Raw genomic sequence first — 143,076 nt, 5'->3', positions numbered from 1 at the left:
CCCGTGTCCGTGTGGGTTTCCTCCGGGTGCTCCGGTTTCCTCCCACAGTCCAAAAACACACAGTCAGGTCAATTAAAGCCTACTAAAATTTGTCCTTAGTGTTATGTGTGTGGCCTGTAATGGACCCACTGCAACCCTGACCCGGATAGAGGGGTGGTTCACAGACAATAAATGAATGAATGAGTTTGACTCTGGTGGCATTGATGTCAAATAACTGAAGAATTTTAGGAGGGTCTGTAGTGTCCTTGTTTGGCCTTAGACATGTGCACACTCCAGAAATGTGTGAATGTGTGTGTGGCCTGTCCGGGGTGTTTCCTGTCTTTCGCCCCATAAATCGGACCCACAGCAACCCTGACCAGGATAGAGCGGTTGGTAAAACAAACATTGAATGAATAAATGAGTTTGACACCAGTGGCCTTGACATCAAATCACTAAACACTTTTAGGAGGGTTTGGAACGTCCTTGTTTGGTCTCACAAATGTGCACAAATTCCCACAGACACACTCCAGGGTGTGTGTGGCCTGTCTGGGGTGTTTCCTGCATTTCACCTAATGAAGTGGACCCACAGCAAGCCTGACCAGGACAGACATTGAATAAGTTTGACTTGAGTGGCCTTGACATCAAATCACTAAAGACTTTCAGGAGGGTTTGGAACGTCCTTGTTTGGCCTCACATGTGTACAAATTCCCACAGACACACTCCAGGAAGGTGGAAAATCAGGCAGCAGCTTGATATAAATGGCTTGTGGTTCTAATATTATCAGATGTTTAAAGCCTTGTAGCCGGCGGTGTTTCTCTTTTGGTTAATTTTGGTCATGAGAAACACAACGCTATAATTTTTTTAAATGATTTTCTTTACTCAGAGCAGGGACGGTCCGTGACAAGCGTCCATGAGACGAGCCGCTCGGTTTAATTGCTCTGTGTGTGCCTGGGTGTAATTCGGCGCTTTTTTCTTCTGCCATTTTTCAAGGTGACACGCCGGGGTCCTTCAGGGCTTTCTCTCCAATCCTTCTCGGGATTGAAATTATGATGGAGTAATTTTTCCGCCGAAAATTGCCTCTGTCACTTGTGGTCGGTATCGCGCTATATATTTCTCAAGTGGATTTCTGTCTCTCGTTGGGCTTCTCTCTCCATCTATCTGTCAGATTCCACGGCCGTTCCTTCCCGGCTCATTAGCTCTGGCGGCGCGCTGACCGGCACGTGTTGATCTGTCATGTAAATTCGATTCATTTCGGCTTTACGTTGATTTTACGTCGGTTTTAATGCTGCCGTTCGAGCCTGAATTTGGAGAATCGGTGAAGAAAAACGTCCTCCAATATTCACACAGAAGATCCGAAATCTTTCCGCCTCGTTTTTATCAAACACCTGGTAAAATAAAAAAAGGATCCCGTCATTTGAGATTTAACGGCGGATCCCTCAGAGGAAACGTGCCCTCGTTTTTATTTCAACAGAAACTTCTCTAATTATATTAAAGTCGACTTCTAGATGGTCGATTCAAGGGCGACGGAGGAACGCGAGTGTGGTTTAACCTTAAAAAAAAAACAGGGCTGGGTGTGATTTTCCTCCTGCTATTATTAGCACCGCGTTCACCCGACGAGCAGACGTGACACGTACGGTTATTAAACTCAGGTGCTTCAGTCACAGCCGCTGCTTCCAGGTGAATAAAACCATTTACATAAACGAATATCTGAGAAGAGACGAGAAAAGTAAAATTAAACAAAGACAACAAGAAGCATGAATAGAAGAGAAAATAAAAGACAAAAAGAAGAAAAAAGAGAGAAGAAAAGAAAGGACTAGGTGACAAGAAGAGAACAGAAGAGAAAAGAAAAGAACAGAAGATGACAAGAGAACAAAAAAGAACAGAAAAGACAAGATGACAAGATGAAAAGAAAAAAGAGGAGAAAAGAAGAGAAGAAAAGACGAGAAATGATGAGAAGAGAACAGAAGAGAAAAAAGACAAGAGAAAAGACAAGATGACAAGAATAGAAAAGAGAAAAGACAAGATGAGAAGAGAAGACAAGAGAAAATAAAAGACAAGAGAAGAGAAGACACAACAAGAGAAAAGACTAAATGATAAGCAGCACGAAGGGAAAAGAGAAAAGATGACAAGAAGAGGACAGAAAAGAAGAGAAGAGACAAGATGTCAAGAAGAATCGACACAACAAAACTAAATGACAAGCAAGAAGAACAAAGACAAGATGACTAGAAGAGAAAAGAAGAGAGAAGAGAAGATGATGAGAAGAGAAGAGAGAAGAAGAGAAAAGAGAAAAGACAAGATGATGAGAAGAGAAGAGAAAAGATGACAAGAAGAGAAGAGAAAAGACAAGATGATGAGAAGAGAAGAGAAGAGACAAAACAATGAAAAGAAAACAGAAAAGAAGAGACAAGACAAGATGAAGCACAATACAGCTTCCTCTGTGTGTTCTTCTGGGGGTATAACGGATGTATGAAGGGTTCTGTGTGGAATCATAAATTCCACTAAAAAAGCACTTAAATAAAGAACCTTCTCGTATCTCAAACGTTCCTTAAGTAGCCAGCAAACCTTCCATCATTTCTTCATCCCTCCCTCTGGGGGAACACCTCTGTTCTGTGTGTTCTGTAAAGAACCCTACATTTTAAGAAAAGTCGATTCTAGGAGCAAATAACCAGTTGTGGCAGTGAGGAACCTTCATGGAGAACCCCTAAACCCCTAAAAAGTATTTTGAGGTGCAATGGAGCATTAAGAGAAGCACAAATTGGACCAGTTTGGACTTTGTGATGGGGCCACAGACTGAAGTTTCCTGACCCAGACATTTCAGGTCCACTCAAGTCTCTTTGGTGTTAGGTAATCTTAACTATGAAATGTGATGGAGGGAGCGTCGTGGTTTGAAACTGTGTGGATTTTAAAGGGTTAAAGAAAATTCCAAACCAAACCGTTCTTGGTTTTGGAGCGAAGAGCCGAACTGAGAGGCGATGGAACAGTATCAGGGAAGCTGTAGGCACTGCAGACCTCGCCCTGCTTCAGGCGGGTAAAGCTCCATATGGTCCTGTAATTATGTCAGATCCTGCACATGTAATGGTGCACCAGTTTACAATGGTGTAAAAAAGTAACTGTCCCTCTTTCCGATCACCTCTACGAATATTTGAGATGTTGAATGCCATCAGATCGACATATTGATAGTGATGAAGAGCTGACAACTCCTCCAGGAGGTCACTAAACATGCTCCATTGACTATATTTCCAAAGAGGAGTGAAAGGCCGGCCTAGTTACCAAAAAGGGAGCAGCTCCATGTTAATAGGCGTGGTATGACATGGGATGTTCATGTTAAATAAGCTCATGGTCAGGCGTCCACATACATTTGGCTATGCGGTGTTGTCGTAGCCATCCAAAACATGACTCTTTGACTTCCCAGGTGAGCTGACACGGATTTCTCGAAGCAAACATGAGGCCTTTTGTGAAAAGGAGCACAAAAAGCTCTTTTAGTCACAGCGAGACCTCCTCCGTCCGGCGTATGTCCATTTGTCTGCTCCGGCTTATTGTCCTGCCTGCTTCGGTCATTACATCACAATTATGAGGGAAAATAGGAATCGGACAGGAAAAAAAGAGAAATTTAGGTCAGTGGAGATGCGCTCGCGGCGGTCTGCCTACTACAGGACGAGTGCTCACACACACACACACACACACACACACACACACACACACACACACTAACGGGGGTGCACAACACATGCATCCCCTCCTGCAGCACACACACTAATGAGACACATCGGTGATGAGGCTGATTACAAATCAATGATGTACAATCCACTGTATAATATGTTTATCTGTTTGAGAGCTTTAAAACCAAATGGCCATCTGGATAGTATACTCTTCCTCATGCCTGAGTTTAACCCACAGACACCCTTCGAAATCTTGTGGAAAGCCTTCCTAGAAAGGTGGAGGCTAGGAAAGCTGCAAGGTGCAGAGCAACTCCACACTGTTGCCCATGGATTCTAGAGTGGGATGGTAAACAAGCTCATGGTCAAGTGTCCACATACTTTTGGACACTTGTAATCTCCATAGACCCGTATTAGAAGTAGAACAGGTCCTACTAAAGACCTCAGGGACTCACTGGATTCCGCTTTTCCAACAATTTAGTTCATTTAATTCAGATTTTTTAATTTTTTAATTCAGTCGACTGTTAGTGCAAAGTAAAAACCTCTAAGAGCAACAACAGCTCAGCTGTGAAGCATCTGGCAACTCAACCTCGAGCTTAAAGTACAAACACAGTAGCAGTGCTAAAGACGAACTCAGTCAAGACCAAGACACGACCATAACTGTTAATATTCAAGACCAAGTCAAGATTGGGTCTTTTAATGGTCAGGACCAAGAGTAGGTTGGGGGTTTGAACAGTCAAGACCAAGATTTTTAATAGTTAAGATCAAGAAAAGGTCAAGACTTTTAATGGCCAAGACCAAGAGTAGGTTGGGGCCTTTAAAAGTCAAGACCAAGACTATGTCAAGACTTTTAATAGTTAAGACCAAGACAAGGTCAAGGCTTGTAACAGTCAAGATCCAGAAAATGCCAAGACATTGACCAGGACAGGTCAAGACTTGTAATGGTCAATATTAAGACCAGATCAAGGCTTTTAATAGTAAAGACCAAGAGGGGGTTGGGGCTTTTAAAAGTCAATGCCAAGACAAGGTCAAGGCTTGTAACAGTCAAGACCAAGAAAATGCCAAGACATTTAATAGTCAAGAACAAAAAATGTCCAGACTTTTAATATCCAAGACCAGGACAGGTCAAGACTTGTAATGGTCAAGACCAAGAGTAGATTGGGGCTTTTAAAAGTCAAGACCAAGACTATGTCAAGACTTTTGATAGTTAAGACCAAGACATGTCCAAGACCAGGACGAAATCAAGACTTTTAATGTCCAAGACCAGGACAGTTCAAGACTTTTAATAGTCAAGACCAAGACAGGTAAAGCCTTTTAATGGTCAATGCCAAGACAAGACCAAGACTTTTGATGGTCAATGCCAAGACAAGGTCAAGACTTTTAATGGTCAAAGCTAGGACATAATCAATACTTTTAATGGTCAATAGAAAGACATGGTCAAGGCTTTTCATGGGCAATGCCAAGACAAGATCAAGGATTTTAATATTTAAGACCAAGGCAATGCCAAGACATTTAATAGTCAAGAATAAACAATGCCAAGACTTTTAATGTTCTTACAGAACCCTAACATACAGTGAAGAACTCTACGATGGACAATAGAAGTTCTACTTTCTACTGGATTGGCAACTGTCTTGAAATGACCCAAAATGTCAAGATTGCGAGCCAGGTCTTCGTATTTATCATTGGTGACCTCACAATTACTAAAAAGTGGAGGTTAAGGGGGTTAACTCAACATGAATACAAGCCACGCTAAGGTGTCCACATACTTTTGGCAACACTGTGTGATAAGAACACCAAAAACGAATGATTTTGGAAACACTGACTGAAATATAAGTTGCTGAATGTACATGGAAGTCGTTTGGATCTTCCTGAGGTACTTGGGGGAATGGGCGGGAATGAGAGCGCGCGTGTCCAATCAGCGGTGCGCTCGCGCTCCGTCCGGCTCGTGGCAGCAGTAAAAGCTCGCGCTCGCAGGTGTCATGTGAAAAGCCGCACGCACGCGCTGCTCCGTCCTGCTTCGGAAAATGTTCCAAAACTTTCACAGTCCAGGAGCTTCTGTTTCTGCAGTTCTTATGCTCTTGCTGTGATAGCTGTTTTATTTATTTTCTATTATTACTGTTTATCCTCGTGTTTGCGTGTTTGTGTGTTTGTTTCTTCATGCCTGCCGCGACCGGGAGCGAGTCACCACCACCACCATCACCATGCGAGGTAAGAAACCTGACTGATGCATGATGGTTTAAATGATGGGGTGCGAATACTTTTACGATCCTTCTTGATGGTTTGGATGCACAGGCTACGTTTTGCATTTTGCATTATATAATTCACGCGAACGTGTTATTAATAACCACAGGAGCGCGTGCAGGAATAATTCCTATGAATTATGTGGGATTATCTGTGCACATTAAACCACGTGTATTTAAACCTCCAGGCAAAATCATCACTCAATTGTGATGCATTTTTTGCATTTTTATTCTATTTACTGGTGTAACTGGGTTTGCACTTTTTTGCATTGATACTTCAAGTGATAAACAGTTAAATAACTGCGGGTTGCAATGGTGTATTAAACTGTCCGTATTGCACATATTGCATGGTATTTTCTGAACTGATGCACTTTTTGTTGTCAATGCTGTCATTATAAGACAGTTGCATTGCATTTACATCTGTTCTTTCTCCATTGGTGTACCTGGGTTTGTTTGTTTTTTTTGCATTAATATTAAATAGTACGTGATAGCGCTGTGTGCATTTCACTTATTTACTGGTGTAACTGGGTTTGCAGTTTTTGCATTGGTACCTGTGATAAATTGCGTTATTTAACTGGAGGCTGCAAAGGTGTATTAAACTGCATGATATTTCTGATCTGATGCACTTTTTGTTGCAGTGCTGTAAATATGAAACGGTGTTCAGTGCTCTTGGTGTATTTGCATTTGTAACGCAATTTTGCATCTTTTCTTTCACCACTGGTGTACCAGGGTTTGCTCTTGTTTTGCATTAATATTAATTATTATGTGCCAGCGTTATGTGCATTTCACTTAGTTACTGGTGTGACTGGGTTCACACGTCTTCTTTTTCTTTCTTTTTAAAATTATTTAGTTGCATATGACATATTACTTACGCCTACTTGCACACGTTGTTTGTTTTATTAGTGCGACCGAGTTTGCACTTTTTTTGCTTTAATACTTCAAGCAGTTATGCAAATCCAAATCTGTACTTCCATCAATTGCATGGTTTAATGGTGTAACTGGGTTTGCACTTGTAAGACACGTTTGCATTGGCGCAAGTGTTAAATAATTGCACATTTTGTCATTGCATGAATTGCGGTTTAATTTGCACTTTTAATGCTTTTTTGCACATTGAGTCTTGAATTTGGCAGATTTTTATAGATCGTTAGATGAGCACTACTTTTAAACCGCTTGCATAAGCGCTGATGACTTATTATAATTATTAGTTAATTTCTTACTGGGTGGATATTTTAGTACTTATTTTATAATCTTATTTAAAACCAAAATGTATATGGACACTCATTTGCATATTAAACTCAGTGTTTACTAATGTGTCACTAAACAGCATCAGGACCTGTAAATGAAATGCTTGTTTAAAAAATACAAATACAACAGGTGATGTGGTTTGAGAAGTATAAAAGTGAATTTAACACTTAATACAAATAATAATAAAACAATAATAATGTGTAAAAATATTCATACTGTTGCAGCGTCCACTGCTAAAAGTAGCTACGTTAAATAACACAATTCTTTCTTGGTTTACATTTAAGAAGTAACATTTACGTGGAATAATAGAACTATAATTAGTGAAGTATATTATAAAACGTTTTTTAAATTATATTACATTAAAACTACATTGAAAGTAATAACTGTGTATTACATGCTTATGTCAGGTGATAAACGTTTCTAATTCGGTTCCATATCACACACAGGTGATTGTAAAAGTATCAGTTTGACATGATTTAAAGAAAATAACAAAGCTAGATTTATATTTTATTAATATTAAATTTCTTTCAGTCATAAAATTGAGTTATGAAATGTAAACACGAGTACTGTCAGGGTGAGCTAGCTAGCTAACTCATATTAGCCTGATTGAATGACAGTGTTTGTTTTGTTTCTAACATTTCTAACTTTGTAATAAAGGCTTTAAAAAACAACAATTTAGTAATTGCTCCTCTGTAAAAAATACATTTTAATTACTAAAATAACAATAAATGTACAAGCAGTTTGTTAATGGAAACATTTCTTATGCTTTTACTTTGTTTATACTTGATTTTTTTTCCTAATTAACAAACCTAGCATTTTTCTTTAATTAATTTTGTAAAAGTACAGAATATTATTTAATTGCTTAGTCATTTTTAGTTTTGTTTTTAAAATATATACTCATTTTTTTATTATATATTTAGCTTGTAGCTTAGCAGACGTCACATTGTACGATCTCACCTTCACCTTTAACTCTATATACTATATATGATCAAAATACGTTGACGCCCAACATATTACGCAGTTTAGGATTTTTTTGTACCCACAACCATCGCTAACAGGTTTTTAAATACAATATTTATACATATAATGATGCTTTCAACATTTTATGTGGCGACAGTTTGAAGAAACTGTCCTCCTGACCCTAACCGGACCGAACACCATCAGGATAAACCGAAATACTAATAGTCGGCCTGTTTTGTATGACTGAATGGGCACAAACTATCACAGACACTTCAAAACAATAATATTAAAGCCACAAAGACGTGGCGACTCTATATTAACGACCGTGATTTTAGAACGGGATGGCTAACAAGTCCACACAATTTTGGCCATATAATATAACATATGAAGAAGTGACTTTAAATATTAGGAGCAAAATAATCAGCTAGCTAGCAGGCTAAGCGTTTCAGTCATTAGCTCGACACAACAAACAGATTGCGAATATATTGTTTATTTAGTCGTCCCACTGTTCCGTCCCACTGGTTATTTGTTCTTGTAATGATAAATTAAGTTTTTGTCAGTATTTTAAAAACAAGGCGTTTTTAGTGTTTTAAAATTGTATTGTTTGATTACTTGTGAGCTAGCAAACCTAAGGAAGCATTATGCTGTGTTTAAGCTTTAAACCCGTTTGATTTTATTGCAAGGTGAGAATATTTTTACTTACTATTGTTGTCTGCAAATAATTTGATATTAAAAGTTTTTTCACTCGTGTAGGCTGCCGAAGTGGATCGTCCCACAGTGCGTCCTGGTGCCGTTTTTACCCTGGGAAACAAATCGCTACACGATCTAGGAGTAAAAAGAGTACGTTGGACAAGGCGACCTTTTCCCACAGATACAGTTTATAGTTGCCACTCACGTGCCCGTTGTGGGTGCTTAAGGCAGGTGGGCAGGGGTTCAAAAAGGGTTTGATGCTCTGTGTGTTGTGACACATTCACCTTAACACCAAAATCGAAATGATGGGGAATTTGAGCCACGGTAGAGCTTCTGTTGGTTCGTCATAGACGCCAGAGCCTTCATGGCTTCGGTCAGCCATGGTCCATGAACACCCTGTTGGCGGGACCACCGTCTGTGGGTACGATTGTTACAAAGGCTTTGCCATTTTACCAGGGGTGATTATAATGTTTTTGCTTATGGCTGTACGTCTGTAACACTGAAGACTGGCGGCTTCATCCTGATCAGGATCGTGGTGGGGCCGGCTCCAACGGGAAACACTGGGATTGAGGATAGGAATTCGCTGGAGAGCGCCAATCCATCACAGGGCTTCGGCCATCCCTACTCGTCAGACATAGCCACCCAAACGCTTCATAGCAGTTCCTAATCTTTAATCCCTGCTGTATTATATGTAATTCATTAACATGTTCCCATTCGTCCCCACATTTAGTTCCAGTTCCTTATTACTATTAACAATAAGTACCCTAAATATTTAGTATTTTTTCAGAAGAAGTAAAACGTGGACGCCAAACCTAACGTGCTGTTTATGGACGCCATAGCCTGACCTTGTTGGCCGTAATTATAGAGTTGAGGTGAAACGTCACCGCGGACGTCGATCCCGAGTATGGCGTTCGCCCGAGAGTGGGGTTCAGAGTGGAAACGCACCGGACCGACGGAGGCTCCAGGCGCTGGAGCGGCCGCCGCATTAGCACGACACCATATATGCGTGATTGTTTACCCATGATGCTCAGGGAGGATGAGTTTCACCTCCGGGAGCTTTCTCGGGGCAGCAGGAAGAATGCAGAAGAATGTGCAGTGTGTGTGAACTTCCCAGCATTCGCACAGTAATGGAGCGCTCTACAGTTTCCGTGGTCTTCTAAAGTTTCTGCGCTGCTACAGGAGAGGCTGAGAACCGGTGCTGAGTGAGGGAGAGAGGGCGAGCAAGAGAGAGAGAGAGAGAATACACTTCACCACTTTATGAACACCTTGTGCATTGTACGTACATTGACTGACTTCAGTAATCTTATGGTCAGGTGTCTTTATTCTTTTGGCCATATTCTTAGTTCCGGGGTTCGAATCTCAGCGGGTGCACATTAGGTTGCGCTGACGCCTGAAGCCCTGCGATGGCTGAAGTCCTGATTGGCTGACGCACGGTTACGCCAAAAGCTCAACACGGCGAACTTTTCAATCGTTTTGTGGACTGTTTTGTGGACTATAATTTTGGTAAAATCGACGGCATCTGTCGGAAGTGTCTTTGTGAAAGTGGCACTACTGGTGACCACGGTGCAATTGGCCACTTCGTTGTCCCAAGCTATGACATCATGGAGTGAGGGAGCGTAAAAGAGAGTAAGATTGAGCAGGACAGAGTGACCATTCATGCCAGTAAAGTACTTTTGTGCATGAGAGCGTTAGAGGGAGTGAGAATGAGAGATTGAGTGAGTGAGAGAGGTTAAATTAAGAGAGTTGAAAGAGTGAGAGTGAGTGTAAGAGTGAGTTAGCGAGAGTGAGAGAGGAAGGTTATGAGAGTGTGAGTGAGAAAGTGGGAGAGAGTGAGTGAACAAGAGAGAGTAGAGGAAAAGAGAGTGTTATGAAAGTGAGAGAACAAAATAGAAAGTGGGAGAGAGTGAGAGAGAGTGTGAGAACGAGAGTGAGAGAATGAAAGAGTGTAAATGAGAAAGCGAAAGTGAGAGAATGAAATAGAAAGTGGGAGAGAGTGAGAGTGTGAGAACAAGAGAGAAGAGAGTAAGAAAATGAAAGAGAGTGTAAATGAGAAAGTGAAAGAGAGAGAACGAAAGAGATTGAGAATGAGCGAGAGGCTATAAGTGTGTGAGAGAATGAGTGAGTGTTATAGTGAGAGTTTAAGAGAGTGAGAGAGGTTAGATTATTAGTGAAAGTGAGAGTGAAAGAGAAAGTGTGAGAAAGTGGATGAGAGTGAAAGAACGAGAGTGTGCGAGTGAGAAAAGAGAAAAGTGAGAAAGGAAGAGAGAGAGGAAGGTTTTGCATGTGAGAGAGAAAGAGTTATAAGGTTACAAGTGAGAGTGTGTCAGAGAATGAGCGAGAGTGAGAAAGTCGATGTGAGAGAGTGTGTGAGAATGCATAAGGTCCCTGGTGAAGTGATGTGTGTGTGTGTGTGTGTGTGTGTGTGTGTGTGTGTGTGTGAGTGTGTGTGTGTGAGTGTGTGTGTGTGTGAGTGTGAGTGTGTGTGTGTGTGTGTGGCGTTGGGGCTCTCGGGGCCACTTTGAGGGGAAAAACCTCGTTATCCTGAAACAAATTGTGACCCGAGGCGAGTTATTAACATCCTGTCCTGAGAGACACACACACACACACACACACACACACACACACACACACACACACCACACCACACACACTCACACACACTCACACACACTGACTAACACATCTTTATCTATTACATCTACATGAGTTTATATAAATATTCTAGTGTAACTGTTCACAGTCAATCAAGCTTCACTACCAGATTTGTTGCCTGTAGAACTAGAACCAGTTTCTCTCACTACAGGTTTGGTGTAGCTAACATGCTACAGGGTCAAAAGTATGTGGACACCTGATCCTCAAGTCATTGGACCTCCAGTTTCAAAACCACCAGCATAAACATGGACTGTTACAGCATCAGTGGCTATTACAGCAAACTCTCATCTGGAAAAGCATCCATCCATCCATCCATTCATCCATCCATTCATCCATCCATTCATCCATCCATCCATCCAATCATCCATCCATTCATCCATTCATCCATCCATTCATCCATCCATTCATTCATCCATCCATCCAATCATCCAATCATCCATCCATCCAATCATCCATCCATTCATCCATCCATTCATCCATCCATTCATTCATCCATCCATCCAATCATCCAATCATCCATCCATCCAATCATCCATCCATTCCCCCATTCATCCATCCATTCATTCATTCATCCATCCTTCCATCCATCCAATTATCCATCCATTCATCCATCCATCCAATCATCCATCCATCCATCCAATTATCCATCCATCCAATTATCCATCCATTCATCCATCCATCCATTTAACCATCCATCCATCATCCATCCACCCAGTCATCCATCCATTCATCCATCTATTTATCTAAATATTCATCTATTCATCCATCCATCATCCATCTATCATCATTCATTCATCCAATTATCCATCCATCCATCCATCTGTTTATCTATGCATCCATATATCACCTCACTTTCTCATTCATCCATCCATATATTGTCTAAGCAGTTCAAGGCTAAGGGTCTTGTTTAAGGGCCCAACAGCAGCAACCGGGCAGTGGTGGGGCTTGAACCAGCAACCTTCTGATAACTAGTCCAGTACCTTAACCACTTTATTTTTCTGTTCTGATCTACTCAGTTTCAGCACCAGTCAGTGTGTCATTAAATACATGGACACATCATTCTAACATCCTAACTGCATTTTAGCATCATAACAATGACCTCGACACGATGACCATCCTGAGATCAATGTGCACCGGGAGGTCATCAGGAATGTAGGTCACAACAACACGTCCAGAACGTTCACTGTGTCGGTAACGTTGAACTTGCAGAACGACTGACCACAGTGAGTTTTATTTAGAAGAGACTCGGACTTCTGGGTTCGAATGTTACGTTTAAACCCAGTCCAGTCGACAATCACATCTAAAAGCCTGAAGCTTGTGTGTTTGAGTCCCGGTTCGAGGTAGAAAGAGAATTAAAACATGGTGAGAACCACGTGTCAGTCCATTCTGCGTCCTCACTGTTATTATACAACCTGCACACAGCGCCATCTAGTGTCCAACCCTGTCAGTGCAAAAATAATCCTTCTCATCAATTCATGAATGATTATTATTATTATTAATATTTTTCTGGTGGATTTTGGGTCTTTTTTAGTAGTTGTGTTGCAGCTTTTATCCACAAATTAATCAAACATCCAGTCGCCAAAGAAACACAGTTATTCCCTGGTGATAAATAAATGTTTTTAGTTTATAAAGATATATTTTTTTCAGCACTATATTAAGATTATTCATTTAAAATTAGTAAATAATAGTTATAATAATAATAAATAATAAATTTTTTGTTTTTTATTTGTGCTTATCATTAAAAAAATGAGGCATTCCAGAACGGGATGCTACTCCTGCCTTGTGCACAGTTTTCCGTGTGGCTCCGGACCCACAGCGACCTTGACCATGACGACACGCTCGCTAGACGTGAAGATACCTGTGTTAGCACGTGCCCTGGTGTGTGTGTGCGTGTGTGTGCTCTAACGAGGTACTTTTCGCCGCTTTAATGATGCTAATTAAGTCGATTTTGAAAGTGAAAAGCTCTTGTAGGACCCAATAATGGCGAGGCACGTGCTTCCTTTCAGCTCTCTCACACACACACACACACACACACACACACACACACACACACACACACACACACACACCTCTGTGCTAGTACTGACATATCCAGATCAAATAAAAGGAGAGCTAACAATCCAGCTGGGCTCTTTTCAGCAGCCTTGCAAGACAACGCTGTGAATCCGTCTCACTGCCTGCGAGTTTAGAATCGTCTGTGTGACGAGCTCCTGCTCGGGTGTCCACATACTTCTGGCCGTGTGGGTTGGCTGGACGATGCTGTCGTCCATCCTAAGCTCCTCTGAATTAAGCCCTGAAGTGCTGGCGTGTCAGGCGTGGAATCGCCAGCGCTGCACTTCCTGTCTTACATAACCTGCTAATAGGCATTAACACAACTGGACAGGCTGGACAGGAGTGTGAGTGTGTGTGTGATTGTGTGTGTGTGTGATGGACTGGCGATCTGTCTGGGGTGCTTCCTGCCTTTCACCCAGTGAATAGGACCCACCACGACCCTGACCAGAATACAGCGGTGGTTAAACATACAGTGAATGAATGTGTGTATGTGTGTGTGTGTTAGTGTGTGTGTGTATGTGTGTGATGAACTGGTGACCTGTCTGGGGTGTTTCCTTGGGCTTTTCGCCCAGTGACTTGGACCCACTGCGACCCTGACCAGGAACAAGCGGTGGTAAAACAGACAGTGAATGTGTGTGTGTGTGTGTGTGCGTACACAATCAGGCCCGTCATAAAAAATAAGAAGACACCCGGGTTGCCAGGACGACCAGCGACTCTTGGGGTTTGTGGGTAGAAATATGTGAGCATCACAAATTCCCACAGACGCACTCCAAAATCCTGCGGCAACACCTTCCAGAAATGTAAAGTCTGATGTAGCCGCATACTGACAGCTGCGTTAACGTGTGTGGTTTGGAATGGGTGTCCACATACTTTTGGCTCACACACACAGGCGGCTTCTCAGGTCCGGCTAAGCCAGACGAGCCACCTGCTCCGAGTGTGTATTATCTCACACAGATTATCAGATGCATGCGTTGGATATGAACACACACACACACACACACACACACACACACACACAACACACACACACACGGGCGCTGTTGGATTTCGGACCCTGCACAGACGACGATGAGATCGGACGACGTGGGTAAGCAGCGTTTGTTATGTTGTTTGATCCAGCGCTCGTGATTCTGTTCTTGTTGATCAATTGAGACTTAAGGGCCTTGCTCAGGGGCCCAACAGTGGAAACCTGGCAGTAGTGGGGCTTGAACCTGTGAACTTTTGATTACTAGTACAGATGCCTTTATGTAAAGTGGCTTACAGCACTGTTACAGTATATTGTCTAAGCAATTGAAGGTTAAGGGCCTCGCTCAGGGGCCCAACAGTGGCAACCTGGCAGTAGTGGGGCTTGAACCAGCGACCTTTTGATTACTAGTACAGATGCTTTTATGTAAAGTGGCTTACAGCACTGTTACAGTATATTTTCTAAGCAATTGAAGGTTAAGGGCCTCACTCCGGGGCCCAACAGTGGCAACCTGGCAGTAGTGGGGCTTGAACCAGCGACCTTTTGATTACTAGTACAGATGCTTTTATGTAAAGTGACTTACAGCACTGTTACAGTATATTGTCTAAGCAATTGAAGGTTAAGGGCCTCGCTCAGGGGCCCAACAGTGGCAACCTGGCAGTAGTGGGGCTTGAACCAGCGACCTTTTGATTACTAGTACAGATGCCTTTATGTAAAGTGGCTTACAGCACTGTTACAGTATATTGTCTAAGCAATTGAAGGTTAAGGGCCTCGCTCAGGGGCCCAACAGTGGCAACCTGGCAGTAGTGGGGCTTGAACCAGCGACCTTTTGATTACTAGTACAGATGCCTTTATGTAAAGTGGCTTACAGCACTGTTACAGTATATTGTCTAAGCAATTGAAGGTTAAGGGCCTCGCTCAGGGGCCCAACAGTGGCAACCTGGCAGTAGTGGGGCTTGAACCAGCGACCTTTTGATTACTAGTACAGATGCTTTTATGTAAAGTGGCTTACAGCACTGTTACAGTATATTGTCTAAGCAATTGAAGGTTAAGGGCCTCGCTCAGGGGCCCAACAGTGGCAACCTGGCAGTAGTGGGGCTTGAACCAGCGACCTTTTGATTACTAGTACAGATGCTTTTATGTAAAGTGACCTACAGTACTGTGTCAGTATATTGTCTAAGCAATTGAGACTTAAGGGCCTCGCTTAGGGGCCCAACAGTGGCAACCTGGCAGTGGTGGGGCTTGAACCAGTGACCTTTTGATTACTAGTACAGATGCTTTTATATAAAGTGACTTACAGCACTGTTACAGTATATTGTCTAAGCAATTGAGACTTAAGGGCCTCGCTTAGGGGCCCAACAGTGGCAACCTGGCAGTAGTGGGGCTTGAACCAGCGACCTTTTGATTACTAGTACAGATGCTTTTATGTAAAGTGACTTACAGCACTGTTACAGTATATTTTCTAAGCAATTGAAGGTTAAGGGCCTCGCTCAGGGGCCCAACAGTGGCAACCTGGCAGTAGTGGGGCTTGAACCAGCGACCTTTTGATTACTAGTACAGATGCTTTTATGTAAAGTGACTTACAGCACTGTTACAGTATATTGTCTAAGCAATGGAGAATCAAGGGCCTCGCTCAGGGGCCCAGCAGTGGCAACCTGGCTTCATCTAGTGGGCAGCAGTAGCTCAGCTCAGCTAGTGATCAGAAGGTTGCCGGTTCAAGCCCCACCAACGCTGCTGTCGGACCACTGTGTCGTATGTGTGATGAGGTTGCCATGGTAACCCAGGTTATCTCTATGCTTTGAAGTTTGGCTTTTTCCACCTCCCTCAGTCTTGTTTCATGGGCAGGGCAGGTTTGGCATGTTCTCCCGGCGTCCACATGTGTTGCCTTTGCTTAGCTTTCAAAATCAAAAGGTGGACAGAAACATGCAGGAGGTGTGTCGGGTTGAACAGGCCATTCCGACTGGGGATGAACCCGGTGTCTGCGGGCACCGACGCTCCAGCTTTCCGTGATCAGGGCCGGGCGGGTCAAAATTATTAGAGATGTGGCGTCCGGGGTGCGAAGTGGCTCTCGGTTATGTCACCGGGTCGTTACAAAAGTCGTGGTTGCGTAACCTTCATCTCTCACCTTCTGCTCTCTCTCTCTCTCTTTTTGCCCCCCCCCTCCCTCGGTGCAGCCCAAATTGAAGTCATACCCTGCAAGATCTGCGGAGACAAGTCCTCGGGGATCCATTACGGGGTCATCACGTGCGAGGGCTGCAAGGTGAGAAAGCACCACGTTGGGATCTATTTTTCTTGGCTCCGCGATATGGGCTAAAGCGTGTGGACAGCCCGACAGGCGTAGGAACAGTTTGGGGAAGGACCTTTGCAGTTCCGGAATACGCACAAGGTCCATCACATCACGAATTGGAATGTCGACCGTGAGCCAGGCCTCCTACCTCACAAATTGTGTTATGTCCACATACTTTTGGCCATGTGCATTACATTTTATATTTTCGGTTGGTCCAGGTTTGTCAGCTTCTTCCCATTCCAACACATCCCTGAAGAAGCTGCAGGGTCAAAATTATATAGACAGGGCGCCCGGGTTCGAATCTCAGCCCTGCTATCAGCCGATTGGCTGTGGGTCTGTAGGGGGAGGGACAACGACTGGTCTAAATGTGGCCTCTTGCTGACAGATAAAGGTGTTTTTACTCTGACCCCGCCCCTGCCAGGTGAAAAGAAGTGGCGAAGGGAGTGTCTAACAGCCTCATCCGTCTTTGATCAAGGGTGCAGAAATGAGCTCCAACTGACCACTACTGAAAAGGGTCAAAAATATATAGACAGGGCGCTCGGGTTCGAATCTCAGCTCTGCTATCAGCCGGCCGGGCGCCCACACAGACACACGATTGGCCGTGAGTCTGTAGGTGGGAGGGACAATCGCTAAACAGGGACCACATTGCTGACTGCTGCTGACCAGTCGAAACGCCTGCATGGGGAGGGGCACTGTAAGCGCTTTGTTAGACCCCGCCCCTGCCAGGTGAAAAGAAGTGGCGAAGGGGGTGTCTAACAGCCTCGTCCATCCTTGATCAGGGGTGGAGAGATGAGCTCCAACTGACCACTACTGAAAAGGGTCAAAAATATATAGACAGGGCGCTCGGGTTCGAATCTCAGCTCTGCCATCAGCCGGCCGGGCGCCCACACAGACACACGATTGGCTGTAGGTCTGTAGGGGGAGGGACAATGACTGAACAGGGTTCCTAGTTGCTGGTCTAAATGCGACCTCTGCTGACCGATCGAGGTGCCTGCACTCTGACCCCGCTCCTGCCAGGTGAAAAGACGCGCTGGCTAAAGTGGGAGCAAAAAGGGTCAAAAATATATAGACAGCACATTTAGAGTGCTAAATGACCCCTTTACTTGGCCAAATGGGTGGTTCAACCAAATTCGGAGGGCTTTTTTATCAATAGGGCATTGAACACTCACCATACTGATCAGCCGGTCAGTTATTTCCAGCCGTCACAATGTCCTGTGTGTTCCACTGTAGGGTTTCTTCAGGAGGAGTCAGCAGAACAACGCCTCGTACTCCTGCCCGCGCCAGCGCAACTGCCTGATCGACAGGACCAACCGGAACCGCTGCCAGCACTGCCGCCTGCAGAAGTGTCTCACCCTGGGCATGTCCCGCGACGGTGAGGCACCGGAAAAGCACTGGTCAGAAGTATGTGGACACAGACACAGCCTTCCCAGATGAGCGGGTTGGGGGTTGTACGGGGAACCACATTGTCCAAGCTCATCCTCAGGTGTCCACATACTTTTGTACTGAAAGTGTTCGTTGATGAACTAAAGCCATCCATGGCCGGGAGCTGATTGGTGCAGGCGATTTTTCAATTAGTCATGTGACTTTGTGCCACTAGTTAAGCTCGAGCCTGTTCTGTCAGAGGGGGCAGTTACATACGGTCCGAATTTTGACACATTTAGTAGGCACAGTTTGCGAGATTAGCTACAGCTTTAGTCTTTTAATTCTCGTCTCCGTCCGCGTCCTCTCTCTTTAGCGGTGAAGTTCGGACGCATGTCGAAGAAGCAGCGCGACTCGCTCTACGCCGAGGTCCAGAAGTACCAGCAGCGGCTCCAGGAGCAGCGGCAGCAGCAGCAGACGAGCGACGTCTACTCCCCCAGCCTGGCCGCCACCGGTCACGACCTGAGCGGCGCCTACGCCGACGGGCACGCGGTCGACATGGCCAAGGTCCACGCCAGCGCCGCCTACTACAGCATGGACTCCACCCAGTCGAGCCCCGACCAGTCCGGGCTGGACATGTCGGGCATGAAGCCCATCAAGCAGGAACCGGTGTACGACCTGACGCCCGTGCCCGACCTCTTCCCCTACGGCTCGTACCAGGACGGTCAGCTGGTACCCGGCGTCTCCATGGCGGAGCTGGGTACGTTTCGATTCATGAATGCCAGCGCCGATAGCGGTTTTGGGCGGGATGTTCTCGCTGTGTCCGTGTGGGCTAATCGTCCGTCTGCTCGTGTTCTAGACCGAATCGCACAGAACATCATAAAATCTCACCTGGAGACGTGCCAGTACACGGCCGAGGAACTGCAGCAGCTCTCCTGGCAGACGCACTCCTACGAGGAGGTCAAGATGTACCAAAACAAGGTGAATAATACAAAAGTGCAGCAGTGTTGTTGGGAGTTTTAAACACTGTTTACTGACCCCTTTATTAGGAACACCCACCCAGTTAGCTTGGCTGTTTTTATGCGTTATATTAGTGGATACTTTTTGATGGCAGGACACCGAGCTTGAGCTGAATCCTAACAACACTGCTGCACCTACTACACTCAAAACAGTCCAACACACTGGCGCCAGTGCACAGCCGAGACTGATCCACCACCCAAACAATATCTGGTTGATTAAGGGTTCCTACGTGGGTTCTTTATTGTTGATGGATGGGCTAGTGCGGTGACCAAGTTTACAGAGCAAGAGTTGGGCTACAGTCAGTACTTGTGTGTGTGTGTGTGTGTGTGTTACCAGTCAAGGGAGGCGCTATGGCAACAGTGCGCCATCCAGATCACCCATGCCATCCAGTACGTCGTGGAGTTCGCCAAGCGCATCGGCGGCTTCATGGAGCTCTGCCAGAACGACCAGATCCTGCTCCTCAAATCAGGTCTGTCTCTCCACAGCATCTGTTTTGTATCACCAGCGCACTCACAATAGGTGGATAATAGTCATATGTGGACACCCACTCTTGCACGTACAGCTGGCTTGACTGTGGACAGTGTCACCTCAGTGTCAGCCCTGACCACTGTTTTGTGTTCGTTTTCTTAATGGGTGTGGTCAGTCTAGCCCTGTGTGTGTGGGTCAGTAACGTGTCCTCTTTCAGGTTGTCTGGAGGTGGTGCTGGTGAGGATGTGCAGGGCGTTTAACCCCCTCAACAACACGGTCCTGTTCGAGGGTAAATACGGCGGAGTCCAGATCTTCAAGTCGCTCGGTAACTAGATTCTCCTCCGCTTTTACTTGTTAGGTTTGAACTCAGTGGCGTCTACAAACTTTTGACTCTCTCCACTCTCTCTCTCTCGCAGGCTGTGATGATCTGGTCAGCGCCATGTTCGACTTCGCCAGGAGTCTGTGTTCACTACAGCTGACGGAGGAAGAGATCGCTCTGTTCTCGGCAGCTGTTCTCATCTCCACGGGTTCGTCTGAGACTCATCCTAGACTCATTTGAGACTACACTGTGTTCCAAATTATTATGCAAATAATATTTTCTCAGATTTTCCAAAATTACCTATATGAATTGCAGTCATTGTAATTTTCCAGTCATCAACTTTTAGAGTACAATTGAAAAGTTTTTGAACAAACTGCCAATGATAACAGTATATTTAAAAAAAAATAAAACACTCAAAATGCATGTTCCAAATTATTATGCACAGCAGAGTTTTCAACCTTTTAATTTTTATAAAGAACAAAAAAATGGTCATTTGTGAAATTATAAGCATTAGCAGGTTATTACAAACTGAAATCAAACAGTTTTCAAGTCAAAACTTTATTCTAGGTGATGTTACATTTGCACATAGGACCCCTTGTTCGAAAGGAGCTTCTGAACTCTCTCGTCCATTGAATTTGTCAGGTTTTGGATGGTATCTGCTTCAATTGTTTTGCATGAGGACAGAATACCCTCCCAGAGCTGTTGCTTAGATGTGAACTGCCTCCCGCCATCATAGACACTCCTTTTGATGATGCTCCAGAGGTTCTCAATGGGGTTGATGTCAGGGGAGCATGGGGGCCACACCATAAGTTTGTCCCCTTTTATGCCCATAGCAGCCAGAGATGCAGATGTGTTCTTTGCAGCATGAGACGGTGCATTATCATGCATGAAAATGATCTTGCTGCGGAATGCACGGTTCTTCTTCTTGAACCATGGCAGGAAGTGCTGTTTGAGAAACTCCACATACATTATGGAGGTCATCTTTACCCCTTCAGGGATCCTAAAGGGGCCGACAATCTCTCTCCCCATGATTCCAGCCCAAAACATTACTCCACCTCCTCCTTGTTGGCGCCGTAGCCTCGTTTGCATGGGGTGTCCATCAACCAGCCATCCTCCACTCCATCCATCTGGACCATCTAGCGTTGCACGGCACTCATCGGTGAACAAAACAGTTTTGAAGTCAGTCTTCATGTATTGTTTGGCCCACTGGAGCCGTTTCTGCTTGTGTGCAGTGGATAGAGGAGGTCGACAGGATGGCTTACGCACAGCTGCAAACCTCTGAAGGACCCTGCATCTTGTTGTTCGGGGGACGTTGGAGGCACCAGCAGTTTCAAAAACTTGTCTGCTGCTATGACAAGGCATTTTTGCAGCTGCTCTTTTAACCTGACGTAATTGCCTGTTGGAAAGAGTCCTCAATTTTCCCTTATCAGCACGCACACGTGTGTGCTCTGAATCAGCTACATACTTCTTGATTGTGCGATGATCACGATGAAGTGTCTTGGCAATGTTGATTGTAGTCATGCCTTGACCTAAACACTCCACAATTTGTTGCTTCTCAGCAGCCGACACATCCTTTTTCTTTCCCATTTTGGCTGAAAATGTAGGCTGCTTAATAATGTGGGACAGCCTTCTTAAGTAGTCTTGCCTTTAATTGGACACACCTGCCAAACTAATTAGCACAGGTGTCTGCAATTGCTTTCAGTGATATAAAGAGCCCTGACACACATCACCATCAATGAGTTTAACTGACAAACAAAAAAATTCTTACCTTATCACTCCTAAACACTTTTTGCATAATAATTTGGAACACAGTGTAATCTAAGACTCATCCAAGACTCATCTAAGACTCATTAGCCTCATCTTAGACAGATCTGAGAGACTAGACAGAGACTAATCTGAGAACCATGATACTTATCTAAGACTCACCCAAGACTGATCTGAGACTCATAAGACTCATCTGAGACTCATCTGAGACTCATCTGACACTGATCTGGGACTCAACCGAGACTAATCTGAGACTCATCTGAGAATCAAGAGACCGATCTGAGACTCGTCTAAGACTCATCCGAGACTGATCTGAGACTGATCTGGGACTAATCTGAGACTCATGAGACTGATATAAGACTCTTCTGAGACTGGTTTAGAACTCATCTGAGACTCATCTCGGTCTCACGAGATATATCTGAGACTCGTGCGACTGTTCTGAGACTCATGAAACTGAGCCGAGTCTCCAAAGACTCATCCGAGATGGATCTGAAACTGCTCTGAGACTTATGAGACTGATCAGAGGCTGATCTGAGACTCTTCTAAGACTCGTGAGACTTATCTGATACTCGTGTCCCTAATTTACATACGCTACATGGCCAAAAGTCTAGGGACACCGCTTCTAATTATCGAATTGTTGCTAACAGGTGCAATACACACTCCCAGCTTTGCAGCAACAGTTTAGGGAAGGCCCTTTCCATTAAGACATGAACAGAAGCTCGGCCGGCACAGAGCCCTGACCTCAATCCGACTCTCTATTTTCGGGATGAATGATTTGAGTGTCCAACAAGCTCACGGTCAGGCGTCCACATACTTTCGGCCGCATAGCCTAAATACAGAGTCAGTCCATGAAACCATGACTAATCAGCGGCGGGTGTCTCCTCAGATCGGCCGTGGCTGATGGAACCGCGGAAGGTCCAGAAGCTCCAGGAGAAAATCTACCTGGCCCTGCAGCACATCATGCAGAAGAACCACATGGACGAGGACGCGCTGACCAAGGTAGGACCGCACTACGACTAGCACGTGCTTCCTGCAAGATACGTCATGCCTATAGCTCCTCATGAGCTGCGGATCTGGAAGACTACGGCTAGCACGTGCTCCCTCCGAGATACGCCATGCCAATAGCTCTTTATGAGCTGCGTCGCAGCTCATAAAGAGCTATTGGCATGGCGTATCTCGGAGGAAGCACGTGCTAGCCGTAGTCTTCCAGACTCGCAGACGAACTGCACGTTCAGACACATCACATGACATCACGCTCTCCCCGCAGCTGATCGGCCGGATCCCCACGCTGGCGGCGCTGTGCACCCTGCACGCCGAGGAGCTCCAGGCCTTCCAGCAGCTGCACCCCGAGACGGTCAGCGTGCTCTTCCCGCCCCTCTACAAGGAACTCTTCAACCCCGACGCCGCCGGCATCGCGTCCAAGTGACCCGACTCCAAGCCGGAACACTAGGGCCGCCCGGAAAGCGGCGCCACGACGTTCCCGCTTCACCGATTCAGTCAAGAATGTACATACGCGACATGTACAGACTTTGAAGCGATTCGTATCGTTTATATGAGTTGTTTTTATACCGATAAAGTTCAGCCGCACTCCAGTATTAAACCCTCTCGTTTATATTCTAGATTCATTTATGAGCGGGGAGCCCGACAGGCCGCACTCGTCCGGACCCTGCAGATGTACATAAGCAGCTAAACAGCTAAACTTAAAGCAGCTAAACTTAAAAACGTGAGCGTATTTTCTACGTGAAGAATTTTCCAGAAGATGTACAGATCTATATTTTGCGTCGCTACGGTAACGCCAGTAAGAACCGCTATCGAACAATCAGTGGATCGCCACTAATTTTATTATATATTATATAATATTATACACCGATCAGCCATAACATTAAACCCACCTCCTTGTTTCTACTGCTCCACTTACCACTTTGTAGTTCTACAATTACTGACTGTAGTCCATCTGTTTCTCTACATACTTCTTTAGCCCCCTTTCATGCTGTTCTTCGATGGTCAGGACCCCCACAGGACCACCACAGACATGGTGGTGGTGTGTTAGTGTGTGTTGTGCTGGTATGAGTGGATCAGACACAGCAGCGTCCACTCACCGTCCACTCTATTAGACGCTCCTACCTAGTCGGTCCACCTTGTAGATGTAAAGTCGGAGACGATCGCTCATCTATTGCTGCTGTTTGAGTAGGTCATCTTCTAGATCTTCATCAGCGGGCGCAGGACGCTGCCCACGGGGCACTGTTGGCTGGATGTTTTTAGTTGGTGGACTATTCTCAGTCCAGCAGTGACAGCATTGCTGTGTCTGATCCACTCATACCAGCACAACACACACTAACACACCACCACCATGTCAGTGTGACTGCAGTGCTGAGAATGATCCACCACCTAAATAATACCTGCTCTGTGGTGGTCCTGTGGGGGTCCTGACCATTGAAGAACAGCATGAAAGGGGGCTAACAAAGCATGCAGAGAAAAAGATGGACTACAGTCAGTAATTGTAGAACTACAAAGTGCTTCTATATGGTAAGTGGAGCTGATAAAATGGACAGTGAGTGTAGAAACGAGGAGGTGGTTTTAATGTTATGACTGATTTTGTGTTTTGTTTTGATGCGTCGTTTGTGTTGCCTGTGTCGCGGTAAAAATCACAAAACGCGGGCCGCATACTTTTGGTCACAGAGCAATTTTTTTTAGCCTTTTGATCGCTTGTAGGCCAGGTATCCATAGAGGTTTTTGCTTTTTGGATTCTTACAACCGCGGATTAAACACGGGGGGCGGAACGGTGAGTGCGGTGGTCAATCCTGTCCAAGACAATCACTTCTGGGTGTGACTGGAACACACCCATCTCAGGGATTTATACCTTTGACAGAAGAGACGTCCTATTTTTGAGACTTCGGGGGTAAAATCTACCATCGGATGTGTGCGGCGCTTCTCAGTGCTTCTCACTTCTACGCATCTTTAAAATACTGAGAAATAGGCTGAAAAACGCTGCACGGGGGGTTTCTAAACGCTGCCCGAATCGAGACCTACCCAGACAAGGCTTAGGCGTGTACGCTCGTGTGTGTGTGTGTGTGTACGCTCGTGTGTGTGTGTGTATGTAGGAACAGGGTAAATATTAAACAGAGGGTCGTTTTATTAGCACCTGCTTACGAAGAAGTGTAAATATTAATGGAATTAAAATTAAAGCACTAGGATAAAGAGCGGTGGTGACGTAGAAGCCTGTAATTATTATTATTATTAATTATTATTGTTATTATTATGCATCATTTCCGGATCTCTATGTACTTTAGATTATTTATAGAGTGTATTATATGTTAAATAAGGCCTCATAAATCGACGCTTCCTCATCCGAGAGGCTGAATATGATTTTTTTGTATTATTATTATTTTGGGACGGGGCGGGTGGGGGGTACATCGGATCCGACTGTGAACCGGGGGGTCAGAAGGAGCCGTGAAGGGTTGATTTTTTTTTTTGCATTGTATAATGACGTTTATTTTCTTATTATTCTAATTATGATATGAATTCTAGTCTGCTGTTGGGTTCTCGCTGCATGCCGTTGCAGGACCGGTGGTTGATCATGTGACCGGGCGGGGCGGGGTGGTGTTTTTAGGGCCTGGGGGGGGGCGTACTGTGAATGTTACAGGTCCTAAATTCATTTTAATTCTCAAAAACACACACAAACACTGGATACACTATGGTGCCAAAAGTATGTGGACATTTTACCATCAGGTGCACTGTTGGGCCCTTGAGCGAGGCCCCCAACCCTCTCGACTCTAAGAGCGCCGTACAGTGACTGACCCTAAAGGCATTCCATCTGCCGTACATTATTACACCAAAACCATGGCCGTTTACACAGACGTGCTCCCTCTTCGCGGTTATAACAGTGGAAGGGCTCAAGTAAAACGACCAAGGCCTGGCTCTCAGCCCACAACCTATTTCATCCCAAAGGTCCAGGAAAAGGCCTTCCCTAAACTGTTGCAACAAAGTTAAAAAGCCCATCATTCGTTTTGTAGAATTGATTTATATTTAGATATAACAGTATAATAATATAGTAATACATCCAGCTGAGTAAGTAGTAGTAGGAGTGTCCACATACTTTTGGTCATTTATCACGCCCCCCCCAAACAGTTGGTGACGTCTTTCTGCTCACCGGTGAGACTTCCCGACGCCTCACAGCTGAATGAAATGATTTTTTAAACCTGCTGTCTGTATATTTTTGACCCAACAGATTTTCAGAAACGGCGCAATAAATTTTTGAAGGAACTCGGTGTGTGTGTGTGTGTGTGTCACTCGTTCAGTCCCAATGATTCACTTAAAGTTCAGATCAATACCTACATTCACTTAAACAGTTTCGGGAAGGACTTCAGTTAGACATTTGGCTTTTATCCAGAGTGGAAGACAGTTGTGAACGAATATGTTCAAATCCTCACAAAGGTGTGTGACAGAGTGTGAGTGTATATGTGTGAGAGAGAGTGTGATCGTGCAAGTGTGTGTGTGTGTGTGTGTATGTGTGTGAGAGAGAAGTGTGATCGTGCAAGTGTGTGTGTGTGAGAGAGAGAGAGAGAAGTGTGATCGTGCAAGTGTGTGTGTGTGTGTGTGTGAGAGAGAGAGAGAAGTGTGATCGTGCAAGTGTGTGTGTGTGTGAAAGAGAGAAATGTGTGATTGTGCAAGTATGTATGTGTGTGTGTGTGAGAGAGAGAGAAGTGTGATCGTGCAAGTGTGTGTGTGAGAGAGAGAGAAGTGTGATCGTGCAAGTGTGTGTGTGTGAAAGAGAAATGTGTGATTGTGCAAGTATGTGTGTGTGTGTGTGAGAGAGAGAAGTGTGATCGTGCAAGTGTGTGTGTGAAAGAGAGAAATGTGTGATTGTGCAAGTATGTGTGTGTGTGTGTGAGAGAGAGAAGTGTGATCGTGCAAGTGTGTGTGTGAAAGAGAGAAATGTGTGATTGTGCAAGTATGTGTGTGTGAGTGAGAGCGGAGTGTATATGTGTGTGTGTAAGTGATTGAGTGCATGTGAGGATATGTGTGTATGAGAGTGTGTGTGTGTGTAATAGTGTGAGTGATTAAGTGTGTGTCTGTGAGTGTGTGAGATAGAGTGTGATAGTGTGTGTGTGTGTGTGTGTATGATTTAAGTTCTGAGTGAAATGAGGTTGGAAGGTAAATTTTTGGTGTAAAAAGACATAAAATGATTTTATGTGAATTAAAAATTGCTTTTATTGCTTTTACTTTGGAAATGATTAGAATATTAAATATTAAACTGTATTATAATATAAAAAATATGGAGACAAAAACTGCTTAGATTTTTTTTTCTTACGTGATTTGCTTTTAAACAATAAAATAAAAACATTCAAATAATTTTAATAAAACTAAATAACTGCAGTAAAGCAAGAATAAAAATGAAAAGTAAGAGTGTGAGACACATGGTCACTAATCACACTCATTTTAATTACATTTATATACCATCTAAGTCACTGCTTAATCCTGGTCAGGGTCTCAGTGTGTCCGGATCCACTAGGAAACAGGATCCCCCCTCCCATCGGACAGAGGGCCGACTGCACCGCTGCGACTCGAACCCGGATCTCGAAGGTGGTGGGCAGAGCCGAGCGCCCCCATCTGAACCAGATTCCCTTTTTGCTTCAGTGCTTAATGTTTCCAGCTCACCTGATGACCACATGAGGGCGCTTTACACCAGGTTCTGTAGAAACAGGTCCGTAACAGAGCCCCTGGAATCTAAAGTGTCTCAATCAGGAAGGTGTCCACATATTTTTGGCAACAGAGGCTTTGCCGATACCAGTAGGGAAGGTCAGAAGGCGCTGATGTGCTCCTTGGAGGCGAAACCCGACTTGTGAACATCGCTGCTCTTCCTCAAGTCTGATGATCCACACACACACACACACACACACACACATGAATAAATAATAGCACCGACTTGTTTAGACCCAAAATGAAGATTTATAATGAATTATTAGTTTTGATCTGATGAGCTGCTGCTGAACAAGCGCGACACTTTTTTGTTTGTTTGTTGATTCGTTTTTCCGTTACGCTTCTTTTCTCTCCTGAACCCGACGCTCCCCGCCGTGCAACGAAACCTTCGGAGAGCGATAAATAACTCATCAAAGCCGACACACAAAGATCTATTGAATAGGTAATCAGGAGGAAGCCCCGCCCACGCTTGTTTTCTGCGCTTTTCCCGCTCTGCCTGAGCAGTTTAGCAAAGTTGTCTACCGGCTGGCCACTTTATCAGAAACACTGGCTGCTCACGCCAGAAAGGCGTCCAGCGAGCGGCAGTTCGACAGGCAGAACGGCCTTGTTGACAATAAAGGTGTATTCGAAACTGTAGTTTGCAGTCTTGATTTTTCAAAATGTTCTGAATCTTTTTATGATCTTATGCACTGTAGATGGTAAACGTATGCTGTTTAACTATTTGCTAATGCGTTTTTTCCCTCACACAAAGGTTTTAGCATGACATTTTAGCCATATTTTATTTTTTTGAGCGCCGCCTGTAGTTTTCAGCAGAATGTTCTTAATCTTTTCATGATTGTATGCACTGTAGAAGGTAAACTTAACTTAATTAACTATTTCCTAATGCGTTTTTATTGCACATAGTGGTTTTAGCCTTAAATTGACGCTGGATGACGTTTCTTATTTTTTTCAGAACATTCCTTCGTACAGGTGAGGTACGAATTTGCTTCCGACGAATACTTTCATCATCCAGCAGGGGTCACCAGAGCGCACAAGTGAATTTTTCTACACGTTCTTGCACTTTAAACACTAATTCTTAGCAAAAAATGACATTTTGGCAGCTTGATTGAACAATTATTAGTAATTAGTAAAAAAGGTGGTCAGATTGCACCAACAACCACGCCCAAAATAGTTCAGAGGGGTGAAAGAGAGCGAGAAACGGAGGAAGCTCACCGGAGAGGCCCAGTTTCTCACAGCACGAGTTGCAGGTGTGTTTGAGAACGAAGCTCTGGATGGCGTCCTCGCCCAGATTGGCCGGTCCGAACACCAGATCTCCAGACGAGCTAGAAAAACAACAACGGTACCCATCAAAATATACACTACAAAATTTCAACTGCACCAAAAGTTTATGGACACACCCATTTACATTTGCGGCATTTGGCTGACGCTTATATCCAAAGCGACTTACAGTTATGAATGAATACAGTTTGAGCAATTGAGGGCTAAGTAAGCCTTGCTCACATGCCCAATGGTGGCAACCTGACACTGGTGGGGTTTGAACTTGCAACCTTCTGATTACTCGTCCATTACCGTAACCACTAAGCTAGCACTGCAAACAGGTGAATAAAATGAGCTCCATAAATTAACCTGCCAGTGGGACCAGATCACCACCTGTAAATATCATGGACAAAATGTGGGTCGCTGCACTAAAGAACCCCCACCAACCTTTTCTCGTCGGCTCGGATCACGGACGGGTCCGTCAGCTCCGCCCCGACTCCTGAGAACAACACAATTCTGTTAGAACTTGAACCTGGTACTACAAGCAGCCGAATGTACAGAGACGGCAGTGAGCAGGACCTTGCAGGTCGAGGACGAGCAGCTCTCCTGCAGTGTACTCGTGAGTCCAGTGTGAGAAGGCCAGCACCGTCTCCTCCAGTCCACCGGAGGGCGTGATTTCCTCTCCCGTGTTATTGTTGTATTTCATGAATTCTCCGCTCATGTTCCTCTCGACGGTCAGCCACCGGCCTTCAGCCTGCCACCACAGCAGAGACACGTCCAGGAACCTGAAAGGAGGACGTGAACACACACACACTCACAGACTGCGTGAACCACATGGAATAAAAAAGCATTGTTTACATTTACGTTTGACTTTTGTTAAGTGTCTAGAAATGTGTTGTTTTGTGGCTTCCAGTTTCACTGGGGTATATATATGAGGTGACACTGAGATCTACAGTTCAGAACAATTAATAAACTAACTGGAACTGTCACTGGTGAGGAGGATGTTAAGAGAGGCAAATTACATCCCCACGGATCACTGTTAGCACCCTGGGGTCACCATGTTTACACTGACCTGAGAGAATAAGAAGGAACGCTGCTGGGTTTCACCTGGTTGAAGATCTGCATGAGTTTCTGAGCCGCTCTCTGCTGCTGGATCTCCTACAGGAGTAAATAAACACAGCTAAATAATCACAGCTAAATGTACAGTACTACATGAGCACAGCCAAAAAGACACAGCTAAATAAACACAGTTAAATAAACACAGTTAAAAGTGCAGCACTAAATGAACACAGCTAAATGAGCACAACTAAATGAGCACAACTAAATAAACACAGCTACATGTGCAGAACTAAATGAACACAGCTAAACAAACACAGCTAAATAAACATAGCTAAACACAGTGCTAAATAAGCACAGCTACATGTGCAGAACTGAATGAACACAGCTAAACAAACACAGCTAAATAAACACAGCTAACTGCGCAGCACTAAATGAACACAGCTAAATAAACCCAGCTAAATGAACACAGTTAAACAAACACAGCTAAACAAACACAGCTAAATGAACACAGCTAAACAAACACAGCTAAATTAACACAGCTAAATGTACAGCACTAAATGAACAAAGCTAAATAAACACAGCTAAATGAACACAGCTAAACAAACACAGCTAAATGAACACAGCTAAATGAACACAGCTAAACAAACACAGCTAAATGAACACAGCTAAACAAACACAGCTAAATGAACACATCTAAATGAACACAGCTAAATGTACAGCACTAAATGAACAAAGCTAAATAAACACAGCTAAACAGGGCTAACAAACACATAAATAAACACAGCTTAACAAACAGAGTTAAATAAACACAGTTAAACACAGATTTAGATTACCCTTAAGCAGAGGTGCAGGGCGGTGTTGTTGGGGAATTCGGAGGTCCAGTTCCGCACCACCTCGTCCCTGAAGGCCTTGACCACGTACACGCAGCCCGGTTTGAGCACGTCGCCCTCGGCCCAGGTGCACAGCACCCTCTGCGCGCGCCTCAGCCCTCCGCCCAGCATCCCCTCCTGCTCGGAGACGGGCTGAAGCACAGCCGCTCGGCCCCTCTGACTCCACCAGGAGGCGCTGGAGAGCGCAGAGTCCAGGTCAGACTCCTCCAGGGTGTAGATACACACCTCCTCTCCTCCTGCAGGAGTAAATTAAAGTTTCTACAGGGACACTAGGCCACGTTTTAACAAATAAATGAATGAACACAGCAAGATGATGCAAAATGAAACAAGGAAATGTGTTACAAAGGTTATTTCTAAGGCTCCAAGACTCCACCGAACCACAGAGAGAGCAGTTAGCTCAGATTGGTGCAAATTAGACTAGTCAAAAACGGGATTCGAGAGAGAGTGACAGGGAGCTAATCCCAGAAAAGAACCAGAAGGGTTCATGTTTCAACACCGCTTCATCGTGGTCAGGGTCACAGTGGGTCCAGTTTGCCTGGAACACCTCGAACTTGATTCCTCAGCATAAGCACTGCTGGGGATTTGAACCCACCACACGAGTGCCAAATCTAGCATTTTATAGTAAGAACATTATAGCAGCAGTCACGGTGGGAGTGTGATGATGTGCTGGGAATATTCTGGAGTAAAACGGAAGATCAACAGGGACGGCGTCACTCACCCAGCAGGGAGACGGGAGTGAACGGTATCGTATGTGCTAGTCTCATCAGGTTGTTCCTCTCCATGGCTGCAACGGAAACCCAAAGACTGTCAATCAGTGTAAAGTTCAAGAAGCTCAAGGAGCCTCTGAAACCAAAATCACCAACACAGAGTGGGAGAAGAGGAACTCGCCTGAGTAATGAGGGTCCAAGTCCTCGCTGGTCTGGAACACGGGACCCCGAGCTGAAAGGGTTCAGAGGGACTCTAGTTATTAAAGAACATACTGATTATTTTTACTCTTACACAAAATGAAATAAACTTAATTAATAAACATGGTGGCGATCTGGTCCCACTGTGGTTTACAAGATTTGTATGTGCCTGTTAAAATTCATTTATTTAATTATTATTATTATTATTACTATTAAACGTGATGGATATTTACCTTCACCAGCTACCCAACTCTGCACCCTGGAAAAAATAATAATACATAAACAAACAAAACAGGAGTTGATTTTCAAGTAGAAAACTTCACTACATGGCCAAAAGTATGCAGACACCCTTCCTAATCAATGAATCTATGTGTTACAGCCACACACAATGCTAACAGCTGTATGAAACAGTTCTATAAAATATATATAGCCGCCTAGGCGGAAAAGCGGGATATTCTGCTAGCACACCAGTGCCGAGATTCCGAACTCTTAGGTTCAAAACTCGGCGTTGCCATCGGTTGGCTGGGCGCCATCTAGCAGGCATAATTGGCAGTGCCTGCAGCAGACACGCCTCTGCTAGGGCGGGATGACCGGACTATGTGGGTGGAGTCAAACGCTGTCTAAGGACCCTGATTAGCAGTTAAGAGAGGCGCTTCTACCTTTGGGGCAAAGATTTAGGGAAGGTCTTTCCTTATCCCCGCCCCCTCAGCGTGCACAAAGCAAGGTCCATAACTTCAACCTGAATAACTTCTGGGTTCTGCCTCACAGTCAGGTGCGCACATACTTTTGGCCGTAAAGTGGGATGTGATCTTAATGACACTTACGAGGACCGCCTGCTGACTGAGCGTGCCCAGCTGCTCAAGGCCGATTGGCTGGGGCTTCTTGTGGCCTGGTGGAGAGCAGATCACAATGTTAGTGCCATTCTTACTTTTTAACAGATTTCACACAATGAAAAGGACCTGCAGGATGACCAGAAAGCAGCAGGAACAACAGTTGCAAAGAGAAACTGGGTCAGACAAACACAAGACGCTTTGTCAAAACTTTAGCTTGTCATGGTTGAAAAAGGAAGATTCCAAGAACACCAAACATGCAGTGAAGCATGGTGGTGGGTGCATTATGTACTGGTGAATATACCAGGACTTCCTTGAGAAGAATAAGAACCAAACAACAGCAATTATTAAAGAAGTAAAGGTGCTTGAATCTTGAAATCTGGTCAATTTGCTTGAAGAAATGAGTCCAGATTGAACCTCAGTGCTGCAAAATGCTAATCATTTCTTTAATAAAATAGAGCTTTGCAAGACATTTCTAATACTTTCCCACCTGACCCAACGTGAGCGACTTCTGTAGGAAATCCACATGATCGGAATCTAGAAAAGAAAACACCACAGATCAAGGTTCGAAGGTTTATCTTCGTTTAGCCTCGTAAATTCATCGTAGTTTACGAGGGAGTGAGGGACGTACTCAGCTGACTGAGACTGACGGACGATCGGACTTTGCGTCCCGACATTCCCTTCCATTTCCGCTTGCTCCTCCTGAAGGAGTCGCGGATGTGAACGCTCCGGTCCAGCCGTCTGACCTGAGAAGCGTTGTGACAACACGGTTAAAAATACAGGACGGCAAAAAAGTTCGGCTGAAACGTTTCGTAGACGTTTTCGTCTCACCATATCGGTCGTTTCTCCTTCCTTGATTTTGACGCACTTCCTGCCGAACGAGCGCTTCCTGGCTAGAGTTCTGGATACTGGAAGGACAAAAGAACATAATTAACATAATTAGATTTGATCGCAAATCTTTAAAAGACACCTCTATGTGAGAATCCGTTGCTGCCTGGTGAAAAGAAGCGGTCCTATAGACTAGTCTACCACCAAGATCTTGAGCTGATAGTACTAAAGCTTCTGTGTAAGAATCCACTGCTGCCTGGTGGTGCCTAGGGCAGCTGTAGCCTAGTGGTTAAGGTACTGGACTACTAATCAAAAGGTCGCTGCCAGGTTGTCACTGTTGGGCCCTTGAGCAAGGCCCTCAACCCTCTATTGCTCAGATAGTATACTGTCACAGTACTAGGATTAAAAGTGAGTATTCTGACTAAGTTTGGGGACTTATGTGGACGTTTACACAGCTATTTACAGCGCAAAGGGGATGAACTGGAACACTGACGGCTATAATGCCTTTAAACTATAATGCCTGTGGTTTTGTAATGCGATGCTCAACAAGCTCATGGTCAGGTGTCCACAAACTTTAGCACATATTCGTATTGATACACTCCCTATGCGCTATCATCCGATACACTTACCTTTCTGCTCCAGCCCTGCAGGGGGCGACGTGTCACCTCCAGAGGAGCTGCGCTTTGATCTGGGTGAGGCCATGGCCTCCACGCTGGCAGAGAGCGAGCGACAATGCTGCAGCTCTCTCTCTATGGCGAACGACCACTTCCGGGCAAAGCGCCCGCGTTTGGGCGTGGCTAGTCCGCTGTCGCCGCAGAAAGCAGGGTTCACCACGCCCTTGTCGTCGGAAAACACGTCGTCTTCCTCCTCCTCTTCCTCCTCCATGGATTCCTCCGGGCTGGGCAGGCGCTGCGGCTCGTGAGCCCAGACCGTGGTGACGGAGCTGCCGCAGGACGGGACAGGGGACCCGGGCAGATCCGGCCACAACTGGGGCAAGGACCCGTGTGAGAACCGGAGCCCCACGGACGAGTCTCCGCCCAGTCTCCGCCTCGGCACGCCGGGCTCCGTGTCCAAATTTCCCAGCACCCATTTGAGTCGGCTGTCGCAGACCTCGCCCGCGCTTCCCGGCGGCCACTCGGCGGAGGCGCGGGCCTTGCCGGTCGCCAGGCGCAGCAGGGACGGCGGAGTGCTCCGGTAGGCCTTCGGGGACGGAGGGGCGTGGCTGGGAGTAGCCGTCCCGCCTACCCGGAGGCTCCAGCTGTGCGACAGCTGCTGATAGCGGCTGCCGATGGGCCGGAGGAGCTCGGCCTCCTGCTGCCGGTTGTCGGAGGCCGAGAGCAGGTTGAGGGTGTCCACGGCGAGGGCAGAAAGGTCCTGCAGCTGGCCGAGCTGCGAGTCCAGTCTCTGCAGGCTCTCCTGGATGAACTGGACCTTCTCGGACACCTCGGACAACGTGCCCATCATCTCCTCCGCCCTGTGAGATCACACACAGTCACCAATCAGTTCGGACAACACACCAAGCTCTTGGTATTGTGTAACTGGAGGCCATTTTTATGTTAGGTTACTTTAAAACATGCCAGTAAGTGGATTGAGTAGTTGGAATGACCACTAGGTGGGGTGAGTAAGAGTATTAAGTAAATACACAAAGATTTGTGTAAGTAAATACACAAAGACAGTCCTGCGCCTTGCACCTGAAATGTACTATATAGGAAACTATATTGCCAATAGTATGTGGACATCCTTTACTTACAGCTGTTATCTATCTATCTTTAACATATTGTATATAAAATATTACTTGGGTTGGTAAACTGCCAAGGGACAACAGTTTGGGGAAGGCCCTTTTATGCTCATGTGCCTCTGAGGATTTCCAGTGGCCCACACAGAGCTCTGACCTCAACCCACCCAACACCCCCGCCCTAAAGGGAACAGGGTTAGGAAAAATCATGCCAGTATGAGGATTTGTGGTGGGTTGGTGGGGTGGGGTGCGGTACGTACTTGTCGGCAGCGTGCCGGATCCGATTAATCTGGCTGCTGTTTTGACTCTGGTGTTTGTCCCGGAAATAGCCGGCCACACATCGCTCCTCAAACTCGTGCAGCTCCTTCAGATCATCCGCAGCCAGGAACAGCTCTGGAACAGACAGATTTGATTCGGTACAAGCAGTCGACGCCTTATCAGAAGGGGCACAGATAGGGCACTAAGGGGAAGTTAACAATCCTTGACATTTAAAGCTGTGCTAAGAAAGACGAGGCTGGACAGCAGTTTTAAATCAGCCCTGTTCAGTAGAACAACATTTATGCACATATTTAGTTTGTTACCGACTCTCACATTATAGTGCAGCACTGCTAAACTAAAACTAGGCACATAACACTGACACAAACTGACTCACTGAGGCAGGAGTCGCGAGCCGGTCGGGACGCCCCTTTATGCTTGTGCCACGCCGTGCTCACGCACAAGGTCACGTGACTCAGAAGGATCAGCGGCGGAGGCAGCCAGGGCTTCTTGTGGTAGGTCATGATGAAGCGGTAGCGGTTGTACATCCACAGCTTGTTGGAGATGGTCTTCATGTGGATGTAGACGTTGCTGTCGGGAGAAAAACGGACGCATGAGGGATTTGAAGGACCTTCCCTAGTCGGTCTGGATTATCTGCTTAAATTTAGGAGCTAAATAAAACCATTTCTTAATAGAAATACATTTGACCAGTGTGACGTCATCAGTCCATGATGTGAGTGTGTTATTTTAAAGGTCATAAGATCAATATTTATGCTAATTTTATGCAAGTATTTGTTAATATTAGGGATCATTCTGTCTTCAGTGCCTTTGTTCATGTATTTAATTAGATTTTAATGTTTTATCATTGTGTTATCCTGGTCAGGGTCACAGAGGGACTCACTGGACGCAATGCAGGACTCCAATCCATTCCACCTCTCAGACATAGTTCTAAACATCATGGTTGTATGTAGATGCCCAATCGGCTGATAACATCACTGAGGATTCAAACTCTGAATCCCAGCAATTGTGGGTTGGAGCGTCACAAGCATCCAAAACACCCCAAAAAAGAGCCCTGATGATTGGCTTCCTTGAGTCCTAATAGTAGGGTCACGCCCTGCCTTAAGTGTAGGAACGGCAGCCGTGGTTTTTAATCATGGACCTGCTGGACAGAACCTGCGCGAAGGACCTGCTGGGTTTGCTACAGGAGTACGTACTTGTAGAAGGCGATGAGGAGGTTGACCATGATGATGTACTGCATGAAGAGGTAAACAGCCTGCAGAGGCGGGTTGAGGAAAGAACCAGGAGGGCAGTCTGGATCTTCTTCACAAGCTGTACAAAACACAGCACATAGATCGGGTCAGATGGGACCAGGAACCGAATTCATTTAGATTTTAATTCTGATCGTGGGGTCCGGGTGGCGCAGTGGTCTGTGCTTCCTGACTAGTGTTACGTACGATCGATCTCGCCAGCATACACCTCGCCGAACATCATGAAGTACGGCTGGAAGAGAACTTGCTTCAGCAGCTCCCAGGACGGCTCCTCGTTGGGCTTCAGGATGGACCACCTGGGGGTGCCGAAACTCACCAGGACGATTCCCATGATCACCACAATGTAGAACATGTTCTTCATCTGTAAAACACACACACACGTTGAAATGTGTATCTGGCCAAATGAATGTGGACACCTGACCAGGAGCTTGTTAGACGGTCCATTTCAAAACCAAAAACATTCATGTACAAGTGTGTCTGTGGGAATTTGTCCATTTATGACTGCATAAATAAATACATGAATAAATAAATGAATGGATGACTGACTGAATAATTTAATAAATGAACAAATGAATGAATGAATGGATTACTGTAGGAATAAAAGAGTGACTGACTTAATGACTGACTGAATGAATAAAAGAATGAATGGATGAATGACTGAATGAATGAATACATGAATAAATAGATAAATGAATAACTTACTGAATCACTGAATGAATGAATGAATGGATTTATGTAAGACTAAAAGAATGACTGAATAAATGACTAAATAAGTAAATAAAGGAATGAATGAATGAATGCATGAACAAATAGATGAATGGATGACTGAATAACTGAATGAATTAATGGAATACTGTAGGTATAAAAGAATGACTGACTGAATGAATGAATAAAATAATGAATGGATGGATGACTGAATGAATACATGAATAAATGACTGAATGAATGACTGATTAACTGAAGGAATGAATGGATGAATGAATGTCTGAAAAAAAAAAATCAGTGGATGAATGAAGGATTGCATGAATGATTTAATGGGTAAACAAGTAAATATATAAGCAAATAAATAAATACATAGATGAATGAATGAATAAAGGAACAGGTGACTGAATGAATGTCTGAAAGAACAAACGAATGGACGAATGACTAAAAGGATGAATTAATTAATTAAAAAAAGACTGAGTGGATGAATGGAGGAATGTATGAATGAATTAATGGGTGAATAAATAAATGATTAAGCAAATGAATAAATATACAGGTGAATAAATGAATGCAATATAAACTGCTGCCCACACAAAACACCTTGGAACAGGGAAATGAAAAGGTACCATGTTGGCGATCATGGTCAGGTAGGGTCCAGCTTGCTGGTTGATAGCCAGCAGGTCCAGCAGGCGTACGAACCAGAAGATGATGTCCAGGCAGTAGATGAGGCGCCCAGCAGTGTGGACCGTGCCCGTGTACCAGCGCAGCCCCATGCCCGTGAAGAAGAGCAGGATGGCCACAAAGTCGTTGATGTTCCAATACTCACTGAACCAGACCTTCAGCTTTTTACTGAAGCGTCTCGGCTCCGACACCAAGACCTGCAGGACAGAAGTGGACAAACCTTCATTTCGATTTTCATTCACAAGTTTATCCTGGTCAGGGTCACAGAGTGTCTGGTTACACCTAACTGTATAAATGTGTCACAAGTGCAAAAAAGAGAAAACAAAACATTGTCAACTGGTTAAATCTGTAGCTAATCTGTCGCAGATGTTCTTGTTCTGTTCCCACGGTTTTGCAACAATAAAACCGAATATTTTGGGACATTATGCATAAACTGTCGCGTCCAGACAATGATTAGCGACGCCGCTGAAAAGTGACTAAGAATAAACTAAACAAACAGAGATGAAACCGAGCCGAAGACCTTTGATTCCAGTCGAACGGACTGGAAAACAAATCTTTAAAGAAGAAGGTTTATTCTTTAACTGCTCAGGTCAGTGAAAGACACTGTAAACCAAAAGTATGTGGACGCCTGATCATTGTCCCCACACTGTCTTCATAGCCAAATGTGATCGTTCCCCTCTGGCCTTGGGGTTGAGGCTCTACTCGGCCAGCGAGGGGATCGTGCAGTGGAGCACAAACTGGGAATTAAGATGTAGGTACAACATGGTCCTCATCTTCAGACTCACCTCTCTGGTTTTCTCTACAGCTGTAGACAGTATGTACGTGATGACCAGCCACTCGGGAACGCTGGGCCGCGCCTCCATCCGCACCAGGACCGTGTAGGAGAAGAGCGCCAGGAACGTCAGGTACGACAACTGCACACACACACACATCAAATAAAACACACTGCATCTCAAGTACACACACGAAACAAAACACACACTGCATCTCAGGTATACACACAACTGCACACACACATGAAACAAAACACACTGCATCTCAGGGACACACCACACAAAACACACTGCATCTCAGGTACACACACACACACACACACAAACACACATATGAAAGCAAACACACTGCATCTCGGGCACACATACACACATGAAAGAAAACACACTGCATCTCAGGTACACACACAACAACACACATGAAACAAAACACACTGCATCTCAGAAACACACACAACCACACACACACATCACACAAAACACTCTGCATCTTAAGTACACACAACCACACACACACACATCACACAAAACACTCTGCATCTTAAGTACACACACAACCACACACACACATCACACAAAACACTCTGCATCTTAAGTACACACAACTGCACAAACACACATCACAGAATTTTAGGTACACACACACAACCACACACACACATCACACAAAACACACTGCATCTCAGGTACATACACAACCACACACATCAACAAAACATGGAATTTGTGTCTCAACACTTCTGCCAGTCTTGCGCTTTCCACTTTGTGGGAACAGTTTGGGGAAGGCCCTTTCATGTTTTAGCAAGCAGCATCTATAAAAAACATAGTTTGGCCACGTTGGAGTGGCCTGCACCTTAATTGCACCAATCACCTGTGGGATGAATCGGAATGTTGTGTCCTGACCTCACAGACACTCTCCATCATCTTTCTAGACAGTTTTTGTAAGCTGTTGTAGTGGCAAAAAACAGGCCAACTCAATCAACGGTCGGGTGTCCACATACTTTTGGCCCTACAGTGAAGAGAAAGTAAAGCGATACCGCTCTAACGGACTCACCGTGTGGAACCAGAATTTGACCACCGGTGCACTGTAGAAGTCGTAGAGCTTCCTGGTCCATGGTAACCACCAAGCAACCGGGTCCGACCGGCGCCCCACGCTGGTGGTTCCTCTCTCAGCATCAATCTGATCCTTCAAAAAGAACAAACTGTACGCATGAGAGCAGATAACATGAACTATGAGAACATCAGGGTAAATGGTAAATTAGATCTGGTTACTGTAGGTCAAATAGGATTCTTTTTTACTGACGGATGTGAAGAGCAACAGATGGACTACAGACAGTGATTGTATAACCTAAAATTACAATATATAACAGATGCTTCTCACTGCTTGAACCGCTCCCGAAGCTTCGAAAGCTCCTGGGCTCCCGGGGTCCCTCCCGAAGTGCAGGGCCTCCTGCGTCTGAGGGACGTGAGACATCTCGGCCTCGCTCTTGAACTCCAGCAGCTGGATGGCGACAGGCAGCAGGATGCTCACGATGATCTGTGTAGTGCAGGAGGGAATAAGATCGTCCACTCTGCAGCCTTATATCGCACCACCATATTGCATATATTGCGCCCCACCTTGAGCCAGGAGTTCTTCCTCATGTTCAGACGGCCCATCCACAGGTCAGTGAGGAGCATCTGGGTGCACGAGTGGGCCACGAAGGGCCTGAGGCCCGAGGCCACCGCCATCTGCAGGCAGGTGAAGTTGCTCCAGTCGCCCATCTCCGAAGTCAGAAGCTTCATGGCCATGCGCTCGTTTTCCTTGAAGGCCTTGTCAAGAAGATCCACCGCCAGCTGACCGAACTCTCTTGTACGGATAAAAAGACACAAGGACGTGACACTGGTTTAACTGTTTAAATTCTGATCCCATTTGGGGGGTTCTTGAAACCTATAAAGTAAAATACCAGCATACAATACAGGGCCAAAAGTTTGAGGACATTCATATGGAGTCGGCTCGTCTTCCTTCTCTATGAGAAATTGGATCTGTGGGAATTTGTGCCCTTCAGTCAGAAGAGCGACAATCCCAAAACCAATCACTGTGAGTCTGCCACACCCACCTCTTCAAACCAGGTCTATGATTTTGGAACAGCATGTAAAAAGCAACAAGCTCATGACCGGGCGTCCGAATACTTTTGGCCACTATAAGAAATAAGTGAGAGCAGACTCACAGCGAGTACTTCTTGAGCTCGTCGGCGACGCTGTCCGCCACGTTGCTCTGCTTGGCTTCGCTGGCCATGCCGCGGTAGAGCCTGCATGCCACCACGGCCCTGGCCATGGCCTGCTCGCCGTGCTGCCACAGGAAGAGCGCCATCTGCTGGCGGCGCTTCAGCACCGCCCACACGAACAGGTCGTTGAAGCTGTAAACGAACAAGGACGAGCCGCTCAGCTCCGCCGCTGCTGCTGCTGGTGGCTCGGCGCTGCGCTGCGAGGACGACGACTTCTCCTGGGTCAGAAAGAACACAGACGTGAATTCGGAATAAGATTGATTTTCCAATCATCTTCCGAAAAACACAAACAAGCCTGTGAAATAAGTGAGGAGTCCTGACCCTGCGTCTGTAGGGCTCGGCAGTCCTGAAGAAGTGAGACTGAGGTTGATTTGACTCCGCCGCGTCCGGGTTCGACCTCCTGGACCTGGTCGAGGACGCCGGATCCTCCCGACTGCCTTCCTAGCCAACACGGAAAGAGCTCAGTGATACGGACCACGTCTAAAGCAGCTGCCCGTTTCCTGATTCCGTCTGTTTGCGTATCTGTCACACTTAAAAACCTTTAATCTGATCTAAAAACGTTAATAAGTCCAAGACAGACTGGACGGACCTTCAGTGCGGTATTGATACGGTTGTAGACGGTTCGGAAATTCTTGCGCATGTACGTGCTTCGATAGGCCCCTCCGATCAGGTATTCAATCACCATGCCGATATCGATCAGAGAGATCTTGTAGCCTTCGGGAAGACGAGACTGGACACAACACAGAGACGAAAAACAATCGGACCAAGACCTGAATCTCTGTCTTTAAAATTACACACAAAAGCTTATTAAGAGTTTATAAGCCTGCGTTCACATGGACATTCTTGGCGGGGGTCAAAAATTTAACTGTGTGTGTTTGGTGTGTTTGTGGGTGGAGTTTATCCTATTCTTTAATGCAGATTTACTGCACAGCTTAAGCATCTTCCTAATATTATTAAGGTATTGCTACTAGTGTGTTCCAGGTGGTTACTAGGGTGTTGGTAGTTGTTTTCAACTTTTTAGCAGCAGAAAACAATAGCAAAGTAGCTGTGTTAGTGTTGCTATTGTGTTGCTTAATGGTTGCTATCGTGTTCCAGGTGGACGTATTTTTACACTGGTATCACAGGTAGTTGTCAGTTTGTTGCAAATCAGTTTTAATGCTAAACTTGAAAGGTTGCTAGGTGGTTGCAGTGGTATCATAGGTGATTGCCAGGGATGGCTATAGAGTTCCTGACGTTTCCATGAGTGGTGATGGTTTATTTAGTATCACAGATTGTGTGTGTAGTGTTCCAGGCCGATATGGTATCCCAGGCGGTTCCTAGGATGTAGCCCAAATGGTTGCTTTGCTACCAAGGTGGTTAAAAGCGGGTTGCTAGCTTTATACCAGCCCATGTGTATCTTAAAAGACTGCAGGACGACCAAGCGGACAAAAATGATGAGGAAGACGATGATGATGAATATAAATTTGCAATACATTAATAAAATAGTGCATTGCATTTACACTATTTCTGAGCTCGTACCTGTTTGGTGTCCTCAATGATGTGACACAAGAAATGATCCGAGGATCCCTGCTGCTGTGGGAACAGAATATTCTGACATGAACTACAAACCTCAATTCCAAAAATGTTAGGACAGGATGAAAAAGCAAATAAAAAAAGTTCTGAATCCAGTTTTCGATTTAGGCATATCTACTCTACAGTATATGTACTACTCAATATACTCTAAATCTAAAAATTGAGGCCTGCAACACGTCCCAAAAATTAGAACCGAAGCTATTTAGTACAAGCAAAATTGATACATGAACTGAAATTAAAAAACGGACTTCTGTTTAGCCTAAAGTAGCAGAGCTATAGCATCGTAGAACGTATTGAAGGTGTGTTACTGTGTTGTAGAGCTCTTCCAGGCGAGACACCGTCAGGAAGCGCTTCATGATCACGCCGTTCTCGATGAGCAGCTTCACGAAGCTGACGCGGTCCATCAGGAGAGCGTTCAGCATGGCGTCCTCCAGGGCTCCTACCTATAGCAGAGCGCAGAACCACATGAGCACGATCCCTAAATCTCTGTCTTCAATATTATTACTGAAAGCAACGTGACCAAAAGTATGCGGCAACACCTGCTGAACAGGGGCCATGAACTTCAGGATGAACTGGAACTCTGACTGAGAGCCAGGCCTTCACGTTTAACGTTTTGACTCAATGGGCACAATCTGAAATGGGATGTCCCCCATACCTTCCAGTGCTGGCCGTACACCAGCACGTGATCCTGAGCGATGTCGGCTCGGTCCCACGCCAACGTCACGCTCAACTGCTCCGACGGCGAGCCTGATCACACAGGGTCAACAGAAAGACTTAAACTTCCCCGACACTAAGAGAATCTATTTCCATATGGACTGATATTTACCTTTTAAGGATGCTTTTAATATGGCTACATCGGCGTCCACATGGTCCTCCGAGTCAGAGTCGAAAATGCTGATCTACAAACACCCCCGAAAATATACAGAAACACAGCAATAAGGTCCACACAAGTCCTAAACGTGCACATATGATCAACAGTAAAAGAAACAACATAAATAGACACGTAAATATGTACAGTAAATATTTTCACTGCATACTCCTTTAGTTTTTCTTTAGACCTGCATATATCACTCACTGTCTGTTTCTTCACACCATATGCCTCACATACACGAGCCACAGAAACGCTCCCACTTTCTTAATAAGTTCTAACTTTTCAGCAATACCTAGACGCTTCCTCTTTCTCTTACCACTTCCCTCGTCTGTTGAAGCCATAAGTAAGCACTAGAACTACTGTAGAGAAAAGGGTGAGAACTTAGCGAGCCTCCCGGCCAAACAAAGCCTATCGCTCATGTAAACAGAGATGTGTGCCAGGTAGTGGACGATCACTGAACTACTGCTCTTTGTACGCTTCTCACAGGAATTTTAAACAATCAAGCCGGCCAAAAAGAGATGAGAAGCCTGGTGTTACAGGGGTCAATGTAACTTAAGTTGACCTGAGATAGAGGTGAAAAGAAAACAGTTGATACATGACACACATGGACCTGGATGCATACACAGACAGCTGCTGTTTACTAACAAACATGGAGAGAAGGACCGAGGTCAAAAATGTAAAAAACGGAGACAAAAAGGACAAAAACAGTGCACCGATGACATCACAGAACTTTTTTTTTAGAGATCATGAGGGTAAAGCAGCGAGAACTTAAAGTCAAGATGAAAAAAACTGCAGATCACTCGCTGTTCTCATTAGCTTAATTAAATTATTTACATTTTATTTCTGCATTTACACCCCATATTCTCCACGTTGTCCTTTTCAATGCCTTTTTCCAATGACTTTTGCTTGACCAGTGGGCGACCGTTTCTTTTTACTTGCACAGGGATCTGAATCGCGTACGAAGAGTCAAGCACTGCTCTCCGTTATTCACCATCTCCATACTGGTCTTCGACCTGCCAGCAGAGGCCGCCATAACGAAGTGATAGTAATGAGGAATCCCTTCGACCCTCCCTTCCTCCAGACAGACACAAGCACAGACCCAGGCGTGTCTGTGCAGGCCACCGACTGGTCGGTAGCGCCACTGAGATGTGAACGTTTTTTTTCCCAGCATGCATTTCTCGAAAAGTTCTATATACTCACCGCCTCTCTGTGCTCCATGCAACGTGCCAGCAGGTCGAACAGCTGAAACGCCTCCGCCCTGGCCACGCCCAGCACGCTCTCGATACGCTGCAGGAAATCCTCCTTGATGTGCGCGTCCAGCTTCCTGTAGGAACCGAACATCGATTTCATTCAGGGAAAGTGACCGTGGTCGACGCTGTTAATGGGATGTTAGATACTGGGCTGACTGGTGAACCTATGGTGAGGTATGTGTTAGTGATATGTACTTTATGGCTAAAAGTATGTGGACGCCTGACCAGGAACGTGTCGGACATCCGATACCAAATCCATGGGCATGCGTTTGATGTTGGCCAGCCTCTTGTAGAAAGGATTTGGACTGTATCTTTGGGACTTAGTGCCCATTTAGTCAAACGAACATTTGTAAAGTCAAGAAGGCCCGGATAGCGGTCAACGCCAAATTCAGAAGAGGTGTCCTACCTGTCCACGGCGGTCTGCTTGTGGATGAGAGACAGCAGGTCCGCTGCCCGGCCGGTGCCCTCGAATACGATCACGGGGACCGGAGGGGACCTGCTGACGTACTCCTGCACCGTGGAGAGGACCGCAGGACCCCCCTCCACCACCACACACACCATGGGGACTCTCTGGCCCAGTCCTAAAAAAGACACCCGATCAAACATTTCAATTCAAACTAGCCAATAAAATGGTCCATATTAGGCCACACCTCCTAATTATCAAACTTAGGTGTTTTGGCCACAACAATGTATAAAACTGCAAGCCAAGACTTCTCGTCCAACATCAGCGGTACAAATTCCCACAGCTGAACACCTATCAGTAGAGTGGATACTGTTAAAGCCACGACTGCATACTAATGCCTGACAAGTTCATGGCCAGGTGTCCACATACTTTCGGCCGTCTCGTTTGACAGGTTCAGGATTTTTAAACACCTCAGTGCCGATGCTGATGGACGACCTACAACCCACATTTACACCAGCGGATCCCCCACTGACCGGGATGTTTCTTCAGTCTCTGGTTCACACAGCCACCCACCCCCACCCCAAACACACACACACACACACACACACACACAGAGGTCGTGTGTTTCCCCTTTCTCTGTAAGTATGTTTTTCTGGCTTTTCTGTTTATTTTGACACACACACTTACTGGGGTGGATCCTCTGGCGGTGGATGTGCCTCTCCAGCGTCCTCCTCAGCTCCTGCTGGCCTCCCGATTTACCCAGAGTTCCGTCGTCCACCAGGATGAAGTGCGAGTGCAGGCCGTTCAGGCTGGAGCGCTTGCTCAGCGGACTCCCCAGCGTCTGGTAGTGCCGGAGGACCTGGTGGACCATCGCAGAACAACACATTCACACGTCCTGCTCATCCAACAACGCACTGGGGGTCAAATTTTTTGCAAATGCCGTAAATGTAAAGCTTGCTTGACTGTGGACAGCAGCTTGTATTTCATGGCAGATTTTTTTGGTTCTGACCATCTGTACAAAATGTTCAGATTTTGTTTTATCTTGGCAGAAGACCACTGTTCCACGTACTTTTTGAGGGGTCAAGGGAGTCAAACGATCCCTATTTATATGGGCACCAGCCCAACAGAAGTCATCAGCTGTAATCAATCACAAACCCTAATAAGGAATTTGGAGGCCATAGCACCATAAACCCAGCAGAATTTATCACCAATTCCCACAGATACACTCCAAAATCCTGCAGAAAGAATACGTCAGGTGGGCGTATAGTGTACATGAAGGTGCGTGAAGCTCACGTCTCGCCCGATGAGGTCGCTGTGGTTCTCGATGAGGCCCCACGGCGTGATCCCGATGACGTATCTCTTCCTGCGCTCGTGCGTCCCGTAAGCCTTGACGGCGTCTCCGACGTACATAGACACGCCTTCACCGAGGATAATAAAGAGACACATTCGCAAATTAGGAGCCCATACGGTATCCATGTGAGTGATTTTTATGTACAGAACGTAGCCGGTACGCACCGGTGTTAAAGCCGTCGGTGAAGATCCAGGCGCCGGAGGTCTCGGCGGCCCTGATGAGGCCCTTGCTGAAGGCCTGGCCCGCTCGCAGGGGTAGAGGGAAGTTCTCTGTTCCTCCGTGCACCGAGATCACCAGCTTGGGCGGGACCATGTTCCACTCTCGGAGCATCAGATGAAGAAGCTGCTCGGGTTTGGCGTTGCTGGACAGGCGAACATACTGCGGGTTGCGTAAAAACAAGTATATTTATATAGCAATACCATTCTTTATGTACTCTACATGGCCAAAAGTATACGGACACCTGACCATGAGCATTTTGGACATGCTTTTCCAAAATCATGAGTATTAATGTGATGTTGCACCCCCACCTTGGCTTGTCCTTCATTGGACCACTGTCTGTGGGCACTCATCACAGGTGCCTGTGCACATCTCTTGCTGTTTCAGATATACTTTAGTCCAGTCTGTCCATAACGATTTGATCCTTACATCAAGGTCACACATTTCTGCCCCCATCATGTCATAAAGTAGTAATAAAACCACACTAAATTTTTTATTGGGTGGTTTTAACGTTTTGGCTTATCAGTGTACGTTAGCAATATGAAAAGCTCAGGCAGCTTATTTGAATTATTAGGAGAGGTGTCCACATACTTTTGGCCACACAGTGAACATTGTAAATGAAACCAAGTAGGTCTATCAAACCTTGGCGCGGCAAGAACGTTTGGTGCTGCCCTGGAAGTCGATGGATCCGAAGGCGTCGGTGGGACTGGTTCTCGTGTGCCGGGAGACGTGCCACACCTCCTCATCATCTGACGGTGGAGGCCAAGAACTGAAGTCCAGGTCTGCATGCTCGCCGATCAGCCTCCCACAGCAGCACCTGAAAGAACCAGGAGGTGTTACCAGGCACAGAATTAATGATATCAAACCAATGACACACAATAAATTGGTACACAATCATTAATGCTGTTTCTATTGTCAACACTATTTCACATGATGTATGTGGTTTGTGATGCAGCAACGTGGGAAGATCATCTTGACAACAGCGCTCCAGCCAACAACACTCACCTGACCAGGTTCTGGCAAACGTGGCAAACAGGAGAACATCTGCCAAAACACAAGAAAAGCATTATTGATTAAGAGAATGATATCTTTACTATTTTTTCAACACGATGTGACACTTTCGCTGCAAACCTGTGGTGATCCCGCGACGCTGGTATGAACTTCACACACTCCCTCTTATGAAAGGTATTCTGGATCCACGACTTTCCAGCCTGGGAAAAGAAAAAAGATCAGTAAGATCTGATCACACCTCAACTTCAGCTCCTGGACAGATGACCTTCACTTTCTGCTCGAACTCTTTGTGATGCAGGATTCACCTTTGAGAACCATTAACCTAAAGATTCTAAAGGTTTACTCATGTTACACACCAGAATAATTTAATACACATAATCATTAATTAAATGAACCAATTAGTAAGATTTCAAAATAGCAATCAAATAATATGAAGTGCATAAGCAATAAGCAATGATTAATTAATAAAAATATATAACTTAATAAGTAAAAGTGCATAATAAAATAAATAATATATAACTTAATTAGTAAAAGTGCATAATAAAATAAATAATAATATATAACTTAATTAGTAAAAGTGTATAGTAAAATTATTAAAAATATATAACTGAGTAAAGATGTATAACAAAGTAAATTAAAATATATAACTTAATGAGTAAGTGTATAATAACATAAATAAAAGAATATTACTTAACAGTAAAAGTATAATAAAATTAAAGAATATATTACTTAATGAGTAATAGTGTATAATAAAATAATAATATATAAATTAATGAGTAAAGTGTATAATAAAATAAATAAAAAGAAATATATAAAATAAATAATAATATATTATGAGTAAAAATGTATAATTAAAAAATAACTTAAATTGCAATTTGGTTTTACAATTAAAAATAAAAATGCATAAATGTAAAAGTAAACATTGATAAATCAAGGTATTAATAAGCAAGAAAAATATATAATTAAATAAATAAGAATGTATCAGTAATAAAGTACAAATGTATTATTATATAAATACTAAGGTATGATAGAAAATGAATACATTAATAATAATAAGCAAAAAATAAAATATGTAAAAATAAAATGTAAAGAATGTAAGGTTTAACGTCCAGATCAATAATATAAGTAAAAAAAAACAATGCAATTAATTTTATTTCTTTGTTATCTAAAGAAAATTAACATAATTTATTCTATTTAATATAAAATTCTGACAGCTCTGATCACATAATCTACACTTTTAACGCTTCAGTAATGAGTTAAGTAGCGTATTCGCTGAAATATAGAAAACTAACAGTCCAGTGAAACTGTTATAAATTATTAAACACTTGCCTATATATTTTACTGTATAATTATTATTTTTTATTAAATTTAAGTGATTTTCTCACCTGCATGTTGACAGACTCGGTGTGTTGTGAGTCTCGCTCTGTCCGCGCGACTCAGAAATAGAAAGTGGGCGGGGCTTAGAGCTGAAGCGTTCACGCGCTGTTTATAGTGAAAGTTTGAATTTAACGGTCGATCTGAATCAATAGTTCGTGTTTAATACTAATAATTCATATTTATAATATTGTTTTGAAGTCAAATTATGTTGGCTTTAAAGGCTGAATCAAACTTTAGGCTTCTGAATCCTGAATAAGAGGCTGAATGTGTATTTAGGGGGGGCTAAAAGTCAACAGGTCATGAAGGAATAACAGGTACACAAACCTGTCGAGGGTGGCTGTGTTCCAAACCAAGTTCCACCATAGTACCCTAGTACACTACATGCCCCAAAGTAAATAACCCCACACTTCCAACTTCATTGCAACAAAACTTCTCTAAGCAAGGTTTAACAACATGGTTTTACAAATTTGATGTGTAAAAATACTCCAATGACCCCCAACCCCAGTGAACGTGCCCGAAGTGGGATAAACTGCAAGTCAGACCATCAGACCTTCTCACAAATGTTCTTCTGACTGTATTGGCCCAAATTTCATGGTGTTAAAGGCACTTCAAGAACAGTGGAGGCTTGTATAGCGTGGCTGTACATAGTTTGACAAGTTTGGTATGGTTTGGTATTGGGTATTGGGACAGTTGTAGCCCCGCGGTTAAGGTACTGGACCAGCAATCTAAAGGTCACTGGTTCAAGCCACACCACTGCCAAGTGGCCACTGTTGGGTCCTTGAGCAAGGTCCTTATCCTTCAATTGTTTAGACAATATACTGTCACAGTACTGTAAGACGCTTTGGATAAAAGCATCTGCTAAATGCCGAAAAAGTAAATGGTATGAAAAACCTCATGTGGCCTGCACAGAGCCTGGACCTCAACTCTGTTGGACACCTTCTCGCCCGAAGTCAGCACCTGACCTCAAAAAGGCCTTATTGCCTGAATGGACGCACATTTCCCACAGACTGTCCATATAAGTGTTAGCTGCAAAGCGAGGACAACTCTTGACTTAAACACTGGGTTTTGGAACGAGATGTTTCTTAGATTCATGTCATGGTGTCTACATATTTTCGGCCAAATGGTGTATCTCATGGGTAATAAGCTCTTCACATTGATTGAGATTGAGGCATTCCCAATTCCCCCAATAGGTATTCTCAGTCAAGTGATTGTTTACCAACATTTCTACTTTAATTGATCAATTCCACCATGTAAGACAATCAAAGTAAACAAAAGTCTGCAGGAAAATGATAAAAATGAAGCTCACCATGTTGGATCAGGAGAAGCAGTTTAGTCCGCAGGTCGCAGGTATGATGATCCTCATGTCCGGTTTATCACTGGCTGTAAGTCGGAATTAAAACAAATCTCTCACTCTTGTTTTCTCTTCACGCTTTACTTGGATCAAAGGTCTTTAAAGGCTGACTCAAAGTTTTATGTCTTTTAGGTGCCGCCTACCACGATAAAAAGCATTAACGGCAAAACCCTGAGGTTTTATCACGACGCTACGGCGTAACAGTACATTTCTCAACCTGCCTGCACTGATAAACCAAGCGGCTCCCAGATCATGCTGCTGCACTGGTTCTTGGGGATCAAGTTACTCCAAGCATGATACAGAATTCCTACTTATTTGTATGAAGCAAAAAGACCATTTTTTAGATTTAGCATGTTGTTTTTGTGGACAGGATCCCAGGTACCGGAGTTCAAACCTCATTTTACTGTTTGTATGGAGTGTCACCAGTTTCCATGTGGGTTACCTTACACCCTGTCCAAAAAATGCCCAGTGTTCCTCAACCCCACAACGATTCTGACAAGACCAAATCGGTTAGTTAAATAAATAAATGAAACTCAAAGTCCCTGACAATTACATTTAATACTGACAATTTAATATAAATACTCGCTTACACTATGCAATATGTCAACAATGTCCAGCTCTAAGCGGGGGACCAGCATGAAGTTTAAAAATCAGGGTCTGTCATGGTGTGAAGGTCTTTTAATGCCTGCAGCATAAGTAGCACAATTGCACATCTGTAAGGACATAGTTGCATCATCAAAGGGAGCAGATGTTAGACTGGCCTGTCTGCATTCCTGTGGTGCATTCTAAAGCTCAAAGTACCACAAAGAAGCCACATAATAGAAGAAACTGGCTTTCAAAACATGCTGTTAAAAAGTAAGATGACAAGACAGTGGTAAACATGCTCCAGTCCCAAGTTAAAGTGTTAAAAGTTAAATTTGGAATGACGGATATTGAACAAAAAATGTAAAATAGTCATTAATTCTAATGTTTTTATATCGTTTTATTAACATTTTACAAATCGTCCCAACTTATATGGAATGAAGGTTTGTCAAACACTGTAAAACTTTGTGTCTTTGAGAAAACCAAGCTTCCCAGTTCAAATCTCAGCTTTGCTATCAGCCATCCGGGCGCCTACACAGACACACGACTGGCTGTGTGTATGTAGGGAGAGGAACGGTGGTTGAAACAGGGTTCTTTGTCGCTTGTGTAAGTGCGAGGCCTCTGCTGACCGTTGGAGACGCCCCTTGCAGGTGAAAAGAAGCGATCGGTGGCTGGAGCAGCGAGAAGAGAAAGATGAGCTTAGAATTGGCCACGACTAGATTAGGGTGCAAAACGGGGTGAAAAACACTCACTAGAGAACTGATCACGAGAACATCAATCAATCCACCAATCAGAAATGGATTTTTAGTCACGGTTCCAGCAAAGTGCAGAAATGTAGCTCTTCCTTTGATCTCGGGCGTGTTCCAATCACATCGGAAGGTCTGACCACAGTTTTTTGGACATACAGCTCCATCACGTCTCCATCGCTTCCGCCGTGTCCTTCAGAGACGAGTCTGGAGTGGACGGGTCGTCCAGGAGGGTCAGATCCAGCGCAGGGAGAGGATTCCTCCAGAACTGGAACGAGTTGTACTCACAAAGATCATCACCAGCAGCGCGCGTCACCTGCCGAGTAACAAACAGAAACGTCAAATTAATAAGGACACGTTTTTTTTCGGATTAAAGTCACTTTTAAAAGGTTTCAGATCTCAAGTGGCTTATTGGTGACACAAAGTTCTAGAATGTGGATAAACTTGGCGCCTTGGCCTGATCATGATGGAACAGTGGTCTCCTGCCGAGGCTTGCAAGAAATACTAAGAATACATTTGGTCAGATGGTCAGACACTACCAAATTCCAGACACTACTGGAAAAAATTGGTGATACCGTCCACAGTGTTCTGCTGATCACATGACACACAGACAAACAAGTAAAGCCTTGTGTTCCTGCTCGTGATCGAATAAAGCCTGTGTGACTGTGGACAGTGTCACGTGTCCGGCCAGGCAACATCTGACCATCCAGACAAAATTTCCTCTCAGCATTTGGTGACAGTTTCACATTTTTGGGGCAAAGTCCAGTCAAACAAGCCCTATTTATTTGGGCACAGAAAAAGTCACCGGTTCTTCTTTCAAAAGTATGTGGACACCCATGTCAATTAGAGAATTCTGGTTGCTAACAGGCAAATAAAGCCACCATATTAAATGTATTCCATTCTACTAACTTAATTTGGAGAAATTACACTTCCAACAGTTTGGGGAAGGCCCTTTCACGTTCCAGTGTACGAAGCGAGGCCGTCGATTGTGAACTGCCAGCCAGGCTTTCAGTGCCTGACCTCACAAATGTTACTTTTGACCGAACAGGCACAAATTCCCACAAATACAGGCCGAAATCTTAAGGTTAGGAGTGAAGTAAGGGCCAGGGTTCACATCTCTTATACGTGCTTGTGCGTTTTTACTTTAATTAAACGCCGACAGTTTGGACAATCATTCACGTTTGGGAGAAAACGGCTCCCAGCATGAAGTCATGAAAAGAAAACAAATCCCAGATCCAGTCCAACAATGTGTAACTTGGAGAGGTCCAGAACATCTGCTGGACATCAGGAGGTACGCTGGACTCCATTTGCTTGAAAAATAGGCTACGAGGGTGACAAAGTGCTCAGAGCAACAGATGAGTTACAGTCAGTAATTGTATAACCATCTGTGATTGTAAGTCTAACGAATCTAAAGTAAGTTTGAACCTGTTTGTGCTACCTTACAAGGAGACCGAAGTGCGATGAATTAGCGCCCTGTCCAGGATACGCATAGTGGATCCGGACCCGGCGCGATCCTGACCAGGATATCACAGTTGATATGTAGCGTGTGGAGCCAAATTGTAAGGCTGCAGCGACATCGTGTGGACACAAGCATGAACTGACGCGCATTATTTTCTTTCACTTCGATTAGAAACTTTGAAATAAAGTTCTGTGATGAATTAGCATCCTTAGGCTTAGTGTTTTTTTCCCAATGGGGCCGGGGCCGGGGCCGGACCCGGTGCGATCCTGACCAGGACAACACAGTTGATGTGTAGCGTGTGTAGCCAAATTGTAAGGCTGCAGCGACACCATGTGGACACAAGCATGAACTGACGCGCTTTATTTTTTTCACTTCGATCAGAGACTTTGAAATAAAGTTCTGTGATGAATTAGCGTCCTTGGGCTTAATGTGTTTTTTTTTTTTTCTAATGGAGCCGGACCCAGCGCGATCCTGACCAGGATAACACATTTTATATGTAGCGTGTGTATCCAAATTGTAAGGCTGCAGCGACATCGTGTGGACAGAAGCGTGAACTGACGCGCATTATTTATTTATTTTTTACTTTGATTAAAAACAAATTCGATTTTCGATTCAATTTGACAACAGGCCTAATGTTTTGTTTTTGTCCCAGTGGAACCGGACATGGCGCGATCCTGACCAGGATAACACGGTTTATACGAATATTTGTGCACAATTCAGCGTGTGGAGACTTATTGTAAGGCTGCAGCGACACCATGTGGACAGAAGTGTGAACAGCGCCTCATTTTCTTTCACTGTAATTAGAATTCGGTTTCCGGTAGAATTTGATCAGAAATGATGTAAATGTTCACCTTTGTGCGATCACGTGGTTTCGTGCCGGTGTCCGCGTGCTGTCTGGTGCACGTGGATCTTTGTTTCAGGGCCGAGAAGGTTCCAGAAGATCGGGTGCAGTCCGGTTTGTGCTGCACTGTTAGTTTCCGAGGCGGTTCTCGGTCCTGACGCTCATGCACGGTTTCCTCTTCACTGCAGCTCGAGCTCTTCCTCCTCTTGTGCACGTGCACCGGCTCCGTTACCGGCACCTCGCGCACACAGTGCAGCGCGCCCACCGTCCCCGGGTCAGGCTGCACATCAGGGACGCTGCACCGTTTCTTCCGAGGAACCTCGTCCACCAGCACCGCTCTTCTTTTACTCATCATCACATCCGGGATTTCCTCGACCGTCCCAAAACTTTTGCACCTCTTTGGGATTCCCGGTAAACCGGTTGGAGATGCGCGCGCCACCGAGAACGTCAGTGTAGGTCTGGGGAACCGACGTGGTGCAGGAACTGTGCACAGCGCCCCGTGTGGCAGGATGTCACACTCACCAGATCAAGTCCACAGTTCCTAAGAAAGGACCGTTTTCACCGACTTTCACTGCCTGACCAGGGTCGCTTTGGGTCCTGGGCCAAGCAGGAAACAAAATGTTACTTGCCTTTTCATTGATGTACCATACACACTAGGAGCAGCCAATCCACCCTCTGCATGCTTTTTGAATATGGTAGGAAACTGAGGTACCCTGACAAAACATTAGAAGAACATGCAAAACTCCTCTTATACATTCGATCAAAACTGGTCAAAGCATTTTTATATAGGGCACAATAGCGCTGAAACAAAAAAAAACGACCTTCAGCACTCAATTGGAACCATGTCATTTACTTAATACATCTCGGTGGGTAGCACTGCTGCCTCACAGCAAGAAGGTCCTGTGTCTGGGTCCTTTCTGTGTGGAGTTGGCATGTTCTCCCCGTGTCTGCACAGGGAGCTCCGGTTTCCTCCCAGAGTCTAAAGACGTGCAAGTGAGGTGAATTGACTTGTGAACTGATAAATCTTGTGTAATGAGTAACTACCGTTCCTGTCATGAATGTAACTAAGTGTAAAACATGACGTTAAAATCCTAATAAATAAATAAATAAATAAATAATACATCTGCAGACTGTTTTGATTTGAATTTGACTCCCTGTCCTGCTGAAATATCCAGTTTTTGCTCACTGACAATTTAAAGCAGAAGTTTTCATTTCAAATCTGCCCCAAAACATCATAGATCCTCCACCAGGCTTAACAGATTATTTTCTCTATTATTATTCCGTTTCGAATCGCTTCAGTTATTGTAAACTTAAAAATGCCCAAAATTAACTGGACACCTATTCAAACTATTCGGAGCTTCAGGTGCAGAAAACATGAATTGTGAGGCAGTCCATCAGTGCCTGACTTTCCAAACGCTCTTGACTGAATGAGCCCCGAGTGAGAGTGCAGGCGGGTCCATAGTAATGGTCTGGTGTCCGCATACTTCTAACCATGTGTGTATTTGTTAGCCTACATGATTTTAGATAATTAAACAAACTGCACATGGTAAAACGTTATCCAACAAACCATTTCTTTATGGATCTTACTTTGCACACTGGGTCAGAGTAGCACCGGAACAAAAAAAGGACCTTCCACAAAGTGTTGCATATTCGATTTGATAGTTTTTCTGAAATATCCAGTTTTGCTTGTTGAAAATCAGAAGCAGACGTTTTTTTATTTCAAATCAGCCCCAAAACATCATAGGTCCTCCACCAGGCTTAACAGATTTTCTCTATAACCTTTTATTAATATATTTAGATATATTCTCTATAAATAACCTTTTATATATTAATAAAGGAATTAATAACAATCTAATCTTATTTTATTTATATCTGTATAAATTCTGTAAACATTTATACCACAGAATACAAAAAAGAGCAAAACATTTGACACATCATTAAAAAATGTATTTATTTATTATTAAAATGAATCATTTGTGCTGCTGAAATAAAAAGCAAGTCACTCGTTTCACACAGTTTTATTATAAAATGTATTAATATCAGTTTCACACACGCATGAAACCACACAGTGAGTTAAAAACAGCGTGTTCGCTTAGTGCCGTCGTATTGTTCCAGTCTAGACGGCTGAAGTGCTTCAAATGCTCAGCATGAATCCTCCCTCGGTAGAGTCAAAAATCCTAAAAACGTCCTGAAAAAAATGATTAAATAACAAAAAATTCGCCCTACAGTTGAAGTGACGTGAGTCTGGATCTGGAATACATTCAGGTAAAAGCTGGTAACCTGGTAGTTCCACCCGTTCCTGGTTGAGCTGAGATAGCCGACTCCACCCGTTAAAAAGGGGCGTCTACATACTTCTGTCCAAACAAACAAGCAGCGTCACGTCGTCGTTTCTCCCGCTTGGTCCGCCTGTCCGTCTTTACCGTTCTGTAGACCGGGACCGGACGGCTGGGCGGCGGCGGGCTTGCGCACCACGAAGAACACGCAGTCGTACAGGTACCTGAGCATGGAGCGCTCGTTCTCCGTGTACGTACTGAGCGTCGATTCTCTCTCCACCTGCCGGAGGGAAACGGAAATTCGGAAACTTTCTCGTATATTTATCGGATATTTATGGTTGGGTATTTACAGTGTATCACAAAAGTGAGTACACCCCTTACATTTCTGCAAATATTTCATTATATCTTTTCATGGGACAACACTATAGACATGAAACTTGAATATAACTTAGAGTAGTCAGTGTACAGCTTGTATAGCAGTGTAGATTTACTGTCTTCTGAAAATAACTCAACACACAGCCATTAATGTCTAAATAGCTGGCAACATAAGTGAGTACACCCCACAGTGAACATGTCCAAATTGTGCCCAAATGTGTCGTTGTCCCTCCCTGGTGTCATGTGTCAAGGTCCCAGGTGTAAATGGGGAGCAGGGCTGTTAAATTTGGTGTTTTGGGTACAATTCTCTCATACTGGCCACTGGATATTCAACATGGCACCTCATGGCAAAGAACTCTCTGAGGATGTGAGAAATAGAATTGTTGCTCTCCACAAAGATGGCCTGGGCTATAAGAAGATTGCTAACACCCTGAAACTGAGCTACAGCATGGTGGCCAAGGTCATACAGCGGTTTTCCAGGACAGGTTCCACTCGGAACAGGCTTCGCCAGGGTCGACCAAAGAAGTTGAGTCCACGTGTTCGGCGTCATATCCAGAGGTCGGCTTTAAAAAATAGACACATGAGTGCTGCCAGCATTGCTGCAGAGGTTGAAGACGTGGGAGGTCAGCCTGTCAGTGCTCAGACCATACGCCGCACACTGCATCAACTCGGTCTGCATGGTCGTCATCCCAGAAGGAAGCTGACGCACAAGAAAGCCAGCAAACAGTTTGCTGAAGACAAGCAGTCCAAGAACATGGATTACTGGAATGCCCTGTGGTCTGACGAGACCAAGATAAACTTGTTTGGCTCAGATGGTGTCCAGCATGTGTGGCGGCGCCCTGGTGAGAAGTACCAAGACGACTGTATCTTGCCTACAGTCAAGCATGGTGGTGGTAGCATCATGGTCTTGGGCTGCATGAGTGTTGCCGGCACTGGGGAGCTGCGGTTCATTGAGGGAAACATGAATTCCAACATGTACTGTGACATTCTGAAACAGAGCATGATCCCCTCCCTTCGAAAACTGGGCCTCATGGCAGTTTTCCAACAGGATAACGACCCCAAACACAACCTCCAAGATGACAACTGCCTTGCTGAGGAAGCTGAAGGTAAAGGTGATGGACTAAACCCAATTGAGCACCTGTGGCGCATCCTCAAGTGGAAGGTGGAGGAGTTCAAGGTGTCTAACATCCACCAGCTCCGTGATGTCATCATGGAGGAGTGGAAGAGGATTCCAGTAGCAACCTGTGCAGCTCTGGTGAATTCCATGCCCAGGAGGGTTAAGGCAGTGCTGGATAATAATGGTGGTCACACAAAATATTGACACTTTGGGCACAATTTGGACATGTTCACTGTGGGGTGTACTCACTTATGTTGCAGCTATTTAGACATTAATGGCTGTGTGTTGAGTTATTTTCAGAAGACAGTAAATCTACACTGCTATACAAGTTGTACACTGACTACTCTAAGTTATATCCAAGTTTTATTTCTATAGTGTTGTCCCATGAAAAGATCTAATGAAATATTTGCAGAAATGTGAGGGGTGTACTCACTTTTGTGATACACTGTATGTGTCGGGCGCTTTACCTCGAGCTGGAATCCCAGTTTCAGGACGGCGTGCTTGAGTTCTTGGTAGCTCAGCTCGATGGAGAGTTCGTTGGCCATGTTCTCAAAGTGGTACAGAAGAGGACCTTAAATAGAGTCGATAATAACATCGTGAGGAGGTCTGACGTCGGTCCATATTTTAACTCTCGCTAAGAATCCGCCACCTGACGGTAAAGAAAACAAGGAGGCATGTGACAGCCTGAGGCTGTCACATGCCTCCTTGTTTTCTTTACCGTCAGGGTGGCGGATTCTTAGCGAGAGGATCACGCTATGCTCTCTGTAATTCTCCACCACTAGTGCCAGTCCCTCGACCCTGCCACAAGGTGTCACTGTTCACCACAAGCAGGCCAGACTCAACAGGACTCCCGGATCACGAATTCGTAACGTTCTACAACCAGTGACCCCATTTCAGCAGGTCATAGGTTCGCAACCCCCCTCCCAACCCCCTCCCAATTTAGAGCAGACAGCCCAACACATGACCCCCCTCGTCCGGATCGAGACGCTTCGTATACAGTATAACGCGACTCACCCAGGTTGATCCAGACCCCCCCGGGTTTGAGGATGTTCCAGATGGTCTCGACGTACTCCAGGACGTTGTGGGCGGTGTCGATGAAGAAGCAGGTCGCGACACAATCCCAGGTGTCTGTCGGGACCGCCGAAACACACCGAGAGCCGTTATATTCAAATGACGGAAACCTGGAAGCGTCCATGCAGTGAGAGACTCGTGCGTTTAGGGACTCACCCGGATCGGTGTACACCTCCAGGAAGTCCCCGGCCGTCATGGAGAAGTCGGAGTCCGGCGGGAGGTCCTGGGGGTCGACGTCGGGGAAGGTCACGGCTCTGGTCTGGTCGGCCGACAGCTTGTTGTTGCTGAACTGGTGGATCCAGGGATACAGAGTCAGATCGTTCGTCTGTTCACACCTGCGGGAGAATCCGAATTCTGTTTATTTATATTTGCCCAGGACTATTTATATGGGCACAGAGAAGCCATCAGCTGTAGGGAATCAGTTGCACACTAAAAGAGAAAGAGATAAAAAAAAAATAATAATAATTAACTAAACAAATTAGAGGGATTTAAGGGCGTAGCACTGTCGCCTCACAGCAAGAAGGTCCTGGGTTCGATCCCCAGGCGGGGCGGTCCGGGTCCTTTCTGTGTGACGTTTGCATGTTCTCCCCAGGTCTCCGGTTTCCTCCCACAGTCCAAAATCATGCAGTCAGGTTAATTGGAGACACTGAATTGCCCTATAGGTGAGTGTGTGTGTGTCGGCCCTGTGATGGACTGGCGCCCCATCCAGGGTGTTACTGTGTGCCTTGCGCCCATTGAAAAGCTGGAATAGGCTCCAGCACCCCCCTGTGACCCTAATTAGATAAGCGGTTAAGAAAATGAATGAACGAATTGTATTTAAATATACAGGCTTGTCCACAAACGCCCCCATGTGGAAGCTTTACGTTAAATCTTGTAAACCACAGTGGGACCAGATCGCCACCATCTTTATTCATTAAGTTAATTTTGTTCTGTGTACCTGTGTTTGACGTACCTGTTGAGGACGAAATGGGAACAGAAAAGCATGAAGAAGCTCCACTCGTTGCCCTGGCAGGAGTACCCCAGGTGGGCGATTTCCCAAGCCAGACGGCCCAGACCGGCTCCGGGTACCAGGATTCTCACCTCAGCGGCATCACTGTAGAACAACGGATGGTTTTTCTTAATAGATGTATACAAACAAGACAATATTAAAAGTCTATGGACACACTCTGTTTTTAGCCACACCCATCGTTAATAGGTGGATCCAATCAGTTAGCTTGTTCCGGGACGTCCGACAAAGACAAACTCAGGTGTCCACATACTTTTGGTTCTACAGTAAATCTAGAAGTATCACGCACCACGTTTCAGGAGGAAAGCGCCTCTGTATCTCCTCGACGATCGGTCTGTAACAGGAATCTCTTTCTGCTCGTCCAGTGTCGCTCCAGTCCCTCACAAACTGCTTAATGGTGGACTTCAGCTTGTCCATGTCGAAGGTCGAGGACGGTCCAGTTTTCCTCATGATGTCCTTAGCAACATAAATTATGCAAGAAAGAAAATCAATGTCAACAATATAGATTTGTTCTGTATGTATGCTATATGGGCTACCACGCACGCCGTAGTGGGATAGCAGTGGAGGAGATACAAATAGGGAATTGGATACAACCAGATTGGGAAAAAATGGTCCACACTGCAAAAAGCTTAATACTTTTGTGTCCACTGGGTTTGGGATTGACCTACACCCTGGTCGTAGTCCATGTTCTCGAACATGTGCGTGCAGTTGTGCACTATGTCCTGCAGGACATCATGGTTGCGCCCAGCACAGCGCCGGATTTCGTCCAGCTTGGCCTGGAATCCGGAGAGGAGCTGCCGGTGATGCTTAGGAAGACTGAAGAAGTGTCTCTCGCACCGCTTCAGCCTCTCCTCAATGTGGGTCCTGGTGTACAGAGAGGAATACCATAGTTAGTTAGGCAAACCAGAATGATTAAACTAAATCACAGACTGGGTCCAATCAGGGTCAGAAAACAAACCCAGAATTTTAAATAATACAACAACAAAAACAAATCAATGTACATATTCAGTGGAGGTTCCAAAATGTATGTAGACACCCCGAATCATTGATTTCAAGAGTTTTAAGCACCTCCAGGGCACAGGGACACAGTAATGTTGAACACATAAACAGGTTAACATTATAAAACTTTACTTATTATTTAATTTGGTTAATTATAGAGTATAATGTACTATTAATTGTTTGTGCACCTATTTTGTTTTCTGAAAAATAGCAAATTAAACACTAGATTTTTTTTTTTTTTTACATTATCTACGTTGGTGAGCGCATTTTTCAAGAAAATCTATGGCTGCATCCCAAACTGGTCAACATTAGTCAGCAAGTGCACTAAGTAGTCTTGAGAGTACATTCATTTGCACACTATGTAGTGCACTCATGTAGGGGATCCAGAGCCGATAGAGATTCTGCCCAAACAAACTCAATACGTTCTACTTTTGTATTTTACACGGGGTACATGGTCATAAACGTACAGTATTTCATACAATTGATTGACTTTATTGGTTTATGTTTATAAATATACGAAGTTTGCATATTATCGAAGTTTGTAACGGCTTTTTATACTTGACCTATGGGTCCATTACGAATGGGTCGCAAAACGTCACGAAGTGCACTAGTTAGTCTGTGCAGTTCATTTTTTTATTCACTACGTAGTGCACCTAGGTAGGGAATACCGAGCCGTTAGAGTTTCAGCCTAAACAAACTCACAATTATGTGCGTTAACGCAATGACACGATTGTGTGTACTTAAACAGATTACATGATCAAAAATGCACAGTAGTTAATAATGTTAATAACATTTATTTATGAATATATGTGAGCTTTTGCGTATTATCCGTGTTTGTAACTGCTTTTTCAAACTAAGCTATGGGTATATCATAAACAAGTAAAAACTATTTAAGTAGTGCACTAGGTAGCATGTGCAGTTCTTTATTTTATACACTATGTAGTGCACTTAGATAGGGGACCTGAAGCTATTCAATATTCAGCCTAAACAGTGCAGATCCTGATTTCTTAGCAGTGATGTGTTGTTATTTGTAAGTTCGCGTGCATTTAAAAATTAAATAAATTATTTGCATACGTGTTTAGTATTTAATAAATATATTTATTGACTAATTTAACCGCGTCTGAGTGTATCCGGCTTTCTACTTGGTTAGCCCGGCAGATCTAAACACGCTAACATGCTACCTGTAATATCTAAAGGCGTTGATGATTTTCCAGAAGTGTTGATTTTCTAATCTGGCTTCTTCCTCTGGAGAATATTTCATTCTCTTTCTGTACTGATACGAATTCTCTTCATGTATTTCTCTGGCTGGATCTTCAGCACTGCTGTCTGCCATTGTGTACCAGTGAACACAGCAGACGAGAGTAATCGCATATCGAGAGAATCGATGCACATCTTCAATCGATTCATTCGACAAAACACTGGACGCTAGGCGAGCAAAAGTATAAGGACACCCGACATCATCACATTAATAGACTTGTTAAACGTTTTTAAACTCTTTTCTGGCTACTTAATTTTAGTGCACATGCCAGGTTAAATGTCCTCTCAGTATACAGAACAGTAAAGAAGTGTAGATGCTGCACAGCACCTGGGTCCGGGTACCATATTTTAAGTTAAGTAGGTGGATTGACTATTCAAAAAGATGTGAGATACTGTAGATCTCAAGCTATTGAACTTCTTTTTTCTCCCAATCTAGTTTGTCAAATTACCAGATTGTGTTTTGCTTTCTCTGTACTGCTGCTGACCTCCACCCTGACAGAGGAGAGCCGTGACTAACACACGCCCCCTCCGACACGTGTGCTGTAGCGACTACATCTTTCCACCTGCACCAGGCTGGTTCATTTGGAGATCAGTATCACGTATAGGGAGTCATTTACTGATCTCTATTAACCCCTGTCTCTGTGCAGCACCATCAATCAGCCAGCAGAGGTCGTAATTGCAGCAGTTATGAGGAATCCGCTCTGGCATCCAACCTTGTCAAATGAGCCAATCACTGTCAATCAGTGAACTGTGACAGCATCGGCCTCCTCAGTCTGAGGTGGAGATTGCAGCAGCATGAGAGAAATCTACTCTGATTGGCTGCAGCTAGATTAGGGTGTGAAAAGGTTAAAAATGTATATGTTCATTAATAATATTTGAACGATAATTAATTAATGGATCATCCAGGAAAGGGCTGATAATGTTAGAGCAGAGATGACCATCACAATGCATCATATCATCAAAACATTTCAATAACTGTGATTGATATCACCACATGGGCAGCCAAAAATACAAGTCATGACCCTGCCATGCACAGAGAAGGCTCTGAAAGCAAATTCTGATCCTGTCCAAACATTTTTTCAAATGTATTTGCAGGCATCAACAGATATTGAAACAAAAACTGTTTGAAACAGTAGACGTGTCACTTTTTGCTACATTAATCACGTCCATTATAAAATATTCCATGCCAGAGATTGTCGATGCAGATTACTGCAGAGCCCCTTAGATAATCTGATTATTTTTTAATTGTCCTGCTGATTAAATATTCATGCATCTTTAATAATTCACAGCCGATTTTTCGCTGTACCTCAGCAAGAACAGCTATAAATAATTCATTCTGACAGTCTGATTACACCCTGATGGATGTGGGTCGCTATTTCCATAAAGTCCGAGGGCCAGTTTCTCTCTCGTTCCAATCTCTGTGTTTTTCTTTCTTTCTCTGTGGCTTCCCAGCAGCATAAATGGTGGGAATTGGGGCGTTTCTGTCTGTGGTAATTCATTGGATTTTTATATGATTAGACACAAGATTTGACACTGCAGAAAAGAATCTGATATTTTTTTAGGACAGTGCTCAAAAATACAACACGTACATCTAGACGATATGGAGAAAAATGTGGCTACTCTGTTCATAATACATAAAACATACTCTGTACATTTACTTATTTTATATATCTGTTTTATTGTACATATTTTTGGTGATTTTTACTGCTACTGTTTTCTCTATGGCTGCTACTACCTCTGTTGGAGTGATGCCATACAAAATTTCATTGTACCTGTTTATAGTGACAATAAAGATTCTATTCTTCTATTCTATTTTATTCTATTCTATTCTAATGAGTTCAGATGTTTTAGCCACGCCCATTGTTTACAATAACAATAGTGCACATCACACTCAGGAATCCATTAAATCTTGGGCTGATGGAGGTTCCTCTGTGTTGACGTGTTGGATGCAGCAGATATGATCAGAATAAAGACCTGAGAGACTTTGATAAGGACCAAAAGGTTATGCCAGACCATTGGGTTGACGTATTTCCGAACAGTGAGGGTTCACAGGCAGCCATGGTGAGTACCTACAGACAGTGGTCAGAGGAGGGACGAGCCACAAACATGTGACAGGTTGTTGTGTGGGCAGGATTCCTTAATGCTAAGCTCTGGTACGGTCTAACAGAAGATCTACTGGGCCCGTTGGATATATAATACTCATATAATGTATTTTCTAATGGGTATGGTAAAAGTTACCCCAGAACTGCTGAAAACATTCCAACTTTGCTCAAAAATAAAGTTTTACACCCCTCTCACCCCCTCAGTCCTTCATTAAAGCCCTGCTGTAGTCTCACATGTCAGTGCAGGATGACCGCGCTTCAGTGGACTGATCATGAGTTCTGTAATCACACGTCCCAGCTCAGACCTGGAGGGGGTTTGTTTAAACCCAGTCAGCAAACCGGAACGCAAAACTAATTGGAATTGACAGTATTAGGGGTCAAGACGAGTGGAAAGAGCATCAGCTAACCGCCATACTGTGCTGGCATGCAGGATAGCAAAACACGTGTGGTTTAATAACATCAGTCAGACTTTATCTGTCTGTTACTAAATGCATTTTGGTGTACAGTCATGTCTGGAATTGCTGGCACCCTTGGTAAAGGTGGGTAGGAAGGGTCACACAAAGGGTCATCCGTGAATTTTTGTTATACTGGGGTATAAACATGAGGTGATATGAATGATATGAATTCTGGAGTTCATTGTGGGCTTTTTTTACGTCCACACACACACACACACACAAACACACACACACACACACAGTGTAGAAACTGTTAAGTTATCTCTCATAATTACGTGCTTCAAAACACACACGCTTTCACACAGTAGTGTGTCGTTCATTTACGAATCGGCTCTTTTATCGAATCGACTCTTTGGCATAAAGGTCGGGAGTCGACTCGCGATTACGAGTCATTCAGTAGATTCAGGATGTGTGTATATACTGTACAAAAACTGGGTGCCAGGCAAGGATACACTAAGGAGAAGGTGCCAATCCTTGCAAGCCACTCATGCATTTGCTTCTTGTGCACATTTAGGAGCAATTAAGTGCAACCAATCCACCTTCTGCAAGCTGGAAAATGTGGGAGGAAACCAGACTAGCCACAGGAAACCCATGCCAACGTTTACATGTACATGTACTGTACATTGCAGCTTTTAGCAGACGCTTTTATCCAAAGTGACTTACAATTATGACTGAATACAGTTTAAGGGCCTTGCTCAGGGGCCCAACTGTTGAAACTTGGCGGTGGTTGGCAGGAGCATCGTAGTGGGGTGAAAAGTGGGACTGAGTTACCAGGGCCCCAAGTCGAGGGAGGGCCCTTGAGGAGTCTAGAAGGAGTCAGGACTGGGGTGAGGGGGGCCCATGGGCACTGCTTGTGCACAGGGCCCAGAATTTGGTGCTACGCCCCTGGTGGTGGAACTCAAACCAGCAACCTTCTGATTACTAGTCCAGTACCTTAACCACTGAGTTACCACTGCAGATAGTAAGTGAAGGTTGATGACTTGGGACCATCTTCAGGATGCATTCCTATTACGCCTGCAGTGTTTCCACGACTGTCCCGGACCCACTGCACTCCTGACCAGGATGAATCAGTAAGCAGCCTCTTCTTTCTATCAGTGAGTCATATCACAGTAATTGACTCAGTTGAACAACAAGTGTCGAGCTGAGTCGATTGATACTGTATGACTCACTGAAAAGAATCCGGAATGCCCACGGCGCGCGCACACACACACACACCCACCCATGCGCGCGCTCTGCGGCAGGGAAATAACGGGCTGGTCGGCGGAGGCGCGTGCACTTCAGCTCCGAGCTCTAATCGAGGCTTTTTGGATCGGATGATCTGATGGGTGCCCGGTTTTACCCTCCTCACAGCTGGATCGATACACCGAGACTGGATCGGATAAACAGCACCGTGGGGTCTGGCACGAGCTGATCGGGGCTGTTTGTTCTTCAGCGCGAGCGCTTATTTCAGGTAAATCAGACTGCACACACACACACGCGCGTGAAGCGCCAGGCTGCACCGATTCCACGCGCAGATTTCGGTCGTGGGTTTGATTTTGCACACTGTGTGTGACATGCTGCACTGTGACAGTGTACTGTCTAAGCTATTGAGGGTTAAGGGCCTTGTTTAAGGGCCCAAAAGTGACAACCTGGCAGTCGTGGGGCTTAAACCAGCGACCTTTTGATTACTAGTTCGAACACTTTTATCCAAAGCGACTTACACAACTGTGGAAGGATGTTGTCTAAGCATTGAGACTCAAGGGCCTTGCCCAAGGGCCCAACAGTAACAACCTGGCAGTAATAGGGCTTGAACCAGCGACCTTTTGATTACTAGTCCAGACGCTTTTATCCAAAGTGACTTACAGTACTGTGACAGTATACTGTCCAAGCAATTAAGACTTAAGGGCCTTGCCCAAGGGCCCAACAGTAACAACCTGGCAGTCGTGGGGCTTAAACCAGCGACCTTTTGATTACTAGTTCGAACACTTTTATCCAAAGCGACTTACACAACTGTGGAAGGATGTTGTCTAAGCATTGAGACTCAAGGGCCTTGCCCAAGGGCCCAACAGTAACAACCTGGCAGTAATAGGGCTTGAACCAGCAACCTTTTGATTACTAGTCCAGTACCTTAACCACTGGGCTACAACTGGCCCCCGATTGGCTGAATCTATATAAATACATACACACTAAATACACTAAAAGGCCAAAAGTATTTGGACACTTGACCATGAGTTTATCTGACATCCAAAGTCAATAACAACAGTGTTTCTGTGTGTGGGAATTTGTGCCGGCTGGGCTCAATGTTGATGTTCCAGAGCTGTTCAGTGAAGCTAAGGTCAGAACTCTTGAGTTTCTTCATGTCTTTATGGGGGTGCAGTCATGCTAGAACAGGAAATGTCCTTCCCTAAACTGTTGCTGCAAAGTCAGAAGCATGTAATTTATCATTTCCTTTATATAATAATTTTATTACACCTGTTAGCAACTAATGTGGCGGAAACACCTGAATCTAAAACTTAAAACAGGCGTCCCAATACTTTTGTCCTGGAGGGCTGCAGCCTCACGACTGGTCATCTGGGACACACCTGTTAGCGGATCTAGGGGGTGCGACACCCCCTTTCCAGCGTCTATGAATAAACGTCAGCTGTACGGTACACGCTGGCACACGGGCGACAGCATGAAATGTAAAACCGACGCACAGGAGACGTAAACAGAGACCAGAACCTTTATGGGGTCATTCTGTATGTCTTTCTTCACTGTCCTGATTATATTACTGAGGCCCCTTGATTACATTTTGGGCTTCAAATGACCAGGCAGGTTTGCTACTGCACCATTACTATAAAAATAGTGAACAATACTCCCAGTGGGGTCTTCAGGAATGTTCAAGGTAAGAGAAATCTACTACTTGTAGTCCTTTTGGTGCAAAGAAATGATCCTTAGTTTCCACCCTGGTTGCGACACACGTTGAAGACCTGAATCTCTGGGGTATTTATACTGTATATCATATCTGAAGCAAAGGAAGGCTGGTTATTGAGTCCAGATGGGTTAATCATGTTGTAACCCAAGTTTAGGTCCCATAGAGCTAATATTATGAAGGGGTTGAATAATTTTGACAGTTTGAACTTCCCTCAAAGGTCAACTTCACTCTTTACTTAACATTAGTCTTAGTTTTGATAATAATAATATTACAACAGTAGTAACCAAAAATCCTGCTAATCTAAAATTATTATATATAAATTAATTATAATATAAATATAATATATACTTATATAATAATTATATATTTATATATTTGAATAATATTATATATATTCAAACATATTTTTTGATTTTTTGCTGCATAATTCAACAGATAAAAGCAAGTGTAGATTCATAAATCAATAATTTATTTGATAATTTTTTTAGGTGGTTGATATTTCAGAACAGAAATCTAAGTTATAAATAGACGGTGGAAACGCTTCACCCACGTCGTTTTAATGAGAACGCTTATGCGTACTGACACTCTCGGGTTTTTGAACGTTCGCCCGCTCATGCGTTACACGGGAACATCATGAACCGCTCCAGTCCCCTCGCCTCGGTTACGCAATGTCCGAGATTCCAACTCGGGCAAACGAGTCGCAGAGAAAAATAATAATAATTAAATAAACACGTTTGTACAGGCGCATAAATATGAAATGAACTTGTACACGCCCATGTGGAGGCTTTACGTTATATCTTGTAAACCACAGTGGGACCAGATTGCCACCGTTTTTATTAATTAATTATATATTTCCTTTTGATGCGTTGTTTGTGTTGCCTGGGTTGCGGTAAAAATCACGGACAAAATGTGAATCGCTTGAAACTACTACTACTAGTAATCGGAAGGTTGCTGGTCCAAGCCCTGCATTTGCCTGGTTGCCAGTGTTGGGTCCTTGATTAAGGTTCTTATTCCTTAATTGCTTGAATTGTATCACTGCTTTGGATAAAAAGCGTCGGCTTAATAACGACATGTAAAGTTCTAGTGGCGTCTGTGGTGCTGGAGGAACGAACCCTAGCGACCCGTCTGCGTCATCATTTGCCCCCGGCGCCCAGTGGTACTGAACTGCTGACCGCTAGTCCACTTGGATCATGAGGTAGCAGGAATAAACAGGAAGAGGAGACATAAGCATGATACAACAGGATACAGAGGATAAACAGGATGGCACGGATACACAGATTAAGGCTGGCATCCTGGTCTGGTATGTGGTCACCTGACCTGTTCCGAAACGACAATGATGTGCCTTTTGAGGGTAGAACAGCCTCCACTCCTCTGGGAGGGCTCGGTTAGGGATCACTTTTGGACGAAAAGACTCGAAGACGTGTCCAGTGGGGTCGAGTTCCTCCACATACTTTTGACTATATACTGTACTGGACAGTGTGAGATCTGAGCTGCAGATCAATAATCTGTGGCTAAACCAATCAGTCTTTGCGTTGCCATTTTGGCCTGCAAAGGGGGCATGGAGGCGTAGATGATTCGTAGAGCAGCCTCCACTACTCTGGGAGGGCTCGGTCAGGGATCACTTTTGGACGAAAAGACTCGAAGACATGTCCAGTGGGGTCGAGTTCCTCCTCACAGTTAGGTGAGGCCCCGAAATGCTGAAACAGGAAAGGGCCTTTCCCAAACTGTTGCCAACCAGAAGTGATTTTATACACTGGAAAAGCTGACAGGAGGGGTATCCACATACTTTTGGCCCTATACTGTTCTGGACAGTGTGAGATCTGAGCTGCAGATCAATAAGCTGTGACTAAACCAATCAGATTCTTTATTGAACGCAGGATTGAACACACTGTGCCCTTTGGTTGCCCAGCAGGCAATAAACAAAGGTCAGCACATCAAAGAGGGGTCAGCACATCAAACAGTGTCCAGTCAGTGGAATTAAGACCATGGACGAACCACAGCAGTGTATTTTACTCAAGCCAGAAGTATCTGGACACCTGATCATGAGCTTGTTGGACGTCCTTTTTTGACCTCTATGTGACCTTTTCAGCTAGAAGGACGGCCGCTCTTCTGAGAGGGCTTCTCACAAGACTTTGAAGTATGTCTGTGTATGGGAATTTGTGCCTATTTAGTTGAAAGAGTGTTTGTATGGCTGGGCGCTGGTGTTGGTTGGTTCAAAGCTGTTCAGTCAGAACTTTGTGCAGGCCATTGGAGAAGAAGGTCAGGAGAGAATGCTTGGCGAGTGGATGAACTTGGATGAACCTTCACTATCTCGACCCCAACCAGTATGAAGCAGTTAGGGGAAGTTCAATGTTGCAGCTCAGCAGGTTCTCAGACAGACCCTCAGTCTGGGTTTGTTTACGTCCACTTTCTAACGTGACCGAGGCGTCGGTTTCTCTCTCTTCTCTCTCATATTTCTCACTTTCTCTCTCTCAGGTGGTGTCATGTGTCTGCACAGTTCATGTATTATTCACGATTAGAAAGGTTTCCGAGCGGAGGGTTTGGCAGCGGCTGCGAACACACACACACACACACACACACACTCTTCCCGCTCACAGGCCTCCACACTGTTAACAACCATAAAGAAGCTCACAGCCACCTGTCATTAGTCTCTGCGTTGCCATTTTGACCTGCAAAGGGGGCACGGAGGCGCAGATGATTGATAGATCACCTGCACAGAGTGCGCATTAATTCGCTCCAGGTGGAAGTTCTTCTATAGATCACCCTTGAAAGAGGCCCAAGGATGTAGCCTTGTGGGACACCGGTCTGCACAGAACAAAATCACCTTCAGCGTGTCGGTTGATTCCAGGAGCCTTTCAGTAAGGGTGCAAACCGCTCCCACAGAGAGCTAGAGTTTTCAAAACTGGAGATTAGAAAGGTCTAGAAGAGGCGACCAGGCAAACAAACCATGTTTCATCCTGGCATTTCAGTTTAGGTAAACAAGCTAACAGGCTTTAGTCCCGTCGGTAGCCCACAGCGAGCCAAATATGGCGTCCTGACTGTGGAACGTTTGGCTGCAGATGAAAACAATTCACGCTGTGACAGGTTGGACGACGTCAGAGGAAAAAAATCCAGATGATTTTAAACAGCACACGCAGCTTCATCATCACAGCACGTCTAGCGGTTCCTAAACAGCAGCGTCTTACCGTTAGACCTCACATTTCCAAACATGGTCCGGCTCGCGAGAGTAGAACTGTGCCGCACTGAATGCTGGGATTGACCTCACCGCTAAGGAAGCATCGTCAGATTATCAATTAGAATTAAGGCACCTCAGTAGGAGCATTTTAAAGAATCTAGAATTTAGACATGCCCTCTTCTCTGGAGCGTGTAGGTGTAAAATACTGTATGTCTGTGTAGTGAGAGCGCTAGGTTTTCAGACAGACCCGCTCTCAGATTCACTCTGCATTTCTCAGCCACACAGACTGGAGTGCTCACATGTGTATAAAAAATCAAATTAGATTATCTGCAGATTATCTCAATGTCATTTCCTCAGTTCTCATCTGCTCTAATGCTGGACCACATGTACACAGAGTCGAGGAAGACAAATAGGCAGCGAGTTCAAGAACATACACTATTACATTATATATAAATATATCAGAGGTCTATCAGTATGGCAAGGACAGAAATTTGAATGACATCAAAATAGAATTAAAAACAAGCACAGATCCGAAGATCTTCACAAATGAACTCATAATTCCTTTGAGCTTGGTTTAGTCCATCGTAAAAATGTGAAGGCAAAATGAAACTACAACAGTGCTGCATAGCTCAGGCCAAAATCTAAATAAATTGGGGGGAAAAATCTAAATACATTGAAAGAAAATCTAATTACTGCATCAAATCAAAATTAATTGAAAAAAATTTAATTAATGCAATTTAAGTAAACAGAAAATCAAAAAAAATTTTAAAAAATCAAATGAATGCAGTTTAGGTATATAAAATGTAAATGAATTGGACAAAATTCTAATAAATGTGACAAGTGAAGAAAATTTTTTAAATAAATTGAAAGAAAAAAACTAATTAATGCAATTGAAGTGAAAAAAAATCGGAAATTGGAAAAAATCTAATTAATGCAGTTTAAGTAAAAAAAATCAAAATCAATTAAAAAATCTAATTAGTGCAATTTAATTAAAAACAAATCAAAATAAATGTAAAAAAATTTAACTGATGCAATTGAAGTGAAAACAAATTAAATAATTTGGGAGAATATTTAATTTGATTATTAGAATTTAAAAAAGAAAAAAATTAAAATAAATAAAAAATCTAATTAATGCAATTTAAGTGAAAAGAATCATGTGCCATACAGTGTGGCCATAAAGACGTGGATTCCTGACCATGAGCTTGGTAAAGACCTGATTCCAAAACCATGACTAGTAATCAGAAGGTTGTCAGTTCAAGCACCACGACTATCAAGTTGCCACTGTTGGGACCCTAATCAAGGCCCTTAACCATTATTCGAATTGTATTCGGTCACAATTGTAAATGCTTTGGATAACAGCGTCTGTCTAAATGCTACTACTAGGTTGGCGATAGGTTGGCCCCCCCTGTCCCTGCGCCCAGTGTACCCAGTTCAGCGTCTGGGATGCAGTTTGAACTGAACTGTTCGGAGGGGCGTCCACATACAGTCGGCCGTATAGTGTAAATAAACTGAAGCGATATTCAGCCTGCAGATTAGGAGTAAAACCCCATTAGGATCAGACCGGCCATCTGTGCCGTGTTTACGTCCGCGTACTTCAATCCGTCTGTAGTTTACCCCCGTGTTTTTACACCGACTAATCCCTCTTATAAAATTATTTACACAAGGCGCCACAGTCTGTCAGTGCTGGCCGATCAGGTTTGTGTGCAATTATCTAAATGGACGACGTGTTTTGTACAGCACAGTCAGTTGCAATGTGATTTAATGAGCACAGTGGAGGGAACTCTTCAATCACGAGTGTTGTTTTCCCTCGGCGTCCAATCGTCACAGTTTTTTTCCCCCGGTAACCAATCACAGCTGTTGTTTTCCCCCGGCAACCAATCACGACTGTTGTTTTCCCTTTGTGTCCAATCACAACTGTTGTTTTCCCCCAGCGTGATAATTACAACAATACAACAGAGATTAGATACAACATTAAAAATGGCACGTAGACACATCAGCTTTAATTACTGATATTTTATTTATGCATTTTCTTCCTATTTCTCCCAATTTAGTCATAGCCAATTAGTCTTTCGCTGCCGGGGACCCCGATGGCGTCCGAGAAGGGTGTATTCGGCCGATTCGCATCATGCACCGATCTCTTCTGTACAGGTGCCTCGGGCTACTAATCAGGGTCCTTGCACGGTGTCGGAAACCCCGCCCACTTTTTTAGTCCTGGCTTTTCCCACCCAGCAGACTGGTGGCCGACTTTGCCTAATGCAGGCACTAGGGGGCGCCCAGCTTCGAATTGGTCATCTGGTCGCCTCAGCCTCAATTATTTACTGCAATAATTTAACATTTCTAATCTGCTCCAGAGCCCCAACTTATTTTTAGACCAAGCTTAAGATTACCATGTGCTGGCTGGACTGGTCTGAAATATATTACTATATGGAGCAGTGGGCACACGTCACTTGGAGTAACATTTGGCAGACCTCAGCTGAAGTGTTGATGAACTAATCTGGGTTCTTTGGAGGGTTCCAGAAGAACACCTGACTGAATTTGGGCCAAATGTTGGGTTTAGTGGGGACGCTGGACCCATTGTTTCTGGTAAAAGGGAATCTGAGTTTGGTGTGGAAGAACCTGATTGGAAGCATTGGGTTGATTATTCTCCGTGTTTTACCCTGTCACAGGGTAATGAAAGTGAACTTTGGCATTTATGCCCCGATGTGTCGTGAAGGATTTCATAAAAGGACGAGTGTTTAATCCCACAATGCCGGTTCTGTCTGTCTGATATTGTGTTTCCTCTGAACTGAGGCTGGTCTTTAACGACAGCTTGTGAAACTCAAGCTTTCAATGATGGGACTGAAGGCTCTTTAAGAAGGAGACACCATGAAGCATCTGCACAAAGAGCGTCTTTGTCCTTTCGGCCACTTGAGGAAAATCATCTGACCTCTGCTTGACGGACTGGTTCGTATTTACTGCTCGTTGAAGATAATGAGTCTAAATGTAGCTCCGCTTGAGCAGTTTTTTATCTTTTGAGGATTTGATTGACTGAGACCTGAGATTGTCTCAACCTGACCCAAGATCTTCAGGATGAATTAAGCCTGGATTGCGAGCCTGGTCTCAAAACGTTCATGTTCTGGCAAAGAATCCTCTGGTTTTCGACTGGCCTGGAACCGACCGCTGCTAACTCTGGAACCGGAGCTGTAATTACGTTCTGTAAATTATAAGAAAAGCGCGAGTGCAGGGCAGACAGAAGGAAAAACTAAACACTGTCATTCTATGTTTGCGAAGCCACAGAGGATAATCATGCACTAGCAAGGTGCCAATTATGTTTTTAGGTTTCTTCACTTGATAATTAAACTTGATCATAATGACCACAGTTGTGGAACGTCAACCAAACTCATGGTCGGGTGTCTAAATACTTTTTTCCCAGTGACCTGATCGAAGTCCTGACTCGAACCCAAACGAGGTGCGACCGCATCCATCTACCAAAACTGCTTACTCTCACATATTACATTTTGCCTGTCAGTCTAAATGCATCGCCTGGAAAAGTAGAAGCAAATATGCTGACCCTGGTTCTTTCCTTCCTATATACACTACATGGCCAAAAGTTTGTACACACCCCTTCTATTTGTTTTTGAGCCTTTTAGCCACGTTTATTGAAATACAAATTAAAAAGTAACGCTTCCTACTGAATGGCAAAACTTGTTTGTTGAAGCACGAATATGGAAGTCTATCAAGAGTCACAGTTTGACCAGCTTGGTGTGGTGGAACCACAGGCTTGACGTCAACACCACTGAACACTTTTGGTGAGCTGATGTCATGATTACAAGCCAATCTAGTCCAACATCAGAACTCAACATTATTGTCCATGGTTTTTTGGAATGTAGTGTTTTTGCTGGGCGGCACGGTGGCTAGCACTGTTGCCTCACAGCAAGAAGGTTCTGGGTTCGATTCCCAGGTAAAACAGTCCTATCCACCCTGTGATGGACCCTATCCACCCTGTGATGGACCCTATCCACCCTGTGATGGACCCTACCCACCCTGTGATGGACCCTACCCACCCTGTGATGGACCCTATCCACCCTGTAATGGACCCTATCCACCCTGTGATGGACCCTATCCACCCTGTGATGGATCCTATCCACCCTGTGATGGACCCTATCCACCCTGTGATGGATCCTATCCACCCTGTGATGGACCCTATCCACCCTGTGATGGACTGGAAACCTGTTTTGGATGTTTCCTACAATTTGCCCAGTAAATCACACCCACTGTGACCCTAAATAGGTAAACACGGTGGTAAAACAGACACTGAATGAATGTTGTTGCTTCAAGTCACCTGACATCTTACTATATTTAAATAGGTCCGGACCTCAAGCAGTTAATCCAAGAACATGAGATGGTTTGACACCATTAAACTCGAGTTAATCCTGAAGTTAACCGGCTAACCCACTAACTCCGCTCTGAACTCTGGGACGGCAGAGACAGGAGTAGCTCTGTAATGTGTGTTTCGCGGAGGAGGAGAACAGGTTCACGCTACGCCGGAGCTTCAGAAGGAAAGTCGAGAGGAACTAATGTGATTTGGAAAATTGAAGAAGCGGCCTGTAAAAATCACACACGCGTGAGCACATGACCGGTGAAGTGAAAGAAACGGTCAGACTCGGCAGACTCGGACAGATGCCGCTCGTGAGTCAGATTCTGTTGCGGCAGCAGATTCTGCCGTCTGGGTTTATTTGAGTTCATCAGCTGATCTGACGTTCTCAGGAGAACCTTTAGCACATCGTTAGAACATCGTTAGCCTGAGAAATAGGGACTTACCTTTGTTGTACCGTCTAGTCATTGCTCTCTTTGTAGTGGGCGTGGGACGTTCCAAAATTCAGCTCTCCCAAAGAGAAGAGGCTGTTATAACTGTCGAATTGAGGAACCAACTCCATATTACACTATAGGACTGACCGTGAGCTTGTTGGACGTCCAGTTTCAAAAACAAGCAGCATTAATATAGAGTGACCGCTGTGTGATCCTTTCAGCTAGAACAACAGCGGCTGGACAGATGTTCCGATTCATTCCAGAGCTGCTCAGTGGGGGTTGAGGTCAGGGTTCTGTGCAGGTCACTGTTGCTGTTGGTGGGTGAACTCGATATTACTGTCCATGGATTAAGAATTGCTCAGTCGCATGTTCACATATTTTTGGCTATAAGAGTTCTTTTTGTGTGTGTGTGTGTGTGGGGGGGGATTCAGTGTCACTTCACAGCGAGAAGGTTCTGGGTTCGATTCCCAGGTGGAGCGCTCTGAGTTCCTTTCTGTGTGGAGTACTTTATATAACTGATTAATTACACCAAATCCACTAATTAGAAGCGGTGTCCCAATACTTTTGTCCTTTGTGCAAGCCCCACAGTAAAAATGGGGATGTAATTATGGGATGGCCCGCGATCAGTAACCTGCAGCGATCCACCACTCCGTTACTTGAGGTCAGATAAAAGGTGACCCGCACGTCCGTGAATTGTCCCGCGTCGTCCTTCTGGTCTCCTCGCCCGACCCGCCGTGACTCACTTTCTCTTCAGCTTCCCTCTTCTATCAATTCTCACTTCCTCAGATGATTGTTTATGCACGACCTTCTCCGACTCGCTCGTCCCCTCGCCCGCTTTCTTCAGTAAGAGCGGCGGTATTTTTAGGTTTGGCGCGAGTACTCTGACTCACTCGGTTGTTCGAGGTTCAGCCGTCATTTTCTGCTTTTATTTTGGGCCGGTTCTTAAAGAGGAGAATGTTCCGGTTCTTGTAGAGATGAAGGAAGTGTGGATCGAGTTCAGATAATCTTTACTTTACTTCGGTAATGAGTTTCACACAGTAATTGCTACTGGCATGGGCCGTCTGTCAAGTTTTAAAACACAGTGTGGCCCTTGAGCCAAAAAGTTTGCCCACTACTGGTATACAGTCACAACAATTGAGACTTAAGAGTCTTGCTCAAGCGCCCAACAGTGACAAGTAGGCAATGGTGGGCTTTGAACCAGCAGCCTTCTGAATACTAGTTCAGTACCTTAACGATTAGACTACAGACTGAGAGAAGTGTTGCTGACATTATTTTCTTTACACTAGTTTTTATACACTTTGTAGGTGTAGCTGGAACTACAGAGGTAGAGGTAGATAAATAGTTGGGGTGTCCACATACTTTCGGTGTATTAAAGTACAAACTCTATTTCTAGAAAAGCTGCAAACTGCAAGATGCAATAAAAAGGTGGAATCCGATGCCTTTGGAGACAGGGGCATGTTTACCACCGTGCTCCATGTCACGTTCGCTGTGAACCGATTGGGAACTGAAGGTAGAGACCAGAGAACTCTGGGGACGTTTCTGCATGGAAGTGATGAATGGTTTTCTCTTCAGGTCAAACAGGTTCAAGAGGAGCAAGAGAAGAAAGCCAACAAACAACAACAGACTGGATTAAATGTAAGAATATGAGAAGCATCGAATTTTATTATAATTATTATTCATATCAGGAGGGTCAGTGTAGTAAAAGCTAAAAGGTTCTCTTGGCAGGTCCGTGAAGAACGTTTAAGAAGAAACACTGAGCTGGGAACCTGCAGAGTCGCCGATTAGGTTTCTAGGAAAGATCTGATATCTCTGTGTGGAAGGGAATCTGAATTGACTGCCTTTGGCAACGTGACCGCGAACAAATGCACTCCAGAGATCCGGACTGTACTTACTCTTCTCTTTTTTCCTATTCAGGCTTGACTGACAGCCGGCTCGGGGGAAACGAGGCCTCGGGAGAGAAACGGAGAGCCAGATAACGGCGGGGAGAGCGCTATCGGCTTTCGTCTCGTCTTCCAACACACACCCAAACAATGCCCGAGAAGTACCGGAGTTGACGTGAAGAAGGAGAACTGGAGCTGTTTGCTGGACCTCTAGCCATCGATGTAGTCGTATCGGTGCTCAGAGCTGAGACTGTCCAGTTTTCGGGATCGTTTCTTATCGACGATGCTCTCTCCTCCGTTTGTTCATGGTTGTTCGTGAGCTAGGAGGCCATGGTGCGGCCCTGGCTAAAGGTTCAGCGCTATTTCCGACGCAAACCTGTCCGCTTCTTCTCCTTCATCCTGCTCTACCTCACGGCCGGCAGCCTCGTCTTCCTCCATTCGGGGTTCTCGGGCGCTTCGGGCTCTGGGGGCAGGCACGGCCCTCTGGCGTCAGCTGACAGGGTCGCGGTGACGTCCATAAGGAGATTTGATTATGTCAAGAGGTCATTTAAGGACACGCGGACCACCAGGAGGTATGGAACAGCCTGGACCAAGGTGAAAACCAGCAAAGAGACCGAGGAGGGCAGAGGTAAAGAGTGTTACGTGTTTATTTAATGGTTTTATAAACAATGAGAAGATTAGACGTGGCGTGAGAAGACCAAATATAACAAGCAGCTTCCTCTTTGGGCCAAAGTGATAATGACACATATACACTGATCATCCATAACATTAAAACCACCTCCAAACCAGCTCCACTTACCATATAGAAGCACTTTGTAGTTCTACAATTACTGACTGTAGTCCATCTGTTTCTCTACATACTGTTTTAACCCCCTTTCACTCTGTTCTTCAATGGTCAGGACCCCCACAGGACCACCACAGAGCAGGTATTATTTAGGTGGTGGATCATTCTCAGCACTGCAGTGACACTGACATGGTGGTGGTGTGTTAGTGTGTGTTGTGTTTTTAAATACCGTGTCCACTCACCGTCCACTCTATTAGACACGCCTACCTAGTCGGTCCACCTTGTAGATGTGAAGTCAGAGACGATCGCTCATCTATTGCTGCTGTTTGAGTCGGTCATCTTCTAGACCTTCATCAGTGGTCACAGGACGCTGCCCACGGGGCGCTGTTGGCTGGATTTTTTTAATTGGTGGACTATTCTCAGTCCAGCAGTGACTGTGGGGTGTTTAAAAACTCCAGCAGCGCTGCTGTGTCTGATCCACTCGTACCAGCACAACACACACTAACACACCACCACCATGTCAGTGTCACTGCAGTGCTGAGAATGATCCACCACCTAAATAATACCTGCTCTGTGGTGGTCCTGTGGGGGTCCTGACCATTGAAGAACAGGGTGAAAGCAGGCTTTAAAAGCATGCAGAGAAACAGATGGACTACAGTCAGTAATTGTAGAACTACAAAGTGCTTCTATATGGTAAGTGGAGCTGATAAAATGAACAGTGAGTGTAGAAACAAGGAGGTGGTTTTAATGTTATGGCTGATTGGTGTAGTAAAACCCCTTTTGGGCGTTTGGGGATCAGCTCCAGCATCAGTGCCCACAGCATGGGTGACTTGCACAAGAAAAGCTTTATGTTCCTAATGTTCCTCATAATCAAGCGCTAGTCGGCCATCAATTTTCTTAATACACTAATGACTGAGTACAGAGTCTCAGTAGAGTTTCAGTAGAGTCTGTTATTGCTGCTCAGAGTCCAGCCTTTCCTCAGGGAGAAACTAAACATGGCGTCTATTCATCCACCTTAATAGAAAGAGCTTTGTTTATGCCAGCAGGGCTGTAACAGGCCTAATTGGCAGAACAAGGTTGACGTGATGGGCGCCAGAGATAGCCATCACTGTAGACGCTGGATAATGAAATAAAGGTCTGTGCCTTTGAGACCCGGGGTCGTGTATGTAATTGAAAGCCAAAAGTGGACGGACACCAGGTTTCATTAATCAGTCTAACATGGCTTAGAGCAGGGGTGTCCAAACTAGCGCCCGGCAAACTGTTTTTGAAATGTCTCATGAGGTATTTTAGAAGTAAAATTAAAGTTTGGCTGCAATAAAGTCCATCTAGCCCCCAACAAGAAACGTTTGGACACCCCTGACCTACAGGATGTCAGCTCAGCTCAACTTCGAATTTCCTCCATTCCATTCTTGAGCAGCCACAATCGACTCTACGGCTCCTCTGTAATGCCAGTTTAGAGCTCGAACCTGCTGCATTTTCCCAGCAGCATTTTCCAAAAGACTGGAGTCGGTCATGCCAGGATGGTTGCCGTAGTATTGGAATGAGATGTTTAGCAAGCAGAAATGGATGCTTTGTTCTTGATGAAGCTCCAGAAAATCCATTTGCAGAGCAATTTTAGAGTCTAATGTAACCGTATCCATAGCAGCACTGAATCGATAACACTGGCATAATATATATGTGGTTATTGAATAAGGGAACTGGATGGATATCAAAGTCTTTGTTGAGCGCATCTTCAAGTCCAATGGTTCAATCCTAGCTTTGCAGTATAGATGTTTTTTTTTCTAATGGTTTGATTGATCCTGGATGTTTGAGCCACTTACTACTTGGGACGTGTAGATATGCTTAAAGCAAGAGTACTGCTACAATTGAATGTTACTGGAAAGTGTGTAGATTAAATTGTATGACCTTCAAAACCCAGTTCCAACTGGTTTAGACCAGTTCCTATAGTTCTTAGAAGGCACTGCTTAAAAAGCCGTGTACTTTCGGAAAACCGTTGTCAGTTAACACAGTCTACCGCGGCATCAAGAAATACAACCTGAAATTCTATTACTATTAGTCAGAAAATCTGGCCAGTATTTTGAAGCTGAGCTCATGAATGTGTGTGGTCAGATGAGTCCACGAGTCCAGTCTTCCCTCAGAAAAAAGCTGAACATGGCTTATATTCATCTACTTTAATAGATGTGTAGATATGCTTAGGGCTATCTCATATTCCAATTATGCTATGTCATATTCCAATATCCAAGGGTACTGGTATTGTATGAGGTCCAAAACCCAGTTTTAGCTGGTTTGTACCAGTTCCTGTGTTCTAGCTAAGAAATCTTTGTTAACGGTGGAATCCTCCACCTACTCATACAAGGTCGTTAATGGGAGTATAAAGGGTGATTGTTTTCTTTCCGTCTTATCACATTCAACGAGTTTCTGTGTGTCGGTACTCATAATCCAGTCTCTGAGGTATTTCATTAAGGGTGTTTCCACCACATCACTCATACCTACTGGCAATTCAGAGCAGCCAATTTACCTTTTCTATGTTTTTAGGAGGTGGAAAGAGTTTAAAGAGTTTACATTTACAAATGTTATATACAAGAGATTGAAGATATGAAGAGACTATCGCATCATTATCTAACATAAATGTAAACATTAAGTTATAAAGTTCCTGATTGGTGAGTAACCTGCTCCAGCGAGGTACACCAGGAACTTGCACAGACCCAAAAACCCCACTGGGCACCTCTGGGATGAATTAAAACGTTGATTGTGTGCCAGACCTATTTATCCAATAGCGGTGCCTAACCAAACACTCTTTGGTTAGACTCAAATGCCCACAAATTCCCAAATGCCTACTCCATTCTGTAAAAGGCTTGTACGAGTGAGTGTAAGCTCTCACGATCGCAAAGTGGGACGCCAATTCCACCATGGTTCCAAGCTCACAATAGGGTGTCCACATACTTTCGGCCACATAGTGTAAATCTGCACTGACAAGGACATCAGAATGTCAGGTTACTTTCTCTTTATAAGAGTTGCTTTGCTAAACGTAAACCTATACCCTGATTCTAGGGTTACCGGGGTATTCTGGGGCCTCATGTTCCCTCCAGTATTGACTCTGTTCACCTGTCTGAAGTACACCCGGTATCACTTCTCCCCAGCCAGGGAACCAACCTGAGCGAAAACCAGAGCTGAATCTTGCTCCTATATAAAGCCGATTACTAATCCCGACAATGCGATTAGCTTCCAGCATCGGATCCGGAGCCACTCTCGACTTCTTATGCAGTCGTAATCGTCGTAATGCGTAGGGTTAGCGTGTGTAATCGAATCCGGCTCTGCTCTGCTCATAGCCAGCCATTGGAAAACCATTACAAACAAATGGAGTGATGTGATTTACTATATATTAGATCATTCTGTTATAGCTGCTATTGAAAGACGTCTACAGGTGATGCATTTAGTCAGAAGTGAAGTCAGAAGTGAATCCACACGCTTGCAGGGAAGATTTATTCCATGGCATTGATATTGTGTTCTAGAACGTCATTTAACTTGTGGCCTTGCCTCCCGATCCCTCCTTAGTACTTAGTACTATGGTTGGCTACAGCTGGTGGTTCCACCGTGCCCAAATAAACAGGGCTAGTTTGACCGCACCCAAAAAAAAGCTGACGGAAGAGTGGCCTTTCGACAAGGTCATAAAGACGACTCGAGCTGTCAACTGGAAGGTCAGATGTAATACAAGCAACCATCCAAAAATGTCTGGTGGGGTGCCCAGGTGGCACGGCGGGAAATTCCCTGGGATTCTGGACTCCCCAAGTTTGACTCAACCGGTCGGCTGGGCGCCCCCAGCAAGCACGAATCAGCCACTAAAGTCTGCTGGGTGGAAAAAGACTGGCCTGAAAACTGGATGGAGCCAGTTCTTCGATGCTAAGCAAGGAGCCTGGTTAGTACTCCAAGGCGCCTGTACAGAAGGTGGAGGAACTCAGCGAATAAGAAGGGGTTTGGTGGACCATCTGTCAGGCAAAATATACCCTCCTTGGCTGCGATCGTGGACTCCTGCATTGGAAGACGAATTTGCTTTGCTACATTGGGAGAAAGTGCATAAATAAAATAGCAAAAAAGTGTCACTGTTCACAGTCAAGCAAGTTTTGCACTGGAATAACCCTCTGCTCTTAGGATAAGTATACAACCTTGGTACTACCACCACCTGTAGCCAATCATCATTTCCATCAAGGGTTTAAAAAGTCACGACAAAAAAGTCCTTTGTTTGTTTTTTATCTCTCTAGCCAAGTACGTTGGCTGCTACATAGACGATACCCTGAAGAGGGCGCTCCGAGGTGTCTCCTTTTTCGACTACAAGAAGATGACCGTCTTCCGCTGCCAGGACAACTGCGCAGAGAGGTGTGGATTTTAAATATCAGCATTATACACCTCTATTATGGGTTTGTTGTTTAAAGGACGTTTAGAGTAGCGGTTCTCAACCAGAAGGCTGGGAGCCTAGAGGGGGGTCCTGGTGCATTTTATTGAGGGTCTGGAAAATCGATAAGCTGTTGGCATATGGGGGATCTGTTGTGGTGTCCTATAGAGAGTGGACACATAGTTGATTGGTCCACCTCTAAAGTGAAGAAGCTCCTACCACCAATTCATCCAATTATCGAATTTCCCATGAGCAAGAACACAATACCCCCATGTCATGTCAAGGGGGTCCTGGGGGGTCTGAGAGGAAAAAAGGTTCAGAACCCCTGGTTTAGAGGACGTGGGTGTGGTTGCACATATTTTAAACGATGTTTACCTGGTTCAAACGTTCCTTTCGTCTTTATATCTCAGGGGGTATCTGTATGCCGGTCTGGAGTTTGGCGCCGAGTGTTACTGCGGCCACAGGGTTCAGGCGGCCAACGTGTCCGAGTCCGAGTGCAACATGGAGTGCAAGGGGGAGAAGAGCAGGCTGTGTGGAGGAGCCAACCGCCTGTCCATCTACAGGCTGGAGCTGAGCCAGGAGTCAGCAAGGAGATGTGAGAAATGATGCACAGTCACAGTCATGCAGCCGTTAACAACGTCATGTGCTCTCGAGTTGGAATCTTGGAGGTGCTACCAGCCTGGATGGGCACTTGACATAGACGTTTGCCTGTGTTTGAGGGAGGAAGGTCAAATAGGGTTGTTCCTCATAGTATCTGTAATAGCAGCTCTTACTGTCTGGTTGGGGCATGGTGTGCCATATGTGTTACAGCTTTCTGTGAGATTCCACTGCTGGGCACTTCTTTACACCCGCCAGCAGTGGAATCTTACAGAGAGCTGTAACACATATGGCACCACCATGCCCCAACCAGACAGTAAGAGCTGCTATTGCAGATACTATGAGGAACAACCCTATTTGACCTTCCTCCCTCAGACACAGGCAAACGTCTATGTCGAGTGCCCATCCAGGCTGGTAGCACCACTAAGATAATATAATCCAACTCGATAATATTTTTGTTGTTTGATTCCATTTCAGATGGGAGCTCAATCTTCAAGGGCTGTTTCCGGAGGCCAGACAACGTCACGCTAGCACTTCCTGTTAGTGCTGCAATGCAAAATATGTCCGTGGACAACTGCGTGGATCAGTGCACCGAGAAGGTTTGTATTTTTCCCAGTTGTTCTTCCAATCTAGTCATGTCCAACAACCTCTCTACTGCTGCTGACCTCCACTCCTGACTGACTCCGACACCTGTGCAGTAGCTGACCGCTTCTCTTCACCCGCACAAAACTCTCACACTCGCACTGATATCCATTATCCCCCGTCTCTGATGCAGGCCACCAACCAGACGGACGAGCCAATCATTGTCCGTAGGCGCCATGTGGGCGGCAAAGTGAAGTGAAGAGCAAAACATGCAGCAGGCAGCTTCTGTCCGGGGGGATGAATGCTTGACCGTATGGACATGTAGTTCCAGCTCGATAAGCACTATATTGTTTTGTGTTCAGGGTGGCACGGTGGCTAAGTGGGTAGCACTATCACCTCACAGCATGAAGTTCCTGGGTGCGATCCCCAGGTGGGGCGGTCCGGGTCCTTTCTGTACGCAGTTTGCATGTTCTCCCTGTGTCTTTGTGGGTTTCCTCCCATAGTCCAAAAACATCCAGTCAGGTTAACTGAAGACACTGAATTGCCCTATAGGTGAACCGGTGTGTGTGTGTATGTGTGTCTGCCCTGCGATGGACTGGCACCCCGTCCAGGGTATTACTGTGTGCCTTGCGCCCATTGAAAAGCTGGGATAGGCTCCAGCGCCCCTCCGCGACCCTGATTGGATAAGCGGTTAAGACAGTGTGTGAGTGAGTGTTTTGTGTTTATTTGATTGTACAGGAGTTCTCTCTGGCAGCTCTGGCCGGGGATAAATGCCACTGTGGTTTCCCCACCACCCACTTCACCCTGCATGAACCCGAGGAGGAGAATCTGTGCCTTAATCACTGTGCCGGCGAGGACTTGGAGAGCTGCGGAAATGATGACTACTTTGTCGTATACCAGACGCAAGTGCAAGGTAAGAACGGTATACTCAAACGACTTCTAAAGCTTCTAAACTTGGTTCCTTGGCTCCAGTTGGATCTAACCAATTGGCGTTCCAATGATGATCAGGACAAATGTTAGGACATAACACTCCACGTCAAGACGAAAGGGTCCAAGCAAATGTAAAATGTCGATATTCTCTCCCTAGACAATCGGTGTATGGATCGGCGGTTTCTACCTGCTCCTTTAAAACGCTTAACGGCTCTGGCTAGCTTTCCCGGGGCTGGAAACACTTGGGCCCGGCACCTCATCGAGCTAGCCACGGGATATTACACGGGAAGTTACTACTTCGATGGCTCGCTATATAACAAAGGTGAACATGATACGGTTTAGCTACACGTCTGTGTTACGTTACCCACGTTCCGACTGATTGTGAGTATTAATATTGTGTAACGCTGCAGGTTTTAAAGGGGAGCGGGACCACTGGCGGAGCGGCAGGACCGTTTGCATAAAGACGCATGAAAGCGGCAGGAAAGAAATCGAGGCCTTCGACTCCACTATCCTCATGATCCGCAACCCATACAAGGCCCTGATGGCTGAATTCAACCGCAAGTATGGTGGGCATATTGGGTTTGCCTCTCAGGCCCACTGGAAGGGGAAAGGTGAGGGGTAAAAATCAACTAGACACACCGATCAGCCATATTATTAAAACCACCTCCTGGTTTCTACACACACTGTCACAATTACTGACTGTAGTCCATCTATTTCTCTGCATGCTTTGTTAGCCCCCTTTCACCCTGTTCTTCAATGGTCAGGACCCCCACAGGACCACCACAGAGCAGGTATTATTTAGGTGGTGGATCATTCTCAGCACTGCAATGACACTGACATGGTGGTGGTGTGCTAGTGTGTGTTGTGCTGGTATGAGTGGATCAGACACAGCAGCGCTGCTGGAGTCTTTAAATACCGTGTCCACTCATTGTCCACTCTATTAAACACTCCTACCTAGTCGGTCCACCTTGTAGATGTAAAGTCAGAGACGATCGCTCATCTATTGCTGCTGTTTGAGTCGGTCATCTTCTAGACCTTCATCAGCGGTCACAGGACGCTGCCCACGGGGCGCTGTTGGCTGGAGATTTTTGGTTGGTGGACTATTCTCAGTCCAGCAGTGACAGTCAGGTGTTTAAAAACTCCAGCAGCGCTGCTGTGTCTGATCCACTCATACCAGCACAACACACACTAACTCACCACCACCATGTCAGTGTCACTGCAGTGCTGAGAATGATCCACCACCTAAATAATACCTGCTCTGTGGGGGTCCTGACCATTGATGAACAGGGTGAAAGGGGGCGAACAAAGCCTGTAGAGAAACAGATGGACTTTGCTATGATATTAAATCTTCATTGGGTCACATAATGTAAGATCGATCATATTAAGCCCGACTCAGCGTCTGCTTTCCTCTTGTGTTTCAGAATGGCCCGAGTTTGTAAAGAACTACGCACCGTGGTGGGCATCCCACACCCTCGACTGGGTCCGATACGGTAAAAAGGTCCACCTGGTGCACTTCGAGCAGCTGAAGCGGGACCTCTTCATCCATCTGAAGCGTATCGTGCTGTTCCTGGGCCTCGAGGTCTCGGAGGACCGGCTGCTGTGCGTCGTCGCCCAGAAGGACGGGAACTTCAAGCGCTCGGGTCTTCGGAAGCTGGAGTACGATCCGTACACGCCCGAGATGCGGGAGAAGATCGACAGCCTTATACGTACTGTGGACAAGGCACTGAGGGAGCGGAACTTCTCTGGCGTTCCGGATGACTACAGGTCTAGTTCATGAAAACCTCAACATCTTGTCTTACTTGGTCGTTTTTGTTGTTTTTCTTGCTTTTCGGACGACAGTACTAACTCTCCTTTATAAAGCACTCGGTTTACTTGCTTTTACCAAAAGGACCACAGGAACTTCAGTAAGGAAAACACTAAACCAGCACTTTGCAGATCTAGAAGGTTCAATGACAATAACAGACTGTCAGTGACTGTAAACATGAATGACTTTCTACGACGAGGACTATTGGAAGTCAAGCACTTTTAGTGTGTAAGCCATGTGTGTTTATTTTTATAGCATGAAAGCATGTTGCCATCTCGATCCTGAACCATTCGTTTAATGCTGGCCAGACAAACATCATGGCACTGGGCTAGATGAAGCAGCATGGAGCCAACAGTAAATAGCATATTTTCATGAAACAAATTTGCTTTATTGATTATTTGGGGGTTCATTTGGCGGTGGTGTGGCACTGTGGCACTGTGATGGATTGGCGCCCTGTCTGTGGGGGTTCCTGCCTTGCAGCAGACCTGCTGGAGCCCCAACCAGACTAAAGCAGCTGATGAGAATTGAATAAAAAATGTAAGCAAGTTGTTTAAGCTTTCTAAACACCTAAACCTAAAATCTGCAAGTTCAAAAATATGCACACAGGACACCCTACATTCTCAGATGACTTAAAGAAGACTCAAAGACCCCTTTAAGAGGTACCATAACATCAGGTGTGGCCATTTTCAGATCAGGGTTACAAAGAATTACATCCTGGAGATGACTGGACCGTCCAAGTAAGCTTGTTGAACAATGTGTAGCATGGCGCCACCTTGTGGACTTACCACCTCAAGGGCAATCAGTGGATATGATCAATTACCATGTTTAAGTTTTTTGTAATGGTTGTAATTCTTGACATGAACCTTTGGACCCTACTGTGCTCACACTAACCAACACTTTATGTTATTGTTGCATATTTTGTTTTTTTGGGTGATAAAAGGCCTCGAATAGAGAAATATAAAAAAAAAAAAAAAGAAAAGCTAGAAAATACAAATGCTGCTGATGCCAAAGAGTGTGAACCTAAATTCCACTAAATTTAAAAGGAAAAATAATTCAAACATCCATTAGGGTCATTTTATTTGGCGTTTTTTGTTTTATTTCATTTTGGAGAACTTTTATCTTAAAAAGCTGACCTGTCAGATTAATGTGGACGAGATGATGGATGTTGAAACTCTGACCTTGAAAGCTTAGATACTTTAAATTGCTATTACTGTCCAAATTTTTTTTTTAAAGAGACACAACCGGACTGAAATCGCCATTTAAAAAGAAAAAGAAATGATTTAAATCCCAAAATTTCACACAATATCTTTTACAAGTTGATGGAAATTAGATGAATTTTTTTGCTCTTATGGTAGGTCGCTCCTTGGGTTCAAAAGCAATGAAGGAAAAATTCATAATTGTATTAATAATCATGTGTCACTTATTGTTTAAGGTTGTTTTAATTTTAAACCTGCTTCTAGCCCACACATATTTTTGTAACATGTTTAATACAGTATTTGTAAGCTAGTAAGAGAAATAAATGACTCCTATTTTTTGACACTGTCTCTAAACAAGAATACAAGAACTGATCCAATATGTGAGTCAATCTGAATGTATTTTTTATGGAACAAATGTGAGATTTCTGTTAAACAATGAATGATGACTGAATGATGAAGGTGTGGCATTGGTTTGTTTTTTACCTGTTGTTTTTTCCCATAAAGAACAAAACAAAACTATATCTAATTTTGTACTTGCCCTAATGATGCTCAGGATGTCCTCACGAACAAACAAATAAAAGGTAAGAAATCCACTTTGTGGGTCGTGACTAGGTAAACCTCCAGGAGCTTGGAGCTTCTAGTTAGATCATCACAATGTTTAAACCTGCCCAAATTAGGACTACTGGGATTTACTTTGGAAGCTAGGTGGACCCACCATCTGCAAGGACAGGGGAGACACTATGTATGTAGTCACAATTCAAAATTGAATAGAACGCTGCATTAATAACACTAAAAACCACACTATGTTGGTCATTTGACTGCTGTGATGTCTTAACCTGTTTGACCTACTTGTACCTAAAAGCACTGAGCACTGGTAATATTGACTGCAGCGACCAAAACAATATTTGCACTTGATCAAATTCCAGTTCCCTTCCTTTCATGACTTTTTCCATGAATATCTGTTATCACTTAGCATGCTTCAATTTTCATAAACGAAACAGTACAAGGTGGATTAACTTTGTACCACGACCTCCTAATTCCTAGTTAGAGCTTGTTTGACTACAGCTAATGAGTCTGTATCAATAGGACTAATTTGATTGCACATATTAGACCCAATCACAGGCATTCCATTAAAGAAAAGTCTACAAAGCTGATCACAGATCCTGGAAGGCAGATGATGGATTTGGTGCAATTTCTGTGCAATTTAAGGCCAACATGACATTGGGATAAAAAAATGACTGGAACACTACAGGCTACTACAGATGATGTGTTCCATAAGCACGATTATTTTTCCAATTATTAAGTTATTATATAAGTTATTAGTATAAAGATTCTAACATCACTCTATAGTTAACTAGAGATGGTGATAGATGATAAAAGTTGTGTTTACCTACTACAGTACAGTAGTTCCTCCGGCATCTTCGTTTTACTGGTGTGTGGTGTGTTGTGTCGTTTCCACCAGGTGGCGCAATTAAATTTGCAATCAAAACGAGTTTGTCTACAATAAATACACATAATATCACCACAATAAACAAAGTAAATGATGTCTAGTACAGTAAAAACACATCAATTTTTACATAAGCATCCACAGACCGACCTGTTATTTGAGGGAAAAGAAGACATGGAGGTCTGAGGGATCATTTCACTGAGCACCTCCACATAGCCAGGAACTTCTCTCAGTCCTAGAAAACGTCCTGATGTAAAATTAACTATTATTTTCTTCCTAAAAGTGTCAGGTTTTCACTCAGTGCTTCTTAAACTCTTTTAAAACCAGTATTTAGGATTTATCTGGGAATAAATACTACATTTCTAGCAAGAGAAACGATTTAAATCGATTAATTGATTTAAAACTTGTTATATGAAACACTTAGCCCAACAGAGAGCTCATAAAAATAATAATTTCACCAATTATTAGGACAAAACGCCACTGACAACTTTCTGTTGTGACAAAGGACCCAAACAGTGTTGAATCATGGGAAATGTAGTCTCCAGAGTCCTCCAGACTTGACAATGCACCATAAGTTAGAGCTTAAATCTCACTCACATACTCACTTTCTTAACCGCTTATCCAATCAGGGTCGTGGAGCCTATTCCAGCTTTTCAATGGGCGCAAGGCACACACTAACACCCTGGACGGGCCGCCAGTCCATCGCAGGGCAGACACACACATACACACACAGACACACACATTCACCTATAGGGCAATTCAGTGTCTCCAATTAACCTGACTGCATGTTTTTTGACTGTGGGAGGAAACCGGAGCTCCCGGAGCAAACTCAAGCAGATACGGGGAGAACATGCAAACACCACACAGAAAGGACCCGGATCGAACCCAGCACCTTCTTGCTGTGAGGAGACAGTGCTACCCACCGAGCCACCGAATGCACCATCCAGTGAAGCTTTAATTCTTTACGACCGAAACATCCGGACACGTCGTTTAATTTGGAATTCATGCATTTACTCACAACCATTCATCCACCCAGTCGGTTTAGAGTTTAATACATGAATCAAGGATTTATTGAGTAAAATCATTACAGATAGTAAAACATGATGCATAAATGTTCATGTGCATAATGGTATAAGTCAGTACAAACACTCTGGATTGTAACATAAAGGCTTGTACAATAAATAATCAATTTTACGCTTTGTTGTTTACTGAAGATATAAAAGAGACCATATTTAAAGCAATAATAACAATGCAACACATGGGTGTTTCTGTAGAACTTATTCATTGACCAAATCAGTCAAAAGAAATAAGAGGTAACACTGAGTTACGTGGTAACTGTTGTTCCTCTTCCTCCATAGCTGTTTGCATCTTGGATAGTATAGTGGAAAATGCAATCTTTATGTCCTTTCCCATGAGCGTGTAAAGAATCGGGTTCAGTAAGCTGTTGGCGTGGGCGAGGGTGGTGGCAAATTTGAGTCCGATGACGACCGGCGATTGGGATTTACGATACTCTTCTTTTATTTTCATCATAGACAGGATGTGCATCGGCAGCCAGCAGACAAAAAAAACAGCAATCAGCAACGTCATGATCTTAAAGGGTTTGGTGTTCTTCGCCATCTGATCGTTCTTCACCTTTCGCATGATGAGGCCGTAACAGACGATGATAATCAGGAACAAGATCATGAATCCGAAGATGAATTTGCTCACCACTACAGCTGTACGGTTCTCATCATAACTGTAGAAACAGATTTTGAAGCCCTTTTCTCCAACTCCAACTTGTCGGAAACTGGAATATGACACGCTCAGTGCTGCCGAAACAATCCAAGCTAGAAGCACCACTACCAAGGCTTTTCTTACAGTACGATTGTTTCTCACCCAAACAGGAAACATGACGACGAGGCAGCGATCCACGCTGATGATGACGAGGAGGAAGATGCTACTGAACATGTTGAGCAACAAGAAGAAGGTCCTGAACTTGCACATAAAATCCCCAAGGACCCAGTCTTTCTTAATAAAGTAGAAGATATATAAGGGTAAGGTGGCACACAGCAGGAGATCAGACACAGCCAGACTGAGGTACCAAATTCTGTTCACCGATTTCTTTATCTTAAACCCCGTGATCCAGATCACCAAACCGTTCCCGATGGTACCCAGGATGCAGATGATCGTATTGGCTGTTGAAATGAAAACACATACGGCGTTCGTGCAGAGTTTGACTTGGGATTCATTTCCTGGGGTCGAATTCATGATGAAACTTGATTCTCTATGAAATGAAGAAACAAAATCAATAAAAATGCTGCAGTATAACTGGATCGTTCTGTAATTATTAGAACCTTGAGCAATGAAGCTGTAAATCGACTGATCAGTAAGAAAATCGAACCAGAACTTGTGCTTGGTACCTGGCATTCCATGACCCACTTTTAAGAACTGAGGACACCGTGTGGAACATCTAACAACAATCCTAACTGGCCGCTTCTATTCTGCACATTCTGTAAAGTTTATACCCCAGCATCCCAGCATATATTTTATATAAAAAACTAACCCCCTTGTTTTAAATATGATTGAAGCAAAACTCACCTTGGCTGCTTCAGTACGGTGCTGCAGAACTGATGCTTAATCAGTTGGGACGACGTTTCTTTATGAGTTCCTTCAATCGAGTTCCTCTTTAGGTGTTAAACAGTAAGCACGAGCTGCCATTCACCACTAACACCCATCAGCATTCTCATTACACGCTATAACCAGGAGTCGTTTCCATTGAGTTCTGCTACTAATATACTAATACTAATCCCTGGCTTACTTAAAAATGTTGGGATCAATTAGGCACGACTTTAGGTAGTAAGTTACACTTTATTGAGTTAATAACACACTCTTACTATATACACTATTACTATACTATATACTATATACAATATTAGCACAGGTAAATGATATATACAAACTGTCTTAACTTAATTGGGTTTATAGATGCATTGAACATTTTATAAGCTACACTAACATCAAATAACACTAGTTGGACACTTGACTATGAGCTTCTTGGACTTCTGGCTTACAACCAGCATTCCAATATATCTCAAGTGCCTTCACTAAAGTTGAGGTCAGGTCTTTGCAGACCCTTAAGTTCCAAATTCATCAAACCATGGCTTTATGGACCACAGAAGCACAGTCATGGCAAAACAGTACTGGGCTTTGTTCTAAATCAATAGATCTACAAAAATACTGATATTGAAGATAAAATAACCCCCGCCCCCCCCCCACCAGATAGAATTTTTTGCCCAAGCTTTGGCATTTTTTTTTTCCTTTTTAGCACATCCAATTGCCCGATTGCATCACGCTTCCTCTCCACCAATGCCGATCCCCGCTCTGCTTGAGGAGAACGTCGCTAACCCACGCCCCCTCCGACATGTGGGCAGCAGCCGTATGCATCTTGTCACCTACACTTTGACGAGTGCAGTGCAGCTCAGCACTGTGTACAGAGAGACACACCCTGATCAACACACCCTTTCTCATCTCTGTGCAGGCACCATCAATCAGCCAGCAGAGGTCGTAATTGCATGAGTTATGAGAGAGACCCTATCCGGCTTAATCACACCCTTATCTGAACAAAAGGCCAATCGTATCGAGTCTCAGCTCTGCCTGCCGGCTGGGCTGAGACTCAATACGATTTGCCTGTATTCCGAGATTCCTGCTCTGGTTCCAGCGTGTGTTTTTAGCGCTGCGCCACCTGAGCGGCAGCTTTGGCATTTCTTTGCCCCCAATATGATCCAAAAACGTATTTAAACTTATTTGACATGAGCCACTGGTTTGCTGAATTTTAAATCACTCAGAAGAAACAAGTGTTCCCGAGTTCAGAGGTGTTCCCTGGACAGACTTCTGGTCCTCCTCCTCCATAGCGTTTAGCAGCTTGGATAGAAGTGTTGAATATGTGGTCTTAACACTCTTGCCCATGAGCATGTAAAGAATCGGGTTCAGTAAGCTGTTGGCGTGGGCGAGGGTGGTGGCAAATTTTTGTCCGATGAAGACCGGCGATGGGGATTGACGATACTGTAATTTTATTTTCATCATGGACAAGATGTGCATCGGCAGCCAGCAGACGAAAAAAACAGCAATCAGCAACGTCATGATCTTAAAGGGTTTGGTGTTCTTCGCCATCTGTTTGTTCTTCAGCTTTCGCATGATGAGGACGTAACAGACGATGATGACCAGGAACGGGATCACGAATCCGAAGATGAACTTGCTCACCACTACAGCTGTACGTTCTTTCTTGTTATAATTGTAGTAACAGATTTTGGTTTGATTTGATGAATTCTCTTTAACATCCCGGAAACTGGAATATGATACGCTCAGTGCTGCCGAAATAATCCAAGCTAGAAGCACCACTACCAAGGCTTTTCTTACAGTACGATTGTTTCTCACCCAAACAGGAAACATGACGACGAGGCAGCGATCCACGCTGATGATGACGAGGAGGAAGATGCTGCTGAACATGTTGAGCAACAAGAAGAAGGACCTGAACTTGCACATGAAATCCCCAAGGACCCAGTCTTTCTTAATAAAGTAGAAGACAAATAAGGATAGAGTGGCACACAGCAGGAGATCAGACACAGCCAGACTGAGGTACCAAATTCTGTTCACCGATTTCTTTATCTTAAACCCCGTGATCCAGATCACCAAACCGTTGCCGATGGTGCCCAGGATGCAGATGATCGTATTGGCTGTTGAAATGAAAACACATACGGCGTTCGTGCAGAGTTTGACTTGGGATTCATTTCCTGGGGTCGAATTCATGATGAAACTTGATTCTCTATGAAATGAAGAAACAAAATCAATAAAAATGTGACTGTATAACTGGATTGTTCTGTAATTAGTATCTGTAATTATTATTGACAGCTGGCATTCCATGACCCACTTTTAAAAACTGAGGACGCCGTGTGGAACATCTAACGACAATCCTAACTGGCCACTTCTATCCGGCACATTCTGTAAAGTTATTCCAGCATATATTTTAAAAAACTAACCCCCTTGTTTTAAATATGACTGAAGCAAAACTCACCTTGGCTGCTTCAGTACGGTGCTGCAGAACTGATGCTTAATCAGTTGGGACGACGTTTCTTTATGAGTTCCTTCAATCGAGTTCCTCTTTAGGTGTTAAACAGTAAGCACAAGCTGCCATTCACCACTAACACCCATCAGCATTCTCATTACACGCTATAACCAGGAGTCGTTTCAATTGAGTTCTGCTACTAATATACTAATACTAATCCCTGGCTTACTTAAAAATGTTGGGATCAATTAGGCACGACTTTAGGTAGTAAGTTACACTTTATTGAGTTAATAACACACTCTTACTATATACACTATTACTAGACTATATACTATATACAATATTAGCACAGGTAAATAATATATACAAACTGTCCCAACTTAATTGGGTTTGTAGATTCATTGAACATTTTATAAGCTACACTAACATCAAATAACACTAGTTGGACACTTGACTATGAGCTTCTTGGACTTCTGGCTTACAACCAACATTCCAATTCATCTCAAGTGCCTTCAGTAAAGCTGAGGTCAAGGCTTTTTGCAGACCCTTAAGTTCCAAACTCATCAAACCATGGCTTTATGGACCACAGATGCACAGTCATGGCAAAACAGTACTGGGCTTTGTTCTAAATCAATAAATCTACAAAAATACTGATATTGAAGATAAAATAAAAATCCCCCCCATTGCAGCCGGCTGGGCTGAGACTCAATACGATTTGCCTGTATTCGAGATTCCTGCTCTGGTTCCAGCGTGTGTTTTTAGCGCTGCGCCACCTGAGCGGCAGCTTTGGCATTTCTTTGCCCCCAATATGATCCAAAAACGTATTTAAACTTATTTGACATGAGCCACTGGTTTGCTGAATTTTAAATCACTCAGAAGAAACGACAAGTGTTCCCGAGTTCAGAGGTGTTCCCTGGACAGACTTCTGGTCCTCCTCCTCCATAGCGTTTAGCAGCTTGGATAGAAGTGTTGAATATGTGGTCTTAACGTTCTTGCCCATGAGCGTGTAAAGAATCGGGTTCAGTAAGCTGTTGGCGTGGGCGAGGGTGGTGGCAAATTTTTGTCCGATGACGACCGGCGATTGGGATTGACGATACTGTAATTTTATTTTTATCATGGACAAGATGTGCATCGGCAGCCAGCAGACGAAAAAAACAGCAATCAGCAACGTCATGATCTTAAAGGGTTTGGTGTTCTTCGCCATCTGATTGTTCTTCAGCTTTCGCATGATGAGGACGTAACAGACGATGATGACCAGGAACGGGATCACGAATCCGAAGATGAATTTGCTCACCACTACAGCTGTACGTTCTTTCTTGTTATAATTGTAGTAACAGCTTTTGGTTTGATTTGATGAATTCTCTTTAACATCCCGGAAACTGGAATATGACACGCTCAGTGCTGCCGAAACAATCCAAGCTAGAAGCACCACTACCAAGGCTTTTCTCCTATTGCGTTTGTTTCGCACCCAAACAGGAAACATGACGACGAGGCAGCGATCCACGCTGATGATGACGAGGAGGAAGATGCTACTGAACATGTTGAGCAACAAGAAGAAGGACCTGAACTTGCACATGAAATCCCCAAGGACCCAGTCTTTCTTAATAAAGTAGAAGATATATAAGGGTAAGGTGGCACACAGCAGGAGATCAGACACAGCCAGACTGAGGTACCAAATTCTGTTCACCGATTTCTTTATCTTAAACCCCGTGATCCAGACCACCAAACCGTTCCCGATGGTACCCAGGATGCAGATGATCGTATTGGCTGTAGAAATGAAAATACATACGGCGTCCGTGCAGAGTTTGACCTGGGATTCATTTCCTGGGGTCGAATTCATGATGAAACTTGATTCTCTGTGTTGGACAGAAACGGAGCGACACATTTTTATTTGAAGCATTGATCTAGATCTAGAACTTTCTTATGAGGTGGTAAAAGCGATTCAGTCCCTACAAACAACACTTAACGTGACTTATTGTATTAAAACAGCGAGTGATGAATTTCATTAGTGAAAGAACTTATGAGCAGTAATATTGAAGAGAAGTTTAGTGCTCCTGTCTCCTTCTTTTAGTACATTAATCCACAATAAGCTTTATTTAACTATAACTTATAATAACTCTCAATTTGTCAGAAGCTCGAGCTGTAACACAAGTTTAAAAGTGAAACAGTGAGGAAAATCCAGATAAACACAGATACATGTGGAGCTCAGACTGGATTTGATGGTTATCCCACACTAATGCAGATTCGTGTCGTGGTCACTTTGTTGACGTTTTACCTCACCGCTCAAACCGATTTCCAACGTTTTCACTGACCAACTTGATTGTTTTATTAATAATGAAAAAGAAATGTAGAATTTGATGCCTGTAACATCATAAAAAGTTGGGACAGAAGCAAAACAACAGTACAACATTTATAGAATATTCAAGTTACACCACTTTTAAACGTCCCACAATAAACTGGGAGGTAAAATGGTAACAAGGACAGTTCACCAAAGGTTCAATCTTTGCAAGTGGCGATGGCAAGTGGTTTTTTTTTGCCATTTTTTGCCATAGGAAAATGCCAATCAGGTCAAAATGCAGGATCTTTTAACATCATGGCTTCTTAGACACAGAATGTGTGTGCCTTAGTGGTCTGCCTGCAGTCCAGATCCATCTCCTATGAAAATGTATGTTGCAGCATGAAGTCTCGTATCAAACCTCGTATCAAATCCTCAGTTTCCAAACCATTAAAACGTCTCATTTTTAGGAAAGCTGATGCATTAGTGGTAAACACGCCCCTGTCCCAACTTTTTTGGCATTCTAAATGTGTTTATATTTACAAAATACAATAAAGTTGATCAGTAAAAACATTGGAACACGTTTCTTTGCACTTTTGTTAGGTAAATTAGAGCTTAAAAGAATGAACAAATCACAGATCCTCATTTTTGTTAAATTTTTAAACCAAATGTATTAAACCTTCTAATTTACGTAGATTATGTTCACATTTAAAGGAACAAAACTCAAAAAGCCGTAATGTGTGTAAATCTAAAGTTGATATTTGCACTGCAGGTGTATTAAATAACAATAAAAGCTGACAAGTTCTTGTTTTCCCCTCATAATAACCCATTAACTGCCATTAACTTAATATTTTTCTATCCATATGCATGTGAATAGAATAGATTGTGAATGGGTTAAAGTACATGATCCCCAAATGGGGATTATAGTAGTTATTGGGTTAAACTAAAACCAAATCTACATACTTGAGAACAAACAGCTGTTTACTTTAAATCTTCTCCTGGTTTATCATGATTAAATCATAACTCACCTGGGTAAAGGCTCCGTCAGTACAGTGTGCAGGACTGGTGCAGGATTTGTGCTTAATAATCAGGTTTGTCAGTGAATTTCGTGACATTAGGTTCCTCTTTTTGAGGCGTCAGACGAGAAGCATCGTTTGCTAACCACCATCACTCACTGTCTACTCAAGTATCTGGATGTTGTGAGATATTGTGGTCGTTCAGTCAAAAGAGCAAAACTTACAGCTTAACGCTGAGAAAAAGATCATGAGGTGAGAAGTGATGAAGATTTAGGCCTTTAAAATAGGATCACTGTCCAAAAACGTTGAGATCCATTAAAACCACCTCCTTGTTTCTACACTACACTGGTCTATAAATCACTGAATGGGTTCGGCCCAGAATACATCTCAGAAATGTTTAGAGAATATAAACCCAGTAGATCTCTTAGATCCATGGACTCAGGTCAGCTAGTTGAGCCCAGAGTCCAAACTAAACATGGTGAAGCAGCATTTAGCTGTTGGGCTGCATATAACTGGAACAGACTGCCAGGAGATATTAGATGTTCCTTAAATGTAGAAATCTTTAAATCCAGGTTAAAAACTTTTTAAACTTTTTTCTTGTGCCTATGATTGAGCTTGAAATGTTTGCTATTACCCTCATTTTACCATATTTCTTTTAGTTTTTCATGCTCTTCTAAATTGTAGTGTATATTTTACTATATTTTCTTTTAGTTTTCATGTTCTTAATTTTTTATCTCTCTTGTTTTAATTTCATATTCCCTAAATTGTAGGTTATATTTTACAATATTTTCTTTTAATTTTTTATGTTCTTAATTTTTTATCTCTCTTGTTTGAATTTCATGTTCTTAATTGTAACTAAATGTTTGCAAGAAGTCTTTCTGAGGTTCTAGATCTCAGGAATGTTTTAATGCTTTTAAATTAATTTTTTCCTTATGTAAAGCACTTTGAATTGCCACTGTGTATGAAAGGTGCTATACAAATAAACTTGCCTTGCCTTGCCATATAGAAGCACTTTGTAGTACTACAATTACTGACTGTAGTCCATCTGTAGTCCATTTTTTTTTATCTCCTACTCTCCCAATGTATTACCATTTCTAACGATGCAAATTTCCCCATTGTGGGATTAATAAAGGATATCTTATCTTATCTTATCTGTTTCTCTACATGTGTTGTGCTGGTATGAGTGGATCAGACACAGCAGCGCTTCTGGAGTTTTTTAAACACCTCACTGTCACTGCTGGACTGAGAATAGTCCACCAACCAAAAATATACAGCCAACAGCGCCCCGTGGGCAGCGTCCTGTGACCATTAGAAGATGACCGACTTAAACAGCAGCAATAGATGAGCGATCATCTCGGACTTTACATCTACAAGGTGGACCAACTAGGTAGGAGTGTCTAATAGAGTGGGCAGTGAGTGGACACTCCAAAAACTCCAGCAGCGCTGCTGAGTCTGATCCACTCATACCAGCACAACACACACTAACACACCACCACCATGTCAGTGTCAGTGCAGTGCTAAAAATGATCCACCACCCAAATAATACCTGCTCTGTAGTTTTCCTGTGGGGGTCCTGACCATTGAAGAACAGGGTGAAAGCAGGTTAAAAAAATATGTTGAGAAACAGATGGACAACTGTCAGTAATTGTAGAACTACAAAGTGCTTCTACAGTATATGGTAAGTGGAGCTGATAAGAGGCTAGAAACATATTTCTAGATACTGTATGATACTCTATGGAGAAAAGTATTAGGACACCTGAACATGAGCTTGTTGGGCATGCCATTCCAAAGCCATGGGCATCTGTACTGAATTGCTTCCTCCTTCCAGTCATCCAAATGACTGGTGGGTTCTCATTTCTTTCCTTTTTGGTGTTTGCTGTGACTCTGTAGCTTTTGGAAGCTTCAGCATTTTCACCATAATTGCAATTTGATGTCTTCCCATCTTCCCAACATCTATTTTTCATGAAACCAGGATCAGTTTAATAAACAGCCATAAACATTTCTCTCCATCTATACTGACTCGTCTTTAAAAGAGGGGTATTTTGCTTGTTGGGCTCTTTCACTTCCTTATGACAGAATGGTGACATGTAAACGGAGGACTGTCATATGTTTATGGCACGTGTTTAACTTCTCTTTAAATGTCAAATAAAAAAACCCCACTAACCACAAAGATAAGATTCTGGCTGGTGAAGTCATTGTTTTTGTACTGTTTGTATTTTTGTTGTAACCGAGGCTTTGAAACTGACCTGTGATATTAAAGGCATGACATTACTTGTACTGTAACTGTAATTGTACTAATTAGAAATTAAATCAATTTTGTATATTTATTTTTGTACTATATAAAGGAACAACAATTTTTCATTTTCTTGCATATCAAGTGCTAAATTGAACTATAACAGTACCAATCAAATGCAGCCCCCATAACCCCATAACCAAGTTACTAACTGCCTTTGGTAGCAACATCAGCAAAGGAACTCTCAGTCGGAAGCAACTTGATTGAAGTTTCCACAGCTAAGCTGTTGCACACAAGCCTAAGATAACCATGCACACTGCTAAAAACCCAAAGAGAGTAAAGCACGCCATGATTAGACTCTGGATAAGTAAAAACACTTTGTTTTAAGCAGGGCCACGGTGCTGCAGAGATTAACATTCTACCACATTCAACCCATTAGCTGCTTCTCATAGTGATTTTGGTCTGTTAGAAGTAAGACAACGTTTAGTTTAAAAGTAATGCTTACTAATGCCTCTAGGAACAAAGAAACAAAGTTTGACAACCTGCACAAATCCTAATTGGAACAGAGACTGGTAGTAATGATCACTAACTGTATGTAGGGGAGTTCAAGTGTTACTACACTGGTTGCTCTCTGCAGGAAGCGGGATGTTAATTTAGCTTTCTAATGTGGTTGCTGGTGTTTTCACTTCGGTTTGAACCCTCTTACATTTGTAAGCGATGGTTTTTTTGGAGAAATTAAATGTCTCTATGTCAATAAAGGAACACACAGCATTAAGTATTCCAGTCTACTTAATAAATATAAATATAATAATCAGGGTTGGGAATAAAGAGTCACGGTGTGGCAAGTGAGGAAAGGAGGGTGAGGAAATGGACAGGGATCACATGCTGTATTATCAAAAGCATGCAGACACCTGATAATAAGCTGGTTAAAACCCCAAATATGTTGGAACTTTGTTGTGAAAGTGCTCAGGCTAAACAACAACCTATAAATCATTTGAGAGTTCAGTTATTTAATCAAAACAGTACAAACAGATTGTTTTTTCATCTTCATTAGCCACTTTTGTTACTAGCCAATCTTTTGGCATAAATCTGGTTGACCACTGACCACAAATGTAATTATTTCTTTAAACAGGCTTGATGCTCCAGTTGATGGGGTTGACGTATTCTTTGGAAAGGCCATATAAAAGTTTGATTTCATGACAACCAATTGCATCAAAGATTTAAGAATCTCAAGTCATTTGAATGAACCAGTTCCACTGGCAGCAGAACAGATCCAGGTTAATTTACTGTGTTGTTGGGTTCAAATCTTTTCTCCTAGCAAAGTTCTGGTCGTTCTGACCACCAAACACACATACAAGAAAAACTAGGAGCCTGGACGATGTGTAGAGATTGTCGTGGCGCAAAGACGCCAATCTCTCATGCCAGACCAGTGAACTATCAGAAACTCCAAATGCTGGATTTAATTAAGAGAGAAAAATGCTGCAAACTTATTTGTCTCTAGGGGGGTGAGATAATCTCAAGGAGACTCTTCTCACTCCCACTCTTTCCTCTCTGGGCCTCAGCTTCTGATACTTCTGATATTTAACTATTCAGAGTTTAACTTTTAAAGGGAAATTGATTTTTAAAATATTCTTTTTAATCCCCAGAGACATTTTTACTACATCAAGATTCTGGATTTTCCAATGACATTGATACATGATACCCTGACTATTTACTTAATTAATTAAGACTCAGTGGTGTTATGCTGGCAAATGATAATTGCATGTCGAACTAAATGCAGTTGATCCAATAACTCTAACACACTTTGTTAAAGGTTTTATTTATTTATCTGTAGCTAAATTTAAGTACAGATTAGTTTGCTTTATGTGTTTTAAGATTAAGCTTATTAATTACACATATAGAGTTTAGAACCCATTCTATAAACTGATAAAAAACTAAAAAAAAATTTCAGCAGAGGAACGATTACTGACTATATTAGAGATATAAGAGAAGATAAAAGAAGAAGCTGCCAAATCACACTCAGACTGAGAATGAGAATGAGGTGTGAAGTGTGTGTGTATTTATGCTTCACGTTCATGTGCCATGTCGAGTACACTTCAGTACATGTGACTGTGTTGTGGGTTTGATCTGCACTTCATCGACCATGCAAATATTTATCTATCTGTCTGTCTTTCTATCTGTCTGTCTGTCTGTCTGTCTGTTTATCTATCTATGTCTATCTATATATCTACCTGTCTGTCTGTCTGTCTGTCTGTCTGTCTGTCTGTCTGTCTGTCTGTCTGTCTGTCTATCTATCTATCTATCTATCTATCTATCTATCTATCTATCTAAACAAGTCGTTCTCAGATGTTTAAAAATAAACGATGATGGCGTTTTTTGCGGCTGGGTGCTGATGCTGATTTTCCGGTTTAGTTTAAAGCTCCTCAGTAGGGCTGAGATCACTGGAGCTTTTATAAATCAGGCTTTTGTTCATGTCCTGATAGAGCTTGCTTTGTACATAGGGGCGGCGTCAACGTGAAACCAGAAAGGGCCTTGCTAAAACTGTCAGGACCCACCAGCGCCGAGATTCTGAACTCCTGGGCGTTGCCACCGGTCGGCTGGGCACCATCTAGCGGGCATAATTGGCAGTGCCCGCAGCAGACACGTTTCTCCTATGCGTGTGTGGTCTTCAAACTCTGTGTAAGGACCCTGATTAGCAGATAGAGAGGCACTTGTGCCGAATGCATGAGTGGAAAAGGGTTTTCGCCTGGGGGTCGGAGGAGGCGTGAGCAGTAATACACGCACCTCGACTGCAATCAGGGATCCACAGCAGCTGAAGACAAATTGACTATGCTAAATCGGGAGAAAATGCATCAATAAAATAGAAAAAAAAATGTTGAGAGCATACGAGGGATCTTCAAAGAGTTTCAGCACTTTTTAAACTCTATTAAGAATTTCCAAAACAAATTACGTCACTTTTCTACAGTCACCTTCTGTAATTCAACTGTAAGAAGGGGCGTCTCAATGCTTGAATATGTGAATTTTAAAAGACTGGAAGTCTTTAAACACTAGTTGAATGTTTTCCCCCCGTGTTGGTAAAAGACGTTCCCCGGGCCGAGCTCCTGTCCTCCTCCTCAATCGCGTTCTCGATCTTGGACAGGATCGCGTAACATTTCCCATTCCTCAAGTCCTTTCCCATGAACGTGTACAAGAACGGGTTGAGGAAGCTGGCGGAGCAGATCAAAGTGCTTCCGATTGGAATCACGATGTGAAGAACGTCCCTATGTGTCTTCATCAGTTCCATGAGATTAAAGATGTGGTAGGGCAGCCAGCAGAGGAAATAAACGACGATCAGGAGCGTCATGACTTTGAACGGTTTGGTAGATCTCGCCATCTGGTTGCTCCTCAGTTTCCGGATGATGACCACGTAACAGGCGGAAATGACCAGGAACGGGATCACGAATCCAAATGTGAATCGGGATATCACCATGACAACGTGCTGCTTATCACTGTAGTCGAAGTGACATTTTTGATCCGGCTCGGAAAGCTCTCGTAAAACGGCGGCGGGCGAGCTCAGCGCCGCAGAGAGAATTCAAGCCAGCGCGATGACGACCGAGGCTTTGCCGAGGCTGCGCTTGTTCTGCGCCCACACGGGGAACATGACCACCACGCAGCGGTCCACGCTGATGATGACCAGGATGAAGATGCTGCTGAACATGTTGAGGAGCAAAATGAAGGACGTGAACTTGCACATGAAGCGGCCGAAGAGCCAGACTTTTTGGACCAAGTAGACGATGTTTAAGGGCAAGAAGGCACAAAAGAGGAAGTCGGATACAGCCAGGCTGAGGTACCAGCTGCTGTTGACTGATTTCTTGATCTTAAACCCGGCAATATAGAGGACCAGACTGTTCCCGACGATGCCCAGGATGAAGATGATGACACCGACCGTTGCCAGGAAAACACACAGAGCATCTTTACAGATGGACGGAGCTGTTGGTGGAATCTCAGTAGAGTTGTACAAAATCTCTTTAAATGTATGCTCAATATATTCTCCATAATCATAATCTGTAGATGATGTATTCATGATGTCTGTACAATAAACACAACAAGGAGAGATTTATTTTAAGATTTTAAGGTTTTATTACCCCGAGAGACACACTATATGGCCAAAAGTGTGTTTTTATGCTGGTAACACTGGTTTTCGCTGGTAACCAATTAGCATTTTTTTGTGATTAATCCTTGTCTTGTTTTTAATTGTAGCTTTTACTCACCCAGAAGAAGCATTTGTTGACCAGCGCTGACCAGATTTAACCAGTACCAGATCTAAATTTAGTAGCGTACACCAGCAACAAGCTAAATTATTCTAAGCTGGCTCACTACCTGACGAGCGGCTGTACACTTGTGTGTTCAATTATTCTCTCTGATTACTCTTTTCAGAATTTTGAATGTTTTTCCTGATTCCCTTGTGTAGCAGGGAAAACTGTCCCGCCTAGTAGGGGTTAATAATAAGTGGTTCTTACTTGGGAGGGCTGGAAAGCAAAAGGACCTGGGTCCCAACTCTTAGTGCAATGAGTCTCAGTACTTATACTAAGGAACGAGTATGTTGGTACCTATCCTGTTACGTGACGTGGCTGAAATTACACTGATGTGCATGTATAGATGCACAAGTAAGCTACTAGATGAGAAGGTGAGGCGGGCTTCGGAAAAACGTTAACACGGTGCCGGCCCGCAGCACATAAGGTAATGTTATACTTATGTAGTTATGTAAGCGTGACAAGTGTGACATTACCGACCCTGACCTAATCTAACAGAATAGGGGAGACGCCCTGACTCCAGAGTAAGCCCACACAAAATACTTTTGGTTTTTGTTACATTTGTTTTTGTTAGAAACTAATTCCTTAAACAGCTGCTTTTTGCTTTTGAGTATGACAATTACAACAAAGATATAATAATCCCAATACTAAATAAGCAGTTTACAATTTAAAGTTTACAGTGTATTTTCTCCTTTACGGCTCAAACACTTTTACAGCTTTAAAGTTCTATAAGGTCTGACATTTCTGACTCTAAACCAAATACTACACAAGCTTAACAGTCATGGGAACACTGTCTCAATAATGCAACAAGTCTCTCACATATAATAAATCTCACAAGTATTAAAAATGAAAGTAAAATAGCAGTTATTTACTTCTCTCCAACTGGACTTAGACGAGCACTGAGAGGATGTGGTCTGATATGCAGGAAAATCTCCAAAAATGCAGATCAATCCAAATATCGATGTTACAGATATCAAGGTGGATTGGTATTAGATCAATACTGTAGTTTGACTTTTTCTCCTCTACATTCAGCACATTTCTCCCGTTTAGTCAAAAAAGTAAAGATCATGTCTGTCTCTGTCTGTACAGACTGTAGCAGCTCATCTCTCATTACATGCACAGTTTACATCTCCTCCTGTTCTGCTGGGTTTGTTGTGGTACCATTAACAGACATCATCAGTACATTGGTAGGCATTGGAAGATTGTAAGTTTTGAATACTTTTATGAAAATAATAGCATAAACTAAATGTACATAAAGTGCAGACCGCGCCTTACGCACTTTGCGCAGCCTACGCAAATAGCGCTCATTCCGTCTGCGCATGTACAGTGAGGCTCTTTGTCCAAACGTTTGTGTTTTGGTGCAGGAGAGAGCTCTTTTCTTTTGACTTTGTGCTTATAAATGTAAACAGAATAGCATCTATTTTTATTTTAAATGAACAAGGACACATGTTTTCGGTCATTATTAGAAATGTACATGTTTATTCAGCCCAGCAAACACAACTATGTGGTAGGGATGTCTCGATCCGATCTCAAATATCGAAATCGGGGCCGATCAAGGCATTTTTAACTGATCTGTATAGGCTTTACTAAGGCCGATCCTAAGCCCGATACTTTGTTTATGTCAGCATGTCCGCTGTGTGGAAATACTTTAAATTGGAAAGTGAAACAGTGAAGTGTAATGTCTGTAATGCGAGCGTTTCACGAGGCGGTAGGAGCAGAGCTGCGTTCATTACTGTAGAATTTTACTGTTTATATGGTGTGTGAGTCGAGGATCACACCGGTTTACAAAACAATAACTTTTAATCCCAGTATGAAAACTTCAGGACCATAACATACAGCTTTTACCAGTTTACGTGTTACAAGACTGAACGACATCTCAGTATCAAGCACTCTGATTGGCTTAGTTATGTAACATGAGCGTGGTAGTGATGCAATAAAGAAATAAATACACGCTATATTCACTAATTGTCGGGAGCATTTAACACTTTATTAACTTCTTCTGTTACGGTTCCGAATAGTGGACAGCTAGAGTCATCGCGTTAGCCAAGCACGCTATTCCATGCACTATGGAAGCCCCAAAGGGTCAAAACACACTCACTTCATGTAGAAACATCCATCAAACCATTGTCACAATACAACCACAGAAAAGTCTGTTACAGTTACAACACGCATACAAGTACGGTGGCTTATAAGAAACAAACCAGATATCATTTTACCAAACAATCTACAATTACTTCCAATTTGATACGGCACCTAAAAAATAAACACTCAGCCGAATACAGCGAGTTTATTATTATATGATGAGAAGAGGAACCGGCCGTCCGCTAACACGGCAGAGACGCTGATTTTCCTCACAAAGAACCTTCACTTTATTTTGAGTGTTCTAGTTTTACTACTACAATACTGCACTAAGTTTGTTTACTTTTATTTTGTAAAAAATAAAAGAACATTAAGCAATAACTTGGATGCAGGCAATTTTTTTCCTACAGCACTGCAGAGCTATTCAGTTGTTAAACATGTACATTTAGACAATTTTACTGTAGGAATTTGAAGTGATGGGATGGCAAACTTGTGTAAAGTGTCAATTCGGTTGTGTTAAGATCACTTTTTGAGTCAGATTAAATGTACTGTGTTGTTGGGTTCAAATCTTTTTTCCTAGCGAAGTTCTGGTCGTTCTGACCACCAAACACACATGCAAGAAACTAGGAGCCTGGATGATGTGTAGAGATTGTCGTGGCGCAAAGACGCCAATCTCTCATGCCAGACCAGTGAACTATCAAAAACTCTCAAAGAAAAACAAAAAACTCCAGATGCTGGATTAAATTAAGAGAGAAAAATACTCCAAACTTATTTGTCTCTAGGGGGGTGAGGTAATCGCCCCTTCTTTACTTTTACATTCCAGTCTTGAGGTTGGACACTGTTATATCCAAACCAAAGCCAAAATCAACTCAAGGAGACTCTTACACATCAGCTTTTACACAGAGATACTGGAACTTTTCTTTCTAGGCCTCAGCTTCTGATACTTCTGATATTTAACTATTCAGAGTTGAACTTTTACTCACTTACTCACTTTCTTATCCGCTTATCCAATCAGGGTCGCGGAGGGGTGCTGGCACCTATCCCAGCTTTTCAATGGGCGCAAGGTACACAGTAACACCCTGGATGGACTCCCAGTCCATCACAGGGCAGACACACATTTACATTTTCATTTTCATCATTTAGCAGACGCCTTTATCCAAAGCGACTTACACAGTGAGCGGAACACGATGAGCAATTGAGGGTTAAGGGCCTTGCTTAGGGACCCAACAGTGGCAACTTGGTGGTGGCGGGGCTTGAACCGGCAATCTTCTGTTTACTAGTCCAGTACCTTAACCACTGAGCTATCACTGGCCCACACACACACACACATTCACCTATAGGGTGATTCAGTGTCTCCAATTAACCTGACTGCATGTTTTTGGACTGTGGGACCAAGGACCCGGACCGCCCCGGCTGGGGATTTAACCCAGGACTTGTAATGAGATAGATTTTTACAATATTCTTTCTAATCACCAGAGACATTTTCTTAATTACTACATCAAGATTTTGGATTTGGAAGGCATGATACATGATACAATGTAATTGAAGACTCAGAACTAAATGCAGTTGATCCAATAACTCCAACACACTTTGTTAAAGCTTTTATTTATTTATTTGTAGCTAAATGTAAGTACAGATTAGTTATATATATTTTAAGATAAGCTTATTAACTACAAAAATAGACTTTAGAACTCGTTTTACCCAAAGGCACCAATATCTCAGGAGCTGTGTGTTAATATATTAATTAAATACTTTATTAAATCATTATATAACACAAATATAAAACATTTAAAACAAATATTGCAAATAAACTGATAAAAAACTAAACATTTTTTTCAGCAGAGGAACGATTACTGACTATATTAGAGATATAAGAGAAGATAAATGAGGTGTGAAGTGTGTGTGTATTTATGCTTCACGTTCATGTGCCATGTCGAGTACAGTCACTTCAGTACACGTGACTGTGTTGTGGGTTTGATCTGCGCTTCATCGACCATCCAAATATTTATCTATCTGTCTGTCTTTCTATCTGTCTGTCTGTTTATCTATCTATGTCTATCTATCTATCTATCTATCTGTCTGTCTGTCTGTCTGTCTGTCTGTCTATATCTATCTATCTATCTATCTATCTATCTATCTATCTATCTATCTATCTATCTATCTATCTATCTATCTATCTATCTATCTATCTATCTATCTATCTATCTAAACAAGTCGTTCTCAGATGTTTAAAAATAAACGATGATGGCGTTTTTTGCGGCTGGGTGCTGATGCTGATTTTCCGGTTTAGTTTAAAGCTCCTCAGTAGGGCTGAGATCACTGGAGCTTTTATAAATCAGGCTTTTGTTCATGTCCTGATAGAGCTTGCTTTGTGCATAGGGGCGGCGTCAACGTGAAACCAGAAAGGGCCTTGCTAAAACTGTCAGGACCCACCAGCGCCGAGATTCTGAACTCCTGGGCGTTGCCACCGGTCGGCTGGGCACCATCTAGCGGGCATAATTGGCAGTGCCCGCAGCAGACACGTTTCTCCTATGCGTGTGTGGTCTTCAAACTCTGTGTAAGGACCCTGATTAGCAGATAGAGAGGCACTTGTGCCGAATGCATGAGTGGAAAAGGGTTTCGCCTGGGGGTCGGAGGAGGCGTGAGCAGTAATACACGCACCTCGACTGCAATCAGGGATCCACAGCAGCTGAAGACAAATTGACTATGCTAAATCGGGAGAAAATGTATCAATAAAATAGAAAAAAAAATGTTGAGAGCATACGAGGGATCTTCAAAAAGTTTCAGCACTTTTAAACCTCTATTAAGAATTTCCAAAACAAATTACGTCACTTTTCTACAGTCGCCTTCTGATGCATTTTTCCAGCGCCGTACCAACTTTTTAATGCCACTGATGCGCCGCTGCTTTCACATCATCACCACATGAAAATCTTCTTTCTCATAAAGCTTCCTGAGCGTTCAAAAAGGTGGAAATCAGGCGGCGCTCTATAAATCCGTGTCTCAGACATGAGCGATTACTACTACTCCCGTCCCACCCTCACCATTTTCAAGCAAAATATATAAACATGAGGAAACTTTTTGAAGATCCCTGGTATAACTAGTTTATTACACCTGGTGGCAGGTAATGCTGCTGGAACACTGGTCTTTAAACAATAGTTGAATATTTTCCCCCCGTGTTGGTAAAAGACGTTCCCCGGGCCGAGCTCCTGTCCTCCTCCTCGATCGCGTTCTCGATCTTGGACAGGATCGCGTAACATTTCTTCTTGAAGTCCTTCCCCATGAACGCGTACAGGAACGGGTTGAGGAAGCTGGCGGAGCTGACCAGAGTGGTTCCGATTGGAATCACGATGTGAAGAATGTCCCTATGTGTCTCGATCAGTTCCATGAGATTAAAGATGTGGTAGGGCAGCCAGCAGAGGAAAAAAACGACGATCAGGAGCGTCATGACTTTGAACGGTTTGGTAGATCTCGCCATCTGGTTGCTCCTCAGTTTCCGGATGATGACCACGTAACAGGCGGAAATGACCAGGAACGGGATCACGAATCCGAATGTGAATCGGGATATCACCATGACAATGTGCTGCTTTTCACTGTAGTCGTAGTGACATTTTTGATGCGGCTCGGAAACCTCTCGGAAAACGGCGGCGGGCGAGCTCAGCGCCGCCGAGAGGATCCAAGCCAGCGCGATGACGACCGAGGCTTTGCCGAGGCTGCGCTTGTTCTGCGCCCACACGGGGAACATGACCACTACGCAGCGGTCCACGCTGATGATGACCAGGAGGAAGATGCTGCTGAACATGTTGAGGAGCAAGATGAAGGACGTGAACTTGCACATGAAGCGGCCGAAGAGCCAGACTTTTTGGACCAAGTAGACGATGTTTAAGGGCAAGAAGGCACAAAAGAGGAAGTCGGATACAGCCAGGCTGAGGTACCAGCTGGTGTTGACTGATTTCTTGATCTTAAACCCGGCAATATAGATGACCAGACTGTTCCCGACGATACCCAGGATGAAGATGATGACACCGACCGTTGCCAGGAAAACACACAGAACGTCTTTACAAATGGACGGAGCTGTTGGTGGAATCTTAGTAGAGTTGTCCAAAGCATCAATAAATGTATGCTCATAATCTTCTCTATTATCATAATCTGTAGATGATGTAGTCATGATGTCTGTACAATAAACACAACAAGGAGAGATTTAGTTTAAGATTTTAAAGTTTTATCACCAATAAGACCAGAGAACCAGATCATCTTTCCCAGCAGACACACTATATGGCCAAAAGTATTTGGACACCAGACCCTGAGCTTGTCGGAGGTTCCATTTCACAAACAAGTGGTACGGTTTCTGAGAAGGCTTCTCACAAGACTTTGAAGTTTGTCGGGGTATGGGAATTTGTGCCCATTCAGCCAAAAAGCATTTGTATGGAAAGGCGCTGGTGGTCAAGAAAGCTTCAATTAAGCTGTTCAGAAAATCTGAGATCACTGGAGTTTCTCTAAATCAAGTCTGTCTTTATAGAGCAGATAGTCATACTGGAACAGACAGAGCCTTCCCTAAACTGTTGCTGCCCTGTTAGGGTTTTGGACTTTTACATTTACATCTTCAGCATTTAGCAGTAATTGAGGGTTAAGGGTCTTGCTCAAGGTGGCAACTTGGCAGTGATGGGGCTTGAACCAGCGACCTTTCTTCTACTTACTAGTCCAGTACCTTAACCACTAGGCTACAACTGTCCTACCCAGAATGTCCAACAAGTTTATGGTTAGGTGTCCACAAATTTTTGACCACACAGCTGACATTCCAGACAGGTCAAACAGACATTGTGATGTCATAAAATCATATCAGTTCAGCCATAAGGGCTGAACAACAAGGGCCCAACAGTGGCAACCTGGCAGTGATGAGGCTTGAACCAGCGACCTTTCTAATACTAGTCCAGTACCTTAACCGCTAGGCTACAAAAGTCCACATAGTTCGGTGTCCACATACTTTTGGTCATATACATACATTTACATTTACATTTTCAGCATTTAGCAGACGCTTTTAACCAATTATATTTATCCAATTAAGGGTTAAGGGCCTTGCCCAGGGACCCAACAGTGGCAACTTGGTGGCGGCGGGGCTTGAACCTGCAACTTTTTGATTACTAGTCCATTACCCTAACCACGGAGCTACCACTGCCATAAACATCGTGATGTCTAAAAGATTTTTAAAAATGGGTTTGGACGGGACGTCCGACAAGCTTATTGTTTCGGTGTCCACATACTTTTGACCATACAGCTGAGGTTCCTGACGGGTCTGCAGATTAAAACTGTCGATGTACTTAAAACAGACAGACAGAAACCACAAAATCACTCATCGTCTTCTCACTAGTTTAATTTTAGATGAACAAACACCCACCTTTGGGACGCTCGCTCTGGCACAGCGCTCCTGTCTCGCTGACTTCGGTTCTTTCGACTGTATGCACGTTTTCTCAGACGTTTTTTTTTATTATTTTTACTTCCCCATAAATTTCTGAGAATTTGACACTTTTTTTTGCATATTCACAAACTGGTTATCACTTCCAGTTTAGCCTCTCATCATGCAGCTGAGTGTTAAAAACAGTACATTCGAAGTGTCAAAAAAATGCAGAAAGCATGTGGACACCACGTTCTAACACCTCAACCCCACTCACCATCTTTGTGCTAAATGTAAATCTACACTGTTTTCTTGTGCTACAACCTCTTTGCTAAATGAAAAACATCACAATTGCTGATCCAAGCTGCCAAACCCAAAATCTATTAGCGGTTAAAGCTCAGCTCGACTGGTCTGATAAATCGACATATGCTGGATTACAACCACACTCGGTCGATCAAATTCTGCTGTTATTGTAATTCATTCTTCTAATCATTTACTATGTGCTTTCAAAGAAGATAGACAGACAGACAGACAGACAGACAGACAGACAGACAGACAGACAGATTAGATAGATAGATAGATAGATAGACAGACAGACAGACAGACAGACAGACAGACAGACAGACAGACAGGTAGATAGATAGATAGATAGATAGATAGATAGATAGATAGACAGGATAGATAGACAGACAGACAGACAGACAGACAGACAGACAGACAGACAGACAGACAGACAGACAGATCACTTTATTAATCCCAGAGGGAAAGTCAAGTATTACAACAGCTCAAGGAAAAAAAGTATTAAGTAAATAAAAGACAGTTAAAAATTATTAATTAAATAAGCTAAAGGTGCATAAGAAATAATAAGTAAGTATTGCAGTACAATGTTGGTAGAAATAAATATACATGCAATATGTAATATAATAAAAAAGGAGATAAAAACACGATTACACTGATCAGATCTCGTGTTGAACAGATTCGTTTATTATTTATGGGTAAAATGAACTCCTGACTCACCTTCCGAGCGCTCGCTGTTTGATACCAGATATGAAGAATTAGATCTTGAACAGCTCAGCCCGGAAGAAGCAAAACCCACAAATGTTCTATTGCAGCACTGATGAGGTTTCAACTCACTTCTGAAATCAGCACGAGACTTGTGCACTTGGAGCCTGAAATAGGGGCTTCGACAGTCACTGGTTACTATGATAAGTATTGGTTGGAAGGGTGTGAAGCATGGCGTCACTGGACCCTGGAGCAGGAGAAAGGTGTTTTCTAAAGTGATGCAGTCTGTTAAGCAAAGGTGGGTTCCACAGATGCCACGAGAACGCCAACACACGAGTGAAAGTAACACGTGGTGGTGAATAAATAATAGATTTTTAAGGTTTGGCTGAACCAATATTGTCAGGTCAAATTGTCTTGGCATGAAATTGAAAGGCTGGAGACACCTGTGTGTGTGTGTGTGGGGGGGGGGGGGGGGGTGTATATGTGTGTGAGTGTGTCTGATTCTGGGTGTGTATGAAGGTGTGTGTGTGTGTGTGTCCGAGAGTGTGTTTATGTGCAAGTGTATGTGTGTCTGAGTGTGTGTGAGTCTGTCTGAGTGTGTGTCTAAATCTGAGTGTGTGTATATGTCTGAGTGTGTGTGAGTGTGTGTAAGTGTGTGTGTAAATCTGAGTGTGTCTGAGTGTGTGTGTGTGTGTGTATCTAAATCTAAGTGTGTCTGAGTGTGTGTGAGTCTGTCTGAGTGTGTGTCTAAATCTGAGTGTGTGTATGTCTGAGTGTGTGTGTGTGTAAGTGTGTGTGTAAATCTGAGTGTGTCTGAGTGTGTGTGTGTGTATCTAAATCTGAGTGTGTATGAGTGCATGTGAGTCTGTCTGAGTGTGTGTCTAAATCTGAGTGTGTGTATATGTCTGAGTGTGTGTGAGTGTGTGTATGTAAGTGTGTGTGTAAATCTGAGTGTGTGTATATGTCTGAGTGTGTGTGAGTGTGTGTATGTAAGTGTGTGTGTAAATCTGAGTGTCTGAGTGTGTGTGTGTGTGTATCTAAATCTGAGTGTGTATGAGTGCATGTGAGTCTGTCTGAGTGTGTGTCTAAATCTGAGTGTGTGTATATGTCTGAGTGTGTATGAGTGTGTGTGTGTGTAAATCTGAGTGTGTGTATATGTCTGAGTGTGTGTGAGTGTGTGTGTGTAAATCTGAGTGTGTATGAGTGCGTGTGAGTCTGTCTGAGTGTGTGTCTAAATCTGAGTGTGTGTATATGTCTGAGTGTGTATGAGTGTGTGTGTGTGTGTAAATCTGAGTGTGTGTATATGTCTGAGTGTGTGTGAGTGTGTGTGTGTAAATCTGAGTGTGTGTATATGTCTGAGTGTGTGTGAGTGTGTGTAAGTGTGTGTGTAAATCTGAGTGTGTGTGTGTGTATCTAAATCTGAGTGTGTATGAGTGCATGTGAGTCTGTCTGAGTGTGTGTCTAAATCTGAGTGTGTGTATATGTCTGAGTGTGTGTGAGTGTGTGTATGTAAGTGTGTGTGTAAATCTGAGTGTCTGAGTGTGTGTGTGTGTGTGTGTATCTAAATCTGAGTGTGTATGAGTGCGTGTGAGTCTGTCTGAGTGTGTCTAAATATGAGTGTGTGTATATGTCTGAGTGTGTGTGAGTGTATGTGTGTGTAAGTGTGTGTGTCTGAGTGTATGTGTGTGTATCTAAGTCTGAGTGTATGTGTCTGAGTGTGTATGAGTGCGTGTGAGTGTGTGTGAGTGTGTGTGTCTAAATCTGAGTGTGTGTATATGTCTGAGTGTGTGAGTGTGTGTGTGTGTGTGTGTAAATCTGAGTGTATCTGAGTGTATGTGTGTGTATCTAAATCTGAGTGTGTATGAGTGCGTGTGAGTCTGAGTGTGTGTCTAAATATGAGTGTGTGTATATGTCTGAGTGTGTGTGAGTGTATGTGTGTGTAAGTGTATCTAAGTCTGAGTGTATGTGTCTGAGTGTGTATGAGTCTGTCTGAGTGTGTGTATATGTCTGAGTGTGTGTGAGTGTGTGTGTGTGTGTAAGTGTATCTAAGTCTGAGTGTATGTGTCTGAGTGTGTATGAGTCTGTCTGAGTGTGTGTATATGTCTGAGTGTGTGTGAGTGTATGTGTGTGTAAGTGTATATAAGTCTGAGTGTATGTGTCTGAGTGTGTATGAGTCTGTCTGAGTGTGTGTATATGTCTGAGTGTGTGTGAGTGTATGTGTGTGTAAGTGTATCTAAGTCTGAGTGTATGTGTCTGAGTGTGTATGAGTCTGTCTGAGTGTGTGTATATGTCTGAGTGTGTGTGAGTGTGTGTGTGTGTAAATCTGAGTGTGTGTGTGTGTGTATCTAAATCTGAGTGTGTATGAGTGTGTGTGAGTCTGAGTGTGTGTCTAAATATGAGTGTGTATATATGTCTGAGTGTGTGTGAGTGTATGTGTGTGTAAGTGTGTGTGTGTATCTAAGTCTAAGTGTATGTGTGTCTGAGCGTGTATGAGTGCGTGTGAGTCTGTCTGAGTGTGTGTCTAAATCTGAGTGTGTGTATATGTCTGAGTGTGTGTGAGTGTGTGTAAGTGTGTGTGTAAATCTGAGTGTGTCTGAGTGTGTGTGTGTGTGTGTGTATCTAAATCTAAGTGTGTCTGAGTGTGTGTGAGTCTGTCTGAGTGTGTGTCTAAATCTGAGTGTGTGTATATGTCTGAGTGTGTGTGAGTGTATGTGTGTGTAAGTGTGTGTGTGTATCTAAGTCTAAGTGTATGTGTGTCTGAGCGTGTATGAGTGCGTGTGAGTCTGTCTGAGTGTGTGTCTAAATCTGAGTGTGTGTATATGTCTGAGTGTGTGTGAGTGTGTGTAAGTGTGTGTGTAAATCTGAGTGTGTGTGTGTGTGTGTGTGTGTGTCTAAATCTGAGTGTGTGTATATGTCTGAGTGTGTGTGAGTGTGTGTAAGTGTGTGTGTAAATCTGTGTGTGTGTGTGTGTGTGTATCTAAATCTGAGTGTGTATGAGTGTGTGTGAGTCTGAGTGTGTGTCTAAATATGAGTGTGTATATATGTCTGAGTGTGTGTGAGTGTATGTGTGTGTAAGTGTGTGTGTGTATCTAAGTCTAAGTGTATGTGTGTCTGAGCGTGTATGAGTGCGTGTGAGTCTGTCTGAGTGTGTGTCTAAATCTGAGTGTGTGTATATGTCTGAGTGTGTGTGAGTGTGTGTAAGTGTGTGTGTAAATCTGAGTGTGTGTGTGTGTGTGTGTGTCTAAATCTGAGTGTGTGTATATGTCTGAGTGTGTGTGAGTGTGTGTAAGTGTGTGTGTAAATCTGAGTGTGTGTGTGTGTGTGTGTGTATCTAAATCTGAGTGTGTATGAGTGTGTGTGAGTCTGAGTGTGTGTCTAAATATGAGTGTGTATATATGTCTGAGTGTGTGTGAGTGTGTGTAAGTGTGTGTGTAAATCTGAGTGTGTCTGAGTGTGTGTGTGTGTGTATCTAAATCTAAGTGTGTCTGAGTGTGTGTGAGTCTGTCTGAGTGTGTGTCTAAATCTGAGTGTGTGTATATGTCTGAGTGTGTGTGAGTGTGTGTAAGTGTGTGTGTAAATCTGAGTGTGTGTGTGTGTATCTAAATCTGAGTGTGTATGAGTGCATGTGAGTCTGTCTGAGTGTGTGTCTAAATCTGAGTGTGTGTATATGTCTGAGTGTGTGTGAGTGTGTGTATGTAAGTGTGTGTGTAAATCTGAGTGTGTCTGAGTGTGTGTGTGTGTATCTAAATCTGAGTGTGTATGAGTGCATGTGAGTCTGTCTGAGTGTGTGTCTAAATCTGAGTGTGTGTATATGTCTGAGTGTGTGTGAGTGTGTGTATGTAAGTGTGTGTGTAAATCTGAGTGTCTGAGTGTGTGTGTGTGTGTGTGTGTATCTAAATCTGAGTGTGTATGAGTGCGTGTGAGTCTGTCTGAGTGTGTCTAAATATGAGTGTGTGCATATGTCTGAGTGTGTCTGAGTGTATGTGTGTGTATCTAAGTCTGAGTGTATGTGTCTGAGTGTGTATGAGTGCGTGTGAGTGTGTGTGAGTGTGTGTGTCTAAATCTGAGTGTGTGTATATGTCTGAGTGTGTGTGTGTGTGTGTGTAAGTGTGTGTGTAAATTTGAGTGTATCTGAGTGTATGTGTGTGTATCTAAATCTGAGTGTGTATGAGTGCGTGTGAGTCTGTCTGAGTGTGTGTCTAAATATGAGTGTGTGTATATGTCTGAGTGTGTGTGAGTGTATGTGTGTGTAAGTGTATCTAAGTCTGAGTGTATGTGTCTGAGTGTGTATAAGTCTGTCTGAGTGTGTGTATATGTCTGAGTGTGTGTGAGTGTATGTGTGTGTAAGTGTATCTAAGTCTGAGTGTATGTGTCTGAGTGTGTATGAGTCTGTCTGAGTGTGTGTATATGTCTGAGTGTGTGTGAGTGTGTGTGTGTGTAAGTGTATCTAAGTCTGAGTGTGTGTCTGAGTGTGTATGAGTCTGTCTGAGTGTGTGTATATGTCTGAGTGTGTGTGAGTGTATGTGTGTGTAAGTGTATATAAGTCTGAGTGTATGTGTCTGAGTGTGTATGAGTCTGTCTGAGTGTGTGTATATGTCTGAGTGTGTGTGAGTGTGTGTGTGTGTGTGTGTAAGTGTGTGTGTAAATCTGAGTGTGTTTGTGTGTGTGTGTGTATCTAAATCTGAGTGTGTATGAGTGTGTGTGAGTCTGAGTGTGTGTCTAAATATGAGTGTGTATATATGTCTGAGTGTGTGTGAGTGTGTGTGTGTGTGTGTGTGTGTGTGTGTATCTAAGTCTAAGTGTATGTGTGTCTGAGCGTGTATGAGTGCGTGTGAGTCTGTCTGAGTGTGTGTCTAAATATGAGTGTGTATATATGTCTGAGTGTGTGTGTATGTGTGTAAGTGTGTGTGTGTATCTAAGTCTGAGTGTATGTGTGTCTGAGCGTGTATGAGTGCGTGTGAGTCTGTCTGAGTGTGTGTCTAAATCTGAGTGTGTATATGTCTGAGTGTGTGTGAGTGTGTGTGTGAGTCTAAATCTGAGTGTTTCAGTGTGTGTATATGTCTGAGTGTGTGTAAATCTGAGTGTGTCTGAGTGTGTGTATGTCTGAGTGTGTGAGTGTGTGTGTGTGTGTGTGTGTGTGTGTATCTAAGTCTAAGTGTATGTGTGTCTGAGCGTGTATGAGTGCGTGTGAGTCTGTCTGAGTGTGTGTCTAAATATGAGTGTGTATATATGTCTGAGTGTGTGTGTATGTGTGTAAGTGTGTGTGTGTATCTAAGTCTGAGTGTATGTGTGTCTGAGCGTGTATGAGTGCGTGTGAGTCTGTCTGAGTGTGTGTCTAAATCTGAGTGTGTATATGTCTGAGTGTGTGTGAGTGTGTGTGTGAGTCTAAATCTGATTGTGTTTCAGTGTGTGTATATGTCTGAGTGTGTGTAAATCTGAGTGTGTCTGAGTGTGTGTATATGTCTGAGTGTGAGTGTGTCTAAATCTGAGTGTGTGAGATTGAGTGTCTGAGTGTGTGTGTGTGTCTGAGTCTGTCTGAGTGTGTGTATATGTCTGAGTGTGTGTGAGTGTTTGTGTGTGTGTCTAAATCTGAGTGTGGTTGAGTGTGTGAGATTGAGTGTCTGAATGTGTGTGTGTGTCCGAGTGTATGAGTGTGTGAGTGAGTGTGTGAGTGTGTCTGAGTGTATATGTGTGTGTCTGAGTGTGTTTTTGTGTGTGTGAGTCTGTCTGAATGTGTGTCTAAATCTGAGTGTGTCTGAGTGTGTGTGTGTGTGAGTGTGTGTGTGTGGTGAGTGTGTGTGTGTGAACAAAACCCACCGAAAACTGCATGCGTAACATCTAACTCACACACACACACACACACACACACACACACACACACACACACACACACACACCACTAGTACCGATGTTGTGTCAGTAGTCTAACAGTCCTGCCAATGAAATGTACTGAATTGAAATTACATTGTAAGGTGTGTGTGTATGTGTGTGTGAAAGGGGAAGCGTGTGTGTGTGTGTGTGTGTGTGTGTATGGGTGTGTGGGGGTATGTGTGGGTGTGTGTGTGTGTGTGATACATTTAAATTTGAAGACAACAGGAAATATCAGGGGCTTTGACACTTACACTGAGACACACACACTCAGACTCACACACACTCAAACACACACACACACACACACACACACATTCAGACACTCAGACACAGACACTCAGACACACACACACACACACTCAGACTGAAACACACATACACAAACTCATACACACACACACACACTCAGACACACACTCAAGCACACACACACACACACACTCAGACAGACACACTCAAACACACACACACACACACAGACTCTCAGACACAGACACACAAACACACACACACTCAGACTCACACACACTCAGACTCACACATACACACACTCAGACGTACTGACACACACACACACACACACACACACATTTGCATACACTTAGACTCAAACACACACACATACACACACTCAGACTCTCAGACACAGACACACACACTCAGACACAGACACACACACACACACACACACTCAAAAACACACACATACACACACACACTCAAAAACACACACACACACTCAGACACACTCAGATTTCTAGCTGAAACAGAAGTTGTTGCCCTGTGGGCGTGGCTGAAACACATCAACAGTTAGTGTCAGATTAAATGAGAATAATAAAAGCAGATTTATTTAATAGAACGTGTTTATTTATTCAGTGCATGAGCAGCAGCGTCTACGTTACAGATCATCAGCTACAGTAAATCATTTATTAGTAAAGCTACAGATCAGGCATCAACTCAGGATCTGAAAACAGTCGTATGCTGACCACAACGGCACAAAAGTTTTAAAAAACCCGGTGACGACACAGATGTGGTGGTGCAGCCGGTCCCAATCACCAACAACGTGTTCAGTCAAAAACAGCAGCATGTAACAGAACCAACATCCTTCAAACTGCTGTTTACAATCACTGCATTATCAGACGCTCTTATAGTTATGAAGTAATACAGTTCAAGCAACTGAGGGTTAAGGCCCTTGCTCAGGGGGCCCAATAGTGGCAACCTGGCGTAAAACCAACCTTCTGATTATTAGTCCAGTACCCTCATCTCTAAGCTACCGCCGTCCATCAAACCCTGAAGCATGTGAACAGATCTGTCATGATCTGGTCCAAATTTGAGAAGAATGGATACCTTGGGCAGCACGGTGGCTCGGTGGGGGTAGCACTGCCGCCTCACAGCAAGAAGGTCCTGGGTTCAGTCTGTGTGGAGTTTGCATGTTCTCCCCGTGTCTGTGTGGGTTTCCTCTGACAGTCCAAAAACATGCAGTAAGGTTAATTGGAGACACTGAATTGCCCTATAGGTGAATGTGTGTGTGTGTGTGTGTGTATGTGTGTGTGTGTGTGTGTGTGTATAGCTGGGATCTTCCACACTTTCAGGCCAGGAAGGTACAGATTCTAAAGCTAACATCAGAACCCTAGTTACACTTTATGGTCAAAAGTATTCGGGCCTTGCTCAGGGACCCAACAGTGGCAACTTGGTGGTGGCGGGGCTTGAACCGGCAACCTTCTGTTTACTAGTCCAGTACCTTAACCACTGAGCTATCACTGGCTATCACACACACTCAGACACGCTCAGACTCAGACACTCAGGCTAAGACACACACACATTCAGACACACTCAGGCTCAGACACACACATACTCAGACACTCAGACACACACACACACACACACACACACACACACACTCAGACACTCGGACTAAAAAACTAAGACACATTCAGACTCAGAAACACTCAAAAACACACTCAGACACACTTACACACACACACACACACACACACACACACACACACACACACACACACACACTCAGACACACTCAGACACACTCAGACTCAGAAACACTTACACTCAGACACTCAGACACACTCAGACTAAGACACACTCAGGCTCAGACACACACACATTCAGACACACTCAGGCTCAGACACACACATACTCAGACTCAGACACACACACACACACACTCAGACACTCGGACTAAAAAACACATTCAAGACACATTCAGACTCAGAAACACTCAAAAACACACTCAGACACACTCACACACTCACACACTCAGACACACTCAGACACTCAGACACATTCAGACTCAGAAACACTTACACAGACACACTCAGACTCAGACACTCAGACACACTCAGACTAAGACACACTCAGACTCAGACACACTCAGGCTCAGACACACACACACTCAGACTCACACACACACTCAGACTCAGACACACTCAGACTCAGACACACTCAGACTCAGACACACACACTCAGACTCATACACACTCAGACACACTCAGGCTCAGACACACACACACACACTCAGACTCACACACACACACTCAGACTCAGACACACTCAGACCCGGACACACTCAGACTCACACACACACACACTTAGACTCAGACACACTCAGACTCAGAACCTCAGGGTTCAGGTCAGGGTCATTTTCTTCAAACCTAGCTTTGTCATAGTGGAACAGGAAAGGGGCCTTCCCTAAACTAGGTAAAACCCATAATTTCGAAAATTAGAAGGGGTGTCCCAATACTTTTGTCCATACAGTGTATTGATATATAATACATATTTATCATTTAATAAAAAAGTATGATAATATTGGACCAGTGAGATCAGAGGTAAAAAGTAAGAGGTCCAGAGGTTCTAAAATACAGAATCAGATGTGAGTGGACGCTCTGGTGTCCACGGAGCTGGAGCGGGACAGGTAGCGGCTCAGCGTACGTCCTTCCTCCCCCATGGCGCTCTCGATCTTAGACAGAATGGAGCTCTTGAACTTCCTCCTGAAGTCGTTCCCCATGAAGACGTAGAGCACGGGGTTGAGGAAGCTGTTGGCCGAGGCCACCGAGGTCCCGACCTGGAGGCCGTAGTTGATGACGTGGTTGGGGAGGCTCTTGTTCAGCTCCACCAGGACGAAGGTGTGGTACGGCAGCCAGCACAGGAAGAAGGTCAGGATGAGCGCCGTCATGATCTTGAAGGGCTTGGTGGACTTGGCCATCTGGTTGCTCCTCAGCTTGACGATGATGACCGAGTAGCAGACCATGATGACCAGGAACGGCACGAGGAATCCGAACACGAAGCGGCTCGTGGCGATCGCCCTGTGGCTGTGCGGGCTGCTGGTGTAGCTGTTCTGACACCGGGTTCTGTCCATGTGCTCCTGGACGTCGCGGAAGATCATGGACGGGACGCTCAAGGCGGCGGAGACCAGCCAGGCCAGCACGACCACCACTGAGGCCTTCCGTATGGTGCGCTGGTTCTGCGCCCAGACCGGGAACATGACGGCCACGCAGCGGTCCACGCTGATCACCACGAGGAGGAAGATGCTGCTGAACATGTTGAGGAACATCACGAAGGACGTGAACTTGCACATGAAGTGTCCGAAGGTCCAGTTAGACGTTGCCATGTAGACGGCGTTGAAGGGCAGGCTGGCGCAGAACACGAAGTCGGACAGGGCCAGGCTGAGGTACCAGGTGGTGTTGACCGACTTCTTCATTTTGAAGCCTGCGATCCAGATGACCACGCCGTTCCCCACCACACCAAACACGAAGGTCATGATGTTCACCGTCAGCAGCAGGATGCAGAGCACCTCTCCGGAGCAAAGGTGGTGCCACGGGGGGGAGAATGAAAAGTCCTCATCAAACGTTTGGTTATCGAATGTGTAGTTTTCGTATTCCGTAGAGAAATAGAGGTTTAAATCGGTCGTTTCCATAATAAAATAAAATAAAAACACTTTTTATTCTTAAAACCCCTGAGGAAACAAGAACACAAAATGTTAAACCTCTGACTCCATAATTCCAGTATTAAATTCCAAAAGCTTAATATAATTTAATGCCACCAAAATAAATCAAAGCTACATGTTCACCCCTGGGTCACAAACCTTTTCTAATAAAAACCCCTTTAAAAAATATAGAGCCAGGCTGTGACGGCACGGTGGCTCGGTGGGTAGCACTGTCGCCTCACAGTAAGAAGATCCTAGGTTCGATCCCCAGGCGGGGCGGTCCGGGTCCTTTCTGTGCTGAGTTTGCATGTTCTCGTATCTGCGTGGGTTTCCTCCGGGAGCTCCGGTTTCCTCCCACAGTCCAAAAACGTGCAGTAAGGTTAATTGGAGACACTGAATTGCCCTATAGGTGAATGTGTGTGTGTGTGTGTCGGCCCTGCGATGGACTGGCGCCCTGTCCAGGGTGTTACTGTGTGCCTTGTGCCCATTGAAAAGCTGGGATAGGCTCCAGCACCCCCCGCGACCCTGATCTATATATTGTATTATACAGTAGAACGTTTGAAATGCCGGTTGTTTCCACTGTAAGTTCAGCATTTGACTCACACAAGTTCATAATTCCAAAAAATACATTTAAATTAAATACATTAAAAAATAAACAGAACAGAAGCCCAAAAGTTTCATATGAATTTAATGTCAGCAGCACGTTACAAAAAACTCAGAGGTACATGTTTACCCTTGTGTCACACAGTACCTATATAGAGCCAGAAGGCATCAAGTGATCGATTTGTTCTTGTTTATATATCTGTAACCATTTTTATATACTGTATTATAGAAAGTTTAATGATAGTCGGTGTAATTCATATTCTGTTGAAAAATAGTAGAACTTTCTATTCTCTAAATTTAACCCCTGAGGAAACAAGAACACAAAATGTTCAGCCTGGACTCACACAGGTCCATAATTCCAGAAAATTTCAATTAAATCAAAAAGCTTAATATAAATTTAATAAAATAATTAAAGGTACATGTGTACTTTTGTGTCATAGAACCTTTTCTTAAAAAAAAAAAAAAAACCTTTTAAAAATATAAAATATAATACAAATATAAAAAGAACCAGAAGGCATCAAGAAATCAAGATGTAATTAAATGTAATAACTTATTGTTTTTATTGTTGTTACTATTTGCACTGTTATTGTTTTTATATATACATATTATATTATATATATTTTATTGTTACTGTTTTTTTTTTTCTCTTTTTATGTTTCCTAAGTCCTAAGTAAATAATTTAGGATACACATGTCCGTATTTCTCATATTTAATTTAAATTTAAATAATTTTTTCAATTCATCCATTTCACCTGCACCCGTATTTAGCACTGTTTAACACCAAATGCCCTTTTTTAAAATCCAGGTTTGGGACTGGCAGTAAGAGCGCACTGACGATGATAGCACATAATTTACCCTTGCGCCACCAGAGCACTTCTGTATTCATTTTATAAGCATTTAATAATCTATAGACTCTATATACATATAAGCTTTTTATATATATATATTTTTTTTTTTTACAATAAATAGAGAAATAATAGAGCTCACCTCGGCCCGGTCACTCAGCACCTTTCATGCCGGTGGTCAGTTTAAGACCAGCTGTTCTCTGTGAAGAGCGTTTGAGGAATTAAAGTCATATGTCACCTCTTACAAAACACTGGGAGTGTCGAAGCATCAAACTTCTGCAAACACAAAAAACACTTGTACCAACGCTGGTGTTTTTCCAAGTCATCAAGAGTCTCGTGGTTTCACTTCTGGTTCGATTACCGCTGACGCACTTCAACACTGAGTTTACCAACACCTGCTGTTTTATTCCCAATGGCACGTAGAACAGAAGAAAAACAAACAAACACACATCCAGTGAGCGGCAGTTGTCCGGGCGGATTAGAGAGGTTGTTGTTGTTGATTAGAGAGGTAAAGGTGGCCAGATTAGTTGGAGCTGAGAGAACTTTCTACACCACCAAAATAAATCCAGCTATTTAAAAAACATCAGTGAAAAAAAAAGGAAAAACAGTTGCAGAAATCTTTGAAATCCCCAGAACTGCAACTTCACGTTAACAAACAAGCTGGTTAGGTGTCCACATACGGTGAAGACTTGCTGTGAATACACTATCTGGTCAAAAGTATTCGGATGCCTGACCATGACATGGTTGGACATTCCATTTCCAAAGTGACGACTATGTGATCTTTTCTGAGAAGGCTTCTCTCACTGTGGGAATTTGTGCCCATTCAGTCAAAAGACTGAATGTCTGTATGGGTGGAAGGAAAGCCTCAGTTGATGTTCCGGTTCATTCCAGAGCTGTTCAGTAAGGCTGAGATGACGTCAGGGCTCTGTGCGGGAAACTGGATCTTTTCTTTACGTCTTCATAGGGGCGCAGTCATGCTGGAACAGGAAAGGGCCTTCCCTAAAGTTCCGATGCTCACATGCCCACTGTTGATGTTTTCGGCGGTGGACAGGGGGCAGCATGGGCACCCTGACTGGTCTGCGATGGACTGTGATGCTCTGTGTATTCTGACCCCTTTCTATAAGAACCAGCATTAGCTCCTTTAGCAGTTTGAGCTACAGTAGCTCATCTGTTGGATCGGACCACACGTGCATCAATGAGCCTTGGCCGCCCATGATCTTGTCGCTGGTTTAACACCATTTCTTCATTGGACCACTTTTGACATATACTGACCACTGCAGACCGGGAACACCCCACAAGAGCTGCAGTTTTGTCCCAGTCGTCTAGCCATCACAATCTGTCTGGGTTCTATGTGACTTCTTGAATTCTGTTGTGTCACTGGAACAGCTCTACTGGAGCCAAACCTTACGAATCTGAATAAGCAGCGTCTCTCCTCACCCCGTCACACAGAAATAGGTCAAATGTTCACCACAGTGATTATTAAAAGCCTGAGGCCCCCTGTTATCAGTTGCATTTGTGGTTTGGTTGCAGCTGCTGCTTGTAAGTGGTGCAACTAGTTCCTGTGTTCGGGGGAGCTGAAAAAATTACTTTCCTCACACTGGGTCAGTTAGTTAATCAAAATAATATTTCTTTAGTTTAGTAGTCTGTAGTTATTTATTTATATTATAATAGGCTGCATCTTTGTTTACTGCAGTATTTAGAAAAAAAACCACAAAGTAAGAACATATATGTGCAGTATATAAACGGTATATGTGCAGTGCAGTATATAAACGGTATATGTGCAGTATATAAACGGTATATGTGCAGTGCAGTATATAAACGGTATATGTGCAGTATATAAATGGTATATGTGCAGTGCAGTATATAAACGGTATATGTGCAGTATATAAACGGTATATGTGCAGTATATAAACGGTATATGTGCAGTGCAGTATATAAACGGTATATGTGCAGTATATAAACGGTATATGTGCAGTATATAAACGGTATATGTGCAGTGCAGTATATAAACGGTATATGTGCAGTATATAAACGGTATATGTGCAGTATATAAACGGTATATGTGCAGTATATAAACGGTATATGTGCAGTGCAGTATATAAACGGTATATGTGCAGTATATAAACGGTATATGTGCAGTGCAGTATATAAACGGTATATGTGCAGTATATAAATGGTATATGTGCAGTATATAAACGGTATATGTGCAGTGCAGTATATAAACGGTATATGTGCAGTATATAAACGGTATATGTGCAGTGCAGTATATAAACGGTATATGTGCAGTATATAAATGGTATATGTGCAGTGCAGTATATAAACGGTATATGTGCAGTATATAAACGGTATATGTGCAGTGCAGTATATAAACGGTATATGTGCAGTGCAGTATATAAACGGTATATGTGCAGTGCAGTATATAAATGGTATATGTGCAGTATATAAACGGTATATGTGCAGTGCAGTATATAAACGGTATATGTGCAGTGCAGTATATAAACGGTATATGTGCAGTATATAAACGGTATATGTGCAGTATATAAACGGTATATGTGCAGTGCAGTATATAAACGGTATATGTGCAGTATATAAACGGTATATGTGCAGTATATAAACGGTATATGTGCAGTGCAGTATATAAACGGTATATGTGCAGTATATAAACGGTATATGTGCAGTGCAGTATATAAACGGTATATGTGCAGTATATAAACGGTATATGTGCAGTGCAGTATATAAATGGTATATGTGCAGTGCAGTATATAAACGGTATATGTGCAGTATATAAACGGTATATGTGCAGTGCAGTATATAAATGGTATATGTGCAGTGCAGTATATAAACGGTATATGTGCAGTATATAAACGGTATATGTGCAGTGCAGTATATAAACGGTATATGTGCAGTATATAAACGGTATATGTGCAGTGCAGTATATAAACGGTATATGTGCAGTATATAAACGGTATATGTGCAGTGCAGTATATAAACGGTATATGTGCAGTATATAAACGGTATATGTGCAGTGCAGTATATAAACGGTATATGTGCAGTATATAATGTACATTCTGTCCTAAACTATGCAGACACACAATCATAAGAATATATATATATATATATATACACAGTATACTGTATATACTGTGTATATATATACAGGGTGGGCCATTTATATGGATACACCTAAATAAAATGGGAATGGTTGGTGATATTAACTTCCTGTTTGTGGCACATTAGTATATGGGAGGGGGGAAACTTTTCAAGATGGGTGGTGACCATGGCGGCCATTTTGAAGTCGGCCATTTTGGATCCAACTTTAGTTTTTTTTCAATGGGAAGAGGGTCATGTGACACATCAAACTTATTGAGAATTTCACAAGAAAAACAATGGTGTGCTTTATTCTTTTTAATGAGTTATTTACAAGCTTCTCTTTGTTTACAGCCATTGACATGTCGCAGAGGTTAACACGTGAGGAGCGGATAGAAATTGTGTTGATGTCTGGTGAACGCAGTACCCGGGTCATTGCAGCAGATTTCAATGCAAGACACCCTACGAGACCACCCATCTCCCATGCTACAGTTAGCAAACTGCTTGCCAAGTTTCGTGAAACTGGTTCAGTGTTGGATTTGCCAAAATTTGGACGCATGAAAACTGTCACTAATGAAGAAACATCAGTGGCTGTCCTAGCTTCATTCAGCAAGAGCCCACAGCGTAGCACTCGCCGCATGTCACTGGAGAGTGGCATCAGTCGAACATCCCTTCGGCGGATATTAGCTACTCACAAATGGCACCCTTACAAACTCCAGCTGCTGCAGCATCTCAACGAGGATGACCCAGATCGGCGCACTGAATTTGCAGAATTGGCAAAACAAAAATTGGAACAGGACCCTCAGTTTACACAGAACATTTTGTTCAGTGATGAGGCAAACTTTTATGTGAATGGTGAAGTTAACAAACAAAACCACCGCTATTGGTCTGACACTAACCCACATTGGATAGATCCCTCCAAGACTGTTGGAACACAAAAATTGATGGTATGGTGTGGTATATGGGGTACAAAGATAGTGGGGCCATTCTTTATCAATGGAAACCTCAAGGCCACTGGATATTTGAAATTGCTACATGATGATGTGCTTTATGCACTGAAGCTGGCACGTTCCCTGAGTTTTTCCAGCAAGATGGTGCACCACCACATTATGGGTGTCAGGTCCGAGCATTCCTAGATGAACAGTTTCCTGGAAAGTGGATTGGTCGTCGTGGGCCAGTTGAATGGCCCCCAAGGTCTCCCGATCTGACCCCCTTAGACTTTTATCTTTGGGGTCATCTGAAGGCAATTGTCTATGCTGTGAAGATACGAGATGTGCAGCACCTGAAACTACGGATACTGGAAGCCTGTGCTAGCATTTCTTCTGCAGTGTTGCTATCAGTGTGTGAAGAGTGGGAGAAGAGGGTTGCATTGACAATCCAACACAATGGGCAGCACTTTGAACACATTTTATAAGTGGTCAGAAACGTGTAAATAACTCATGAAAGAATAAAGTTACGTTAAAACCAAGCACACCATTGTTTTTCTTGTGAAATTCTCAATAAGTTTGATGTGTCACATGACCCTCTTCCCATTGAAAAAAACTAAAGTTGGATCCAAAATGGCCGACTTCAAAATGGCCGCCATGGTCACCACCCATCTTGAAAAGTTTCCCCCCTCCCATAAACTAATGTGCCACAAACAGGAAGTTAATATCACCAACCATTCCCATTTTATTTAGGTGTATCCATATAAATGGCCCACCCTGTATATATATATATATACGTATATATATATATATATATATATATATATATATATATATATATATATATATATATATACTTTATAAATCATTTTACTGACCTGTAGCTGGAACAGCTAATATACGTTACCCTCCGCTGAGTTTGTTCCTGTCAGTCTGGTTCATTTTACCACACGCACAGGAAGTAAAGGTGAGCTGGGGTATTTTTGTTAAGTAAAATGTCTGTCTGTCTGTCTATCTATCTATCTATATATATATATACAGTGTATCACAAAAGTGAGTACACCCCTCACATTTCTGCAGATATTTAAGTATATCTTTTCATGGGACAACACTGACAAAATGACACTTTGACACAATGAAAAGTAGTCTGTGTGCAGCTTAAATAACAGTGTAAATTTATTCTTCCCTCAAAATAACTCAATATACAGCCATTAATGTCTAAACCACCGGCAACAAAAGTGAGTACACCCCTTAGTGAAAGTTCCTGAAGTGTCAATATTTTGTGTGGCCACCATTATTTCCCAGAACTGCCTTAACTCTCCTGGGCATGGAGTTTACCAGAGCTTCACAGGTTGCCACTGGAATGCTTTTCCACTCCTCCATGACGACATCACGGAGCTGGCGGATATTCGAGACTTTGCACTCCTCCACCTTCCGCTTGAGGATGCCCCAAAGATGTTCTATTGGGTTTAGGTCTGGAGACATGCTTGGCCAGTCCATCACCTTTACCCTCAGCCTCTTCAATAAAGCAGTGGTCGTCTTAGAGGTGTGTTTGGGGTCATTATCATGCTGGAACACTGCCCTGCGACCCAGTTTCCGGAGGGAAGGGATCATGCTCTGCTTCAGTATTTCACAGTACATATTGGAGTTCATGTGTCCCTCAATGAAATGTAACTCCCCAACACCTGCTGCACTCATGAAGCCCCAGACCATGGCATTCCCACCACCATGCTTGACTGTAGGCATGACACACTTATCTTTGTACTCCTCACCTGATTGCCGCCACACATGCTTGAGACCATCTGAACCAAACAAATTAATCTTGGTCTCATCAGACCATAGGACATGGTTCCAGTAATCCATGTCCTTTGTTGACATGTCTTCAGCAAACTGTTTGCGGGCTTTCTTGTGTAGAGACTTCAGAAGAGGCTTCCTTCTGGGGTGACAGCCATGCAGACCAATTTGATGTAGTGTGCGGCGTATGGTCTGAGCACTGACAGGCTGACCCCCCGCCTTTTCAATCTCTGCAGCAATGCTGACAGCACTCCTGCGCCTATCTTTCAAAGACAGCAGTTGGATGTGACGCTGAGCACGTGCACTCAGCTTCTTTGGACGACCAACGCGAGGTCTGTTCTGAGTGGACCCTGCTCTTTTAAAACGCTGGATGATCTTGGCCACTGTGCTGCAGCTCAGTTTCAGGGTGTTGGCAATCTTCTTGTAGCCTTGGCCATCTTCATGTAGCGCAACAATTCGTCTTTTAAGATCCTCAGAGAGTTCTTTGCCATGAGGTGCCATGTTGGAACTTTCAGTGACCAGTATGAGAGAGTGTGAGAGCTGTACTACTAAATTGAACACACCTGCTCCATATGAACACCTGAGACCTAGTAACACTAACAAATCACATGACATTTTGGAGGGAAAATGACAAGCAGTGCTCAATTTGGACATTTAGGGGTGTAGTCTCTTAGGGGTGTACTCACTTTTGTTGCCGGTGGTTTAGACATTAATGGCTGTATATTGAGTTATTTTGAGGGAAGAATAAATTTACACTGTTATATAAGCTGCACACAGACTACTTTTCATTGTGTCAAAGTGTCATTTTGTCAGTGTTGTCCCATGAAAAGATATACTTAAATATCTGCAGAAATGTGAGGGGTGTACTCACTTTTGTGATACACTGTATATATATATATATCTGTATATCTGTCTGTCTGTCTGTCTGTCTGTCTGTCTGTCTGTCTACACCACGTTCCAAATTAATATGCAAATGATATTTTTCTCTGATTTTTCGATGCAAATGACAGTCAGTATAATCAAAAATCAAAATCAAAAACATCTTAACAGACCAAGTTACATGTTAAAGGACCCCTTCTTTCATATCACCTTCACAATTCTTGCATCCATCGAACGTGTGTGTTTTTGGAGAGTTTCTGCTTGAATTTCTTTGCAGGATGTCAGAATAGCCTCCCAAAGCTGCTGTTTTGATGTGAACTGCCTCCCACCCTCATAGATCTTTTGCTTGAGGATTGCTCCAAAGGTTCTCAATAGGGTCGAGGTCAGGGGAGGATGGTGGCCACACCATGAGTTTCTCTCCTTTTATGCCCATAGCAGCCAATGACACAGAGGTATTTTTTGCAGCATGAGATGGTGCATTGTCATGCATGAAGATGATTTTGCTCCGGAAGGCACGGTTCTTCTTTTTGTACCATGGAAGAAAGTGGTCAGTCAGAAACTCTATGTACTTTGCTGAGGTCATTTTCACACCTTCAGGGAACCTAAAGGGACCTACCAGCTCTCTCCCCATGATTCCGGCCCAAAACATGACTCCGCCACCTCCTCGCTGACGTCGCAGCCTTGTTGGGACATGGTGGCCATCCACCAACCATCCACTACTCCATCCATCTGGACCATCCAGGGTTGCACAGCACTCACCAGTAAACAAGACAATTAGTTTGAAAATTAGTCTTCATGTATGTCTGGTCCCAGTCCAACCGTTTCTGCTTGTGAGCACTGGTTAGTGGTGGCCGAATAGTAGGGTTATGCACCACTGCAAGCCTTTGAAGGATCCTGCACTTTGAGGTTCGCAGGACTCCAGAGGCACCAGCAGCTTCAAATACCTGTTTGCTGGTTTGTATTGGCATTTTAGCAGCTGCTCTCGTAATCTGATGAATTTGTCTGGCAGAAACCTTCCTCATTCTGCCTTTATCTGCACAAACCCGTCTGTGCTCTGAATCAGCCACAAATCTCTTCACAGTACGATAATCACGCTTAGGTTTTCGTGAAATATCTGTTGTTTTCATACCTTGTACTTAAAGAGGCTTTTCACTATCTGATCCAAAGAGCCCTGAAACACAACGCCATCTTTTTAATTGAGAAACGAACTACTGACAGGGCTGTCCACAAAATAGCCATATAGTGGAACTTATTACAGCATCAGGTTGCCACTTTTGGACCCTTGAGCAAGACTCTTAACCCTCCACTGTAAGTCGTTTACAATAAACGCGTCGGCTAAGTGCTGTAAATGTAAATGGTTTTCATTCATTTGTACAACGTTTGGACACTCTGGCGACCCCTGCTGGTTTTGGTTGCACAGCACCATTCATTCATTGTCCTATTTAGGGTCGCGGTGGGTACAATTCACTTGGCAAAAGGTAGGGAACACTCTGGACATGTCACCAGTTCATCACAGAACACACACACACACCCTATACAGTGTATCACAAAAGTGAGTACACCCCTCACATTTCTGCAAATATTTCATTATATCTTTTCATGGGACGACACTATAGACATGAAACTTGGATATAACTTAGAGTAGTCAGTGTACAGCTTGTATAGCAGTGTAGATTTACTGTCTTCTGAAAATAACTCAACACACAGCCATTAATGTCTAAATAGCTGGCAACATAAGTGAGTACACCCCACAGTGAACATGTCCAAATTGTGCCCAAATTGTGCCCAAATGTGTCGTTGTCCCTCCCTGGTGTCATGTGTCAAGGTCCCAGGTGTAAATGGGGAGCAGGGCTGTTAAATTTGGTGTTTTGGGTACAATTCTCTCATACTGGCCACTGGATATTCAACATGGCACCTCATGGCAAAGAACTCTCTGAGGATGTGAGAAATAGAATTGTTGCTCTCCACAAAGATGGCCTGGGCTATAAGAAGATTGCTAACACCCTGAAACTGAGCTACAGCATGGTGGCCAAGGTCATACAGCGGTTTTCCAGGACAGGTTCCACTCGGAACAGGCTTCGCCAGGGTCGACCAAAGAAGTTGAGTCCACGTGTTCGGCGTCATATCCAGAGGTTGGCTTTAAAAAATAGACACATGAGTGCTGCCAGCATTGCTGCAGAGGTTGAAGACGTGGGAGGTCAGCCTGTCAGTGCTCAGACCATACGCCGCACACTGCATCAACTCGGTCTGCATGGTCGTCATCCCAGAAGGAAGCTGACGCACAAGAAAGCCCGCAAACAGTTTGCTGAAGACAAGCAGTCCAAGAACATGGATTACTGGAATGCCCTGTGGTCTGACGAGACCAAGATAAACTTGTTTGGCTCAGATGGTGTCCAGCATGTGTGGCGGCGCCCTGGTGAGAAGTACCAAGACAACTGTATCTTGCCTACAGTCAAGCATGGTGGTGGTAGCATCATGGTCTTGGGCTGCATGAGTGTTGCTGGCACTGGGGAGCTGCAGTTCATTGAGGGAAACATGAATTCCAACATGTACTGTGACATTCTGAAACAGAGCATGATCCCCTCCCTTCGAAAACTGGGCCTCATGGCAGTTTTCCAACAGGATAACGACCCCAAACACAACCTCCAAGATGACAACTGCCTTGCTGAGGAAGCTGAAGGTAAAGGTGATGGACTAAACCCAATTGAGCACCTGTGGCACATCCTCAAGTGGAAGGTGGAGGAGTTCAAGGTGTCTAACATCCACCAGCTCCGTGATGTCATCATGGAGGAGTGGAAGAGGATTCCAGTAGCAACCTGTGCAGCTCTGGTGAATTCCATGCCCAGGAGGGTTAAGGCAGTGCTGGATAATAATGGTGGTCACACAAAATATTGACACTTTGGGCACAATTTGGACATGTTCACTGTGGGGTGTACTCACTTATGTTGCCAGCCATTTAGACATTAATGGCTGTGTGTTGAGTTATTTTCAGAAGACAGTAAATCTACACTGCTATACAAGTTGTACACTGACTACTCTAACTTATATCCAAGTTTTATTTCTATAGTGTTGTCCCATGAAAAGAGATAATAAAATATTTGCAGAAATGTGAGGGGTGTACTCACTTTTGTGATACACTGTATATATAGTATCTCACATGGACACTGAGAGAACATGCAAACTCCTCACAGAATGGACCCAGACCGCTTCACCTGAAGGTGACAGAGCTACTCACAGAGCCACCGTGTGTGTCCTGCTGTCCCAATACTTTTGTCCATACAGTGTATGTACAATAACATGGCATGAATACTCAATATATATAAATTCTGTATATATATACACGAGGGTTCTTCGAAAAGTTACTGCACTTTATTTAACTATGATGCGTTTTTCCAGCGTCGTACCAACGTTTTAATGCCGTCAGCAAAACATGATTTTGGTTGAGCTCGTAGCCACTGATGCAGCGCTGCTCTCACATCATCATCGCATGAAAATCTTCTTCCTCTTAAAGCTTCTCTGAGATTCCAAAAGGTGGAAATCAGATGGAGCTCTATAAATCCGGACTACAAGTGTCTCTCAGACATGACCAATTACTCCTCCCTCCTACTACACCCTCACCGTTTATAACCAAAATATAAAAGTGCTGAAACTTTTTAAATATCCGTCGTATATAAAACATAGAAAACTGCAGAGCAACACGAGCTCAGACATGCAGCAGCTAATCTGATTATCCACGGGTGTCTCTATTTTCAGAAGCAGAGCTTTAGCTGAGACACCAAAAACAATTTTTTGAAAACAATACGAATATTATTTTTGTAGTGGGACGTGACCTTGGAAGGGAGTGTCCTGTCAACCGTGGATACAAATCTGGTTAAAACTGAACATTGTAAGGTCAGGAAGCACTGACAGGTCTGTCCCACCCGAATTCCTGTTCAACTTCAAGTGCTCAGCCACACTCTCCTATTGCAGGCGGTAAAATGAAGAAAATGAAGAAAAGATTCTTGTTTTGAAACTATCCCGGCTTATTTGGTCAGAGGTCAGAGCTGGCGTCATTGTTGGCGCCCCGGGAGCAGACAGGGTTAAAGGCCTCGCCCTGATTTCTCTGTAAATGTGGTTTGTTGGTAAAACTGGTGAAACTTGTTTTTGTCGTTTTGATGGTTGAGTCAAACAAAGGAAGATTAAACGCCAAACAGTTTTAAATGAAGTGTTGACATGTGTGTGAGAACTACTGGAACTCGTTTCCAGAGGTGTGTGATTAAAAAGTGAAAATCTCATCACATTACTAAAGTTAATAAAGTCTTTGTGTGGGTGTGTACAATCTAAGTGTTTGTGTATTTACACATACTCAAATCTTCTTTATTCTACATGAATGCTTGTGTAGAGTAGCAGGGAAAGGACCGTCGAGGCCAAAGCTTTGAACTTATTTTCTAGGAGGGGTGCGTACGTTTATCAAAGAGTTTATCTTTAAGCAATTGAGGGTTAGGGGCCTTGCTCAAGGGCCCAACAGTGGCAACCTGGAAGTGGTGGGGCTTGAGCCAGCAACCTTTCGATACCTTTCGAGTCCAGTACCTTAACCAGTAGGCTACAAATGCACTAATATAGGTGCTGTCATTGGTTGGATAAATGAGATGCAGCAATGATGACATTTTCAGCATTCATCCAAAGTTTCTTTTAAAGCAATTGAGGGTTAAGGGCCTTGCCCAAGGGCCCAACATTGGCAACCTGGCAGTGGTGGGGCTTGAACCAGTGACCTTTCGATTACTAGACCAGCACCTTATCCACTAGGCTACAACTGTCCTAGCGACTTACAATTGTGACTGAATACAACACAAGCAATTGAGGGTTCAGGGTCTTGCTCAGGGGTCCAACAGTGGCAACCTAGCAGTGGTGGGGCTTGAACCAACGACCTTTCGATTACTAGACCAGCACCTTAACCACTAATGAGATGCAACAGTGATGAGATTTTCAGCATTTAGCGGACAATTTTATTCAAAGCACCTTACAGCATACGTTTTTTTAAGCAATTGAGGGTTCAGGGTCTTGCTCAGGGGTCCAACAGTGGCAACCTAGCAGTGGTGGGGCTTGAACCAGCGACCTTCCGATTACTAGTCCGGTACCTTATGAACTAGGCTACAGCTGCCCCTATCATTCAATTTATGAGATAATTTTATGACTGCCATGAAATGTGGCTCTTTTCTTTTCATTAAAAATGATTGAAATCTGTGATTTTTAAACAACGAGGTCCGTGAAATGAATTTAGTAAAGCGCTAATTATAAGTGACCCTTCTTAAATATAGAGTTCAGATGCTTTAGGAACACACACTGCTAACAGATGGATACAATCCAGTATATAAAATGAAATGCGTGCTTTAAATTCAGGACACGACCCCTGGCTGTTCCAGCACGACGAACAGAAAGTGAAAGTAAAATGACTTTATTTGTGAACAGTATTAAAGAGGAAAACAGGCAACGGGAAGGAATGGAGGGGGGGGGGCTTATTTTATTTATTTTCCCTGCTGTGTGTTAGGGTTGATATGTGGAAATGTCACAATCAGAGCCAGAATTAGAGACACAGTAGGGGGTCAGATTTACCCCCGAACATTCAGGCTGTTTATTTTTCCTACAGATTTGCTCTGCTCTGGTTCTGCATTTCAAATCATTGACTTTGACTTTTATTTGATTGCAGACAGTTTGAACCTGAGATATATTGATGTTTTGTCCATTTATGCATTTCAGGCCTGCAACACATTCTGAAAAAGATTATCAGAGGATCCAGTTTGTCCACAAATGTGTGAGAGTTTGCATGTTCTCCCTCTACAGTGCAGAATATCATTAAACCATTCAAGGAATCGGGAGAAATTTCCAGATTGTGCGCCCGTGATCTTCCATCCCTTAGACAGCATCAAGAACCTCCACTCAACACTAGCTGATATAACCACATGGGTGAGGGATTAGTTTATCAAACCTTTATCAAGCTCTACAATACAGAGTTACTGCACAAATGATACTTAAATCTTTACTGTGCAAAAAAGAAGCCTTATCTTAACCATTTCCAGAAGCGGCGTTGACTTCTCTGGGCTCGGAGGCATCTAGGATGGACCATCACACAGTGGAAACGTGTATTGTGGTCAGATGAATCAGCATTCCAGGTCTGTGTGCTCCGGACCAAAGATGAAAAGGACCATCCAGACTGTTATCAGTGTCAGTACCAGGGTCTGTCATGGTATGGGGCGTGTCAGTACCAGGGTCTGTCATGGTATGGGGCGTGTCAGTACCAGGGTCTGTCATGGTATGGGGCGTGTCAGTACCAGGGTGTGTCATGGTATGGGGGCGTGTCAGTGCCCTTGGTAAAGGTAATTCACACTTCTGTGATGCAGCATTAATACAGAAAAGTACACTGAGATCTTAGAGCAACATGTGCTGCCTTCAAGACGTCGTCTTTTCCAGGGACGTCCAGCATTTTTCAACAAGACGATGCAAAACCACCTAATGCACACATTACAAAGGCGCGGCTGTGAAAGAAGAGGGTACGGGAACTGGACTGGCCTGCCTGCAGTCCTGACCTGTCCCCAATAGGGAATGTGTGAAGAATTTTGAACAACGACGACCCCCCATACTGTTGCACATCTTCAGAAAATAAAAGCTGAAACACTAAATCACTTGGTTTCCTCGGTGCCAAAACGTCTTTAAATGTGGTGAAAAGGAACGGCAACATTACAAAGTGGTAAATGCTTTACCGTCCCAACTTTTTTTGGAATGTGTTGCAGGTCTGAAATGCAGGAATGGATGTTTATTAATAAATAAAATGAGTTTGAGCAGATAAAACATGAAATATCTCAGGTTCATCCTGTCTGACATCAAATAAAAGTCAAAGTCAATGTAAGAAAGTCGGGTTTGGGGTTGTACATGGAACACTGGTCTCCTTAGGAATTAGAAATTAGGAAAGAAAACCCAAACTGCTATCTTCTCCTTGAGGAAAATGTGTTTTTAAATGGTCTGATGTTGCCCAATAATCCAGAATGCACCAAAAAAAAACAGCAGGTTTGGTTGCAGTTAGAACCTGATGGTGGGCAAACGTTACCGTCCACAGTCCAGTGAGCTTGCCCACACAGACTCCCACCAAACATCCTGCTTCTGTAAAACATGTGGTTAATTCTCTTCTGTGATCTAAAACAAAGGTTTTATTATTGCCAGACGAGGAAATCGGTGCAGCCAAATACAGAGAGCATTCCGCTGGTTTAGAGCCGTGTGCAGAAGCTGTGGGTGACAGGAGGGGGGTGAAGTATTAAGATCCAAAAAAAAGTCCCACAGATTCAGTCTGTCGCTGTGAACAAGCTGCAGCACTGAAGAAGCTCAGAGATTCTAAAAGCAAACCGATTATTCGGAGGTAAGGTTGCATTTAATAATCTTATATAATTTGTACTTGTTTTGTATATTGACTGAAGACAGACAGACAGATAAATACATTTGCAAGACTTGACAAGTTATCTGAATGCACAAGTAAAATCCAGTCTGTATGTCTGTGTGTGCAGCAGCCCCGGTTCTGGACTGCTTTGCTTGGGGGGGCAAAGACACAATTTGGGGGGGCAATGCCCCCCTCAGCCCCCCCTAGCCCCGGTTCTGGACTGCTTTGCTTGGGGGGGCAAAGACACAATTTGGGGGGGCAATGCCCCCCTCAGCCCCCCCCCCCCAGCGCCGGCCCTGGTGTGCAGCGTCAACATCTACGTCAAAAATAGATTTTAATATGTACGTTCTTGCATGTGTTTCAGCCACATTAGTTCCTAATAGGCGTAATAAATGAATTATATAAAGGAAATTACATGCTTCGTTTGAAGAAAAGCTCAGAGCCCTAAATGAACAGGACTATCAGTAAAGGCTTTCATAAGCGGCGTCAGTAACACACTAACACACAGACATGGATTGACAGATAGACAGACAGGCCAATGGATGGATGGATGGATGGATGGATGGATGGATACTTACAGAAGTAAAAGTCACCTCATGGAATATTACTTGAGTAAAAGTCTAAAAGTATCTAATGTTTAATGTACTTAAGTATTAAAAGTAATTTGATATAAAATGTACTTAAGTATTAAAAGTAGAAGTAAAAAGTAAATGCTGTTAGTATAAACTGAAGCGGTCATTTTGAAAAATATGAAGATTGTTCTTTTAATTCTGTAAACCACCTTAACAACCTTTTTTTCTTTCTTCCATCTGAACATGATTTGTGCAATTCATCATTATAATCAGCTGTTGACATCACCTGTTTAAAATCGTGTCATTATTTTTTTTTTACCTTATTATTAGCTCTAACTTAGCTTTCCAACTTTTTTAGAACGTGTTGTAGGCTTAAAATGTCTATGTTATTCGTATGTCTTTTTTATTCGCATTTACTATACTGTCCCAGTTTTTGATTTGGGTTGTACAAGTCATAGATATATCTCAACAACCTATAACCACTGAACTTTGGCAAAATTAATTAATAGTAATTAATTAATTGTATTTAAATAATCTCGTTTTGGCCAGATCTACTCCCTGATTGGCATGTGTTAAACTAAAAAAAATTATTGGTATTCACATTTTAAAAAAAGCACAATTTCTAACTTATGTCAGCTTGACGCAGCAGCTGAAAAATCATCCATGAAAAGTTGGAAATGTTAAAAACTAGTAAAAGCAAAGAAATAATCTTTTAAACATTATTTTATTGTTGAGACTATTAAAGGGTTGCAGCACGCATTTTCCTCAACACCCTGAATCTTTTTACTGTCAGTGTAATACAGAGGTTATCTGAGGAAATTTTTGTTTATCAGTTTTTGTAAATAATGGACGTGTCTTCATGTCTGCACTGAATTCATTCTAAACTAATTTAGTGAACCGTTTTATTTGTGGTTCGAATGTAATTGAAAATGGTAGCTAGATATCTGAACAATCTCAACGCTAATAATAAGAAATAAAAATCGGAAGCTGTTTTACTTTATTAATCGTTCTTAACTGACATCAGTGTGTTTGGTGAAGTTAGACGGAGAGATTCTGATATTCCGGGATTTTCGTGTGTTTGGGTGAACAGAGCGACGCGCTTCACTCAGAACGCGAACAGTTTGTTTGCACATGCGCAGTAATGTGTTTAACCACCGCTCTAACTTAAAGCGCAGATCCGCCAAGCCTGCTGCAGTCTGTCACACATCTCACATCATTCAGCTAAAAACTATTCTTGTCGTTTTATTTTAAAGTAACGAGTAACGAATTTACATACGTGAAATGTAACGGAGTAAAAGTACACATTTTCTTTAGTAAATGTAAAGTGAAAGTAAAAGTTGCCGAAAATTTTTATACTCCAGTAAAGTACAGATACTCCAAAAAACTACTTAAGTACTGTAACGAAGTATTATTACTTCGTTACTATACACCACTGTAGATAGATAGATAGATAGATAGATAGATAGATAGATAGATAGATAGATAGATAGATAGATAGATAGATAGATAGATAGATAGAGTACTAAAATATTGTACTCAAGTAAAAGTACTATTACTTTAATGATTTTTTACTTAAGTACGAGTAAAGTTACTAGTCTAAAAATCTACTCAAGTAAAAAGTAACTCATTTAAAATGTACTCAGAGTAAACTTCACTTCGTTACTTTATTAAGGGGGGGGGGGGTGTCTCTTCTGTGTAATGCAAACAGGACAAGTGGATATAAATCTCACAATAGTTGTTTTTAATTCAAATATAATAGAAGAAACATGTTGATACAACATTTAAAACATTTAGGGATGTGTAATGTGTCATTTTAGTCCCATAAAACTTTTTTAAACTGTATAACCACTAGTGATGAGTCGTAGAATGATTCGAATCTATTGAGCGGCCCTTTAAACTGAAATAAAGGAACCGAGTCGCGCCTCTGGGAGTCAGTATGTATATATACGGCTCTTTAAAAGGAACCGAGACAAAAGATCTGACTCCCCATCGCAGAATTCACTGCAGTAGTTTCCCAGACGCAATTTCTTTAGCGTTTATTATTTTACTCAGTAACGGATGTTATTTAAAATGTAGCAAATTACAATTCTTAATACAAAACATACTTACAGTGTATCACAAAAGTGAGTACACCCCTTACATTTCTGCAAATATTTTATTATATCTTTTCATGGGACAACACTATAGAAATAAAACTTGGATATAACTTAGAGGAGTCAGTGTACAACTTGTATAGCAGTGTAGATTTACTGTCTTCTGAAAATAACTCAACACACAGCCATTAATGTCTAAATGGCTGCAACATAAGTGAGTACACCCCACAGTGAACATGTCCAAATTGTGCCCAAAGTGTCAATATTTTGTGTGACCACCATTATTATCCAGCACTGCCTTAACCCTCCTGGGCATGGAATTCACCAGAGCTGCACAGGTTGCTACTGGAATCCTCTTCTACTCCTCCATGATGACATCACGGAGCTGGTGGATGTTAGACACCTTGAACTCCTCCACCTTCCACTTGAGGATGCGCCACAGGTGCTCAATTGGGTTTAGTCCATCACCTTTACCTTCAGCTTCCTCAGCAAGGCAGTTGTCATCTTGGAGGTTGTGTTTGGGGTCGTTATCCTGTTGGAAAACTGCCATGAGGTCCAGTTTTTGAAGGGAGGGGATCATGCTCTGTTTCAGAATGTCACAGTACATGTTGGAATTCATGTTTCCCTCAATGAACTGCAGCTCCCCAGTGCCAGCAGCACTCATGCAGCCCAAGACCATGATGCTACCACCACCATGCTTGACTGTAGGCAAGATACAGTTGTCTTGGTACTTCTCACCAGGGCGCCGCCACACATGCTGGACACCATCTGAGCCAAACAAGTTTATCTTGGTCTCGTCAGACCACAGGGCATTCCAGTAATCCATGTTCTTGGACTGCTTGTGTTCAGCAAACTGTTTGCTGGCTTTCTTGTGCGTCAGCTTCCTTCTGGGATGACGACCATGCAGACCGAATTGATGCAGTGTGCGGCGTATGGTCTGAGCACTGACAGGCTGACCTCCCACGTCTTCAACCTCTGCAGCAATGCTGGCAGCACTCATGTGTCTATTTTTTAAAGCCAACCTCTGGATATGACGCCGAACACGTGGACTCAACTTCTTTGGTCGACTCTAGTGAAGCCTGTTCCGAGTGGAACCTGTCCTGGAAAACTGCTGTATGACCTTGGCCACCATGCTGTAGCTCAGTTTCAGGGTGTTAGCAATCTTCTTATAGCCCAGGCCATCTTTGTGGAGAGCAACAATTCTATTTCTCACATCCTCAGAGAGTTCTTTGCCATGAGGTGCCATGTTGAATATCCAGTGGCCAGTATGAGAGAATGGTACCCAAAACACCAAATTTAACAGCCCTGCTCCCCATTTACACCTGGGACCTTGACACATGACACCAGGGAGGGACAACGACACATTTGGGCACAATTTGGACATGTTCACTGTGGGGTGTACTCACTTATGTTGCCAGCTATTTAGACATTAATGGCTGTGTGTTGAGTTATTTTCAGAAGACAGTAAATCTACACTGCTATACAAGCTGTACACTGACTACTCTAAGTTATATCCAAGTTTCATGTCTATAGTGTTGTCCCATGAAAAGATATAATGAAATATTTGCAGAAATGTGAGGGGTGTACTCACTTTTGTGATACACTGTAAGTAAAAGTAAAATTACAGACTGTGAAATCTACTTTAAAAAGTACAAGTACACAAAAAAACTACTCAATTACAGTAACGAGTAAATGTAATTCATTACTTTCCACCTCTGTTTATTTCTCTTCTAGGAGTTTCCAGGATGTCCGGTACAAATGTCACACCAGGTTTCGACTACGACAAGATTATAGGTGAACTAGAAGCTGACGCAGAGTACCCAAAACATATCAGGATGCTCTTCATCATCAGCTACTCCACCATCTGCATCGTCGGACTGGTCCTCAACTCCTGGGTCGTGGTCGCCGGTAGCTGCGCCTACCAGAAACTGCTGGATCGAGACACCGCCGTCTGGGTCCTGACTCTGGCCGTGACCCACCTGATCTGCTTGATATTCCTGCCCTTCCAGCTGCTCTACGCCTGGTTCCACTTCAACTGGCGATACGAAGGGATCGTCTGCAAATTCGCCTCCTACGCCATTTACTTCAGCTTCTTCTCCACGGGGACCATGCTGAGTATGTGGAGCATCAGCAGCACCATCAAGAGCAGCACGTGCATCAGAAAGTGCTGGCCTAGACAGCTCGGGCGCGGGGCGACCGCGGACCTCTTCATGGTCTTGTTCTCCTGGACGCTCGCCGCCGTCCTGGCCATGCCATCTTTGTTCTCGCGGGAGCTGAGGTATACCAAGCGGGGCTTGGAATGCATCGACGATTTCGACTTCGACAACGACAAATCGACGAACGACGGAGAGCAGAAGCTACTGATCGTCGTTCTTTATCGGTTCCTGCTCGGCATCGCGCTGCCGGGGTTCCTGATGGGCATCAGCTGCTGCCTGAAACGTGAAGAAGGTCGCCGGGATTACGGTAGGCGGGGTTTGCGGCAGATCTCGTGCTGGATAAAGGTGGCTCACTTTGTTTGCTGGACGCCTCTGATGTTAATGGCCATGCTACAGATCACCAAAGGACAGTACGCCGGGTTTGAGTACGCACTGCCGGCCGGCACCGTCCTGGCGGCGGCTCACTGCTGCGTCAACCCGGTCATCTATCTCCTGGTGAGATGCGACGTAAAGATGAAGTGGATGTCCCTGCGGCTGTGTGACGTTCAGGATTGTAAAGATTTAATGCTGCTGCAGTAGTGCCTGGCACAAAAGGGGGAGCTAGGAGGGGTCAGTGCCACCCAAAA

General features: G+C 43.6%; 11 protein-coding genes and 1 pseudogene across 14 annotated transcripts in view; 3 read left to right on the top strand and 9 right to left on the bottom strand.

Annotated features, from left to right (window-relative positions):
• The first annotated feature begins 5,732 nt into the window (after positions 1–5,732).
• On the top strand, positions 5,733–23,255 carry rorb (RAR-related orphan receptor B). Of its 2 annotated transcripts, none has more exons than XM_063017601.1 (10): positions 5,733–5,843; positions 16,613–16,698; positions 17,956–18,097; positions 18,461–18,844; positions 18,944–19,065; positions 19,441–19,573; positions 19,790–19,897; positions 19,989–20,099; positions 22,542–22,654; positions 22,923–23,255. In XM_063017601.1, the coding sequence occupies exons 1-10, from the start codon at positions 5,837–5,839 to the stop codon at positions 23,079–23,081; spliced, it is 1,365 nt and encodes a 454-aa protein (XP_062873671.1). In that variant the 5' UTR covers positions 5,733–5,836; the 3' UTR covers positions 23,082–23,255. The 2 variants fall into 2 exon arrangements, with proteins under 2 accessions (XP_062873671.1, XP_062873673.1); XM_063017603.1 differs by lacking the exon at positions 5,733–5,843 and adding an exon at positions 14,543–14,561.
• Positions 23,256–26,877: 3,622 nt separating this feature from the next.
• On the bottom strand, positions 26,878–48,867 carry trpm6 (transient receptor potential cation channel, subfamily M, member 6). Its single transcript, XM_063018341.1, has 39 exons — positions 48,862–48,867; positions 47,597–47,676; positions 47,471–47,509; positions 47,108–47,282; positions 46,414–46,627; positions 46,192–46,316; positions 45,586–45,757; positions 44,902–45,076; positions 44,446–44,569; positions 43,201–43,273; positions 43,030–43,121; positions 42,683–42,817; positions 42,321–42,374; positions 41,392–41,532; positions 41,124–41,243; positions 40,746–41,020; positions 40,156–40,384; positions 39,920–40,075; positions 39,593–39,724; positions 38,551–38,679; positions 37,711–37,962; positions 36,569–36,743; positions 36,329–36,443; positions 35,512–35,705; positions 35,120–35,252; positions 33,754–34,598; positions 33,128–33,204; positions 32,928–33,042; positions 32,787–32,833; positions 32,291–32,355; positions 31,700–31,725; positions 31,450–31,500; positions 31,280–31,345; positions 30,505–30,797; positions 29,685–29,770; positions 29,192–29,397; positions 29,060–29,111; positions 28,568–28,677; positions 26,878–27,523 (listed from the first exon to the last, which is right to left on the bottom strand). The coding sequence occupies exons 1-39, from the start codon at positions 48,865–48,867 to the stop codon at positions 27,456–27,458; spliced, it is 5,622 nt and encodes a 1,873-aa protein (XP_062874411.1). The 3' UTR covers positions 26,878–27,455.
• Positions 48,868–51,165: 2,298 nt separating this feature from the next.
• On the bottom strand, positions 51,166–54,296 carry LOC134335043 (uncharacterized protein C9orf40 homolog). Its single transcript, XM_063017409.1, has 2 exons — positions 53,843–54,296; positions 51,166–51,848 (listed from the first exon to the last, which is right to left on the bottom strand). Exons 1-2 carry the CDS (start codon positions 54,185–54,187, stop codon positions 51,699–51,701), a joined length of 495 nt encoding a protein of 164 aa, XP_062873479.1. The 5' UTR covers positions 54,188–54,296; the 3' UTR covers positions 51,166–51,698.
• A 1,538-nt stretch (positions 54,297–55,834) lies between these two features.
• carnmt1 (carnosine N-methyltransferase 1) lies at positions 55,835–62,010 on the bottom strand. 2 transcript variants are annotated; one of them, XM_063017826.1, is made up of 8 exons: positions 61,855–62,010; positions 60,343–60,538; positions 59,964–60,130; positions 59,621–59,761; positions 58,825–59,003; positions 58,612–58,725; positions 58,065–58,168; positions 55,835–56,385 (listed from the first exon to the last, which is right to left on the bottom strand). In XM_063017826.1, exons 1-8 carry the CDS (start codon positions 62,004–62,006, stop codon positions 56,209–56,211), a joined length of 1,230 nt encoding a protein of 409 aa, XP_062873896.1. In that variant the 5' UTR covers positions 62,007–62,010; the 3' UTR covers positions 55,835–56,208. The 2 variants fall into 2 exon arrangements, with proteins under 2 accessions (XP_062873896.1, XP_062873897.1); XM_063017827.1 differs by lacking the exon at positions 61,855–62,010 and adding an exon at positions 60,676–60,746.
• A 3,802-nt stretch (positions 62,011–65,812) lies between these two features.
• On the top strand, positions 65,813–87,450 carry wscd2 (WSC domain containing 2). Its single transcript, XM_063018200.1, has 9 exons — positions 65,813–65,937; positions 77,258–77,851; positions 82,267–82,381; positions 82,808–82,992; positions 83,472–83,593; positions 84,315–84,489; positions 84,664–84,828; positions 84,917–85,117; positions 85,928–87,450. Exons 2-9 carry the CDS (start codon positions 77,554–77,556, stop codon positions 86,281–86,283), a joined length of 1,617 nt encoding a protein of 538 aa, XP_062874270.1. The 5' UTR covers positions 65,813–65,937; positions 77,258–77,553; the 3' UTR covers positions 86,284–87,450.
• A 2,604-nt stretch (positions 87,451–90,054) lies between these two features.
• LOC134335450 (chemerin-like receptor 1) lies at positions 90,055–91,200 on the bottom strand. The gene has a single exon (XM_063017977.1). It carries the CDS (start codon positions 91,198–91,200, stop codon positions 90,247–90,249), a length of 954 nt encoding a protein of 317 aa, XP_062874047.1. The 3' UTR covers positions 90,055–90,246.
• Positions 91,201–92,764: 1,564 nt separating this feature from the next.
• Positions 92,765–94,032, bottom strand: LOC134335459 (chemerin-like receptor 1). Its single transcript, XM_063017990.1, has 2 exons — positions 94,004–94,032; positions 92,765–93,754 (listed from the first exon to the last, which is right to left on the bottom strand). The coding sequence occupies exon 2, from the start codon at positions 93,736–93,738 to the stop codon at positions 92,770–92,772; it is 969 nt and encodes a 322-aa protein (XP_062874060.1). The 5' UTR covers positions 93,739–93,754; positions 94,004–94,032; the 3' UTR covers positions 92,765–92,769.
• Positions 94,033–94,862: 830 nt separating this feature from the next.
• Positions 94,863–95,834, bottom strand: LOC134335746 (chemerin-like receptor 1). Its single transcript, XM_063018340.1, has one exon. The coding sequence runs from the start codon at positions 95,832–95,834 to the stop codon at positions 94,863–94,865; it is 972 nt and encodes a 323-aa protein (XP_062874410.1).
• Positions 95,835–102,558: 6,724 nt separating this feature from the next.
• On the bottom strand, positions 102,559–103,581 carry LOC134335424 (chemerin-like receptor 1; annotated as a pseudogene).
• A 5,453-nt stretch (positions 103,582–109,034) lies between these two features.
• Positions 109,035–110,054, bottom strand: LOC134335745 (chemerin-like receptor 1). Its single transcript, XM_063018339.1, has one exon. The coding sequence runs from the start codon at positions 110,052–110,054 to the stop codon at positions 109,035–109,037; it is 1,020 nt and encodes a 339-aa protein (XP_062874409.1).
• An 8,942-nt stretch (positions 110,055–118,996) lies between these two features.
• cmklr1 (chemokine-like receptor 1) lies at positions 118,997–123,708 on the bottom strand. Its single transcript, XM_063018060.1, has 2 exons — positions 123,681–123,708; positions 118,997–122,121 (listed from the first exon to the last, which is right to left on the bottom strand). Exon 2 carries the CDS (start codon positions 122,080–122,082, stop codon positions 121,033–121,035), a length of 1,050 nt encoding a protein of 349 aa, XP_062874130.1. The 5' UTR covers positions 122,083–122,121; positions 123,681–123,708; the 3' UTR covers positions 118,997–121,032.
• A 13,840-nt stretch (positions 123,709–137,548) lies between these two features.
• LOC134335446 (chemerin-like receptor 1) overlaps positions 137,549–143,076 on the top strand; it is an 8,688-nt gene continuing 3,160 nt past the window's right edge. Inside the window, exons 1-3 of one of the 2 annotated variants that reach the window (XM_063017969.1) lie at positions 137,549–137,611; positions 137,757–137,970; positions 142,029–143,076. The exon at positions 142,029–143,076 is cut by the window's right edge and continues 3,160 nt beyond it. In XM_063017969.1, coding sequence (XP_062874039.1) covers positions 142,040–143,029 — 990 coding nt within the window. In that variant the 5' untranslated portion in view covers positions 137,549–137,611; positions 137,757–137,970; positions 142,029–142,039 and the 3' untranslated portion in view covers positions 143,030–143,076. The remainder of the gene's footprint in view (positions 137,612–137,756; positions 137,971–142,028) is intronic. The other variant, XM_063017970.1, reaches the window with a different exon arrangement.

Source organism: Trichomycterus rosablanca, chromosome 21 (genome assembly GCF_030014385.1).
Source record: "Trichomycterus rosablanca isolate fTriRos1 chromosome 21, fTriRos1.hap1, whole genome shotgun sequence".
NCBI lineage: Eukaryota > Metazoa > Chordata > Actinopteri > Siluriformes > Trichomycteridae > Trichomycterus > Trichomycterus rosablanca.
Note: the sequence above shows the minus strand (reverse complement) of the source record. Positions and strands in the feature narration are given on the sequence as shown.

Excerpts from the sequence above, each read along its gene's own strand:
- rorb (XM_063017603.1), top strand. Across the intron at positions 19,898-19,988 it reads CCAGATCTTCAAGTCGCTCG|GCTGTGATGATCTGGTCAGC; the intron begins GTAACTAGATTC and ends TCTCTCTCGCAG. Across the intron at positions 22,655-22,922 it reads ACGAGGACGCGCTGACCAAG|CTGATCGGCCGGATCCCCAC; the intron begins GTAGGACCGCAC and ends CTCTCCCCGCAG.
- trpm6 (XM_063018341.1), bottom strand. Across the intron at positions 47,283-47,470 it reads GTTTGCCAGAACCTGGTCAG|GTGCTGCTGTGGGAGGCTGA; the intron begins GTGAGTGTTGTT and ends TGGTTCTTTCAG. Across the intron at positions 46,317-46,413 it reads CACCGACGGCTTTAACACCG|GCGTGTCTATGTACGTCGGA; the intron begins GTGCGTACCGGC and ends TCCTCGGTGAAG.
- LOC134335043 (XM_063017409.1), bottom strand. The coding sequence starts at position 54,187 with ATGATGAGTAAAAGAAGAGCGGTGCTGGTGGACGAGGTTCCTCGGAAG. Across the intron at positions 51,849-53,842 it reads AACCACGTGATCGCACAAAG|GTGACGCGCGCTGCTGGTGA; the intron begins GTGAACATTTAC and ends GTTACTCGGCAG.
- carnmt1 (XM_063017826.1), bottom strand. The coding sequence starts at position 62,006 with ATGGCAGACAGCAGTGCTGAAGATCCAGCCAGAGAAATACATGAAGAG. Across the intron at positions 59,762-59,963 it reads CGCTTTCCTCCTGAAACGTG|TGATGCCGCTGAGGTGAGAA; the intron begins GTGCGTGATACT and ends GTTGTTCTACAG. Across the intron at positions 58,169-58,611 it reads GGGGGTCTGGATCAACCTGG|GTCCTCTTCTGTACCACTTT; the intron begins GTGAGTCGCGTT and ends ACTCTATTTAAG.
- wscd2 (XM_063018200.1), top strand. The coding sequence starts at position 77,554 with ATGGTGCGGCCCTGGCTAAAGGTTCAGCGCTATTTCCGACGCAAACCT. Across the intron at positions 82,382-82,807 it reads CAGGACAACTGCGCAGAGAG|GGGGTATCTGTATGCCGGTC; the intron begins GTGTGGATTTTA and ends TTTATATCTCAG. Across the intron at positions 84,490-84,663 it reads ATACCAGACGCAAGTGCAAG|ACAATCGGTGTATGGATCGG; the intron begins GTAAGAACGGTA and ends TTCTCTCCCTAG.
- LOC134335450 (XM_063017977.1), bottom strand. The coding sequence starts at position 91,200 with ATGAATTCGACCCCAGGAAATGAATCCCAAGTCAAACTCTGCACGAAC.
- LOC134335459 (XM_063017990.1), bottom strand. The coding sequence starts at position 93,738 with ATGAATTCGACCCCAGGAAATGAATCCCAAGTCAAACTCTGCACGAAC.
- LOC134335746 (XM_063018340.1), bottom strand. The coding sequence starts at position 95,834 with ATGAATTCGACCCCAGGAAATGAATCCCAGGTCAAACTCTGCACGGAC.
- LOC134335745 (XM_063018339.1), bottom strand. The coding sequence starts at position 110,054 with ATGACTACATCATCTACAGATTATGATAATAGAGAAGATTATGAGCAT.
- cmklr1 (XM_063018060.1), bottom strand. The coding sequence starts at position 122,082 with ATGGAAACGACCGATTTAAACCTCTATTTCTCTACGGAATACGAAAAC.